The sequence below is a fragment of the Oncorhynchus tshawytscha genome, linkage group LG05, assembly GCF_018296145.1.
Source record: "Oncorhynchus tshawytscha isolate Ot180627B linkage group LG05, Otsh_v2.0, whole genome shotgun sequence".
NCBI lineage: Eukaryota > Metazoa > Chordata > Actinopteri > Salmoniformes > Salmonidae > Oncorhynchus > Oncorhynchus tshawytscha.
In genome coordinates, this window is record NC_056433.1 from 57045487 (window position 1) to 57189034 (window position 143548).

The 143548-nt window shown below is 43.7% G+C and overlaps 6 protein-coding genes across 12 annotated transcripts; 3 read left to right on the forward strand and 3 right to left on the reverse strand.

Annotated features, from left to right (window-relative positions):
• Positions 1-2965: 2965 nt before the first annotated feature.
• Positions 2966-10668, reverse strand: acer1 (alkaline ceramidase 1). Of its 3 annotated transcripts, none has more exons than XM_024421498.1 (7): positions 10644-10668; positions 5793-5905; positions 5463-5577; positions 5128-5266; positions 4433-4570; positions 4173-4310; positions 2966-4050 (listed from the first exon to the last, which is right to left on the reverse strand). In XM_024421498.1, the coding sequence occupies exons 2-7, from the start codon at positions 5883-5885 to the stop codon at positions 3873-3875; spliced, it is 801 nt and encodes a 266-aa protein (XP_024277266.1). In that variant the 5' UTR covers positions 5886-5905; positions 10644-10668; the 3' UTR covers positions 2966-3872. The 3 variants fall into 3 exon arrangements, with proteins under 3 accessions (XP_024277266.1, XP_024277267.1, XP_024277268.1); XM_024421499.2 differs by lacking the exon at positions 10644-10668 and adding an exon at positions 6655-6759; XM_024421500.2 differs by lacking the exon at positions 10644-10668 and adding an exon at positions 5982-6201.
• Positions 10669-11549: 881 nt separating this feature from the next.
• On the reverse strand, positions 11550-32797 carry myo1f (myosin IF). Its single transcript, XM_024422542.2, has 28 exons — positions 32610-32797; positions 27683-27814; positions 26930-27019; positions 26634-26728; positions 21064-21151; positions 20583-20672; positions 19614-19745; positions 19294-19428; positions 18931-19063; positions 18311-18507; positions 16637-16717; positions 16436-16522; positions 16244-16330; positions 15980-16147; positions 15726-15811; positions 15516-15597; positions 15286-15392; positions 15036-15134; positions 14783-14927; positions 14493-14607; positions 14153-14322; positions 13857-14002; positions 13466-13612; positions 13166-13314; positions 12952-13014; positions 12550-12751; positions 12275-12450; positions 11550-11994 (listed from the first exon to the last, which is right to left on the reverse strand). The coding sequence occupies exons 1-28, from the start codon at positions 32610-32612 to the stop codon at positions 11918-11920; spliced, it is 3282 nt and encodes a 1093-aa protein (XP_024278310.2). The 5' UTR covers positions 32613-32797; the 3' UTR covers positions 11550-11917.
• A 6293-nt stretch (positions 32798-39090) lies between these two features.
• On the reverse strand, positions 39091-93755 carry adamts10 (ADAM metallopeptidase with thrombospondin type 1 motif, 10). 2 transcript variants are annotated; one of them, XM_042322129.1, is made up of 25 exons: positions 93552-93755; positions 88302-88660; positions 84635-85005; positions 83296-83446; positions 82858-83060; positions 82334-82417; positions 77903-78048; positions 72409-72452; positions 71889-71994; positions 69861-70007; positions 69558-69699; positions 68724-68831; positions 68497-68642; positions 67983-68046; positions 67554-67665; positions 59721-59854; positions 57738-57861; positions 54405-54485; positions 54059-54222; positions 53853-53979; positions 52850-52979; positions 52486-52690; positions 52056-52232; positions 41084-41258; positions 39091-40986 (listed from the first exon to the last, which is right to left on the reverse strand). In XM_042322129.1, the coding sequence occupies exons 2-25, from the start codon at positions 88405-88407 to the stop codon at positions 40877-40879; spliced, it is 3357 nt and encodes a 1118-aa protein (XP_042178063.1). In that variant the 5' UTR covers positions 88408-88660; positions 93552-93755; the 3' UTR covers positions 39091-40876. The 2 variants fall into 2 exon arrangements, with proteins under 2 accessions (XP_042178063.1, XP_042178064.1); XM_042322130.1 differs by having other exon boundaries at positions 67563-67665; positions 93552-93754.
• Positions 93756-98946: 5191 nt separating this feature from the next.
• LOC112250942 (tyrosine-protein kinase ZAP-70) lies at positions 98947-108092 on the forward strand. 4 transcript variants are annotated; one of them, XM_024421509.2, is made up of 15 exons: positions 98947-99041; positions 99268-99354; positions 103263-103326; positions 103895-104380; positions 104535-104695; positions 104995-105133; positions 105233-105314; positions 105435-105457; positions 105555-105594; positions 105708-105918; positions 106175-106381; positions 106585-106777; positions 106908-107048; positions 107358-107470; positions 107581-108092. In XM_024421509.2, exons 4-15 carry the CDS (start codon positions 103976-103978, stop codon positions 107696-107698), a joined length of 1833 nt encoding a protein of 610 aa, XP_024277277.1. In that variant the 5' UTR covers positions 98947-99041; positions 99268-99354; positions 103263-103326; positions 103895-103975; the 3' UTR covers positions 107699-108092. The 4 variants fall into 4 exon arrangements, with proteins under 4 accessions (XP_024277277.1, XP_024277275.1, XP_042178065.1 ...); XM_024421507.2 differs by lacking the exon at positions 103263-103326; XM_042322132.1 differs by lacking the exons at positions 98947-99041; positions 99268-99354 and adding an exon at positions 102017-102162.
• A 399-nt stretch (positions 108093-108491) lies between these two features.
• Positions 108492-114471, forward strand: mob3a (MOB kinase activator 3A). Its single transcript, XM_024421506.1, has 4 exons — positions 108492-108674; positions 111430-111988; positions 113627-113829; positions 114080-114471. Exons 2-4 carry the CDS (start codon positions 111571-111573, stop codon positions 114107-114109), a joined length of 651 nt encoding a protein of 216 aa, XP_024277274.1. The 5' UTR covers positions 108492-108674; positions 111430-111570; the 3' UTR covers positions 114110-114471.
• A 9808-nt stretch (positions 114472-124279) lies between these two features.
• On the forward strand, positions 124280-140915 carry mknk2b (MAPK interacting serine/threonine kinase 2b). The gene is made up of 14 exons (XM_042322133.1): positions 124280-124430; positions 125001-125203; positions 125652-125739; positions 125906-126007; positions 126132-126229; positions 128546-128625; positions 128858-128931; positions 129124-129228; positions 129627-129682; positions 129915-130010; positions 136134-136328; positions 136539-136703; positions 136816-136856; positions 137007-140915. Exons 2-14 carry the CDS (start codon positions 125153-125155, stop codon positions 137278-137280), a joined length of 1425 nt encoding a protein of 474 aa, XP_042178067.1. The 5' UTR covers positions 124280-124430; positions 125001-125152; the 3' UTR covers positions 137281-140915.
• Positions 140916-143548: the final 2633 nt, after the last annotated feature.

A 143548-nucleotide genomic window follows, 5' to 3' on the forward strand; every position in this document is an offset into this window, starting at 1 on the left:
GACATCAGTTTAACGTCTAGTTTAGATTTACATTCGGTTGAGTTGTCAACTAACATGAATTCAACTTGAAATCAACACAAAATGTCACTATGCCATTGGATCTAGGTTAACAGTTGGGTAAAAAAAAAAATGCCCTTACATGGATTACTTTTTGCAAAACCAATCAGTTTCCACATTGATTCAACATCATGTGGAAACAATGTTAATTCAACCAGTTTTTGCCCAATGGGTAGTCTGTACACGAGACATCACTGTTGCCTCTGACAGTTTATGAATATCATGTGCATGCCAATTTCTTTGTGTCAGACCAGATAGGAATAGGACTTTGAAAAATGTGTACAATATACCAATTTATTTAACATCTTTAGGAGGGATTTCTGGTGGGTTTCCAAATATGTGTTATTTTAGTAAGGATTCTAATACAAAACACAGCAGTAAAAAGAGGTAGATAAAAAATATATATATATAGTTGATGTCGTAAGTTTACATACATTTAGGTTGGAGTCATTAAAACTTGTTTTTCAACCACGCCACAAAATTCTTGTAAACTAACTATAGTTTTGGCAAGTCAGTTAGGACATCTACTTTGTGCATGACACAAGTCATTTTTCCAACAACTGTTTACAGACAGATTATTTCACTTATAATTCACTATCGCAATTCCAGTGGGTCAGAAGTTTACATACACTAAGTTGACTGTGCCTGTAAACAGCTTAGAAAATTCCCGAAAATGATGTCATGGCATTAGAAGCTTCTGATAGGCTAATTGACATCATTTGAATCAATTGGAGGAGTACATGTGGATGTATTTCAAGGCCTACCTTCAAACTCAGTGCCTCTTTGCTTGACATCATGGGAAAATCTAAAGAAATCAGTCAAGACGTTGGAGGGCCAGTAGGAGGCACTCTTTCCTCTGGTCTAAAAAAGATTAATATCCCAATGCCCCGGGGCAATGATTGGGGACACTGTCCTGTGTAGGGTGCCGTCTTTCATATGGGAAGTTAAACGGGTGTCCTGACTCTCTGAGGTCATTAAAGATCCCATGGCACTTATCGTAAGAGTAGGGGTGTTAACCCCGGTGTCCTGCCTAAATTCCCAATCTGGCCCTCAAACCATCACGGTCACCTAATAATCCCCAGTTTACAATTGGCTCATTCATCCCCCTCCTCTCCCCTGTAACTATTCCCCAGGTCGTTGCTGCAAATGAGAACGTGTTCTCAGTCAACTTACCTGGTAAAATAACAGATAAATAAAATAATAAAAGACATCAGAAAAATAATTGTAGACGTCCACAAGTCTGGTTCATCCTTGGGAGCAATTTCCAAACGCCTGAAGGTACCATGTTCATCTGTACAAACAATAGTACGCAAGTATAAACACCATGGGACCACGCAGCCATCAAACCGCTCAGGAAGGAGACGTGTTCTGTCTCCTATAGATGAACGTACTTTGGTGCTAAAAGTGCAAATCAATCCCAGAACAACAGCAAAGGACCTTGTGAAGATGCTGGAGGAAACAGGTACAAAAGTATTTATATCCACAGTAAAACAAGTCCTATATCGACATAACCTGAAAGGCCGCTCGGCAAGGATGAAGCCACTGCTCCAAAACCGCCATAAAAAGCCAGACTACGGTTTGCACTGCACATGAGGACAAAGATTGTACTTTTTGGAGAAATGTCCTCTGGTCTGATGAAACAAAAATAGAACTGTTTGACCATAATGACCATCGTTATGTTCGGAGGAAAAAGGGTGAGGCTTGCAAGCCGAAGAACACCATCCCACCCGTGGCAGCATCATGTTGTGGGGGTGCTTTGCTGCAGGAGGGACTGGTGCACTTCACAAAATAGATGGCATCATGAAGTAGGAAAATTATGAGGATATATTGAAGCAACATCTCAAGACATCCGTCAGGAAGTTAAAGCTTGGTTGCAAATGGGTCTTCCAAATGGACAACGACCCCAAGCATACTTCCAAAGTTGTGGCAAAATGGCTGAAGGACAACAAATTAAAGGTATTGGAGTGGCCATCACAAAGCCCTGACCTCAATCCTATAGAAGAACTGAAAAAGCGTGTGCGAGCAAGGAGGCCTACAAACCTGACTCAGTTACACCAGCTCTGTCAGGAGGAATGGGCCAAAATTCACCCAACTTATTATGGGAAGCTAGTGGAAGGCTACCCGAAACATTTGACGCAAGTTAAAGAATTTAAAGGCAATTCTACCAAATACTAATTGAGTGTATGTAAACTTCTGACCCACTGGGAATGAGATGAAAGAAATAAAAGCTGAAATAAATCATTCTATCTACTATTATTCTGACATTTCACATTCTTAAAATAAAGTGGTGATCCTAACTGACCTAAGACAGGGAATTTTTACTAGGATTAAATGTCAGGGATTGTGAAAAACTGAGTTTAAATGTATTTGGCTAAGGTGTATGTAAACTTCCGACTTCAACTGTATCTATGTCTAATGCTCAATACGTTGTTCATAGCAACTTATCTTTTTTTCAATCAAAAGAGAGAACTACATTCTGTTAAATGTCTCAAATTCGTCAGTGCATTTATTTCAGTCATGCACAAACTGTTTGTCACGTTCTGACCATCGTTCGTATGTGTTTTCCTTGTTTTAGTGTTGGTCAGGACGTGAGCTGGGTGGGCATTCTATGTTGGATGTCTTGTTTGTCTATTTCTAAGTCTGGCCTGATATGGTTCTCAATCAGAGGCAGGTGTTAGTCATTGTCTCTGATTGGGAACCATATTTAGGTAGCCTGGGTTTCACTGTGTGTTTGTGGGTGATTGTTCCTGTCTCTGTGTTTTGCACCGGACAGGGCTGTTTTTGGTTTTCCACGTTTATTGTTTTGTAGTGTTCGTGTTTATCTGTTTTTATTAAACATGAATCAATATAACCACGCTGCGTTTTGGTCCGCCTCTACTTCACCCCAAGAGAACCGTTACACTGTTAATCTTATTCATATAAAAATGTAATTGCTCTCATAGAGGTAGAACCCCACACATAACAAAACTTGACATGTTCCTAACAGTTTCTGTAATAACATGGTAATACTCTTTGAAAAACCTGAGAGAGATGAAATTAATACATGTATGTATTAGTTCACACACAATGTGATATTTATCCCTGAAAAGGGTGTAGGTTATGTAAACAAACTCTACAAGCCCCCTGAAATGTGGTTGTGATTCAGCCCCACATTTAAACAAAGCTGTCTTTTTTGTTGAAAGTATCTCAGTACTCGTCACTATAAAGACAAGCATGTAATCATACCAAAACACAGCTAAATATAAAAACACGTTTTTTTTTTACAATCACCATGTGCAGAGAATATCCTTGCACATACAGATGTAGGATCATAATTTGACCTATATTGTAACAGCAAAATAATCCTGGAGTAATAGGATTTTAACGTTTAGTCCATAATGTTGCTTGATTGGTGGTTAGGCTATTATGCTGGCCAAAAGTATGCTACATGAAAAGCAAAATACTGTTAATATAACCGTTGGTTTTCAGTGAATTTATGTGAACCAAGAAGCTCATCTGCATTTCCTGCAATGCAGGAAAATTCTCAGCAAAAAAAATATTGATCAAATCTGTATGAATGCAAATAACAGATGGGTGAATTGATCAAAATTCACACAAAATGCATACAAACATACACACATTAATGACCTGAGTGGCATTGATTCTATTATCATATAAAATAAGAAGCAAACCAATGGATTGCAGCCATTTCTCAAACTGAGTCACTGCTAAGTACAAAGAAAGGCACTGCATTTTACACTCTCTCTGCATGGCACTATAGACCACATTTCATCACCAAAGCCTTCAAGTTGTCTCTTGCAGAAGTTGAATGTTCTTTAGAATATTTTCTGAGTCTTGGTGGTTCCTTTCAGAACAATGTAAGGCAACCCCAGGACCCAGTTGTCATTGGGCCAGTACTGAAGGCTTGGCAGGGAGTAGGGTATCTCATAGTTGGCATCCAGGTAGGCTATCAGGGTGCTTGCGTAGGCTACAGCCATCACAATCAGAATGTGCCTAGAGAGTGAATAGACACATGTCAGTTATACATGGTTTTGTTTGTGATTCACAAAATCAAAAATAAAATTGTTCCATCTAACTTCTATTAACATCATTGTTGTTGTCTCCCCTACTCTTACCAGATGCCATGCAGGTAACAGAAATTAAGCTTTTGCCAGAAGCTGCATCCAAAACGATCACTGATCCAGCAGGAGATGGCCAGCACCCACAGGCCAACAGCAGACCAGCATAACCGCAGCACCTTCGGGTCAGTACAGCTGTGTGTGAGGAAAATAAAGGGAAAGAGAGAGAGACAGAAAGCAGTTATATAATAGCAGTTATCAGACAGTGGAGTGATAGGCAGTAATGTACAGTGCAATAATGGGAGTTATTGCCTTACGTCCTCATCTCCAGACCCAATGAGTAGATGATGTGGAGGGCAAAGCAGTTGAGGAGGTAGGCATTGGCAGTGGGTTTGACAAAGGAGCATAGGGTGGTGACAACAGTTATCATCATGACCAGCCGGGAAAAAGTTGTCCTGCAGGGGGCGAGAGAGAGAGGGTTAGGGGTGGGTAGGAGACATAACATTAACTTGAAGACAGTTGACAGGTATCACAGGCAGCACAGAAAACACTGGAAGGTAAATAAATGGGGACTATTGAACTAGGGGCTAGCTTTATAGTTAAATTGGGATTATCTTCACACTGTCTTAACAGTGTTAATGGGAGAGTCATTCAGAATGCCAGGGAGCCCCTCTCACCCACTGGCTGGTGAATATAGCACACTGCAGGCTGCTCCTGGCCTGGTTGTCCGGCTCCTGGCTTAATATGGCTTCTGTTTCAACCTAGCGTGCCCTGTAAAAAGATCCTGTCATTGTCTCCTGCCTTATTAAAAGCCTACAGTACGTACTGCCGTTTGGTCCATACAGAAAGAACAGCCACATGATCCTGTAGCAGGGAGATCTAAACAAATGTGGATGCTGCTCTATGGTTGCATTAAATAGAGACAGGAAGGCAGCAAGCGGTACCCTACTTCCAATATTCACAGACAACATTTTGTCTGCAGAAGCCTCGACCAGGAGCAATGGTGACCAACCTGTCCTTGATGAAGAAGGGGAAGAGCCTGCGTGGAAACCAGAGACCATAGCAGAGCCCCAGGACCCACAGGATGGACAGCTCATCCAGCATCTGGCCCATGAAGCTTAAGGTCATGTGGAAGTAGGCAGAGAAGAGACCTGTAGGAAGGGGACACATGTTAATGCCCCGTTCCTAAATGGCCCCCAGCCCCTACCCAGTATCAATTGGGAAGAGGTTAAGAGCTATTATTGAATTCAGAATGAACTGAAAGCACCCTGATGAGGCCACCCTTGAAGTGGAGTTATAACTGAATGAAGGTTGGCCTGCTGTTTGGAAAGGAGAGTGAAGACACACCCACAAAGATCATCATGGTCCAGACCAGGTGTACCGCTAGGTTCCTCTCCCTGGCGTAGGGGTGCAGCAGGTACAGCATGATGGGGGAGATCACGAAGAAGAACAGGCTGCTCATCTGGAGAAACAGAAAGGACTGTTCTAAAATAAGGATTCACAATGTAATGTAGTGTGTGATGCACCTGTCCATTACATCTATCATCATTGTTGCCTTACAGGATGGTCCACAACAGATACAATACAAGAGTACAGCAGACAAGTGAGTTGCAATGTAGTTTCAGAAAGGTACATTTCTCAGCTGGATATTGTAAGAAATAAATAATGTACACTTACAGTGTTGAAGTACTCCACTATGTGTTCAGAGTGCCTGTAGTTATCCTCACACCAGTCCAAATCAGAGCTTTCATAGGCGAACAGGCCTGTCATCTTCTCACTAGAATAGAACCCTGTGGGGGAGAAAGAAAGAGGCCGTTATTTTCTGTTGCATTCAGAGCTTCCAGCATAGAGCACAGTATGACTAACCATGTGGATGTAGCCTTTTTCAAAGACTCCACATGCTGATCCACTTTTTGAAGACGCCACATGAGGGACTGGCTTTAGTGAAATGTCAGTTGTCTGTTTTTTAAGCAAATATCCAGGAGTGGATGCCTTAACATGGGCTTCTTCAATCACAGTCACCAAAATGGTTGCTTCAGTGTTGCTTATGTTGTCCTGAATTATAGTGCTACATCCAGCCGGCCTGTTGGATTGTTAGCAGCATGAGTAAAATGACATATTCAATGACAGTAAATATAATTGAGATCAACTATGTTGTTCAAATATGACATTTAAATGGGTTACAAACAGAGTAGGATGGCCTGTCAATGCTAAATGTTCTCAGCTGGATATCCATCCATGATTTATCCATCCATACTGCAATCATGGCATGCTTTAAAATACTTGTCTTTGAGCCAAAGCAAATATTATCTTAACATTGTGTATGCAAGTAGGTTGCAAGTAGGTGGCATAAGACCATGCATTGAAAGACTCAAGAAGACAAATCATCATCATGAAATAATGTCATCATCAAAACATCTGTAACCTGTTGTTATAACTGATATATTGTCAACAAAACAGCACGCGTTCATATGGAATGTATGCAGACACTATATGACCACCATCTCAGGAGACTAGATAGCATAAATATAGAGTTTACCTGCCATGCTGTAATCCCAACCACAACTACTCAACTACTTTCCTCTCCAAGTGGCAGGTGGATTTTAAGTAGGGGACAAATGCTCCCGATCCTGTTGCACGAGTCTTTACTGTGACATCACGCCCCGGTGTGGCAAGAAAAGCTACTGTGAAACTGACATTCCCGGTGCCTTTGTTATAGTAAAACCCGTCAGTATAGAATTTGGATTAAAGTTGAATGGGAACCAAATGCACATGGGTGCATTTTACGCATGAACGTAAAACCTGATACCCAACCTCAGCAAGACGCAACGCATGATCAAACAAATTTAACTAAAACCTACCATATTACATTACCATAATTATATTATTCCTTATTCGCCATCCTTTGTGTGAAATTATAGTTTTAGAATAGACCGAATACACACCTAATGGCAAAAGCTGTGGCTATTCATATTCTCTATAGCCAGGTGTACCAGCGGGCATGGCACAAGCACATGAGCGTGAGGCCACATTGGTCATATGTCACCTCAATGCCCTTTGCTTTTGATGGAAGGCATAGGTAGCCAATCGTTCCTTACCCGCTGTTTGCCATTGTATTATTTATGTATTCTAGAAGCAAGAACATTCCTGACAATGTTAATTGAAACAATTGTGCTATTATGCCATTTTACAAGGAGGTGAAATGGCAAAACTACAAGTCAGTCAAACAGCACAGACACCTGGTATATATATATTAGAAATCAAATCAAATATGGAAGTCATTACTTCAACATGGATTAAACTGCAAGTATAATCCCAACATATTGCCATTCATTAAACAATGAATATAGGCCTATGATGGTTTGGAATAGGATGAGGGCCAAAGAGCCCAGACAATTCTACAGCTGTATTTTCATTTTAAGAAGTCAGGTTGGTGATATAAAGCTCCATGGGGAATGAGGTCAGAGTTGAGACCAGCTATACTGGTCTGTCTGTGGATCATCAGAATAAGCAGGGGATCCTGCTCAGCAACTACACAGTCTCGTTATTGTGACCTCCACAGGTACTAATGACAATACTCAATTATTAAAGCAGTAGCCTACCATGTATGTTTAACATGTACCTCATAGTATGGCTGTTTTCATTGAGTATGTAGTCTGCTCATATGATTTCTTTATTCAGATGAAGGGTACTGCTATGGGATACCCTATGGCTCCTAACTGTGCTAATTTGTATGTGGGTTACATTGAGAAACAGTCCATTCTTAATCCTCTCATAAATGGTTTCTTGCCTGACATTACAATTTAGAAACCGTACATTGATGATATTTTTGTTCTATGGAGGGGTGATGCAAAACAGCTCCAGGCGTTCCATGCTTTTCTTAACTCTTCTTCTGAGCACCTGAGATTTACTATGTAATCTGACATGTGTCAATCAGTTTCCTTGATCTTCTGATTTTGTGTGAGGATAATGTTCCAAACACTGATCTTTACAGGAAACCTACTGATCCTTTTGTTTATGGCTGATAGTTGTCACCCGCTTCCCTTGAAAAACAGTTTGCGCTACAGCCAATTCTGGCGAATCAAACGAATTTGCAAAGATTTCGAAAGAAATATGGCTGACACGCAAAGACAATTCAAGGAGAGGGGGTACAAAAATGGTCAGATTAATACTGCCATTGAGAAAACTCAAAACAAATCGAGACATGATCTATTTCAAGGACAGTCTGGCAAAAAGAAGCATTCTTGCGTTCTTAGGGTGCCGTCTTTCGGATGGGACGTTAAACGGGTGTCCTGACTCTGTGGTCACTAAAGATCCCATGGCATTTATTGTAAGAGTAGGGATGTTAACCCCGGTGTCCTGGCTAAATTCACAATCTGGCCCCCATACCATCATGGCCTTCTAATCATCCCCAGTTTACGATTGGCTCATTCATCCCCCTTCCTCTCCCCTGTAACTATTTCCCAGGTCGTTGCTGTAAATGAGTCAATTTACCTGGTAAAATAAGGGCTAAATAAAATAAAATAAATACCACTCACTATTCAAAGTGCTCTGAACAAATTAAGGGAATCGTTCACAAACATTGGCACATTCTAAAATACGATTACAGTAATTGCTAATGTGTTTTCAGACTCTCCCTTGGTCTATTCTCACCTGGCAGAAATCTCAGAGATTAATTGGTAAACTCCGAAGGGCCGTTCTTACGCACGACGCAACCTGGAGTGCCTGGATACAGCCCTTATCCGTGGTATATTGGCCATATACCACAAAACCCAGAGGTGCCTTATTGCTATTATAAACTGGTTACCAATGTAATCAGAGCAGTACAAATAAGATTTGTCATTCCCATGGTATATGGTCTGATTTAGTTGATTGGTTATCCACTGGTTATTCACTAGGTGCGGTGCATTCGGAAAGTATTCAGACCCCTTGACTTTTTCCACATTTTGTTACGTTACAGACATATTCTAAAATTGATTAAATAAATAAAAATCCTCATCAATTTACACAATCTACCTCATCAATCTACCCCATAATGACAAAGCAAAAACAGTTTTTATTTTATTTTAGCAGATTTATAACAAATAAAAAACAGAATTACCTTATTTACATAAGAATTCAGACCCTTTGCTATGAGACTCAAAATTGAGCTTAGATGCATCCTGTTTCCACTGATCATCCTTGAGATGTTTCTAAAACTTGATAGGAGTCCACCTGTGGTAAATTCAATTGATTGGACATGATTTGGAAAGGCACACACCTGTCTATATAAGGTCCCACATTTGACAGTGCATGTCAGAGCAAAAACCAAGCCATGAGGTTGAAGAAAATGTCTGTAGAGATCAGAGACAGGATTGTGTCCAGGCACAGATCTGGGGAAAGGTACCCAAACATTCCTGCAGCATTGAAAGTCCCCAAGAACACAGTTACCTCCATCATTCTTAAATGGAAGAAGTTTGGAACCCCCAAGACTCTTCCTAGAGCTGGCCGCCCGGCCAAGCTGAGCAATCAGGGTAGAAGGGCCTTGGTCAGGGAGGTGACCAAGAACCCGATGGTCACTCTGACAGAGCTCCATAGTTCCTCTGTGGAGATGGGAGAACCTTCCAGAAGGACAACCATCTCTGTAGCACTCCACCAATCAGGCCTTCATGGTAGAGTGGCGAGACGGAAGCCACTTAGTAAAAGGCACATGTCAGCCTTTTACTGTCATGGGAGACTAGTCAAGACTGGGAGACTAGTCAAGACTGGGAGACTAGTCAAGATCGAGGGAAAGATGAACGGAGCAAAGTACAGAGAGATCATGGATGAAAACCTGCTCCAGAGCACTCAGGACCTCAGACTGGGGCGAAGGTTCACATTCCAACAGGACAATGACCCTAAGCAGACAGCCAAGACAACGCAGGAGGGGTTTCGGGTCTCTGAATGTCCTTGAGTGGTCGAACATCTCTGGAGAGACCTGAAAATAGCTGTGCAGCGAAGCTCCCCATCCAACCTGACAGAGCTTGAGAGGATCTGCAGAGAAGAATGGGAGAAACTCTCCAAATAAAGGTATGCCAAGCTTGTAGCGTCATACCCATGAAGACTCCAGGCTATAATCACTGCCAAAGGTGCTTCAACAAAGTACTGAGTAAAAGGTCTGAATACTTATGTAAATGTGATTTATTTTATTTTATTATAAATCTGCAAAATCTTTAAAAAAAATGTTTTTGCTTTGTCCTTATGGGGTATTAGGTGTAGATTAATGAGGGGGGGACTATTTAATCCAGGTTAGAATAAGGCCGTAATAGTCGAGGGGTCTGAATAATTTGTGAATACACTGTATACACTTTTCTACTATGCATATTCAACACTTCATATTGTCAAGACATGTTTTTATACAACATAATTGGTCAAAGATGGAACCACCTGCTGCATGCTTCAGTAACTGTTCCAAAAACTACTGCAAACTGCATCCACACATTGAACATTGTAATGGATTAGCATTTCCATTCTTAACATGTAAAGCTCCCAGTTTCAGTCAGTGCTCACCTGCTGGACCAGTCCTCCCAGCTGAAGAAGAATCTACTGCACCCTCTCCTGACAACACATCATTCATAGCCATAAAGAAGACAGCATTCTTCAAGGGTTACGAGACTTTGAAAAACAAGGTTGCATTCCAGGGTTCATTATTGATAGCTAATCATGATATAAGAATGTTGGATTAGCATTAGCCTTCAAGCATTCAGTTTAATTTAGTTACACATTGCGTCAAGGAGACAAAAACAGTATATCAATCATTTCTGTATCTATAATAATTGTCTTTATTATGACCACTGCCACATGACAAAAATATAAATTCTCTGTTCATTTGTTAACTTCAAGGTGAAGTTATTTTACAACCCATAAACTAGTTTTGTAACGAATTCAACATAGCAGAACTATAATTTGTAATTACAAGTTTATAACATCAAATAACCATGTATATTATCATACATCAGTCAAGCGTTTATGCTCAGTGCACATTGATTTGCAAGAATTGAAGACAAGGAAATGGAGCAGTGGCGCCTCCCAGTGGTTGCGTAAAGCAGCAATCATAAGTAGAAACGATATCAAAGCAGCCCTCCACACCCCTGGTTCGGTAAAAAGCTGAGGGATCAGGCTGGGGAAATGTAATCACAAAAATTCATAGACAGAGCTATGGGTGCAAGGAATGACCATCCAAGATAGAAAAATGATAGTTTGAACCATGTTTTGAGGCTGTATAGTGTTTGTTGACATTTTCTTTGTTTACAAACATTGGGGTAAACAAGCTTACATTTTGGGTTCTGATGGCATTTATAAGTTCTATTTTTCAGGACTCAATGGTGGCATATCATTAATTTATTAGTCAACAAAACGGATGTAGAAACTGTTGATTGCCCCTTTAAAGGTAGTATTTACTCAAAGACAAAATCAGAATTTCTGGGATGCTTTTTATTCTACACTTGATGGCATTACATTTGTTTCACGGTTATCACAAAGCAATTTTTTAAATAATATGCATAAAATCATTGCGTCCTATTTTGAGTTAGCACCTCAAAGCTGTCCTCTTTTGTGAAACTGGAAAAAGAAAGTCACGGTTCTCTGTTTCAGCTAGCTTTCCAACATGCATCTTACTTTGTACTTATATTGTTGTGCAGATATTATAAAGAACTATTGATACGCTTATAAATCAGATATCTCTTGTAATTACTGTTAGGCTTATATGCAATTCACCATTGCTTTACAGTGGATAGTCATGTCTGTTGTATACATTGTTTGTTGGGCCACAGGACAGGCAGTAATCAGATCTTCTCCACATAGTTTCCAGGGAAGAGTCCTTCCTTGCCACAAAACCTGCCTCTCCACCAGCCTGATGCATCTGCAGGGGAACACAGAGATATGGACAGCTGTGTACTCCATACACAGTACAGTCTTAGAACTCATCCAATACAGGTCTGAGCATGAATTGATGCTGTGAGCTTATTCGGGATCAGCACTTAAAGCATAACAGCACTGGTGTTGTAGTGCCAAGCATCCAACAAGTTCTCTAGTCTCTTCTGCCTCTTTCTTCTCACCGTTTTCCGTTGTTGAGATGGACACAGTTTCTTAACAAATAGAGAATTGAGTACTATTCTATTCCTTCCCTACGTGTTCCTCACCTTCATTGAGCAGGTCGATGATATCATTGGTGTCGAAGCTGAGCTCGTCTGTGTCCTGGCCAGCATACTGGTACAGCGCCCGGCAACGCGGGCCGGTGGGGCGTGGCTGGGCCTTGGGCCGGCTGGATGGGGCCGGGGGTGGCCGCTGGCTGCTGATACTCCTCTTCCTCTGCATTCTGGAGAGGGGGGGGGATGAGAGAGAGAGAGATGAGAGAGAGAGAGGGAGATAGTATATGTTGTGAATACCCACTGTGTGCTCAGTTTATTCAGCTCACCCAGACACGCCCTGGTCAGGCACGTTGAGGAAGTCCAGGTTCCCCTGCTGAGTCTGAGCCGAGCCTCGTCTTGTATTCAGGGAGCCCAGTTTGGGGAGGGCGGCGCTGGGGGGCCGGTTCTGTTTCTGGGGGATGGAGTAGGTTTGCTCTGGCTGCTGGGGCGGTGGAGGACCTTTACCTCCGGGTGCACCATTCTGGTGCCCTAGTCAAAGAAGAGGAACACAGATACCATCAAAACACAAGTATACCATTGTATACCATTCATACACTAAGACCTCTAAGATCTCAACATAATTATCACAGTGGTGGTACACAGTTCACAGTAAGCACTGCAAGTCCATGTTCATGAAGTGAGGCCTGCCAATGACGTAGGAACATATCTGGACCAAATAATGAGTTTACCTCTGCTAGGAGGCTGACTCCTGCCCCCTCCATGGTTCTGTGGAGATCCCTTCTTGGTGGGCTCTGACAAAATAGACATGTAGAGTTTTGACTAACAGGATATATTATATACTGTACACTGTATTGAGTCAGACTTAGTATTCTATACATTATCTACTATATCTATGTCTCTTTTCTACTTCGGTATGTGATTTTTTCTGTTCCTGATACTCACTGGAGGTCTTTGGCAGGCCGTCTCCCACGTTGATGGTGAGGGTCTTTCCAGCTGGTTTGATCTCTGCCAGGTCTCCCTGTCCCCTCTGGAACACCACAACACGGGTGCCCCCTCCACCCCAGCCCTCCTTCTTCACCCGGAACTCCAGTCTGTAGAGAGCCACAACAGTGGACATGAATGATATGATCCATTTTACCAGATGCTTTCATCCAAAGTTAACTCGATCAACTAAACTATGGAGACCACACATAGAGAGTCATATAGCAAGGCTGTTCCTATCCAGTATGTGTGTAGTCATACCTGTCGTTGAAGGAGAGAGACAGCTTGTTCTTGGTCACCTCTTCATAGCGCTTACAGAGCAGGCTGAGGAACTCAGTCTTGAAGTTGGACTCTAGCAGACTGTCATACTGAGCCTCATGCACGATGAAGAAATCATCCTGTCTCATACTACAGAGGGAGAAAGGCAGAAATGGAAAGGTTTGAGGGATTGCCGTTGATAGAAGACAAGAAGTGTCACACACAGTAGCCGATATAGCAAAGTTCTTTTTTTTTTTTACATATCCTGTGTGATCAGTTCCTGTTTATTAATGACAACACTGACCACAAAAGTTCCCAATGGTACTGCCTGGAAATACATCATACTGGACTGTTATATGCTATTCTAAGTGGAGCAGGGAGAAAACCCCTTTACCTAAGAGAGACAGAGTGGATGCTCTCAAACTCCAGCTTCCTCTTTAACACCTCTTTTATCTGTCCCTTCTCTGGCCCCTTCTTCACCTTCTCTCTGCCTATCAGGTAGATGCCCTTGGGAGACAGAATCAGGTCCCTCTTGATGGACTGGAGAGAGAAAATGGGAGGGGTAGAGAAAGAATAAGAGTGAGAATGAGTGTGTATAAATGGAAGAAGTTAACCCCATGTTGTGTTGTTAACCCCGGCATTGGCTCTCTTTTCCTCACCGCTCTGTAGGGGAGGGACAGGTAGACTCACATTGAACCTGCGGTCAAACTTGTTGACAGAGTCTGCAAAGTCGACTCGCTCCCTCTTGGCCAGGAACTGTCTGAGCTCAGGCCTCTGCTCCAGGCCCAGATAGTCTCCTACAAAGTTCCTGTTGATGCTGTTCCTCCTCCGCTCCTTAGAGTTGTACAGGATGTCCGAGGCTGCGGATAACATTCGAGAGAGGGGAGTACATGGTCATTTTAAGTAAGAACCTTCAAGGACATATTCATTGCTGTATATTCATTTTCTTTATTTACATTGATTTATGTATATTCATATTTCTTTCTTGTATCATCCCCACACACCCCTCTAGGATCATTGACACACTTACCCTCCTCCCTCATCTGTTCATATTTCCTCCTGGCGATATACCTTCTCCAGGCCTTCTGGATGGTCCTGGCGAACATGTCGAATTTCCTCTCCCGCATCTCTTCCAATAGGAAGAGCTAGGAGAGATGGAGGGGAGAGGGAATGCTTTGATCAAAGAAACCCTTTTACAGTATATAGATGAATACCTCACACCTTATTTGTGATACATTTCATATATTCATTTAAACCGGGAAAACCCATTGAGATAAAAGAAATAGCACTTTTCTCAGGGAGACCTATGTGGGCCCCTACCGACTCTGGGGCCTTGACAAAGACCTTGGAGCGCCCCATCTGGTACTGATCTGTGTCCATGTTGACAGAGCGGAGGAGATGCAGGACCCCCTGCTGCTCTCCCCCCCGCCAGCACGGCCACGTCTCTGCCGTCAGGATGGCATACCTGTAGGCCACACACAGAGGGTCAGGCACTGGGGGGACGGACACACACACACACACACACACGAAGCAGACACTGAAGGACACACACCTAAGAGTAAGTAAGACTCACCTCTGTAGGAACTTATTGAAGACTCTGCGGTAGGCGTAGCCGGCTCGACGTACACGGATGTTCTCCCGCAGCCCAAGGTACTCCACCTGGTGCTTGGCCCTAAACACACACACATAGTTTCATCATCCCCTTTATTCTGATGTTCCATTTCTAATGTTCCAAACTATACCGTCATAACTTCCTGCTGAATTCTCTGAATGTTCTGCTATTGGATATTTGGTGTCTGTTGGGGGGTGTAATAGAGACAAACCGGCTCTCCTCCCAGTCCTTGGGTCTCTTAGTCTCGTTGGGTTTGATACATCGGATATAGTGGGGGGTGCACTTCATCAACGTGTTCACCAGATCATTGGCTTGTTTCTGCAGAGAGAACATAAGAGATGGATATACCACCATGTAGCTACTAATAATCTCAAACCTATGGGTGTACTGTTCCACTCAGCCACTGAACCACAGTGCTGGCAGTAGAGTTGGGACTGTTACCTTGATCTTAGAGCTAGCAGTAGTGGGCCTGCTCTTCTTGTCTGTGTTGAGGTTTTCAGGGAAGAGGCTGCGGATGAAGTCACTGCGGGAACAAGATGGAGGACTGTTAGTATAATTTAATTCAACAAGGACCACAATTCCCACATTATTTTCAAGCCTTGGTTGTTTTGAGACACGTGTCTGTTAAGGTAAAGATAGAGGCATACGTACTGTTCACTGCTCTGCATGAGTTCAATGAGGTCAGTAAAAAGCACGTCCCGGTTTCTCTCACAGAAGCCATTTATTTCGTAGGAGACCTGAGGTGACATGAGACATCATGTGTAAATATCAACATTCACACCGACCTTCACACATGTCTACCTACCCACTTCCCACTGATGGAACATTTCTTTCTACCTCAGTCTAGAATTGTCTACGTCTATGTGTTTTGAGCGTGAGAAGACTTGTCCTCTCCTGGTACCCACCTTGCCTGCATAGTGGTGGATGACAAAGCCAGAGTTCCAGCTGTTGAAATGTTCGTGAGTGCCCACCGCCGCAGAGAGCTTCTGGAGCAGGGTGCCATCTGCCCCTTCACCCTTGGCATGCATGGTGGCACACACATCATCCAGCACACTCATGATGCCTGGTGGGTTCTGGAGGGGATTGTTAGACATTTAGCGTGGTAGCCACAAGCAGAATAAAGACACATTTGTGGAAATTCCATTGAGATATTGTCATTTTTGGCTCACCAACTTATTCTCGATGAGGTCACACACAACCTTGTTGTTGAAATACTCAATTGGTGTCCACTTGATGCCTTCCTGAACATACTCTTCCTGTGAGAAACACAGAGAGATAGACAATGCCAATATAATTTTCACAACATCCAAGACACCTCATAAAGGAAATGAAGAGTGTTGATGTTTGAGAGTGGTTTGTACCTGTTCAGCCTTCAGTGTCAGCTCAATAAATATCTGCTGTAGCTTCTCGTTGACAAAGTTGATGCAGAACTGCTCAAACCCATTCCTCTGTCAGAAAGCACACATCCAGATTGAAGACAATGTTATTACACAGCTATGTCTGGTCTTATTATCCCATCAGAGATCAGAGATGTACATGTCTGTATTTAATATACCATTCACCTGAAATATCTCAAAGCCATATATGTCAAGTACTCCTATACTGTATTCTTCATGAGGTTTCTGTATGGCTTTGTTTATTGCCTGGTAATAGGAGAGGAAGAGAGAGGAGAGTTCATTAGTATGAAATGGACGTGTCACCATTACTGTATTTGTGTCTGTGTGTGTATCGTTGCAGTGTATAGTAAACTCAGCAAAAAAAGAAACGGCCCATTTTCAGGACCCTGTCTTCCAAAGATAATTAGTAAAAATCCAAATAACTTCACAGATCTTCACCGATCTTCATTGTAAAGAGTTTACAATTACAGTTCATAAACAATTAATGAACAACCACCTGTGGAACTGTCGTTAAGACACAACTAACAGACGGTAGGCAATTAAGGTCACAGTTATGAAAACTTAGGACACTAAAGAGGCCTTTCTACTGACTCTGATAAACACCAAAAGAAAGATGCCCAGGGTCCCTGCTCATTTGCGTGAACGTGCCTTAGGCATGCTGCAAGGAGGCATGAGGACTGCAGATGTGGCCAGGGCAATAAATTGCAATGTCCGTACTGTGAGACACTGAAGACAGCGCTACAGGGAGATAGGATAGACAGCTGATTGTCCTCGCAGTGGCAGACCACGTGTAACAACACCTGCACAGGATCAGTACATCCAAACATCACACCTGCGGGACTGGTACAGGATGGCAACAACAACTGCCTTAGTTACACCAGGAACGCACAATCCCTCCATCAGTGCTCAGACTGTCCGCAATAGGCTGAGAGAGGCTGGACTGAGGGCATGTAAGCCTATTGTAAGGCAGGTCCTCACCAGACATCACCGGCAACAACGTTGCCTATGGGCACAAACCCACCGTCACTGAACCAGACAGGACAGCAAAAAGTGCTCTTCACTGACGAGTCGTGGTTTTGTCTCACCAGGGGTGATGGTCGGATTCACGCTTATTGTCGAAGGAATGAGCGTTACACCGAGGCCTGTACTCTGGAGCGGGATCGATTTGGAGATGGAGGGTCCGTCATGGTCTGGGGCGGTGTGTCACAGCATCATCGGATTGAGCTGGTTGTCATTGCAGGCAATCTCAACGCTGTGCGTTACAGGGAAGACATCCTCCTCCCTCATGTGGTACCCTTCCTGCAGGCTCATCCTGACATGACCCTCCAGCATGACAATGCCACCAGCCATACTGCTCGTTCTTTGCGTGATTTCCTGAAGGACAGGAATGTCAGTGTTCTGCCATGGCCAGCAAAGAGCCTGGATCTCAATCCCATTGAGCACGTCTGGGACCTGTTGAATCGGAAGGTGAGGGCTAGGGCCATTCCCCCCAGAAATGTCTGGGAACTTGCAGGTGCCTTGGCGGAAGAGTCGGGTAACATCTCACAGCAAGAACTGGCAAATCTGGTGCAGTCCATGAGGAGGAGATGCACTGCAGTACTTAATGCAGCTGGTGGCCACACCAGATACTGACTGTTACTTTTGACTTTGACCCCTCTGTTCAGGGACACATTATTCCATCTGTTAGTCACATGTTTGTGGAACTTGTTCAGTTTATGTCTCAGTTGTTGAATCTTGTTATGTTCACACAAATATTTACACATGTTAAGTTTGCTGAAAATAAACACAGTTGACAGTGAGAGGACGTTTATTTGTTTGCTGAGTTTAGTTGTCCCTGACCTCCACCAGGTAGTCAAAGAGTCGTGTGTAGAGGGCCTTAGCCAGGGCGTCTCGGGTATATGTGGCTTGTTCTTGATTGAGTGTCACATCGATGGACTCAGACTTTCCACCCCACTTTGAGTCCATCTTTCTGCTGGTCAGTTTGTCTTGCAGACGCGTTGGGTCAACGCCCAGCAGATAGGCAGGAAAGGCAAGCACTGGGAGGGAGGAAGAACATGCAGAACACCTGAGCAAAATACATGAATTCCTGCTTTCATTATAGCAAAAGTGTGTTTTGGTGTCTATCCCTCTCTAATATTTTTTCACCTTATGGGGACAGTTGCATTGATGCTTACTTGTGCATGTGGAGCTCTGTGTGCATGTGTTCATGTGGAGCTCTGTGTGCATGTGTTCATGTGGAGCTCTGTGTGCATGTGTTCATGTGGAGCTCTGTGTGCATGTGTTCATGTGGAGCTCTGTGTGCATGTGTTCATGTGGAGCTCTGTGTGCATGTGTTCATGTGGAGCTCTGTGTGCATGTGTTCATGTGGAGCTCTGTGTGCATGTGTTCATGTGGAGCTCTGTGAGCATGTCTTCATGTGCATGTGTGTGTATTAGGCATGTTTGTCTTCTCCCACTCACAGTCAGTGCTTTCCACCTGCCCATAGTTGCCTGCCTCTATGAAGCTGATGTTTCCAAGGTGCAGGATTCCTGTTATGATCTGCAGCCCCTGAGCCTGGTAGGCCTCTGGGATCCCAATCACATTCATGGCTTCCTGTGGACAAAGCTCAACACTGATGTCTATGGTCCTGTACAGAGCGCCATTACTGCTGGCCCTGACAACACACTAGGACTGGGAATACACAATAGAACAGTATATTTAAGTAATATAAGCCTGTATTATGAATATAAATATGAGTGTCAATTTGTTCCCAGTGCTTCTGTGATGTCTCAATAAAGAAAACAAATGTGTACTCTGTTTTAAGCCCTGATGGCGTAAGGTACCATTGTCTCCTGAAAGTCCTTGCTGTCGTTGGTTCCGTCCACTTTGTATGTCCCAGACTGGTTCAGGTAGTAGTAGTAGTCTGGAGTCATGATGCCCAGGGCTTCTTTCTGCTGGGGGTTGGCTCCTTCTATTAGCTAAATACAACAGTTCAGACAAAACACAACTGAAAGTTATAGCACATGAATTACATATCAACAATTCACACACAATTATGAAACCCTACAGAACCGTTAAATCTGTGCTGTCGGGTGAGAAAGTCAAACACATTGTCATTGTGGGTTGTTAAGTTACTGCTGGCCTAGCTTGGGGCCTGACTGACCTGGTAGTAGACGTGGAAGTTCCTCTCGTTCTCATTCTGGCTCACCACCCTCGACTTCTCAAGAAGGAAGTTGGAGATTTTACCACCGTCCGGCTCTCCTCCTCTGCTAAACTGGATTTCAAAGTACTTACCCTGTTAGATCAGAACACACACAAAAACCTATCACTCAAATTAGACATGGTTCATTATTCTGACTTTGTGGGCAGGTAGCCTAGTGGTTAAGAGCGTTGGGCCAGTAACCGAAAGAGCGCTGGTATCGAAGCCCTGAACGGACTAGGTGAAAAATCTGTCGATGTTCCCTTGATCAGGGCACTATACCCTAATTGCTCCTGTAAGTAGCTCTGGATAAGAGCTAAATGACTCGTATTTAAATGGGAATGGGTATGTGGCCCTATTCATTGGTAGAATGGAATTATCAGAGCAGTGACACGAGATGTACTACTGCTCTGTACCACAAGATGTACCACAAAATAATATATTTACATTACCACACAGCTGTTGACCCCACCCAGGATTTCACCTCAGCTCAGTCTTCTCAAGCTCTTTCATCTCATTGTGTTGTTCTTCTATAATAGAGGCCTACAGTACATACAGCTGGGCACCTCAGAGGCAGGACACCCCAGAGGTGACATGCACTCAGCCACAAAGCCTGCACTGTTGCATGTGGATGTGGTTAGGAGTTGAGGCTAACATCTCAGGATCTCAGCAGTAGGGAAAGGGGAGGGGGTGAAAGGTGGCTGTTGCATACTGCTGCTGTGGGTATATAGTCTGCAGAATTCAGATCACCTCTGGTAGAGCACAGGAAAAACAACAGCCTCTGTGCACAGTGTATTGTCTATAAGAATAGTTAGCACAGAACTAACAGAAACGATAAGTTTACAGTATCAGTCTTAGTTTATTAGCCCACACACAGTGTCTAGAGAGGAGGAGAAAGATGAAGGGAGGCTGATTGCTGTACATATCACTCACAAAGCGACTGGAGTTGTTGTTGCGGACAGTCTTGGCATTGCCGAAGGCCTCTAATAGAGGATTGGACTGGAGGATGATGTCCTTCACATGCTGAGAGACACATACAGAGAAACATCACAATACAGAACTTCAGTTTCCTTCACAGTCATTAGTAATGGTAAATGCTAATAGTAGTAATAGTAATGGTAATAGTAGTAATAGTAATGCTAATAGTAGTAATAGTAATGGTAGTAATAGTAATGCTAATAGTAGTAATAGTAATGGTAATAGTAGTAATAATAATGCTAATAGTAGTAATAGTAATGCTAATAGTAGTAATAGTAATGCTAATAGTAGTAATAGTAGTGGTAATAGTAGTAATAGTAATGGTAATAGTAGTAATAGTAATGGTAATAGTAGTAATAGTAGTAATTGTAATGGTAATAGTAGTAATAGTAATGCTAATGGTAGTAGTAGTAATAGTAATAACAGAAGGTAATACCTGCACTTTATCACCTCCTCCTGATACTTTGGAGATGTAACCCATAATGTATTTTGCAGCCACAGTCTTCCCAGCTCCACTCTCCCCACTGGCACAACACCCACAAAACATACAGCCATATTAATGATAACCCTCTAATTTACACTGTATCAAAAAACCTTGTGAAACTTGTTGTGAAGGTGATCTATGGCTGCACATGAGTTTCTGTTTATTTTATACTAAACAAAAATATAAACACAACATGTAAAGTGTTGGTCCCATGTTTCATGACCTGAACTAAAATATCCCAGAAATGTTCCATATGCACATAAAGCTTATTTCTTTCAAATTCTGTGCACAAATGTGTTCATATCCCTGTTTGTGAGCGTTTCTCCTTTGCCAAGATAATCCATCCACCTGACAGGTGTGGAATATCAAGAAGCTAATTAAACAGCATGATCATTACACAGGTGCACATTGTGCTGGGGACAATAAAAGGCCACTCTATAATGTGCAGTTTTGTTACACAACACAATGCCACAGATGTCTCAAGTTTTGAAGGAGTGTGCAATTGGCATGCTGACTACAGGAATGTCCACCAGAGCTGTTGCCGGAGAATTTAATGTTAATTTCTCTATCATAAGCCGCCTCCAACGTTGTTTTACAGAATTTAGCAGTATGTCCCACTGTTTAACGTATACTGTTTACAGGAAACTCACTCTACATCCTTAGATGAAGTTGAGTGGGAAAAGGAATGGGGTGGTGAAATAAATTTCTGTCACGGACAAAGGAATTCAAAGGGTGTGATGATATTAATTAACAAAAATGTTGAATATGAAAATGGATGAAAAAAAGATTTGGCTCATTCATTTATATGGTCCAAATCAGGATGATCCACAGTTCTTCGAAAATATTTATACCAATTTATTGAACTTATGATCTAATCATTATGGTATGAGACTATAACACAGTGTTAAGTACCTCAATGGACCGTAAAGGTAATCACTCTACAAACTATCCTCACAGTGCCCTTAAGGAAATCACAAATATTATGGACACATTAAAAATAGTGGATATTTGGAGGCTAAAAAACCCCGACCTAGTGAGACATACATGGAGGAGACTTAATCAAGCTAGTCGTCTTGACTACTTTCTTATCTCTTTCTCTCTTGCATAAATGTTTTTAATAGGAGACAGAATGCGATCGGATCATCATCTAATAGGCATTCACATAACTCTTATAGATTTTCCACGTGGACGGGAATATTGGAAATGTAATCAAAGTTTACTGGAGGACAACTTATTTTTAACTAAGACAAAATAATTTATAACTGATTTTTTTCAGTATAATATAGGTTCAGCAAATCCTCTTATTGTTTGGAATACCTTAAAATGTACCTTCAGGGGTCATTCAATTCAAAATTCATCAATAATAAAAAATCAGTTTCTGGCTAAAGAGACAAGACTAACAAGGGAAATCCATGAACTAATATTACAGGTAGATAGCAATAAAAATGATACTACAGAGATACAAGTTAGAAGAAAAACATAAAGAACTTGAGGAACTTATTCAAGAACAAACTAATGTAATCTATTACATTAGTTCAATTTCGGTAATTCTCTCATAAAATGGGTAAAAATAATGTATAGCAACCCCAGGTGTAAAAAAGTAAATAACGGCTACTACTCAGAGAGTTTTGAATTGTCAAGAGGAGTTTAACAAGGGTGTCCGCTGTCACCATATCTATTCGTTATGGCCATCGAAATGCTAGCTATTAAAATCAGATCCAATAACAACATTAGAGGATTAGAAATCCAAGGCTTAAAAACAAAGGTGTCCATGTATTTTTATTTTACTTTTATATCACCTTTATTTAACCAGGTAGGCTAGTTGAGAACAAGTTCTCATTTGCAACTGCAACCTGGTCAAGATAAAGCAAAGCAGTTCGACACATACAACAACACAGAGTTACACATGGAATAAACAAACATACAATCAATAATACAGTAGAAAATATATATGTACAGCATGTGCAAATGAGGTAGGATAAGAGAGTTAAGGCAATAAATAGGCCATGGTGGCGAAGTAATTACAATATAACAATTCAACACTGGAATGGTAGAATGTGCAGAAGATGAATGTGTAAGTAGAGGTACTGGGGTGCAAAGGAGCAAGGTAAGTAAATAAATACAGTATGGGGATGAGGTAGATTAGATTGGATATTTACAGATGAGCTATGTACAAATGTAGTGATCTGTGAGCTGCTCTGACAGCTGGTGCTTAAAGCTAGTGAGGGAGGTAAGAATCTCCAGCTTTAGTGATTTTTGCAGTTTGTTCCAGTCATTGGCAACAGAGAACTGGAAGGAGAGGCGGCCGAAGGAAGAATTGGCTTTGGGGGTGACCCGTGAGATTTACCTGCTGGAGCGCATGCTATGGGTGGGTGCTGCTATGGTGACCAGTGAGCTGAGATAAGGCGGGGCTTTACCTAGCAGAGACTTGTAGATGACCTGGAGCCAGTGGGTTTGGCAACGAGTATGAAGCGAGGGCCAGCCAACGAGAGCGTACAGGTCGCAGTGGTGGGTAGTATATGGGGCTTTGGTGACAAAACGGATGGCACTGTGGTAGACTGCATCCAATTTGTTGAGTAGAGTGTTGGAGGCAATTTTGTAAATGACATCGGCTAAGTCGAGGATCAGTACGATGGTCAGTTTTACGAGGGTATGTTTGGCAGCATGAGTGAAGGATGCTTTGTTACGGAATAGGAAGCCGATTATAGATTTAATTTTGGATTGGAGATGCTTATTGTGAGTCTGGAAGGAGAGTTTACAGTCTAACCAGACACTTAGAAAATGTGGACAACTACAAATACCTAAGTCAGAACCGTCCAGAGTAGTGATGCTGGACGGGCGGGCAGCAATCGGTTGAAGAGCATGCGTTTAGTTTTACTTGCATTTAAGAGCAGTTGGAGGCCACGGAAGGAGAGTTGTATGGCATTGAAGCTCGTCTGGAGGTTAGTTAACACTGTGTCCAAGGAGGGGCCAGAAGTATACAGAATGGTGTCGTCTGCATAGAGGTGGATCAGAGAATCACCGGCAGCAAGAGCGACATCATTGATGTATACAGAGAAAAGAGTCGGCCTGAGAATTGAACCCTGTGGCACCCCCATAGAGACTGGCAGAGGTCCGGACAACAGGCCCTCTGATTTAACATACTGAACTCTATCAGAGAAGTAGTTGGTGAACCAGGCGAGGCAATCATTTGAGAAACCAAAGCTGTTGCGTCTGCCAATAAGAATGTTGTGATTGACAGAGTCGAAAGCCTTAGCCAGGTCGATGAATACGGCTGCACAGTAATGTCTCTTATCGATGGTGGTTATGATATCATTTAGGACCTTGAGCGTGGCTGAGGTGCACCCATGACCAGCTCTGACACCAGATTGCATGGTGGAGAAAGTATGGTGGGATTCGAAATGGTCGGTAATCTGTTTGTTAACTTGGCTTTTGAAGACCTTAGAAAAGCAGGGTAGAATAGATAGTGGTCTGTAGCAGTTTGGGTCTAGAGTGTCTCCCCCTTTGAAGAGGGGGATGACTGCGGCAGCTTTCCAATCTTTAGGAATCTCGGACGATACGAAAGAGGTTGAACAGGCTAGTAATAGGGGTTGCAACAATTCTGGGAGATAATTTTAGAATGCCGATGACTCAAGTTTTATATTAAGTCCGCAAGCTAGATCCCTGCAATGTCTCATTAAAGATCTAGATAACTTTTCTGTACTCTTTGGACTAAAACCTAATTATGATAAGTGTACAATATTACATATTGGAAGCGGGTGGCAGCGGGAGGAGGTAGGGAAATGGTCTGTCTGCCCAATATAAAGGATCAAAACTGGAGGAGGCAGGTGGCAGCGGGAGGAGGTAGGGAAATGGTCTGTCTGCCCAATATAAAGGATCAAAACTGGCGGAGGAATAAGAATAGCATAAATAGGAAAGTATACCAGTTTCATTTGAGGACCAGGATGTTGACAACTGTGCCATACAGATGACAAAATAGTTGGGAAGAGATTTTTGATGTACTGATTCCATGGTACAGGGTGTATGAGTTGATATATAAAACAACGCAAGATTCAAGACTTCATGATTTTCAGCTAAAATTACTATATAGAATTCTTCCCACCAACAAAATGTTGAATATTTGGGGCACAAAATCATCGAAGCTCTGCAGATTTTGTTGTGAGGATACAGAATCAATAGACCATTTATTTTGGTATTGCCCTCAGGTAGCCTGTTTCTGGTCTCAGGTTCAGGAATGGCTGAAAATGCATAGCATTGATCTAAAATTGGCCCTAGAAATAGTACTGTTAGGAGGTCTGGAGAGACCGGGTCAGTCAATTACTAATATACTAATACTCTTAGTAAAAGTATTTATTTTCATCTCGCAATCTGTGGATTCTATTCGATTAGATAGATTGAAATTGTACATTAAACATCACAGTATAGTTGAAAGATATGAGTTGCATAGAAACCAGAAGTGGGTGGCCAGCAGCGGCTTCACTGCAAGTATATTGTATGTTTCGAATGTTCAATAAATTAAATAATAATAATAAAGTATGTCCCACTGGCCTTATAACCAACGACCACGTGTAACCATGTCAGCCTGGGACCTCCACATCAGGCTTCTTCACCTGCGGAATAGTCTGAGATCAGCCACCTGGACAGCTAACGAAACTGTGGGTTTGCACAACCAAAGAATTTCTGCACAAACGGTCAGAAACCATCTCAGGGAAGTTTATTTGTGTGCTCGTCATCCTCACCAGGGTCTTGACCTGACTTCAGTGGGCAAATGCTCACCACGGATAGCCACTGTCACACTGAAGAAGTGTGTAGGTATGTATGGTGTCATGTGGGCAAGCGATTTGCTGATGTCAACGTTGTGAACAGAGAGCCCCATGGTGGAGGTGGGGTTATGGTATGGGCAGGCATAAGCTACGGACAACGAACACAACTGCATTTTATCAATGGCAATTTGAATACACAAAGATACCGTGACGAGTTACTGAGGCCCATTGTTGTGCCGTTCATCCGCCGCAATCACCTCATGTTTCACCATGAAAATGCACAGCCCCATGTCTCAAGGATCTACACAATTCCTGGAAGCTGAAAATGTCCCAGTTCTTCCATGGCTTGCATACTCACCAGACATGTCACCCATTGAAAATGTTTGGGATGCTCTGGATCGACGTGTACGACAAAGTGTTCCAGCTCCCGACAATATCCAGCAACTTCGTACAGCCATTGAAGAGGAGTGGGACAACATTCCACAGGCCACAATCAACAGCCTGATCAACTCTATGTGATGTGACTCTCTGTTGCATTTATATTTCTGTTCAGTGTAGTTAGAAAGGAAATGACACACTGATTGAGCTTTGGTTCTTTGTTAGTTCTGAGAAAAGTAGTGAGAGTAAATGTTTTTGGGTAGAATGACGCACATGAGAAGGCCTAAGGTGCGTTAGAGAGAGGCACAGAGATGAACTAGGACTACATACTGCCTGCCAGCAGAAAGAGATAGCAGTTATGACACTGGTATAATAACACACCTGATAATAACACACTGGTTCTCCTGATCAATCATCATGTTCCTGTACATGTTATCAGTCAGGGCGTAGATGTGGGGAGGGTTTTCATACTGGGCCTTTACAGGTAGAGAGATGGAAAGGAAGAGAGAGAGAGCAAGAGAGAGAGGGAGAGAGAGAGAGAGAGAGAGAGGAGAGAGAGAGAGAGAGAGAGAGAGAGGGGGGAGTTTAATATACAACTATGAAGGTAAACAAGGAAGTGAATGGGAATACAGTATAAAGACCAAAGTATGTGTTGAACAATAGGATGGTTTACTCACAGCCCCTTGGTAGAGTTCAATTTCCCGGTCAGTGAAGTAGGGCATCTGTTTGAAAGGGTTCACTGATATCAACACAGAGCCAATATAGGTCTGCACATGACAGTTAAGGGTGTTTCTCGTGAAATCACAGAATATGATATTGAAACAATCACAGCGAAATAGTTGATTATGTAAACTTTTCAAAAAGATAAATATCCCAAACCATACATTAGTTTCATCCGGACTGGATTACACACACATATATAATGCTTTTTTTCACACAAAGAATGAATTAAGTCCCGAATGTGCAGTAAAATATGTACTAAAAACACGGAAGTGTGCTGTTGAGTCACAAAGTGCATCCAAAAGAGGAACAGTGCAGTCCTATTATTGCATACATTCATGTGTGTCTGCGCATGTGAAGAAGTTGAGTGAGTACATATGTGTGGTAGGGGGATGAGGCAAGGATGGTATGTATGTTTGTTATTGTGTTGTTGCTACTGTATGAGTACAAACATCAGCTGTGCTCACAAATGATATAGAATGGAAGGACCTAATGCTATGGGCCAATGGAATGACCTCAATGACCTCAATGACCTCAATTCTCAAATGGTTTAAAAGCCATTTGTAACAGTTTTTTGTTTGTGCGTATGTGTGTATGCCTATAAATACATCAGTCTGAGAGTGTGTGAGGGGGCAGGTCTGCCGTATTTCTTCTGAAGAGACATTTGTGAGAAGTGATGAAGGTCCCTAACAGACAATGAAACAGGATACGAAGATGTAGTCATCCATGTATCTCTTCTTCAGGTTCTCCACAATGGCGTCTTCGCTGATCTTGGACAGTAGCACCATGTCGTCCACACCACTCTGCTTGACATTCTGACTCTGCCAGTGATACTTACTGCCCTGCAGGAGAGAACACTCTGGGTTAGGGAATGCACACCCTTTTTATGTGTAATTGAGGCAGAGAGAAAAGCAGAGGTAGATCTATAGATGACCTAGTTCATACTGAATGTGAGCTACAGAACATTCTGAGAGGGAATCTACAAACAGGAGGGGTATAGAAAACCAGAGGAAGCATGGGCCAACTGTAATTGGAAGGCATGTGCACCAGCAGACATCAGAGAGAAGTTTCTCAGCAGCAGGGTCTCTCTGTGTGTAACTGTGTCATTAAGAATGTGACTAACTGTGGTTATCAGTACAGGAAGCTGAGGACAGTTACCAGGCAACGCTCTGTAGATGAGGTGAGTATATGCCTGTTTGGCCATCTCTGTGAAGTACTGTTTCCCACTCTGATCTACGACAGTGATAACCAGTAGTTGTGGTATCTATTGAATATGCTTCCTATAGGAGTCTGTGGAATGGGAGGGGACTCAGTTTAAAGTATACCATTGGACCACAGATAGAGCGAGCAATGAGACAGATATTTCACAGGATGTATAAATGTGAAGCATTTGGTTTGCGTTTCCACTCACTCCCAAATATGGTGGTGAGAGGAAGCCCAGTGGAAGGCAGTGGGAGAAGATGGAGCGAGATGGATTCTGGCCAACATTCTGCCAATTTTCTCATTGATAAAACATTTGATCTCGATACAGTTTTCTGTTTCCAAAACTAGAATCTGTTACGAACAGAGTAGACTAAGTTTTGTAGACTTGCCAAAGTTTCAAACAACTGCATTGTTTAGAAGGAGTGCAAGGGCGAATTGAGTTCCCTAAAATAAATATGCAAATACTTGCTAGAACACACCAATAGGCTGTCACTAGCTCTTGCTTATTCTGCCCACTATGATTTATTTGCTCCCACTGGAACTGACATCCTGTGGTCTATCTTGGGTTAGTTATACAAATCTGTGATTGGGCCTTGTTTTGGTGATTTCTTTACCCAAAATGAATGTAGTGCATTTTAAAGTAACTGCCAAAAAAATACCCTCTTTTCATTTTCTGCTCCCCTCCCATTCCTATGCCTTCAATATGATGATGACGTCCGCCACATCGTGCAGAGAGTTTCCTGACTTCCCTATCACCATATAAAGAGTTGAGTTGGACCCGGTTTGGCCAACGATGTTGTATTGAACTGTGTGATATGATCTTAGCCTTGTTTGGGTTCCCAACGCTGTTTTGTTTTGAAGTGTGGTGGATCCTGAAAATAGGTCTAACATGATTACTGTGGTCTGAGTTACAACTCTCTCAACCTTCTAGTGATAGAGGAGAAGGTTCTAATACAAATGTATATTCCAACCCAAGTGAGTCAGTCAACTCTCTGGCCAATCAATCAATGATATTCAATTACAAATAAGCTACCATGAACATTAGATACTGTAAGAAAACAAGCAGTACTTCAGTCCTTGAGGGCCGGTATTGCATCTCTGTTGTAAAGAATGATACCCACTTTTCATGTGAACAACCTGAGTAAGGCTGTTTGTTTGTCACACATTTCAGACCACAATCCATACGTATTCTGTTCAGCACACAGAAATGGCCTCAGCTGAGTGAAACCAAGGTTCTGACTGCTTTAAATAGCTAACTGCTGATGTGACTGTTGATCCAGTGCTATGTTAAAATAGCCCACTTGCTGATGTGTAGTGTCAGACCTGGGAGATGCTTTGTGCACTCAGAGAGGACTACTGTAGTTCACTCCATCTGTCATCACTGTTGTGAAAGGAAGTATTGTGTTAGAATCTACAGGCACCTCTGTCTGTCAGGGCTGCTGCACTTCCCTTCTCACGGCTCACCACTACATCTTGTGAAACCCTGTCCACTTTTCAACACGTCACTGCTGCTCTTCCATTCCAGACTACAGAACTTCTTTAAACAGTTCACCCTTACATTTACATTTGAATCCAGAGCGACTTGCCGTTAGTGCATTCATTTTAAGATAGCTACAGTGCCTTGCGAAAGTATTCACCCCCTTGGCGTTTTTCCTATTTTGTTGCATTACAACCTGTAATTTAAACTGATTTTTATTTGGATTTCATGTAATGGGCAGACACAAAATAGTCCACATTGGGGAAGTAAAGTTTAAAAAAATACTTGTTTAAAAACATGTATAAGAAAAACAAACAGAAAAGTGGTGGGTGTATATGTATTCACCCTCTTTGACATGAAGCCCCTAAATATGATCTGGTGCAACCAATTACCTTCAGAAGTCACATTATTAGTTAAATAAAGTCCACCTGTATGCAATATAAGTGTCACATGATCTGTCACATGATCTCAGTATATATGAATATATATATTTATGAACATTTGAACATCTTGGCCATGTTCTATTATAATCTCCACCCGGCACAGCCAGAAGAGGACTGGCCACCCCTCATAACCTGGTTCCTCTCTAGGTTTCTTCCTAGGTTTTGGCCTTTCTAGGGAGTTTTTCCTAGCCACCGTGCTTCTACACCTGTATTGCTTGCTGATTGGGGTTTTAGGCTGGGTTTCTGTACAGCACTTTGAGATATCAGCTGATGTAAGAAGGGCTATATCAATACATTTGATTTGATATATACACCGGTTCTGAAAGGCCCCAGAGTCTGCAACACCATTAAGCAAGGGGCACCACCAAGCAAGTGGCACCATGAAGACCAAGGAGCTCTCCAAACAGGTCAGGGACAAAGTTGTGGAGAAGTACAGATCAGGGTTGGGTCATAAAACAAAATCCGAAACTTTGAACATCCCACGGTGCAACCAATAATTGAAAGAATATGGCACCACAACAAACCTGCCAAGAAAGGGCCGCCCACCAAAACTCACAGACCAGGCAAGGAGGGCTTTAATCAGAGAAGCAACAAAGAGACCAAAGATAACCCTGAAGGAGCTGCAAAGCTCCACACTGGAGATTTGAGTAACTGTCCATAGGACCACTTTAAGCCGTACACTCCACAGAGCCGGGCTTTATGAAAGAGTGTCCAGAAAAAAATAAGCAAACATGTTTGGTGTTTGCCAAAAGCATGTGGGAGACTCCCCAAATATATGGAATTAGTCAGATGAGACTAAAATTGAGATTTTTGGCCATCAAGGAAAACGCTGTCTGGCGCAAACCCAACACTTCTCATCACCCTGAGAATATCATCCCCACAGTGAAGCATGGTGGTGGCAGCATCATGTTGTGGCAATGTTTTTCATCGGCAGGGACTGGGAAACTAGTCAGAACTGAAGGTATGATGGATGGTGCTAAATACAGGCAAATTCTAGAGGGAAACCTGTTTCAGGCTTCCAGAGATGTGAGACTGGGACAGAGGTTCACCTTCCAGCAAGACAATGACCCTAAGCATACTGTTAAAGCAGCACTCGAGTGGTTTAAGGGGATACATTTAAATGTCTTGGAATGGCCTAGTCAAAGCCCAGACCTCAATCCAATTGAGAATCTGTGGTATGACTTAAAAATTGCTGTACACCAGCGGAACCCATCCAACTTGAAGGAGCTGGAGCAGTTTTGCCTTTGAAGAATGGGCAAAAATCCCAGTGGCTAGATGTGCCAAGCTTATAGAGGTATACCCCAAGAGACTTGTTGTTATAAAACATATTTTGCATCTTCAAAGTGGTGGGCATGTTGTGTAAATAAAATGATACAAACCCCTCAAAAATCTATTTTAATTCCAGGTTGTAAGGCAACAAAATAGGAAAAATGCCAAGGGGGGTGAATACTTTCGTAAGCCACTGTAGGTGAGACAACAACATATCACATATCGTAGTAAGTACATTTTTCCTCAATAAAGAAGTTGTCAGCAAACTCAGTGCTAGTAGGAAAAGAAAGAGCTAGGGTTAGACCTTACCCAGCTCCTCAGGAACAATAGTCCCCTCTACTGCTGGTTTTCACATTTGATAGGAATCTTTTTAATGCTTTTGATCAGTATTGTCATACCTACATGTACTTTCTCTCTCATGTCTTGTTAACGTCATGAGAATACAATCTCTGGTTAGGAGAAAAACAGGTTGTTGCAGCAGCAGATACGTTTTATTAACGACTCCATAGTGTACAGCACATTCTTACACAAATGGGAGGACATAGGATTCAATCAATGCTTCTTTCCCTCTTGACTAGAAACATTCACCATAACCGGAGTGGATGCTAGCAGGGCTTGTCAGTCAAAAGAGGAAAGGACAGCATGTTCTCCATTTAAGGAGTTAAGAGTCTCTACTACTTGATGTCCACTACCTCCTGTTCTGCAGCACTTTGTTGTATGATTGTTGTTGACAAGAGTGACAGAACACAACAGTTATCCATTTTCCTTTCATCATCTGGACATAAAATGAACACACCCTGAACATCACTGTGCTTCCCTGTTGGTTCTATGTCAGCTGTTGCCAGGCTCCAGAGTGTGATAAGTGCCAGCATCCGGGCATAATGTGAGAGCCCACTGTACAGCTGAGTCAAGTGACCTCAACCTAACATATAAGGCCATGTTCTTCAGAAAGTCTGTGAGATAGAGGAGACCATCACAGGAGGCTGTTGAGGGGAGGATGGCTCATAAGGGCTCATAATAATGACTGGATTTAAATTAATGGAATGGTTTTAAACACAATGAAATCATTTGCTTGATGTGTCAAAGCTATTCCATGAATTCTATTCCAGACATTACTATGAACTCTTCCTCCCCAATTGAGGTGGCACCAGCTGCCTGTGCTCAGCATATACAGTAGATGGAGAGGATAGACGAGTCCTAGTGAGGAGAGTCTTCAATAGTCTAGGTATGTGTGTGGTGTGTTACCATCGTGCTGGCGGTGCGTGTGCCCCTCTTCTCCCACGGTCCTGGACCAGGTGTTCAGACTGTGTGTGTCGGTAATCCCACACTAGCCCCTTCACAGCACGACCATCACAGTCAGGAAGTCTCCAGCACACACAGTCACACAGACAGAACAGCCACCGAGAAGACTTTAACATTCAAAGCGTTCAAACGTACTTCCTCATACTCCCACAGACCCAGAGCGAAACAAGAACTGCTCTGCCACAGACTTAAGAGGACACAGACACACACACATAGATACAGACACACACACACACAGGTACAGACACACACACACACAGAGGCACACACACACACACTCATCCTATATCTATAGGTACCACTTCTACTCTGTTGCATTTTCAATTCTTCATTTAGTCATGGTCTAAATGTTTAGACCTAATTAACAGTCAATGTTGTTACTGCTAGGGGCTGTTATATCATACATTGTTAAAGTCCATAAACTTAATCTTTGATACAGACAGTATTTTTATGTCATGAATAACCCCTCTATAACATACCAATAATTTAACTAATGGCACTTCTGTGTTTAATTTCACTTTGCATGACGCTTCAGTTGTTTACTAACTACTCCACCCAGACTGTGGTTAGACTCTCATCTTTAAAATCTGAAAGGTTTGCAGTGAATGGCACTACACCCATAACGAACTTTAAAACGTTTAATTAAAGAGACATTTTAAAAAGGGGTTTTACATGACATGTTCACCTCTGATTTAGACACTGTCTCCTGTATTCCTGACCCTGAGTTGGCTCTAGAACATGTATCCTCCATGTTAATTCCTCTAGCATATTAACATGCCCATTTTAAACAATACAGCATCAAAGATAGATCTAACTCTTGGTTTTCTTCTGTACTATCTGAGCCCATTTAGATGAGAAATCAGGCCTTGGCCAAGGCAAGAAAAACTGACTCTGCAGTGGACAGTGGTCTGCTAGTACTTCTACATTTTGGACAACAGTAAATGCACTGAAGCATGCAAATTCCTCTTCTTCCCTGCCTTAGGAGGTTCTGTCTGACTCTGGCATCAAACTGAGGAGAAAGTGATAAGTGATGCTTTTAATAAACATTTTACTTCGGCAGGCTTTTTATTTGAAAGAAACTGCTCTTCCCTCTGTTCGCCTCTAGCTGAATCGACGGTTAACTGTCAACTTCTAGTGAATCTTTGTTTTCATTTCAACAATTTACTATCTGTGGTGCTAGATGCCTTGCTAAAGATTGATGTAAAAAAAATCCAATGGGGCTGATATGCTTTTGTCACGTTCTGACCTTAGTTCCTTTGTTATGTCTTTGTTTTAGTATGGTCAGGGCGTGAGTCGGGTGGGTTGTCTATGTTCCGTTTTCTATGTTGTGTTTTGCGTTTGGCCTGGTATGGTTCTCAATCAGAGGCAAGTGTCCTTAGTTGTCTCTGATTGAGAAACATACTTAGGGAGCCTTTTCCCACTTGTGTTCCGTGGGTGTTTATTTTCTGTCTTTGTGTATGTCACCAGACAGGACTGTTTCGGTTCGTATCATTCTCGTTGTTATTTTTGTTTTAGCGTTCTGAGTTGAATGAATATCGTCATGAACACGTACCACGCTGCCCTTTGGTCCGATCCTTGCGACTCCTCGTCAGAAGAAGAGGACGAGCGTTACAGCTTTATCCATTTTTGCTGCAGCTCTCTGCCCCCCTGATTGCTGAATCATTATAACCCATATTTTTTACCTGATGATTATATCTGGTACTATCTCCAAGGTTTGGAAGGCAGCCCATGTACTCCCCCTTCACAAAGCCGGTGACCCTTGTGACCTAAATAATTATAGCTCTATTTCTAAACTTCCTGCCTAGCTAAAATATTAGAATCCTTGATTAATTCTCAGCTAAGATCTTTCTTATCTTTGAAATGTATCCTAAATTTAAATCAGTCAGAGTTTAGACCAGGTCATAGCACTAGCTCTGCTGCATCCCTAGCTATAAATGATGTGGTTAACTGTATGGATAAAAGACAACATTGTGCTGCCCTCTTCATTGACCTGCCAAAAGTTCTCGACTGTTCATCACGCAGAGAATTTCCTCAATTGGCCTAGACCCGGCTGCATGTAACTGCATGTAACTGGTTTACATGCAGCCTAGAACAGATTGAACTCAATGTCTATCTACTGATGGTGTTAAATCAGGTCTTCTGGATATTTTACGAAAGGAGTCCCTCAAGGGTAGATTCTGGGACTTTTTACTGTTTACATTAACAATAAAATTGTAACCTGCACTTATATGTCAATGATACTGTTGCCCTCTATCTGCACTACAGTCTGCCTTCATTGTATTACAAAAAAATGTATTGACCTGAAATTAGTATTGAATGCAGGTAGAACTAAGTACAGTGCATTCAGAAAGTATTAAGACCCCTTCACTTTTTCCACATTTTGTTACGTTACAGCCTCACTCAAATGTATTAAATAAAAAAAATCCTTGTCAATCTACACACAATACTCCATAATGACAAACCGAAATAGAAATACAGAAATACCTTATTTACATAAGTATTCAGACCCTTTGCTATGAGCCTCGAAATTGAGATCAGGTGCATCCTGTTTCCATTGATCATCCTTGAGATGTTTCTACAACTTAATTGGAGTCCACCTGTGGTAAATTCAATTGATTGGACATTTGGAAAGGCACACACCTGTCTATATAAGGTCCCACAGTTGACAGTGCATGTCAGAGCAAAAATCAAGCCATGAGGTCGAAGGAATTGTTCGTAGAATGGCGCCGGAGAAGGCGGCAGACGTTTTACGTGTCCCCAACCAAATGTGTTTTTTTGTTTGTTTATTTGCATTGTTTGTAACTTATTTTTTTACTTATTTTGTACATAATGTTGCCGCTACCGTCTCGTATGACCAAAAATAACTTCTGGACATCAGGACTGTGATTACTCACCATGGACTGGCAGAATCTTTTTTTTTCCTTTAACAAGTCTGATGAGCCCGACGCGAACGATATACTGCTTTCTCGGGAACAAGCCCAGATCCCCGTGATTTGCATGAAGAGGAGGCAGAGAAAAAGGGGCCAGAGGGCGGGTTGCCTTCTGAGAATTCATAGGCGATTGAATAAACTCCCACTTCCTTCCACTCTGCTAGCAAACGTGCAATCTTTGGAGAATAAAATCAATGACCTATGCGCAAGATGAAACTACCAACGGGACAACTGTAATATCTTATGCATCACGGAGTCGTGGCTGAACGACGACACGATTAACATACCGGTTATAAGCTGGTTATACGCTGCACTGTCAGGATAGAACAGTGGTGTCTGGTAAGACAAGGGGCGGAGGACTATGTATTTTTGTTAATAACAGCTGGTGCACGATATCTAAGGAAGTCTCGAGCTATTGCTCGCCTGAGGTAGATTATCTCATGATAAGCTGTAGACCACACTATCTACCGAGAGAGTTTTCATCTGTATTTTTCGTAGCTGTTTACATACCACCACAGTCAGAGGCTGGCACTAAGACAGCATTGAATGAGCTGTTTTCCACCATAAGCAAACAAGAAAACGTTCACCTAGAGGCGGCGCTCCTAGTGGCCGGGGACTTTAATGCAGGGAAACTTAAATACATTTTACCACATTTCTATCAGCATGTTAAATGTGCAACCAGAGGGAAAAAACTCTGGACCACCTTTACTCCCCACACAGACACACATATGAAGCTCGCCCTCCATTTGGCAAATCTGAACATAATTCTATCTTCCTGATTCCTGTTTACAAGCAAAAATTAAAGCAGGAACCACCAGTGACTAGATCAATAAAAAAAAGTGGTCAGATGAAGCAGATGCTAAACTACAGGACTGTTTTCTAGCACAGAATGGAATATGTTTCGGGATTCCTCCGATGGCATTGAGTACACCACATCAGTCATTGGCTTCTCCACAGTGACAGTATGTACATACCCCTACCAGAAGCCATGGATTACAGGCAACATCCACACTGAGCTAAAGGTTAGAGCTGCCGCTTTCAAGGAGAGGGACTCTAACCCGGAAGCTTGTAAGAAATCCCGCTATGCGATAAACCATCAAACAAACAAAGCGTCAATACAGGACAAAGATCGAATCATACTACATCGGCTCTGACGCTCGATGGATGTGTCAGGGCTTGCAAACCATTACAGACTACAAAGGGAAGCACAGCCGAGAGTTGCCCAGTGACAAGAGCCTACCAGACAAGCTAAACTACTTCTATAATCGCTTCGAGGCAAATAACACTGAAACATGCTTGAGAGCACCAGCTGTTCCGAAAGACTGTGCGATCACGCTCTCCACTGCCGATGTGAGTAAGACCTTTAAACAGGTCAACATTCACAAGGATGAAGGGCCAGACGAATTACCAGGACGTGTACTGCAAGCATGCGCTGACCAACTGGCAAGTGTCTTCACTGACATTTTTTTTTTTTAATGTAAAAATTTGACCCTTTTTCTCCCCAATGTCGTGGTATCCAATTGTTGTAGTAGCTACTATCTTGTCTCATCGCTACAACTCCCGTACGGGCTCGGGAGAGACGAAGGTTGAAAGTCATGCGTCCTCCGATACACAACCCAACCAAGCCGCACTGCTTCTTAACACAGCGTGCATCCAACCCGGAAGCCAGCCGCACCAATGCGCCGGAGGAAACACCGTGCACCTGGCCACCTTGGTTAGCGCACACTGCGCCCAGCCCGCCACAGGAGTCGCTGGTGCGCGATGAGACAAGGACACCCCTACCGACCAAGCCCTCCCTAACCCGGGCGACGCTAGGCCAATTGTGCGTCGCCCCACGGACCTCCCGGTCGCGGCCGGTTACGACAGAGCCTGGGCGCGAACCCAGGGACTTTCACTGACATTTTCAACCTCTCCCTGTCCGAGTCTGTAATACCAACATGTTTTAAGCAGACCACCATAGTGCCTGTGCCCAAGAACACTAAGGTAACCTGCCTAAATGACTACCGACCCGTAGCACACACGTCTGTAGCCATGAAGTGCTTTGAAAGGCTGGTCATGGCTCACATCAACAGCATTATCCCAGAAACCCTAGACCCACTCCAATTTGCATACCACCCCAACAGATCCACAGATGATGCAATCTCTATTGCACTCCACACGGCCTGTTCCCACCTGGACAAAAGGAACACCTACGTGAGAATGCTATTCATTGACTACAGCTCAGCGTTCAACACCATAGTGCCCTCAAAGCTCATCAATAAGCTAAGGACCCTGGGACTAAACACCTCCCTCTGCAACTGGATCCTGGACTTCCTGATGGTCAGTCCCCAGGAGGTAAGGATATGTAACAACACATCCACCACGCTGATCCTCAACACAGGGGCATCTCAGGGGCACGTGCTCATTCCCCTCCTGTACTCCCTATTCACTCATGACTGCATGGCCAGGCACGACTCCAACACCCTCATTAAGATTGCCAATGACACAACAGTAGGCCTGATCCCCGACAACGATGAGACAGCCTATAGGGAGGTCAGAGACCATGACAAAATACTATTCTCGCTCAGGAAACTAAAAATATACTAAAAATATACTTTGTTTAAAAAATGTTTGGTTACTACATGATTCCATACGTGTTATTTCATATATTTGATGTCTTCACTATTATTCTATAATGTAGAAAATAGTCAAAATAAAGAAAAACCCTTGAATGAGTAGGTGTGCCTGAACTTTTGACTGGTACTGTACGCATTACCACACCCGTTCTCAGTGATGGCTAACTCTGGAAATGAATTTGGTCTCTCCTGAGTTAGGTAAATCAGCTTTTAGTTTTCTTGCACTTTATTTGTGGAACAAACTGTTCTTCAATTTGGTGCCTCTAAGCAAATTCAGAAAGCTGATTGAGGACCCCATTACTGATGAATGGGTTTGTTTTTCATTCTGCTTGCGTTTTGTATTTATATTTTGATTTTGTCATTTAGGTAATTCAGTGCTCATCTGTAAAAGAGACATTGGTCTCAATATGACTCCTGATAAAAAAAAAACGTTAAATTAAACTAGGCTCTTCGGCTCTTCACTGACAAGTAGAGATTCAGTGTTACTGCAAGTGCAGTGGGCCTCAGATCAGCACAGTTTAATCATGAGTATAGAGTATATTGCTGAGAGATGTGGGGCTACTTGCCTTCAATAGTCTCCTCATTCTGGGTGAACATCAGCATACCCCGGGAAGGCCCCAAGTTAAGCTCTGCTATGCCCTGGCCTGAAACGTAACATGTCAGTGGTGAGGATGACTCATGCCAGGCCTCGGTAACCATCTGCAGATTTCCCCCAATCAGGAAGAGCCTAACGCAGACATATCACAACCTCAGTGAGGAAACACTAGCGTCATTATTTTCCATGACATCTATGAGATACAGAAATAGATGGATGATCATTTGATGATCTAGCTTTCTGTCTGGGCCAGGGGTTTCCAGAGGGAGAAAGGCTAAAGCACACAATGCTCAATGCATTTATTATCAATGCGCCATATTTATTCACTTTAATATGTTCATTTCAATGGTTGTACATGGGGAACGGGGGAATGTTTCTGTAGTAATTAAAACACAGTACATATCTGTAACAATAAGCATCTGAAAACAACAAAACAATATTGTCCCTAATATTTGATAAAATGGTTTGCCTCTGAGGTCACACCATGAACATAGACACAGATGGTTCAAAATAGAAAATAGAAAATGTAGCTTACATATTTAGACAGTCAAATAAGACAGTATGTTTTATTAAAACAGTTTTGTTATGGTTTTTGTGAGATAGTAAAGTATCAGTCAGTGTGCTGACACCCAGTTTTATAAGAGACTGAATGTTTGGTAACTTATGTGTCTGTCCCATACTGAGTTACTGTAGGTAAGGAAATAAAGGGTTAACTTCTCCTCTTCTCACAAACTTATATAGCACTATTTCTTTAGCACCTCAACAAAAGCACTTTATATTCACCAGAATGACAACAAATAACGACAATAATTAGCTAAGAAATAGCACCATTCCAAAGCACCATCAGGAGAGTAATAACAACCTAGTTACTCCAACAGAAACCAGAGCGGTCATATTGCAAGGGCTGGTTCTTGGTGTGAGCTCAGTAGATGGATGGATGTGGAAAAAGGCCTTCACTGTACATGCAGCATATTAAAAACCGAAGTTAACTGGTTGACCATTAAAGGCGCAGCAGGGCCATGCTATCAGACAGAAGGACCACTTAAGACCAGAGGACATGTGAGGGTCTCTGTTCCCATCTAATCGGTTGTTGGAAGTGTTTCACTCAGTGATGGACACTTTTTCACTCACTGTATACGTGACTAGTACAGAGAACCATGTACCATGTAGCATTTTTCACATTGATGAGGCCACGGTACATTTGCCTGTATCTAAATGTGTACAGTAAGGGCTACAGTATGATAGATGTGTTGAGGTTAGCTGCTAGATGTGAACTGAACCGACCATTGACCAGCCCTTGCTGGGTCCCATGACAAGACAGTGGTGAGTAAACGGTTATGAGCATAGACCGGACCGTGGATGGAGAACCTTGGTATTCAGTAGAGTCGTCAAGACAAGTCCCAAATAACTAAACATACAGTATCCTTATGAGTAGCCATACTTTGTGCAAATCAAACCCTTTTCAAAAAGCACAATATTAATAAGAATTCATAAAGATTTAGTTCTGAGACAAAGCATTGACAAGATAACAAAGAAGACCACGTGAGTTGACAGCCACCAGATAACTAACATGAACATTTGGTAAGTGATAAAGTATCAGGTAAATTTCATTTGTACAGTGTAGATTGTGTACACATAGAGCAATGTCTGTAAATATACAAGTAAAGGTCCGTATGGACAGTGTCTCAGGGTAAGATTGGGCCACTTAATAAACAACAGAGAAATGTAACTAAGCTGAACAGAGTACTTTGGCCAGTCCTGTAGCCAGCATGGCAATGGTAGTAGCACCAAACGCTAATAAGGATATAAGGACATAGAAACAGCGGTATCCCAGCAGCCCATCTGGTCTTCACAGCAATGCCCCCACAGCTGGTATCAGTTAGGGCAATTTCAGAGTGGGGATAAAAGCACAGTTCTCTCTCTCACCCTCCCCTGATGTCAGAGAGGCTGCTCTGTGGTGCGATGGGTTGTCAGTCCCTCCCCCTGTGAAATGTTCAGCTCAGGCGGTCTGGTCTGGTCCCGCTGGGGATGACTCCGAGTATGGGTCTGGTTCTCACTCTGGATCAGGGGTCAGTGTCCTTGGCAGGTCTTACAGCACATCTGTCTGAAGTAGGGGCGGCTGCAGAACTTAAACCTGAGCACTAGGGGGCAGTACGCCACTGTGTTCACATCTTTACACTCTGGAAAGGAAAAAAAAATATTAAAACATCTTAAGTGGATATTAAGCTAGCAGGAAAATATACTGAGAAGGTAATTAATACAGAGTTGAACTTTGACCTTCAGGGTCACCCTCAGGGATGTCCATGGGTAGGCTGCTGAGGTCACATTTGCTCTTGCACTGCTGCATGGCTGCCGGGCGCAGGAGGTCTGGGCACTCATTGGACGGCTGGCCGGTGTGTACAAGACACTGCACAGAGCGCATCTCCTGACCCAGACCACAATTGGCTGAGCACTAACATAGAACGGATAGAGAGCGAGAGATAGAGAGAGACAGGTCACAAAACTATGAGGACATAGTAAAGACTGACAATAGAGCACTTTATAAATGTATTATTAATTTAATTATTTTTTACCCCTTTTTCTCCCCAATTTCGCAGTATCCAATTGGTAGTTACAGTCTTGTCCCGGAAGAGGCGAAGGTCGAGAGCCATGTGTCCCCCGAAACACAACCCAGCCAAGCCACACTGCTTCTTGACATAATGCCTGCTTAACCCAGCCACACCAACGTGTCGAAGAAAACACGGTACACCTGGTGACCGTGTCAGCGTGCATTGCACTCGGCCCACCGTGTGATGGGACAAGTACATCCCTGCCGTCCAAACCCTCCCCTAACCCGGATGACACTGGGCCAATTGTGCTTCGCCCCATGGGTCTCCCGGTCGCGAACCAGGATCTCTAGTGGCACAGCTAGCACTGTGATGCAGTGCCTTAGACCACTGCAACACTCAGGAGGCCTACTATACAAATCTAAACAGGAAAGATTAACATGGTCTAGTATTTCCTCTTCACTTCAATACATCAATCAGTCAAGGACCTACATACACTACATGACCAAAAGTATGTGGACACCTTGCATGTCAAACATCACATTCCAAAATCATGGGCATTAATATGGAGTCAGTCCCCCCTTTGCTGCTATATCAGCCTCCACTCTTAAGGTTTTCCACTAGATGTTGGAACATTGCTGCGGGGACTTGCTTCCATTCAGCCACAAGAGTCTTAGTGAGGTCGGGCACTGATGTTGGCAATTAGGCCTGGGTCACAGTCGGCGTTCCAATTCATCCAAAGGTGTTCAATGAGGTTGAGGTCAGGGCTCTGTGCAGGCCAGTCAAGTTCTACACCAATCTCAACAAACCATTTCCGTATGGATCTCGCTTTGTGCACAGGGGCATTGTCATGCTGAAACAGGAAAGGGCCTTTCCCAAACTGCCACAAAGTTGGAAGCACAGAATCGTATAGAATGTCATTGTATGCTGTCGCATTAAGATCTCTTCCCTGGAACTAGCTCGAACCATGAAAAACAGCCCCAGACCATTATTCCTCATCCACCAAACATTACAGTTGGCACTATGCATTCGGGCTGGTAGCATTCTTCTGGCATCCGCCAAATCCAGATCCGTCCAGTCGGACTACCAGATGGTGAAGCGTGAATCATCACTCCAGAGAACACGTTTCCACTGCTCCAGAGTCCAATAGTGGCAAGCTTTACACCACTCCAACCTACGCTTGGCAATGAGCATGGTGATTTTAGGCTTGTGTGTGGCTGGTTGGCCATGGAAACCCGTTTCATGAAGCTCCCGACAATTATTGTGCTGCCGTTGCTTTCAAAAGGAAGTTTGGAACTCAGAAGTGAGTGTTGCAACCGAGGACAGACAATTTTTATACGCTGTGCGCTTCAGCACTCGGTGGTCCCAATCTGTGAGCTTGTGTGGCCTACCACTTTGTGGCTGAACCGTTTTTGCTCATAGACGTTCCCACTTCACAATAACAGTACTTACAGTTGACCGGGCAGCTCTAGCAGGGAAGAAATATGACGAACTGACTTGTTTAAAAGGTAGAATCCTATGACGGCGCCACTTTGAATGTCACTGAGCTTTTCAGTAAGGCCACTCTACTGCCAATGTCTGTCTATGGAGATTGCATGGCTGTGTGCTCAATTTTATACACCTGTCAGCAACAGGTGTGGCTGAAATAGTCGAGTCCACAGTTTTCTTTCTCTCTCGCTCAAACGTTAAAGCACCAGACAGAATACATTTCCTACTACAGTCAGTCCTACTACTGCGACATTCAAATGTTTAAAAAATGTATCTGAAATGCAGCCATACACATCAACAACCGTTGTTTTATATACAGTTGAAGTCGGAAGTTTACATAAACGAGTTTTAATGACTTCAACCTAAGTGTTTCAACCACTCCACAAATTTCTTGTTAACAAACTAAAGTTTCGGCAAGTCGGTTAGGACATCTACTTTGTGCATGACACAAGTCATTTTTCCAACAATTGTATCACAATTCCAGTGGGTCAGAGGTTTACATACACTAAGTTGACTGTGCCTGTAAACAGCTTGGAAAATTCCAGAAAATTATGTCATGGCTTTAGAAGCTTCTGATAGGCTAATTGACATAATTTCAGTCAATTGGAGATGTACCTGTGGATGTATTTCAAGGCCTACCTTCAGACTCAGTGTCTCTTTGCATGACATCATGGGAAAATCTATAGAAATCAGCCAAGACCTCAGCAAAAAGATTGTAGACCTCCACAAGTCTGGTTTATCCTTGGGAGCAATTTCCAAGCACCTGAAGGTACCACGTTCATCTGTACAAACAATAGTACGCAAGTATAAACACCATGGGACCACGCAGCCATCATACCGCTCAGGAAGGAGACGCGTTCTGTCTCCTAGAGATTAGAGGTCGACCGATTATGATTTTTCAATGCCGATACCGATTATTGGATGGCCAAAAAAGCAGATACCGATTAATCGGCCGATTTTTAAATTTTTTATTTGTAATAATGACAATTGCAACAATACTGAATGAACACTTATTTTAACTCAATATAATACAATAAAATCTATTTAGCCTCAAATAAACAATGAAACATGTTCAATTTGGTTTAAATAATGCAAAAACTAAGTGTTGGAGAAGAAAGTAAAAGTACAATATGTGCTATGTAAGAAAGCTAACGTTTATGTTCCTTGTTCAGAACATGAGAATATATGAAAGCTGGTGGTTCCTTTTAACATGAGTCTTCAATATTCCCAGGTAAGAAGTTTTAGGTTGTAGTTATTATAGGAATTATAGGACTATTTCCCTCTATACCATTTGTATTTCAGCAACCTTTGACTATTAGATGTTCTTATAGGCACTTTAGTATTGCCAGTGTAACAGTATAGCTTCCGTCCCTCTCCTCGCTCCTCCCTGGGCTCGAACCAGGAACACAACGACAACAGCCACCCTCGAAGCAGCGTTACCAATGCAGAGCAAGGGAAACAACCACTCCAAGTTTCAGAGCGAGTGACGTTTGAAATGCTATTAGCGCACACCCCGCTAACTAGCTAGCCCTTTCACATCGGTTACACCAGCCTCATCTCGGGAGTTAATAGGCTTGAAGTCATAAACAGCACAATGCTTGATGCATAACGAAGAGCTGCTGGCAAAACGCACAAAAGTGCTGTTTGAATGAATGCTTACTAGCCTGCTGCTGCCTAACACCGCTCAGTCAGATACTTGTACGCTTGTATGCTCAGTCAGATTATATGCAACACAGGACACACTAGATAAACTAGTAATATCAACCATGTGTAGTTAACTAGAGATTATGATTGATTGATTGTTTTTTATAAGATGACATCACCTGGTTTCAATGATGTTTCTAGAGACAATATCTCTCTCATCATCACTCAATGCCTAGGTTTACCTCCACTGTATTCACATCCTACCATACCTTTGTCTGTACATTATACCTTGAAGCTATTTTATCGCCCCCAGAAACCTCCTTTTACTCTCTGTTCCGGACGTCCTAGACAACCAATTCTCATATCTTTTAGCCGTACCCTTATCCTACTCCTCCTCTGGTGATATAGAGGTGAATCCAGGACCTGAAGTGCCTAGCTCCACTCCCATTCCCCAGGCGCTCTCTTTTGATGACTTCTGTAACCGTAATAGCCTTGGTTTCATGTATGTTAACAATAGAAGCCTCCTCCCTAAGTTTGTTTTATTCACTGCTTTAGCACACTCTGCCAACCCGCATGTCCTAGCCGTGTCTGAAGCCTGGCTTAGGAAGACCACCAAAAACTCTGAAATCTCCATCCCTAACTACAACATTTTCAGACAAGATAGAACGGCCAAAGGGGGCTGTGTTGCAATCTACTACAGAGATAGCCTGCAGAGTTCTGTCCTACTATCCAGGTCTGTACCCAAACAATTTGAACTTCTACTTTTAAAAATCCAACTCTAAAAACACGTCTCTCACCGTTCGTTGCCGCCTGCTATAGACCACCCTCTGCCCCAAACTGTGCTCTGGACACCATATGTGAACTGATTGCCCCCCATCGCTCTTCAGAGCTCGTGCTGCTAGGTGGCCTAAACTGGAACATGCTTAACACCCCAGCCATCCTACAATCTAAGCTTGATGCCCTCAATCTCACACAAATGATCAATGAACCTACCAGGTACCACCCCAAAGCCGTAAACACAGCACCCTCATAGATATCATCCTAACCAACTTGCCCTCTAAATACACCTCTGCTGTTTTCAACCTAGATCTCAGCAATCACTGCTTCGTTGCCTGCATCCGTAATGGGTCAGCGGTCAAGCGGCCTCCACTCATCACTGTCAAACGCTCCCTGAAACACTTCAGCGAGCAGGCCTTTCTGGAAGGATATTGACCTCATTCCGTCAATAGAGGATGCCTGTTTTTTTTGTTTTTTAAATGCCTTCCTCACCAACTTAAATAAGCATGCCCCATTCAAGAAATTTAGAACCAGGATATAGCACTTGGTTCTCTCCAGACCTGACTACCCTTAACCAACACAAAAACATCCTATGGTGTTCTGCATTAGCATCGAACAGCCCCCGTGATATGCAACTTTTCAGGGAAGTTAGAAACCAATATACACAGGCAGTTAGAAAAGCCAAGGCTAGCTTTTTCAAGCAGACATTTGCTTCCTGCAACAACCTCAAAAAAGTTCTGGGACACTGTAAAGTCCTTGGAGAATAAGAACACCTCCTCCCAGCTGCCCACTGCACTGAGGATAGGAAACTCTGTCACCACCAATAAATCCACTAAAATTGAGAATTTCAATAAGCATTTTTCTACGGCTGGCCATGCTTTCCACCTGGCTACCCCTACCCCAGTCAACAGCACTGTACCCCCCACAGCGGCTCACCCAAGCCTTCCCCACTTCTCCTTCACCCAAATCCAGTCAGCTGATGTTCTGAAAGAGCTGTAAAATCTGGACCCCTACAAATCAGCCGAGCTAGACAATCTGGACCCTTTCTTTCTAAAATTATCTGCCGAAATTGTTGCACCCCCTATTACTAGCATGTTCAACCTCTCCTTCGTGTCGTCTGAAATTCCCAAAGATTGGAAATCAGCTGCGGTCATCCCCCTCTTCAAAGGGGGGAACAGTCTTGACCCACACTGCTACAGACCTATATCTATCCTACCCTGCCTTTCTAAGGTCTTCGAAAGCCAAGTCAACAAACAGATTACCCACCATTTAGAATCCCACCGCATCTTCTCCGCTATGCAATCTGGTTTCAGAGCTGGTCATGGGTGCACCTCAGCCACGCTCAAGGTCCTAAACGATATCATAACCGGCATCGATAAGAGACATTACTGTGATGCCGTATTCATTGACCTGGCCAAGGTTTTCGACTCTGTCAATCACCACATCCTCATAGGCAGACTCGATAGCCTTGGATTCTCAAATGATTGCCTCCCCTGGTTCACCAACTACTTATCTGATAGAGTTCAGTGTGTGTGTCAAATCAGAGGACCTGTTGTCCGGGCCTCTGGCAGTCTCTATGGGGGTACCACAGGGTTCAATTCTTGCGCCGGCTCTCTTCTCTGTATACATCAATGATGTCGCTCTTGCTACTGGTGAGTCTCTGATCCACCTCTATGCAGACGACACCATTCTGTATACTTCTGGCCCTTCTTTGGACACTGTTAACAACCCTCCAGACGAGCTTCAATGCCATACAACTCTCCTTCCGCGGCCTCCAACTGTTCTTAAATACAAGTAAAACTAAATGCATGCTCTACAACCGATCGCTGCCTGCATCTGCCCGCCCGTCCAGCATCACTACTCTGGACGGAATATGTGGACAATTACAAATACCTAGGTGTCTGGTTAGACTGTAAACTCTCCTTCCAGACTCACATCAAACATCTCCAATCCAAAGTTAAATCTAGAATTGGCTTCCTATGTCGCAAACAAAGCATCCTTCACTCATGCTGACAAACATACCCTCGTAAAACTGACCATCTTACCGATCCTCGACTTTGGCAATGTCATTTACAAAATAGCCTCCAATACCCTACTCAATAAATTGGATGCAGTCTATCACAGTGCCATCCGTTTTGTCACCAAAGCCCCATATACTACCCACCACTGCGACCTGTACGCTCTCGTTGGCTGGCCCTCACTTCATACTTGTCGCCAAACTCACTGCCTCCAGGTCATCTACAAGACCCTGCTAGGTAAAGTCCCCCTTATCTCAGCTCGCTGGTCACCATAGCAGCACCCACCTGTAGCACGCGCTCCAGCAGGTATCTCTCTCTGGTCACCCCCAAAACCAATTCTTCCTTTGGCCGCCTCTCCTTACAGTTCTCTGCTGCCAATGACTGGAACGAACTACAAAAATCTCTGAAACTGGAAACACTCATCTCCCTCATGACCATAACTTAATTGAGGAAAATAAGAACAATCCGAAATTCCTTTTTGATACTGTCGCAAAGCTAACTAAAAAGCAGCATTCCCCAAGAGAGGATGACTTTCACTTTAGCAGTGATAAATTCATGAACTTCTTTGAGGAAAAGATTATGATTATTAGAAAGCAAATTACGGACTCCTCTTTAAACCTGCGTATTCCTCCAAACCTCAGTTGTCCTGAGTCTGCACAACTCTGCCAGGACCTAGGATCAAGAGAGACGCTCAAGTGTTTTAGTACTATATCTCTTGACACAATGATGAAAATAATCATGGCCTCTAAACCTTCAAGCTGCATACTGGACCCTATTCCAACTAAACTACTGAAAGAGCTGCTTCCTGTGCTTGGCCCTCCTATGTTGAACATAATAAACGGCTCTCTATCCACCGGATGTGTACCAAACTCACTAAAAGTGGCAGTAATAAAGCCTCTCTTGAAAAAGCCAAACCTTGACCCAGAAAATATAAAAAACTATCGGGCCTATATCGAATCTTCCATTCCTCTCAAAATTTTTAGAGAAGGCTGTTGCTCAGCAACTCACTGCCTTCCTGAAGACAAACAATGTATATGAAATGCTTCAGTCTGGTTTTAGACCCCATCATAGCACTGAGACGGCACTTGTGAAGGTGGTAAATTACATTTTAATGGCATCGGACCGAGGTTCTGCATCTGTCCTCGTGCTCCTAGACCTTAGTGCTGCTTTTGATACCATCGATCACCACATTCTTTTGGAGAGATTGGAAACCCAAATTGGTCTACACGGACATGTTCTGGCCTGGTTTAGATCTTATCTGTCGGAAAGATATCAGTTTGTCTCTGTGAATGGTTTGTCCTCTGACAAATCAACTGTAAATTTCGGTGTTCCTCAAGGTTCCGTTTTAGGACCACTATTGTTTTCACTATATATTTTACCTCTTGGGGATGTTATTCGAAAACATAATGTTAACTTTCACTGCTATGCGGATGACACACAGCTGTACATTTCAATGAAACATGGTGAAGCCCCAAAATTGCCCTCGCTAGAAGCATGTGTTTCAGACATAAGGAAGTGGATGGCTGCAAACTTTCTACTATTAAACTCGGACAAAACAGAGATGCTTGTTCTAGGTCCCAAGAAACAAAGAGATCTTCTGTTGAATCTGACAATTAATCTTAATGGTTGTACAGTCGTCTCAAATAAAACTGTGAAGGACATCGGCGTTACTCTGGACCCTGATCTCTCTTTTGAAGAACATATCAAGACCATTTCGAGGACAGCTTTTTCCATCTACGTAACATTGCAAAAATCAGAAACTTTCTGTCCAAAAATGATGCAGAAAAATTAATCCATGCTTTTGTCACTTCTAGGTTAGACTACTGCAATGCTCTATTTTCCGGCTACCCGGATAAAGCACTAAATAAACTTCAGTTAGTGCTAAATACGGCTGCTAGAATCCTGACTAGAACCAAAAAATTTGATCATATTACTCCAGTGCTAGCCTCTCTACACTGGCTTCCTGTCAAAGCAAGGGCTGATTTCAAGGTTTTACTGCTAACCTACAAAGCATTACATGGGCTTGCTCCTACCTATCTCTCTGATTTGGTCCTGCCGTACATACCTACACGTACGCTACGGTCACAAGACGCAGGCCTCCTAATTGTCCCTAGAATTTCTAAGCAAACAGCTGGAGGCAGGGCTTTCTCCTATAGAGCTCCATTTTTATGGAACGGTCTGCCTACCCATGTCAGAAACGCAAACTCGGTCTCAACCTTTAAGTCTTTACTGAAGACTCATCTCTTCAGTGGGTCATATGATTGAGTGTAGTCTGGCCCAGGAGTGGGAAGGTGAACGGAAAGGCTCTGGAGCAACGAACCGCCCTTGCTGTCTCTGCCTGGCCAGTTCCCCTCTTTCCACTGGGATTCTCTGCCTCTAACCCTATTACAGGGGCTGAGTCACTGGCTTACTGGGGCTCTCTCATGCCGTCCCTGGAGGGGGTGCGTCACCTGAGTGGGTTGATTCACTGTTGTGGTCATCCTGTCTGGGTTGGCGCCCCCCCTTGGGTTGTGCCGTGGCGGAGATCTTTGTGGGCTATACTCAGCCTTGTCTCAGGATGGTAAGTTGGTGGTTGAAGATATCCCTCTAGTGGTGTGGGGGCTGTGCTTTGGCAAAGTGGGTGGGGTTATATCCTTCCTGTTTGGCCCTGTCCGGGGTGTCCTCGGATGGGGCCACAGTGTCTCCTGACCCCTCCTGTCTCAGCCTCCAGTATTTATGCTGCAGTAGTTTATGTGTCGGGGGGCTGGGGTCAATTTGTTATATCTGGAGTACTTCTCCTGTCCTATTCGGTGTCCTGTGTGAATCTAAGTGTGCGTTCTCTAATTCTCTCCTTCTCTCTTTCTTTCTCTCTCTCGGAGGACCTGAGCCCTAGGACCATGCCCCAGGACTACCTGACATGACTCCTTGCTGTCCCCAGTCCACCTGGCCATGCTGCTGTTCCAGTTTCAACTGACCTGAGCCCTAGGACCATGCCCCAGGACTACCTGACATGACTCCTTGCTGTCCCCAGTCCACCTGGCCATGCTGCTGCTCCAGTTTCAACTTCCACCTGACTGTGCTGCTGCTCCAGTTTCAACTGTTCTGCCTTATTATTATTCGACCATGCTGGTCATTTATGAACATTTGAACATCTTGGCCATGTTCTGTTATAATCTCCACCCGGCACAGCCAGAAGAGGACTGGCCACCCCACATAGCCTGGTTCCTCTCTAGGTTTCTTCCTAGGTTTTGGCCTTTCTAGGGAGTTTTTCCTAGCCACCGTGCTTCTACACCTGAATTGCTTGCTGTTTGGGGTTTTAGGCTGGGTTTCTATACAGCACTTTGAGATATCAGCTGATGTACGAAGGGCTATATAAATAAATTTGATTTGATTTGACTAGCTTTAAGCACCAGCTGTCAGAGCAGCTCACAGATTACTGCACATAGCCCATCTATAATTTAGCCCAAACTACTACCTCTTCCCCTACTGTATTTATTTTGCTCCTTTGCACCCCATTATTTATATTTCTACTTTGCACATTCTTCCACTGCAAATCTACCATTCCAGTGTTTTACTTGCTAAATTGTATTTACTTCGCCACTATGGCCTTTTTTTGCCTTTACCTCCCTTATCTCACCTTTGCTCACATCGTATATAGACTTATTTTTCTACTGTAGGTTTGTTTTACTCCATGTGTAACTCTGTGTTGTTGTTGTATGTGTCGAACTGCTTTGCTTTATCTTGGACAGGTCGCAATTGTAAATGAGAACTTGTTCTCAACTTGCCTACCTGGTTAAATAAAGGTGAAATAAAATTTAAAAAATTAAATCATGTTTGGAGGTAAAGTGGGAGGCTTGCAAGTCGAAGAACACCATCCCAACCGTGAAGCACGGGGGTGGCAGCATCATGTTGTGAAGGTGCTTTGCTGCAGGAGGGCCAGGGGGACATCACAAAATAGATGGCATCATAAAGGAGGAAAATTGTGGATATATTGAAGCAACATCTCAAGACATCAGTCAGGAAGTTAAAGCTTGGTCGTAAATGGGTCTTCCAAATGGACAATGACCCCAAGCATACTTCCAAAGTTGTGGCAAAATGGCTTAAGGACAACAAAGTCAAGGTATTGGAGTGGCCATCACAAAGCCCTGACCTCAATCCTATAGAAAATTTGTTGGCAGAACTGAAAAAGCGTGTGCGAGCAAGGAGGCCTACAAACCTGACTCAGTTACACCAGCTCTGTCAGGAGGAATGGGCCAAAAATTCACCAACTTATTGTGGGAAGCTTGTGGAAGGCTACCCGAAACGTTTGACCCAAGTTAAACAATTTAAAGGCAATGCTACCAAATACTAATTGAGTGTATGTAAACCTCTGACCCACTGGGAATGTGATGAAAGAAATAAAAGCTGAAAGAAATCTCTCTACTCTTATTCTGACATTTCACATTCTTAAAATAAAGTGGTGATCCTAAAACAGGGAATTTTTACTTGGATTAAATGTCAGGAATTGTGAAAACGGAGTTTAATGTATTTGGTTAAGGTGTATGTAAACTTCCGACTTCAACTGTAGCTTAATAACACAAGATAGATATTGGTCTCCGCTACGACATACAAGTGTATCCGAAATGCAGCCTCAGGCTACACCTAAACTATAGCCTACTGTCGTCTATCAAAACTCATTTAGATTATTTTACTCCTGAGGCAAAACTGGTCAAATTAATATCCTACACCTGTAGGAGGTCTAGTTAAATGAGGGCATAGTTCAATACAGAGCAGAGCCCATGTTAACCCCAGCCTTACCTCTCCCCAGGGCCCTGCGACCCACATGGGGGGTGGGCAGCGCTGCAGGTTACAGCGTACCCTGGTGGTGGGACGCCCATACTTGGGACACTGGGACTCTGGCAGTGTGCCTCCACTCTCCCCCCTCTTACACAGAAGGACACGGTGCCTGAACCCTGGACCACAGCTGGGATTACACTGGGGGAGAGAGAGGGATGAGATTGAGAGAGAGATTATTCAAATCAGAACTCCAGCCTCTATAGCCCCAGAGCACACCAGAGACCAGTACATAATCCAACCAGCAGGTGGCATTGGTTACACACAGAAATGTTGAATAGGGACAGAAAGTATCGAGGTAAGTAACTTCTCTCTATTTCAAGAAATCTCTAGATTCTGCTTGTTAGTTTAAAAAAAAAAGTTGGATAGGCTTCTGGGGGTATTTTGGGTATACCTCTGACCAGTTCAGGGCCAGCCACTCTGGGGGGCAGGTGTGGTTGTTGCAGGGCTCAGTGAGGGGTGGTCCTGGGGGGGTACAGGCGCCGTCGTCCTGCACCTTCTCCTCTGTAGGAGAGATCTTCCTCTTACACAGCACCTCTCTGGTCCTCAGGCCCCCGTTACAGCTGCGACTGCACTCAGACCACTCCCCAGACCCCCAGCTGTGGGAGAGACACAGACAGACAGGGCTTAGTTCAGCAGGATCTCACACTCATGTACATACAAACATGATAGGTAAAAACTTATTCTGCGTATATAGTCATAAGGGCCCAATCAGAGGAGCTCCAAACACACAGTGGGACAGATACATTGACACTCACCTTGGGGAGCATGGCTCAGAGTTGCAGCCTCGCTTCTTGTCTTTGGGTTTGCTCTTCTTGTCACAGAAGTGGTTGTAGACCACAGAGTGATCAGCTTGCTTCTTACACACGACCTGCTGGATCTGAGCACCTGACAGAGAGAAGGAGAGAAAAACATTATAAAACAGCGACAACTCTTTTGATCATTCCTCTGATGCAGCTCACACTGTGTGGCTCAGTTGGTAGAACACTCTGCTTGCAACGCCAAGGTTGTGGGTTCAAATCCCACAGTGGACCAGTATGAAAATGTATACCCTCTACTGGATAAGAGTGTGTGTTGAATTATGTAAAAGTGTAGAACTTGTACAAGCACTTTTCCTCTCGCTTGTTTTGCTGACATTAGGGTCAAGGAAATGTGCTTTTAAACAAAAGTAAATTAGTTTATATCAAGCTAGTTACTTTGGATCATTTACCCGCAACAGAAAGAAAGCAAAAGAAAGAAAGTGTGTGTAACTTCAAAGTTGGCTTCAGCACGAACTCCTGCGGTTTCACCAACCCCACAGTACCTCTGTTCATAAACATTCCATTCCCATGTTTCCCCAGGGTCAGTGTTACGTTAGGAAAACTCTCAAAAACTATTTTATGTACCAGCATGTGTTTGTGTGTGTGTGTGTGAGAGAGGGAATATGAGAAAGCCGTGGAGAAAGTGAGGGTATGCACTGTGCATGTATGTGCCTGAGTGGGTCAGTGAGTTTACTAGAGAGGTCAATAGACTGTCTATATGGAGGACCCAGCCCTGCCCAGCAGATAAATGGATCATTAGTAAAACACAATGGGTGTGTCATGACGACCATGATGGTATTTTTAGCCTCAATAATATGAAATGAACATGGGATAAAAGATTGAACTGCATGAATAAAAGTCTGTGTGCATTTCTGAATCAAATAATATCAATCAATCAATGAGCAATGATAGAGCCAGAGAAGAGTACAGTACAGAGTTATAGAGCCAGTAGTGGTGGTACCCCCAGCGCAGAGTGCAGAGCATCGGGACCAGGATGTGTAGTGCCAGGCGTATCCAGTCAGAGGGTCTCTGTTGACTGGAGGGTTGAAGCGGTAGTGGATCCCTGGGTTCTCGTCCCTCACCAGCACCTACACACACACACGCATGTTATTCCATAGAATAATTACCGTTAAACACACACAATAACACACACAGCTAGGCCATTACCATGACGATGAGAGTCATGTTGGTGGGCCCCAGGGCCTCCAGGGTCTCAGGCTCATCAGTGGGTCGGCGGTAGTGGAAGGTGGTCCCTGTGATGTCGAACCTACGAGGGGTGTCGATGGTCAGCTTCCCATTGATGAAGTACTGGTCCCCTTTACTCTTCAGCACTATAGCAGAGAAGGAACGAGTTATAACAAACGTGTTATATGTTATAATAGTTCTAATAACAGCGTTACTGATGTGCCGATGCACTTACATTTTAATTTCAGTTTGAGTGTGAATGCACACTATAGAATCCAGCATGACAGAATAACACATTGTGTGACACAGAAGAGACATGAACTCTCACCTAGGTAGTTGAGGGAGATGTTGAGCTCCTGAATATGAATGAAGGTAGATCCTTTGGGGATTCGGACCACCTCTTCATAACCTGGGATCACACACACACACACACACACACACACACACACACACACACACACACAAAGAGGAGAAAGGCAATGTGGAAGTTTTATTCACTGACATACTGGAGGGAGAATGATGTATAAATAGTGTTTTACTCTGTAGGACTTCAATGGAATAAACAGAGCCTTCGGATTCCAACCAAATTCCTGGGCAGCGTTCAGTAACCATGTTTGAAGCCAGGCTGTGCTGTCCAGCCAGCCACCACAGCCCTGTAAATAACTTCAGTCTCACAAAAAAAAAAGTTTTCAAAATAATCCATTCCAATGGTGCGACCGCTGAGGAAAGGAGAGGCTTGACTTTTGACCCCTCTCTGGTGCAGCAGTCAGTGCAGTGAGTAAATTCAGTAACCCGGCTCTGTACTTGCGGTTCCTGGCAGCTGGAGAGGGAGAGGTTTTTCTGTTAACAATCAGGGGCCTATGCGGTAAAGAGAGAGCCAAAGAGCAATAAACCCCTGGCCCTCAACCCCTGAGTAACCCTCCACCACAACCAAAGTTACAGACTGGACAGACTAGACAGATAGACACAGACAGACTGAAAGAGAGAGAGAGAGAGAGGATAGACTCGACAGATGAAGAGAGGAGAAAAAGAGAGAACCTAGAAAGATAGATGAGAGAGCGTCTCAGACCTCAGATGGAACTAGTAAGGTTGCAGAGGCAGGGGATAAAAATGGCACCATTGTCACTCTTAGGTGTGAATCTCTAGATAGAACAACATGCTCAAAACACCAGCCCATCTGCTGTACTGCTTGGTTAGTGAATGACAACAAACCCCATTTAAACCCTCCTGGGAGTGAGGATTGGTCTGCACCTCAGAGACATAAAAAACCCTGTAGACATGACTGTTCGGTGGCTCTTAAATCAGCCAGGAACCAGAGTGTAGGCCCAGGCTAAGGCTGTTGCTGAGCTGGCCAATGTGGTTCCAGCCACCGAGCTGTGGCCACCCCAGGAAGGTGTGTTCACTCTGAGGGTTGCAGAAGGGATACCACTCCTGCAACCCACACCTAAAACTGCCTGCCACATCCCCCAAACGGGCACAAGAGAAACCCCACACACTCCTTCCTCCCACGAAGCCTCCCCCCTCCACAGCCTCCCACAGCCTTCCACCCCCACAGCCTTCCACCCCCACAGCCTTCCACCCCCACAGCCTTCCTCGCCAGTGGAAAAGAAAGCCCAAGGTCTCCATATTGTGGTGGCAGAATTTGGAGTGAGCTGTTGTAACTTCACAAGGGATATGTTCAGTGTTGGACTGTGATGTTATGCCTTCCATAGACTCTTGGTATGTCTGCACCCTGACACAGAGCAACTGTTCTGGACCTGTTGATGTGTTGAAAAAACTTGTGTAAACAATATGATAGTATGATCACCTCCCACTATATAAGGGTGGACATGTAAATATGTATTCATTGAGTTCCTTGTGAAATCAGAGGTGGATCTCCCCTGCAGCTGCTTGTATTAAATGGTTTTCTATAATATCATGAAATAGTCTCTGCCTTCATCTTTGGATGGGGTTTTCCACAACATTTGGTTGTGTGACCCGGATGAGAGCGACCTGGCGTTTTGATCCGTTTCCCTCAGCTTGGACTCAAGACTTCCCTCTGGCAACAAAAAAATAATTAAGAGACCTTATTTAAAAATCTCTGTGAGGGATTTTCCAGCCGAGACTTCATGGTAAAAGATCTCATCCTCCTCATCCACAAAATGTAGGGGTTCAATTTGGCAGAACTATTTTCCTATAATAATGAATCTCACCGGTGGTAGGTAGAACCTAAGGAAACTAGTTCAGGGATCTAAGGAAATTGATACAGAATTGTATTCCAATCACATGTAGAACCTAAGGAAATGTGTTCTGAGGATCTAAGGAAACTTATCCATGGTTAATATTATTCAAGTGTTTGAGAAGGCATTAGGGTTAGTGCAGTATCATGTACCTGCAGGGTGACGTTAGGCATTAGGGTTAGTGCAGTATCATGTACCTGCAGGGTGACGTTAGGCATTAGGGTTAGTGCAGTATCATGTACCTGCAGGGTGACGTTAGGCATTAGGGTTAGTGCAGTATCATGTACCTGCAGGGTGACGTTAGGCATTAGGGTTAGTGCAGTGTCATGTACCTGCAGGGTGACGTTAGGCATTAGGGTTAGTGCAGTATCATGTACCTGCAGGGTGATGTTACCCACGGCTCTCTAATAGGACAGAGGACCACAAGCCTTCCAACTGTCACTATGATGGAATCGAGACCTCTGGAGTGTCTATAGGCTGAGCCTACCACAAGCCCTCCAACTGTCACTATGATGGAATCGAGACCTCTGGAGTGTCTATAGACTGAGCCTACCACAAGCCCTCGACAACGGCTTGGTTTTCTTTGAGATGGTGATGGCTAATTCTTGTGCCTGGCATCATCTGTAAGCCTGGCTGGGCTGTATCAGTTCCCCTGACATGTTTCCACAGAATTAATCACAGACCATTAATCAGGGCCAAAGTGTTTAGACTGAAATAGGTACTGAAATAAAAGGTCATTATGCACCTACAGGAGGGAGAGAGGGAGGGAAAGGGGTTGGCAGGGCAAGATATTCACCAGTAACTCTATATGATTAACTGGTACAGTATGCAGATCATGCAACTAGAGAGCTCGCATGTGAACAGATAATTATACATTACTTTCAGAATGTCTGAGGACTCCTAACTCACATTGCAAGGCAGTAGTCCAACACATATTTAGCTTGTGTCAGAATCCAAATGCATGCACACATTGTTTGAATTTCCATAAAACTATTTGGTTGCATAATCTTTCTCGATGGATCTCTCAAACTTAACTAAATCTCATTCTCAGAAAGTTGCTCGAGCTCCCTGGTCCAAAACACAGGCCCTTTCTTCTTTGACATTTTATTTGTGTTTTTCATTTTTATTCCCAAGTCTAATTGAGAGATATGTGTTATTGGCCTGTTCTAGAAGTGGTGTTGGAGGGAGCAGAGAGTTTGAGGACAGAGAAACGCAGCAATCAGGGTCTTTTAAAGAGAGAGACGTGTCCTGTTGCCAAGTCTTGGAACAGAACAGTCCACCCAGTGTCTGTCTGTCCACGCCTGCCCAGCCTGAGAGAGAGGCACACTACCACCCTAACTGTAGAGACCATCATTGTGCAGTAAGCATCAAAGAACGGGGTTAAGATTCCTTCCTAGCAGTATTGTGGTGAATAGACTTCTGTTCTGTATACTAAACTGTACCTCCTTCAGGCAAGGAGTCATTGAAGACGCCCTCTATGGCCTCACAGTTGCTCCCGTCACCCCCGCAGATACGGCAGCGGTCCTCCCGCACATCCGAGCCCAGGATCCGGTCACAGCCCACGTGCTGCGGGGAGACAAGGGCCATAGATCAGAGGGTGCAGGCAGAGGCACACAGACACAGACACTAGCTCCTATAGAGAGCAAAGCAGAAAGCACACTGTCCTTTCAGCAACAGAAGTGAGGCTGATTGAAATGTTTCCCAGGTGCCTAATGAAAATACTGACACCACAGGATGTCAACACACCCTCTCTACAGGAAACATTCATAAGACACAACCTGTACTAAGCTGTGACATACACACGTACCCCACCAGACATGCCACCAGGAATCTTTTCACAGTTGCCAAATCCAGAACAAATTCAAGAAAGCGTACAGTATTATATAGAGCCATTATTGCATGGAACTCCCTTCCATCTCATGTTGCTCAAATGAAAAGCAAACCTGTTTTTTTTTAAAAGATGAAGCAACACCTCACGGCACAATGCCTCTCCCCTATTTGACCTAAATAAGTTTGTGTATGTACTGATATGTAGGCTACGTTTGCCTTTTTAAAATTGATATAGTTTTGACCTTGAGCTGTTCAGGAAGAGTAGCTCCTGCTTCGGTAACAGCTAATGGGGATCCTAATAAAATACAAAAAAATACCAAATAGCAACATAAGGTTCAAGCCAACACAAATGTTGGTCTAAATTAACTCCTGCCCTGTACAGTAACTCTAACATGTGACTGGATGGATGGAGCAACCCTGGGGCACTTTAAACCCTGTTGACCCAGGCAAGTCTAGGTTCCATTAACTATCAATGTGGAAGCTATTTCCCCTTAGTAATAGCAGGACTTGTTCCAGGCCGGGCCCTGGCCCTTCAGTTCAGACTGGGCTCTGGGCCGTGTCCCCTGGTGAGCCTGGGCCAGGCCAGGCAGCCAGCCTGCCGCAGCCTGCGCATGTGTTTCCAAGCACACACACTTCTCTCTCTCTCTCCACTCACTCTCCCTTGCTCGCTTCAAATAAATCTCTTACTCTCTGGATCCTAACCACCATGAGGCTGCAAACAATACTTACATTTTTCTCCTCACTGTTTTCTCCTTTTTATATGCACCATAAATATAAGAGAGAGACGGGAGGAATGAGACAGAACCTGGGAGATAGAAACTGAGAAATAATGAGAGAAGGAGAGTATGATTGTTTCTTTCCCTGAGTTCTAGAAATGAAGAGATAAAGAGAGGGATGAGAAGGAAGAATACCAGAATATGATAGACCCAGAGAGAGTGGGAGAGAGGGTGAATAAGAAACAGAGAGAGAAAGAGTGGGAGAGAGGGTGAATAAGAAACAGAGTGTGGGAAAGAGAGTGGGAGAGAGGGTGAATAAGAAACCGAGTGTAGGAGAGAGAGGCTGAAGTGAATATATTTAGCAGCTAGCCGTGCAGCCAGCTGAGCTGGAGGGTCACTGAGTTCCTGCTACACAGAACAGAACCAAGTAAGAGAGGAGAGGAGAATAGTTGATAAACAGGCTCCTCTCTCATTCTGGACGAGCCCAGAGACTTCCACTCACACCCACTTCATGTGCCCAGGCCCTGAGACAGCTCCAAACAAAGCCCAAGAGAGGAGAGAGGGATGGCCGTTCAATTGCCTAATGAAATCTAGCTCTGCTCCACATAGCTGCAGGAAACCCCAAAACAACAATTCAGATGTTTTGTGGTTTGGTGTCATTCAGCGAGAGTATTTCATTTTTCCCTCCTCCCCTCCCAGTCCAAAGCCACGCTGCTTCTTGACAGGCTCTGAAGCCATCCAAAAACAGAATGGGGGAACAATCAGCATCGTTTGTGTGAGCAGTGAGCAACACCATCTGAAAGGCAATACTACTTTAAGAAGACAACCAGGAGGAGAGTTAAATGAGAGGAGAGGACAGAAAGGACGGAGTAGTCTCACCTTGCACTCTCCATTCACACAGACATCCAGAGAGTCGTCCCGACATGGGGTCCCGTCCACCACAGCCGGAGCACGCTCTGTGTAGAAGTTATATCCCTCCGCCAGGCAGTTCAGAGAGCAGGACTTCACTCCACCTAGACAACAGAGCAGCACAGAGAAGGGGAACATAAGACAAGTGTTCAATACAAACACAAATAGATCCCAGATTAGATTCTGCAGTAAATTTGGGGTGGGAGGGTAACCTAGAAGTACTTAAACCCACAATCCTACGTCTCTTGGTCTCCACGTAAGCCATTATACAAATAGGTCAAATCAAATTTTATTTGTCACATACACATGGTTAGCAGATGTTAATGCGAGTGTAGCGAAATGCTTGTGCTTCTAGTTCCGACAATGCAGTAATAACCAACAAGTAATCTAACAATTCCAAAACTACTACCTTATAGACACAAGTGTAAGGGGATAAAGAATGTGTACATAAAGATATATGAATGAGTGATGGTACAGAGCGGCATAGGCAAGATACAGTAGATGGTATTGAGTGCAGTATATACATATGAGATGAGTATGTAAACAAAGTGGCATAGTTAGTGGCTAGTGATACATGTATTACATAAAGATGCAGTAGATGATATAGAGTACAGTATATACATATGAGATGAATAATGTAGGGTATGTAAACATTATATTAGGTAGCATTGTTTAAATTGGCTAGTGATATATTTTACATCATTTCCCATCAATTCCCATTATTAAAGTGGCTGGAGTTGAGTCAGTGTGTTGGCAGCAGCCACTCAATGTTAGTGGTGGCTGTTTAACAGTCTGATGGCCTTGAGATAGAAGCTGTTTTTCAGTCTCTCGGTCCCAGCTTTGATGCACCTGTACTGACCTCGCCTTCTGGATGATAGCGGGGTGAACAGGCAGTGGCTCGGGTGGTTGTTGTCCTTGATGATCTTTATGGCCTTCCTGTAACATCGGGTGGTGTAGGTGTCCTGGAGGGCAGGTAGTTTGCCCCGGTGATGCGTTGTGCAGACCTCACTACCCTCTGGAGAGCCTTACGGTTGTGGGCGGAGCAGGTGCCGTACCAGGCGGTGATACAGCCCGACAGGATGCTCTCGATTGTGCATCTGTAGAAGTTTGTGAGTGCTTTTGGTGACAAGCCGAATTTCTTCAGCCTCCTGAGGTTGAAGAGGCGCTGCTGCGCCTTCTTCACAATGCTGTCTGTGTGGGTGGACCAATTCAGTTTGTCTGTGATGTGTACGCCGAGGAACTTAAAACTTACTACCCTCTCCACTACTGTTCCATCGATGTGGATAGGGGGGTGTTCCCTCTGCTGTTTCCTGAAGTCCACAATCATCTCCTTAGTTTTGTTGACGTTGAGTGTGAGGTTATTTTCCTGACACCACACTCCGAGGGCCCTCACCTCCTCCCTGTAGGCCGTCCCGTCGTTGTTGGTAATCAAGCCTACCACTGTTGTGTCGTCCGCAAACTTGATGATTGAGTTGGAGGCGTGCGTGGCCACGCAGTCGTGGGTGAACAGGGAGTACAGGAGAGGGCTCAGAACGCAGCCTTGTGGGGCCCCAGTGTTGAGGATCAGCGGGGTGGAAATGTTGTTGCCTACCCTCACCACCTGGGGGCGGCCCGTCAGGAAGTCCAGTACCCAGTTGCACAGGGCGGGGTCGAGACCCAGGGTCTCGAGCTTGATGACGAGCTTGGAGGGCACTATGGTGTTAAATGCCGAGCTGTAGTCGATGAACAGCATTCTCACATAGGTATTCCTCTTGTCCAGATGGGTTAGGGCAGTGTGCAGTGTGGTTGAGATTGCATCGTCTGTGGACCTATTTGGGCGGTAAGCAAATTGGAGTGGGTCTAGGGTGTCAGGTAGGGTGGAGGTGATATGGTCCTTGACTAGTCTCTCAAAGCACTTCATGATGACGGAAGTGAGTGCTACGGGGCGGTAGTCGTTTAGCTCAGTTACCTTAGCTTTCTTGGGAACAGGAACAATGGTAGCCCTCTTGAAGCATGTGGGAACAACAGACTGGGATTGATTGAATATGTCCGTAAACACAATATCATGTCAGTTTTTAAGGCTGGGTTTACACAGGCAGTCCAATTCTGATATTTTCCACTAATTGGTCTTTCAACCAATCAGATCAGTTCTTTTTCCAATAACTGAGCAAAAGATCAGAATTGGCCTGTAAACACAGGCTTAGAGCTGTTGGTTTCATAAGTTGTTACGTAATACTCTTGGGTAAACAACAAATACCCAGACTTGACAATACCATCATGTCAGAGGTTTAGAAGAGCTGTGCATTGTTATTTTCATTCATTGTTTGTGACACTCTTGGGTAAACAAAATACACTCACCGGACAGGTACACCACCCCGTTCACAAAAATGGATCGGTCCTACAGACAGCGAGTCACGTGGCTTGTTATATAAAGCAGACGGACATCAAGGCATTCAGTTACAGTTCGATTGAACATTAGAATGGACAAAACGAGTGACCTAAGAGACTTGTGCGTGGTATGATCGTCGTTGCCGGGCGTGTCGGATCCAGTATCTCGAAAACAGCCACCCTCCTGGGATTCTCTCACACGACAGTGTCTATGATTTACTGAGAATAGTGCGACAAACAGAAAACATCCAGTGGCAGTCCTGTGGGCTAAAACAGCTTGTTGATGAGAGAGGTTGAAGGAGAATGGCAAGAATTGTGCAAGCTAACAGGAGGGCCACAAACAGACAAATAACAGCACAGTGCAATGCACAGTACAACAATGGTGTGCAGAACGGCATCTCGGAACGCACAACTCGCCTGTCCTTGTCACGGATGGTCTATTACAGCCGGACAACCACACCAGGTACCACTTCTATCAGCTAAAAACATTGAAGAAGTAGCTCCAGTGGACATGTGATCACCAACACTGCACAATTTAGGAGTGGAAAAACATTGCCTGGTCTGACAAATCCTTGTTCCTGTTGCGTCATGCTGATGGCAGAGTCAGGATTTGGCGTAAGAAGCATAAGTCCATGGACCCATCCTGCCTGTTGTCATCAGTACAGGCTGGTGGTGAGAGGAACAACTGTGAAGGTCCTCTATAGAATCGCATAGATGTTTGGTGTTTTGGGAAGGACATGAAAATACCATCAGAAATAAGTCAGAGGTTATTGAGAGCTGTATGTTTCATTAGGTGTCAAGTAATACTTTTGGTAAACAACACATACAGTAGCATGATTAAGAGCTAGATTGAGTTGACCAGAGAAGCAGCTGGTCCTCTATAGCAGGGGTGGGCAATTCCAGTCCTCGAGGGCCTGATTGGCATCAGTTTTGCCCCAGCTAACACACTTGACTCCAATAGTCACCTAATCATGATCTTCAGTTTAGAATGCAATTTCAAATCAAATCAAAGTTTATTTGTCACGTGCGCCGAATACAACAGGTGTAGTAGACCTTACAGTGAAATGCTTACTTACAGGCTCTAACCAACAGTGCAAAAAAGGTATTAGGTGAACAATAGGTAAGTAAAGAAATAAAAACAGTAAAAAGACAGTGAAAAATAACAGTAGCGAGGCTACATACAGACACTGGTTAGTCAGGCTGATTGAGGTAGTATTGTAACGGTTTTCGCCCTCCTCTTCTGAGGAGGAGTTGGAAGGATCGGACCAATATGCAGCGTGGTAAGTGTTCATCATTATTTTAATAAACTGAACACTAAATACAACAAGGACCAAAAGAAACAACCGAAACAGCTCCGTCAGGTGCAAAACACACTAAACAGAAAATAACTACCCACAACCCATAGCGGGAAAACAGGCTGCCTAAGAATGGTTCTCAATCAGAGACAACTATTGACAGCTGCCTCTGATTGGGAACCATACCAGGCCAAAATCAGAAATACAAAACATAGAACAAAAACATAGAAAAAAGAACAGAACGCACACCCTAGTCACAGGGCGTGACAAGTATGTACATGTATATATGGTTAAAGTTACTATGCATATATGATAAACAGAGAGTAGCAGTAGCGTGTAGCCATAGCGTAAAAGAGGGGTTGGTGGGTGGCGGGACACAATGCAGATAGCCCGGTTAGCCAATGTGCGGAGGCACTGGTTGGTCGGGCCAATTGAGGTAGTATGTACATTAATGTATAGTTAAAATGACTATGCATATATGAACAGATAAGCAGAATTTGATAAACAGAATTTGATTAATCAGCTGTGTTGGCTAGGGATGGAGAAAAGTGTGAGACCAGTCAGGCCCTGGAGGACTGGAGTTTCCCCACCCCTGGTCTATAGGATCCCATCTGCAGCATCAAGCAGAGACAACACCAGACTCAGCATTTTAAATGGCATACACTCTGGCTTTCACACCATTTCATTGCTCAAACACATTTACGCAATGCGATTTTGAGCTGCACTGCTGCTGTGTCGAGTTTACAACATTACACAACACGAAAACAAATCGCTTCCACTTCGCTCTTTATTAGCACTTTCAGCCGTGAGGCCTCTTGTTGGGTGAAGACAACACAATTACTCCAGCCATTCCCCTCCATTACTGAGAAAACCCCGGGCTGCTCTAATGTGTCTGATGGCCACGCATGGTATTTTAATGGGATTTGGGTTCGACACAGTTTGTTCTCCCACAGCTGTAAGGACTCGGGTGCCAAAGACAGAGAGGAGAGTGGGGAGGTGGAGGGGCTATAGAGGGGAGAGAGCACAGTTTGGATTGCTAACATCAAGAGAACAAGCAGCTGATTGTGATTAAGTCCCCCCTTCACTCCCTCTATCCACACACAGACACAACCCTTTTGTCCCCTCGGCCCCCTCTTTGTCTGTGCCACCCCTCTACCACCTAAGGTCTGGGACTGATCAGGGCTGTGGGTTCTGAGGATCTTGGTTTCGCTAACAGCACGGTGGGGTCAAACGCTCACAACAACAAAAAGGAGAGGGCGCTAACAGCACGGTGGGGTCAAACGCTCACAACAAAAAGGAGAGGGCGCTAACAGAAACAGTGCAACTCTCAGCAAATTCCCTGGGAAACTGGAATGTGGAAATCCTGCAGACTTGCAGAAAAACGGACAGGGGGAGAGGAAAGAGAGGGAGAGAGAGAGGAAAGAAGGAAAGAGGGTGTTATTTGTGCACTGACAGGTGCTCTCATTTATTCCATATTCCAGAGCATGCCAGCGACCACACTGAGCTCTCTTACTGGCTGACAAGGCCAATCAATGTCTCAGCACAGAAACGCCAGCACATCTGCTCTATGGGCCGACCCAACACATAGCACAAACACGTACACACAATGCAACACACAATGCAACACACATACATCACAACACAGCCATTTTCTCACTTTACTTACCACCACCCTTTAGTCAACACAGTTTCCATGCTTTATAACCTGGCCAGGCTCTGGTCATGTGAGAGTAGAAATAAGTGTTAATTGGGCAAAATTCAGGACCAGGTAGGCAGCACAGTGGAACCAGCTGACAAGTCAGGACCAGGTAGGCAGCACAGTGGAACCAGCTGACAAGTCAGGACCAGGTAGGCAGCACAGTGGAACCAGCTGACAAGTCAGGACCAGGTAGGCAGCACAGTGGAACCAGCTGACAAGTCAGGACCAGGTAGGCAGCACAGTGGAACCAGCTGACAATTCAGGACCAGGCAGGCTGCACAGTGGAACCAGCTGACAAGTCAGGACCAGGTAGGCAGCACAGTGGAACCAGCTGACAAGTCAGGACCAGGTAGGCAGCACAGTGGAACCAGCTGACAAGTCAGGACCAGGTAGGCAGCACAGTGGAACCAGCTGACAATTCAGGACCAGGCAGGCTGCACAGTGGAACCAGCTGACAAGTCAGGACCAGGTAGGCAGCACAGTGGAACTGCTGGCAGTCAGGACCAGGTAGGCAGCACAGTGGAACCAGCTGGCAGTCAGGACCAGGCAGGCAGCAGAGTGGAACCAGCTGACAAGTCAGGACCAGGTAGGCAGCACAGTGGAACCAGCTGACAAGTCAGGACCAGGTAGGCAGCACAGTGGAACCAGCTGACAATTCAGGACCAGGCAGGCTGCACAGTGGAACCAGCTGACAAGTCAGGACCAGGTAGGCAGCAGAGTGGAACCAGCTGACAAGTCAGGACCAGGTAGGCAGCAGAGTGGAACCAGCTGACAAGTCAGGACCAGGTAGGCAGCACAGTGGAACCAGCTGACAAGTCAGGACCAGGCAGGCAGCAGAGTGGAACCAGCTGACAAGTCAGGACCAGGTAGGCAGCACAGTGGAACCAGCTGACAAGGCAGGACCAGGTAGGCAGCACAGTGGAACCAGCTGACAATTCAGGACCAGGCAGGCTGCACAGTGGAACCAGCTGACAAGTCAGGACCAGGTAGGCAGCACAGTGGAACCAGCTGGCAGTCAGGACCAGGCAGGCAGCAGAGTGCCTTTCCACTGGCCTCCCATGAAGCCTTTCTTAGCCAGGGTGCTCTGGCATCACAGCCCACAACACCCCTGTGAGCTGGGAGAGCAGCCCATAGTCTAACATATCACTTTATACGCTGTGACAAATCATCTAATACTGCCACGGCTGTGTACAAGCCAAGTATACCCATTTCCAGCTAGTTCCACTGTTTGAAAAGTTGTTTAAATCTCTTTTGGGCTCTGTTTGTGCTGGCACCGCTGAAACAGGTACAGTATGTGCTGCCTGTGAGGCTTGCGGATAACAAAGCTGTGGGATGATGGAAAACTCAAACTCCCATGGTACTGTGCTTTGGCAGGCTTGCCTCCAGTCTGAAGCTAAGCAGGTTTGTAGGCTGGATGGATGGGGGCTGACTGACTTGGGGGGCCTGCTGAAGGAAGGCAGCCTGCGAAAGTTGTTGGACCAAGCGCAACAATGTGGATGGCTTATGCCTCAGAAAAAAAATGTATATGACTGCTAAAACGCTGCACGCTTTTTTTAATGAACTATCCTTGGCTGTCTGAGCCGAGCCCGATGGTCTGCTAGAGGTGTCCAACTACAGGACAGACGGAAAGAGAGAGGCAGCAGAGAGGAGAGAGGAAAGAGCAAGAGAGAGAGGGAAAGAAAGCAGAAAAGAGAGGGAGAAATAGGGAGGAATGTAGAAAGAGAGTGAGTGAGTAGAGAGAAGGGGGCTGGGATGTGTGATATGGCCCTAACGCAGGGCAGACTGTGGCACAACTCGTATTTTAACAGCTGCAAGGGATTTCCATTGTAAAATCAGCTGACTTGATGAAAGGAGCACTTGTTGCCTGGAGTTGGAGAGGGCCCCTCTGTAAGCCATTATGTTATTGGACTGGTAGATTAAAAGCAGCTATGTCGTCGAAAGTATTTATCTTTCGCATCCAGAGCAGCGCTCATCAAGCACAGGAATTCTAGCCAGACAGGAGATTGTCTGCAGCCTTCCCCTCTCCTCGTCTCTCCTCTCTTCTCTCCTGCTCAGCTCTCCCCTCTTCCCTTTCTGGGCCCACGGTCTGGCAGCACTCTCCTGCTCAGCTCTCCCCTCTTCCCTTTCTGGGCCCACGGTCTGGCAGCACTCTCCTGCTCAGCTCTCCCTCTTCCCTTTCTGGGCCCACGGTCTGGCAGCACTCTCCTGCTCAGCTCTCCCCTCTTCCCTTTCTGGGCCCACGGTCTGGCAGCACTCTCCTGCTCAGCTCTCCCCATGTGCTTGCTGCACTATTCGCTCTGTGAACTCACAGGCAGATGTGTCAGCTTTCTCCATATCTGCAGACGTTTTCAACCTGAAATGACCACCGAGCAGACAGTGTAGTTACCTCTGTAATGATGTATCCCAGTCTGCTGTGGAGGAGGGTGGGACACACAGACTTACTGTACGCACCTCCTCTGTAGGGTTGCCAGGTGTAGAATTTCCCCCGGAAAGGAACGTTGTCGAAATCGGCGCACTGAATCTCCCGGAAATCCTGAGAGCCTGCAGGACACTCCTGAGACAGACACACAGAGGGGCAGAGATCAGCTCTGTGTCAGTCAAATCTCAGGCCTCTCAACATCAGACATCCTCTTTATCCCCTCCCCTGTCTCTTTTGCTCCCAGCAGTCATTTAAAGTAAGCCTCTACACTCCACCACACACACACACACACACACACACACAGAGGGAATTAGTTCTGGGCTGGGCAGGCTGCTGTTAATTAGGTCAGTCTGAAAGCTGTAGAGTTGGGCCGGGCCAGGATGAGTATGGTGATGGTACTGTAGGCCTCTCAGAGGGAGCTACTTCTCCACTCTGCTCTGCTCCCCACTCACGTCAATATTGCACGATCTGAAGCGCTTCCTCTCTCCCAGACAATACTTTCCACCAATCGTTGGCCTGGAACCAGAAAAGCAGAGGCAAAACACATCTGAGTGCAATTGAACAATAACTCCCCAATCACACTGGGCTCTATTCTCCTCCCGCCTGGCTAGCCTCGCTCTACCACCCTGCTTCAATCTCTGACAGTCTGTATTTTTATTACTCAGCTATCCAAGTCAATTAGACTAACTCCTCAGTAAAAACACCAGGAAAAAGTCAGTTTGCCACGGTCTATGTTGATATCCTTTAATACGGCTGTCATTGTTGCACGTGGGTGATTATAGTGGGATGTTAAAATGATTGGTGGTAGACTGGCATCTAGCATCCTCCACAAACAAGTTAGGAAGAGCCAGCCAGACACAACCCAATGGCTTTACAGTTCTACAGTGGCTGTGAATTCACTGCCTACCGTCCGTCCTATGGCCAGAGTTGAGATCCACATCCCCATCCATCTGCAGCACCACTCACCTGGGGCTGTCACAGTGGCGGATGGAGGAGGACACTCCTCCCCCACAGGTACGGCTGCACTCCTCCCAGGGGGTCCAGAGACCCCACCCGCCGTCCACGCCCTCTGGCCGGGTCCCGTAGGCCACACACACCCTCTTATAGCACCACTGTAACACACAGAAGACTAATGAAATAAAAACCAAACACCCCCCTCATTTCTGCTGATCATGGAACATTCCAGTGCTTACCCCTTTCTCTATGGTATTGGTTTGACAGATGGTTCCTTCTGCAGCGGGTATGCTGCTGGTGATGCAGCGGTTGCTCTTGCTCATGCACCACAGCTCACTGCAGACTTCCTGCAGACACAGGGAGAGCTGTCAGAGTGTGTCCATTTCAGACCATATAGAGACAACAGGCCCTGATGAGCCCAGCCAAGAGGGCCTACTGACCCGGAGCAGACGGCACCAGCGGTTGGTTCAACTACTTCTGGGCTCTGTGGTGCTAATGTATTTAAGGCTTTTACAACAGCAATAAAATACAGTGCCATAAGTTATTGTACTGACTGCATAGTATCAATGATAATGACACTATAAAGTACTATTTTGTGCCAGATGTCTGTTCACTCAGCTGTCGGGCCAATAAAATAGACCATCTAATAAAAATATGTCATACAATAAAGATAGCACAAGAGTTCTTCATAAACTCTTCAACATGGGGCCAAAAACCAATGGGACTGGTTAAAAAGAACATGTCAACTCTAGCTAGGAGACAAATAAATAGCAGTGTGGCTAGTGGCTACTCTGTCTGCCTTCATGCTGCACTGATCACAGTGGGCAGAGAGCCAGAGATATGCCGGAGAGGAGGAGAGCTGGCCTACAAACGGTGGAGAGGAGAGACGCATGTCTGCTCTGGAGTAGGGGAAGGCGGGAGAGGACATACGGTGCACGTGGTACTGATGGATCAGAAGATTTGGGTCAGTATCATTTCTACATGGTCACACACATAGTACTGAATGGATCTGTCAGCTAAAAAGGACCATACAGCCTTATCAGGCGAGTTAGAAGAGGAAGGTGAGTAGGTACCCCGTATTTACACTGCCGAGACTTCACTCCGTACTGGAAGCGGCATTGCTCGTCTGCATCGTAGGCCTGGCCGGGGGCCGTGGTGGGGTACACAAACTCCTGCTTCGGTGGGACGTTGTTGAGGCATGAACCCATACCTGAGCTGTAGGGAAACAAACAGGAGACTAGAATTAAAACGGGCCCAACAAACATGGACCTCACCCACAATGTACTTTGCTAGTTAATCTATCCCACGGTCCACACATAACAAACCCTGCAACTCCCTTTAATATCCTGTGTATTGGAGGTGAGTGTCAGACTCACTCCAGGAAGTTGGTGATGTAGTCTCGGCTGCAGGCGGACCAGACGAAGGGGTTGGTCTTCATGGTGATGTGTGCAGCCATCAGCTTGGCTGTCTCCTGACTGCGGGAGCCACAGGCGTTGCCCACTCCGTCATGGTTCATCCCAAACCTGCAGGGAGACAGATGGTACTGCGTTGATATATCTCCTGGATGACTGAGCATGAGTGCAAAAGTTATTGGGGGTATTGGTGATGTATCGAGTAAAAGGAAATGTTTTGCTCAAACATCCTCTCCCTGTTAACATCATATTAACACCATGAGTGTGGAACTGGACCTGTGCAGATTTTAACAGACAGCAAAGTGTCTCTGTGCTCTGCTCTCTCTGTCTGACAGACTTCCATATGCACTGTAAAAGACAAGGCCCACCGTCTAGACAGCCCCAGGGTACAAGCACCCCATCCAGTTCAAAGGTACCTGGACTAGCCATTAGGGAGGAGCACCAATGGGTTTGCCACCTGTGAAAATACCTCAGAGGCCTCTGTCCACACGTAGGTAAATGGCACACTCAATTACTTAGTGGACTTTCAAAAATGATACCAAGTCATGGCTTTTGAAAGTAAAATATCAGAGCAAATCTAACAGAATCCTCTTTCATGGCAGGGTCTGAGGAGGTTTGGAAATGACAAGCATGTCCAGTGGAGCATGTCCGATGTTACTCAGGCATACGCCTAGATAAATATGTATGCATGACTAAGTGAGGCAGATCGGCTGGTACGCCAGGCCAGCAAGTAAAACAAAGTGTCTTGGAGGGAAGGCACAAAAGCCATGCCCACTGCCAGGCCCGGAGGTAGGCCCAGAATGATATACGGTACCAGCCACACTCGTAAATTGTTATAAATATGACAAAGAAAATATAAAGCTATTAACAAGTTGTGTATTTGCTCAAACATCCTCTCCCTGTTAAAATCATATTAACACCATGAGTGCGGAACTGGGCCTGTGCAGATTTTAGCAGACAGCAAAGTCTGCAAAAATCGCTGAAGTTGGAGACTTATCCCCTTCACCAACTTCAAACATCTGCTATCTGAGCAGCTAACTGATCGCTGCAGCTGTAACTAGTCTATCGGTAAATAGCCCACCCAATTTTACCTACCTCATTCCCATACTGTTTTTATTTATTTACTTTTCTGCTCTTTTGCACACCAATATCTCTACCTGTGCATGACCATCTGATCATTTATCACTCCAGTGTTAATCTGTTAAATTGTAATTATTCGCCTACCTCCTCATGCCTTTTGCACACAATGTATATAGACTCTTTTTTTTCCTACTGTGTTATTGACTTGTTAATTGTTTACTCCATGTTTAACTCGGTGTTGTCTGTTCACACTGCTATGCTTTATCTTGGCCAGGTCGCAGTTGCAGATGAGAACTTGTTCTCAACTAGCCTACCTGGTTAAATAAAGGTGAAATAAAAAATATAAAAAATTGATGGAAATAACTGATAGTTACGTAAGTTCTCCCTCTGGTACAGCTCTAATCTAACAGCAATCTCACACTGAGGCTGGGCCAGTTTAGCCCAGGTCAGCGCAGGGGTGGGGGGAATGGGCGAGTTGGGTGAGAGGCTGGGCCAGTTTAGCCCAGGTCATCACAGGGGTGGGGGAATGGGCGAGTTGGGTGAGAGGCAGGGCCAGTTTAGCCCAGGTCAGCACAGGGGTGGGGGGGAATGGGCGAGTTGGGTGAGAGGCAGGGCCAGTTTAGCCCAGGTCAGCACAGGGGTGGGGGGATGGGCGAGTTGGGTGAGAGGTTGGGGCAGAAGCCAGGATAGAGGCAGGGTTTCCTATGAGGGGTCACAGGTAACACCAATGAAAGAGTGGTTTATTGAAACAGCCAAGGTCCATAAAGCAGAAGCTGAGCCTAAAGACCAAAGGGTTTGTCAAAGGTGATGAAGACTATAACTGTTACTGGGGCCCTGAATGTCAGGGACAAGTCAGGGCCCCAGTGATGAGGGACATTAGGGTGATATAGGTGATGTGGGTGAGCGTCTTACGTGTGTCCTATCTCGTGGGCGATGGTGAAAGCTGTGGCCAGCCCGATGTCCTCGTTGATACTGCAGCTCCTCTCTGGCTCACACATCCCCCCCACTGGAGCTAGACCTGGGAAAGAGTGACACACAATACGGTCTCTAACATACATGTCAATTCCAATTCATGCATTCTGAAGCACATACAGGGGTGATACAAGTAAAAAATACATACATTTACATGCTTAACTAAAACCTACAATTCTGCATCTACATGTCATTTGAAGACTGTGCTAGTCAGTCATGCTGGTCAGTCATGCTGGTCAGTCATGCTGCAGCAGAGATATGGTAGGTAGGTACTTAATAGTGAGGGAGTGCAAAGTCCAAATGAGGGCAGTTTCCTGAGTCACATCCCCTCCCCTGGCATCGCTAGATTATATACAGTCTGACACTGAAGCCCAGTGCTTCCCAACAAGCAGCCTGTGTGTGCAGTGTGTGCCCAGGGTTAGCCCTGGGCTGTGCGGGCAGGTTTAACCAAAGGTCCTACCTAGGGTTCCACATGGCTTGTTCTTGTAGATGCAGATGTCGTACCTGGGAACAGGAAGGAAAATAAACCGTTTACTAAAATGAATACTCTGGCAGTCGGTGCGTCCACACCCTGACACGCACTCACACTAAAACATACAGTGGGGAGAACAAGTATTTGATAACCTGCAAAATCGGCAGTGTTTCCTACTTACAAAGCATTTAGAGGTCTGTAATTTGTATCATAGGTACACTTCAACTGTGAGAGATGAAAATCCAGAAAATCACATTGTATGATTTTTAAGTAATTAATTTGCATTTCCTTGCATGTCATAAGTATTTGATACATCAGAAAAGCAGAACTTAATATTTGGTACAGAAACCTTTGTTTGCAATTACAGAGATCATATGTTTCCTGTAGTTCTTGACAAGGTTTGCACACACTGCAGCAGGGATTTTGGCCCACTCCTCCATACAGACCTTCTCCAGATCCTTCAGGTTTCCGGGCTGTCGCTGGGCAATACGGACTATCAGTTCCCTCCAAAGATTTTCTATTGGGTTCAGGTCTGGAGACTGGCTAGGCCACTCCAGGACCTTGAGATGCTTCTTACGGAGCCACTCCTTAGTTGCCCTGGCTGTGTGTTTTGGGTCGTTGTTATGCTGGAAGACCCAGCCACAACCAATCTTCAATGCTCTTACTGAGGGAAGGAGGTTGTTGGCCAAGATCTCATGATACATGGCCCCATCCATCCTCCCCTCAATACGGTGCAGTCGTCCTGTCCCCTTTGCAGAAAAGCATCCCCAAAGAATGATGTTTCCACCTCCATGCTTCATGGTTGGGATGGTATTCTTGGGGTTGTACTCATCCTTCTTCTTCCTCCAAACACAGCGAGTGGAGTTTAGACCAAAAAGCTCTATTTTTGTCTCATCAGACCACATGACCTACTCCCATTCCTCCTCTGGATCATCCAGATGGTCATTGGCAAACTTCAGACGGGCCTGGACATGCGCTGGCTTGAGCAGGGAGACCTTGCGTGCGCTGCAGGATTTTAATCCATGGCGGCGTAGTGTTACTCATGGTTTTCTTTGAGACTGTGGTCCCAGCTCTCTTCAGGTCATTGACCAGGTCCTGCTGTGTAGTTCTGGGCTGATCCCTCACCTTCCTCATGATCATTGATGCCCCACGAGGTGAGATCTTGCATGGAGCCCCAGACCGAGGGTGATTGACTGTCATCTTGAACTTCTTCCATTTTCTAATAATTGCACCAACAGTTGTTGCCTTCTCACCAAGCTGCTTGCCTATTGTCCTGTAGCCCATCCCAGCCTTGTGCAGGTCTACAATTTTATTCCTGATGTCCTTACACAGCTCTCTGGTCTTGGCCATTGTGGAGAGGTTGGAGTCTGTGTGATTGAGTGTGTGGACAGGTGTCTTTCATACAGGTAACAAGTTCAAACAGGTGCAGTTAATACAGGTAATGAGTGGAGAACAGGAGGGCTTCTTAAAGAAAACCTAACAGGTCTGTGAGAGCTGGAATTCTTTCTGGTTGGTAGGTGATCAAATACTTATGTCATGCAATAAAATGCAAATGAATTACTTTAAAATCATACAATGTGATTTTCTGGATTTTTGTTTTAGATTCCATCTCTCATAGTTGAAGTGCACCTATGATAAAAAATACAGACCTCTACATGCTTTGTAAGTAGGAAAACCTGCAAAATCGTCAGTGTATCAAATACTTGTTCTCCCCACTGTACATTCAGCAAAATGCACTCAAACATGTCATCACACACACGAAGACTCTCACACATACACACTCTCCTTTCTGGCTGTTGCTTTCTTCCTCCCCCCACTCTCTCTCTCTGGCACTAAGCCCTATGGACACATAAGACCTGATAAGTAACTGATACGGTCTGAACAATGGCAGGAAATAAAAGGACGGTCACTAAAAGGATGGTTACTTAATTTTCCATCCCTCTTTGATAAAAGTCTTCATATAAAGAACCTGTTCTCACAGACCAAACATCCCAAGATACTCCAAGCTACTAGGAACAGGGGCCCATGCATGGGCAGAGGAGTGTTTTTCAGTGAGTAGTGCTCTGTTGTATCTCTCTGCATGCAGTATTGTGTTTCCACTGCTGTTTCCCCCCTAAATAGAGTGCCTCACTAAACTCCACTTTGCTTCCTTGGCCCAGCGCTTGACTGTCAGATTCAAGGCAGCTGTGCTCTGATTCTCTCTCTCTCTCTCTCTCTCTCTCTCTTGTTCTTTCTCCCTCTCTACAACGCTCCATCTCCAGATGCTCAGTTGAGCATAACAGCCTAGGTCTCGTCACTCCAGACCAGACACTAACGCACACTTGGCGAAAATGACAGGCCATGAGGCAAGGAAGGTTTCAGTGAACTTAGAGGCATCTCGAGGGCAGAACATTGAGTCAGTTCTTACTAAAACCGTAAATAAGGATTTGAGCACAATATATTTTGTTTGTCCAAAAGACACAGTGGTGGATCATTAAGGAATTAGGCTAGAGAGGTTTCATTATGTGCATCGTTAACCTACACATACAACACCCGTTCCGCCAATCACATTCTGTTAAAGGGACCCAAAGCACACACATCCCTGGGTCGCGACTCTTTTCAATTCACTGCAGCTCGTGACTGGAACGAGCTGCAACAAACTCTCAAACTGGACAATCTACTCATTCAAAGACTCATGGACACTTACTGATAGTTGTGGCTGCTTTGCGTGATGTATTGTTGTCTCTACCTTCTTGCCCTTTGTGCTGTTGTCTGTGCCCAATAATGTTTGTACCCTGTTTTGTGCTGCTGCCATGTTGTGTTGCTACCATGTTGTTGTCATGCTGTGTTGCTGCCATGCAGTGTTGTCATGTGTTGCTGCCATGCTATGTTGTGGTCTTAGGTCTCTCTTTATACACGCAGTCAGTCAGGAAAGCTAAGGCCAGCTTTTTCAGGCAGAAGTTTGCATCCTGTAGCTCCAACTCCAAAAAGTTCTGGGACACTGTGAAGTCCATGGAGAACAAGAGCACCTCCTCCCAGCTGCCCACTGCACTGAGGCTAGGTAACACGGTCACCACTGATAAATCCATGATTATCGAAAACTTCAATAAGCATTTCTCAACGGCTGGCCATGCCTTCCGCCTGGCTACTCCAACCTCGGCCAACAGCTCTGCCCCCCCGGCAGCTCCTCGCCCAAGCCTCTCCAGGTTCTCCTTTACCCAAATCCAGATAGCAGATGTTCTGAAAGAGCTGCAAAACCTGGACCCGTACAAATCAGCTGGGCTTGACAATCTGGACCCCCTATTTCTGAAACTATCCGCCGCCATTGTCGCAACCCCTATTACCAGCCTGTTCAACCTCTCTTTCATATCGTCTGAGATCCCCAAGGATTGGAAAGCTGCCGCAGTCATCCCCCTCTTCAAAGGGGGAGACACCCTGGACCCAAACTGTTACAGACCTATATCCTTCCTGCCCTGCCTATCTAAGGTCTTCGAAAGCCAAGTCAACAAACAGGTCACTGACCATCTCGAATCCCACCGTACCTTCTCCGCTGTGCAATCTGGTTTCCGAGCCGGTCACGGGTGCACCTCAGCCACACACTCAAGGTACTAAACGATATCATAACCGCCATCGATAAAAGACAGTACTGTGCAGCCGTCTTCATTGACCTTGCCAAGGCTTTCGACTCTGTCAATCACCATATTCTTATCGGCAGACTCAGTAGCCTCGGTTTTTCGGATGACTGCCTTGCCTGGTTCACCAATTACTTTGCAGACAGAGTTCAGTGTGTCAAATCGGAGGTCATGCTGTCCGGTCCTCTGGCAGTCTCTATGGGGGTGCCACAGGGTTCAATTCTCGGGCCGACTCTTTTCTCTGTATATATCAATGATGTTGCTCTTGCTGCGGGCGATTCCCTGATCCACCTCTACGCAGACGACACCATTCTATATACTTTCGGCCCGTCATTGGACACTGTGCTATCTAACCTCCAAACAAGCTTCAATGCCATACAACACTCCTTCCGTGGCCTCCAACTGCTCTTAAACGCTAGTAAAACCAAATGCATGCTTTTCAACCGATCGCTGCCTGCACCCGCATGCCCGACTAGCATCACCACCCTGGATGGTTCCGACCTTGAATATGTGGACACCTATAAGTACCTAGGTGTCTGGCTAGACTGCAAACTCTCCTTCCAGACTCATATCAAACATCTCCCATCGAAAATCAAATTAAGAGTCGGCTTTCTATTCCGCAACAAAGCCTCCTTCACTCACGCCGCCAAGCTTACCCTAGTAAAACTGACTATCCTACCGATCCTCGACTTCGGCGATGTCATCTACAAAATGGCTTCCAACACTCTACTCAGCAAACTGGATGCAGTCTATCACAGTGCCATCCGTTTTGTCACTAAAGCACCTTATACCACCCACCACTGCGACTTGTATGCTCTAGTCGGCTGGCCCTCGTTACATATTCGTCGCCAGACCCACTGGCTCCAGGTCATCTACAAATCCATGCTAGGTAAAGCTCCGCCTTATCTCAGTTCACTGGTCACGATGGCAACACCCATCCGTAGCACGCGCTCCTGCAGGTGTATCTCACTGATCATCCCTAAAGCCAACACCTCATTTGGCCGCCTTTCGTTCCAGTACTCTGCTGCCTGTGACTGGAACGAATTGCAAAAATCGCTGAAGTTGGAGACTTTTATCTCCCTCACCAACTTCAAACATCAGCTATCTGAGCAGCTAACCGATCGCTGCAGCTGTACATAGTCTATTGGTAAATAGCCCACCCATTTTCACCTACCTCATCCCCATACTGTTTTTATTTATTTACTCTTCTGCTCTTTTGCACACCAATATCTCTACCTGTACATGACCATCTGATCATTTATCACTCCAGTGTTAATCTGCAAAATTGTAATTATTCGCCTACCTCCTCATGCCTTTTGCACACATTGTATATAGACTCCCCCCTTTGTTTTCTACTGTGTTATTGACTTGTTAATTGTTTATTCCATGTGTAACTCTGTGTTGTCTGCTCACACTGCTATGCTTTATCTTGGCCAGGTCGCAGTTGCAAATGAGAACTTGTTCTCAACTAGCCTACCTGGTTAAATAAAGGTGAAATAAAATGTATGTAGCGTTGTGTTGTCTCTTGTTGTGATGTGTGTTTTGTCCTATATTTTATTTTATTTATTTTTAATCCCAGCCCATGTCCCTGCAGGAGGCCTTTTGCCTTTTGGTTGGCCATCATTGCGTATAAGAATTTGTTCCTAACTGACTTGCCTCGTTAAATAAAGGTTAAATAAAAAATGTAAAAGTCAATTGACAATGCTAGAGGGTGCCTTTCAGTACATAGATCAGTATTCTGTCTTGAGATCTGTGCACTTCTCTCAAATTTTCACAACATTTTCCCATTTGCCTCAATTAATGCTTTACGCGAAAGTCAAGAGTTGTGAACACTGAATCACTAAGAATGTTCCGGTGCTGTGAGTGCTGACCTTGTGATGAGCACGGCAGTGTCGTGGTGAGCAATGCCGTTGTCTGGGATGGCGTTCCCATTGCCATTCCGGTTCTGGATGGATTTCTGCCACTTACAGAAGCTGTCCAGGGACTTCCCTGCATGGTGGTTAATCTCTAGAGTCGGCTGACAGAGACAGAGAGGGAATACTGAAATCAACATATTCAGGAACAGAGTAGAGTGAAATAATCAAATTACAGTATGATCACTTTTAGGTTTTCATAGATATGCCACTTTTACTATCTGCCACCACCTGACAATCATTTATAAGCCAGAGGGAGTAATGAGACAGACATTCCCCAGGTGGTCCAATAATTAATTTCCCCTACATAAACAGAATTGATCAGTACAACCATAGCTGTGCAATGAGCCTAGTATTGGGCAGCCCAGGCCTCTGCCACGAGGCTATTGAACTGGACTGATGAGGACAGGAGCTTCTACTGCTTTGCTGTCCCTCTGCCATTAGCAGCCCTGGCAGGGGGAGGGAATACTCTCCTGGCTACAGCTGAGAATGCTCGTAACACAGGAATGCACATGGTGATGACATAACTAGTAATTGTCATATCCCACAATCCATCTCTGGGCTCAGTGGGCTGGCTGGTCTGTTTTGTTTTCCAGGGGCAGTTTTCAGCTGGAAGTCTCTGCTCTGGGAGACAACTTTTGGTCTTACCCCAATCTCAACAGACCGAACGGCAAGAATAATACTAATACTGCTGCTAATTATCATGACACTTGTTTATTTGTCAGATGACATACTGTAAACCCGGGGCAAATGTCAGCTATCTGGTATGAATCATACAGGTTGTTAGCCCCTTAAACTCATGGAAATGGCCCATATGGATAGGGCCAAAATGAAATGTTTCTTACAGAAGAAATATTAAAACCATATGCATGACCATGGTAGCAATTGGGGAAATTATCAGACCAAAAGGTGAGGACACAACAGTTCACCTGACAAGACTGAGTCCAAACATTACACTGTTGATTTTATGTGCATTTGACATTTACTGTACTTTTCACAGCATTTGTCAATAATGAAATCTGAAAATACCCTGGATACATTCAGCAAACGTAATAAGAATTTAATATACATTTTGTACTATAGGTAAGAAAAAACAATTACAAGGGTTTGAGTGAGCGGTCTCACTGGTGTCTCCAAGTGGCCACACACCTCTCCAAACTGCACAGTTCCTAAGTCATTTCATTGCACTTTTATGGCTCAAGGAAAGAGCCTTCCACTCTGAGTAATAAAATACAATCTTACAGTGTTAGGCTTTCAAAAGGCACTTCAGACAAGCAGATTGTAATTTTGGTGCGCATAGACAGGAGTCATGTGTTCATTCAGGTGCGTGTTCCGCCTCAAACTTTCTTCACAATATGACAAAACAAACGTTTATACAACGGGTGGGTCTAATCCTGAATGCTGATTGGTTAAATGCGCATTCCAGCCAGTGTCTATTCCACAAGTTACCATCACTATGACATTAAAATGCCTATTTACACTGTCTCATCAGCCCAGCCAGGCACTTTATAAACTTGATCTCATCTATAAAAAGCATCTAGATATTATCTCACATTTCTTTTAGAGTAACATTTAGTTTTCAACAACAGAGATTTGTAAAAACCTTGCAGTCTGTCTCTCTGACATTTGCAACATTGTTTCAATATTTAAATTCGATCTCCTCTCCCGTAGTAATGAACGTGTAGGGGTCAGGGTTCGGGAAGAGACAGATAGGCAGGCAGCGTTTCTCAGCCAGTTGAAATCATGAATCAGCTGGCATCATTTTTATGGATATATACAAAGAAATGTCAATTGAAAAAAATGTACAATGAAACGAAGTGCAGCTAGTTTGCAGTCTTCCCAGCTTCAGTTTGAAAAGATGTTGTTAGATGTGTTGTTGGCTCCTCTGAACAACAGTATGACGAGAGAACACGTTTTCTTTGCCAGGCGAAATCGTGCCTCATTACCTCATTGTTATGGATGTGTAAGCTTAAACAAATGCAGCTACTGTGGCAATGGAACGGTTTGCCAGCCCTCGACCTTGTCTCGGAGCTAACAACACCCGTACCAGCAGTTCCAAAAGAATATTTACTAAATAAACTAAAGTAAAAATATATATAAAATACATCTCTGTGAAACGGAGAAACTGAGCTCTGATGTCATGTGTAGCATGTACAGCCATTGTCTTCCAATTAAGGCGCTAATCAATGACTAAATCTATCAATTTCAACCTGGGCATATACGGGATGACAGGGTCTGTCAACCTGAGCTTATACGGGATGACAGGTGCTGTCAACCGGAGCATATACGGGATGACAGGTGCTGTCAACCAGAGCATATACGGGATGACAGGTGCTGTCAACCGGAGCATATACGGGATGACAGGTGCTGTCAACCAGAGCATATACGGGATGACAGGTGCTGTCAACCAGAGCATATACGTGATGACAGGTGCTGTCAATGAGCATATACGTGATGACAGGTGCTGTCAACCAGAGCATATACGTGATGACAGGTGCTGTCAACCAGAGCATATACGTGATGACAGGTGCTGTCAACCAGAGCATATACGGGATGACAGGTGCTGTCAACCAGAGCATATACGGGATGACAGGTGCTGTCAACCAGAGCATATATGGGATGACAGGTGCTGTCAACCAGAGCATATACGGGATGACAGGTGCTGTCAACCAGAGCATATACGGGATGACAGGTGCTGTCAACCAGAGCATATACGGGATGACAGGTGCTGTCAACCAGAGCATATACGGGATGACAGGTGCTGTCAACCAGAGCATATACGGGATGACAGGTGCTGTCAACCAGAGCATATACGGGATGACAGGTGCTGTCAACCAGAGCATATACGGGATGACAGGTGCTGTCAACCAGAGCATATACGGGATGACAGGTGCTGTCAACCAGAGCATATACGGGATGACAGGTGCTGTCAACCAGAGCATATACGGGATGACAGGTGCTGTCAACCAGAGCATATACGGGATGACAGGTGCTGTCAACCAGAGCATATACGGGATGACAGGTGCTGTCAACCAGAGCATATACGGGATGACAGGTGCTGTCAACCAGAGCATATACGGGATGACAGGTGCTGTCAACCAGAGCATATACGGGATGACAGGTGCTGTCAACCAGAGCATATACGGGATGACAGGTGCTGTCAACCAGAGCATATACGGGATGACAGGTGCTGTCAACCAGAGCATATACGGGATGACAGGTGCTGTCAACCAGAGCATATACGGGATGACAGGTGTGTCAACCAGAGCATATACGGGATGACAGGTGCTGTCAACCAGAGCATATACGGGATGACAGGTGCTGTCAACCAGAGCATATACGGGATGACAGGTGCTGTCAACCAGAGCATATACGGGATGACAGGTGCTGTCAACCAGAGCATATACGGGATGACAGGTGCTGTCAACCAGAGCATATACGGGATGACAGGTGCTGTCAACCAGAGCATATACGGGATGACAGGTGCTGTCAACCTGAGCATATACGGGATGACAGGTGCTGTCAACCTGAGCATATACAGGATGACAGGGGGTGTCAACCAGAGCATATACGGGATGACAGGGGCTGTCAACCTGAGCATATACAGGATGACAGGTGCTATCAACCAGAGCATATACGGGATGACAGGGTGTGTCAACCTGAGCATATACGGGATGACAGGGGGCTGTCAACCTGAGCATATATGGGATGACAGGGGCTGTCAACCTGAGCATATACGGGATGACAGAGAAGGTGAGTTGGAAAGGTTATTAGACTGCCACAGTACCTTCACTGCAAACCCACTAGTAATACCCTTTCTAATGCCCTTTGAAGCTTAATGTCCACATTAGGCCAGAGAGTGTAACCCTGTCCTGGCACTCAGTCTGACCGCATGCCGTTAGCAGCACAGTGCCGTGGCCTGGCTGGCTGGCCTGCTGGACTGGACAGGGATCAAGAACATGACGTGACATTCATGTCAACCACCAGGCAGCAGGTGGACAGAACACTAGACCACAGTGACGCCCGCCTGCACGGCTGCCGGCTTCATATTTAGCTTTTTATTTGCACTTTTCTAGGGCACTAATGTACGTCATAGCAACAGCCGAGAGGTCACCAGCAACAACAAGTGCAGTCATGGCTGGGCCGCCTGGCAGGTCGCTCTCTCTCCACCACTGCAAATGGCTCCACTTACAAGACATTTTCTGCTGGGAGCAGTGGAGGAAGGACACTTAAGCCAATAATTTGACACAAACAAGGAGCTCATAGATGCTGGTCTTGACAACAGGCTGGACTGAACTAGGAGTGAGATGCAAAGAGGAGGCAGGGTGGATGGATGCAGACCCCAGTGAAAGGCAGAGGTTTCTCCGGGATGGGTCTAGAAGAGAATACCTGGTCCTCCATGAGCAGGATGAGACGGGTCACCACGATGTTCACTGCGTTCCCCAGGCTAGAATCCTGGAACAGTTTGGCAACCTGACCTCCAGGGAAACAAGAAAAGACCAGTCTTAAAAAGAGCTGACATCATTCATCACTACCACTTACAACCTAGAAACTTGTGTAATTTGGGTTACTTTACAGTACACTCTTGTAGTTTAATTTCTTCTGTTTGGGATTTTGTGACAGGATGGATGCAACCTGGTGTGGAACAGTAAAATAAGGCCAACCATTCATTAAATACATTCCATTCGTGAGTGTGTGCTTGGCCATCTAATGGACAGGGTGTGAAGTGATACCCTGTGAAGCAATACTACTACACGTCATGACCTCGACACACTACATCATCTGTAGAACCATTCAATACAGTAACAACAATCCTAGACTCAATCCTAAACACAGACAAAGTGGACAGGACAAGTATTTTCCAGGTTTTCCACCCTGCCAGTTGTAGTGATCTGGCTCGATGTGAAACTTACAATATTCATGACAGCCAGGATGTACTGCTCGATGTCCCGGCGGCCGTGGTACCCCACCATCATCTTATCGGCCACCACCAGTGTTTCTACGTAGCGCTCTCTGCTCACAGACCTCTTCAGGGGCAGCTGGCCTCGGCCAATGGGGTTGGGAGGTGTCTTCAGAGTCCTCTGCCACCAGGCCATACCTTTCCCTGGCTTCTCATCTGAAGAACAGTCACAAAGAGGGGTTAATGGCATTGAGAGAAGAGAGGGTACACCACCTGAGAAGAGTGGCATTAATGTGCATGTATTAAAACCAGGTTATTATGTCCTGTAAACTGAGACTGCTGTACAGCCGATATCATAAATGACTGTTTGCTGATCTAATTAATCGTAACCTGTGAAACATGAGAGTTTGAAGGGGCATGTTGTACCCAGGACCCAGACAGCTCTACCTACCAATGACCCCACAGGATTGGTCCATGTACTGGTGGCGAAGAGATGACCTCTTGTAGACCACATGGGGGCGACTCTCCCCCCTCGTGAGGTTTTCGGGCGGGGTCAGAGGCTCGATGATATACTCCTCACCCCCTGCCACGATCACCCCCTGCTGGAAAAGTCAGGGAAGCAGAGGTGAGCCAGGGGCCCTCTGAAGGCTGGTGGTGACAGGACAAAAACTGACATCGCTGGTGACTGGCAGGCCCATTACAGTAGCATACTGGAGGTCTCTGTCTGTCTACAGCCAGTCTCTAACATCTCACCTCCCCTCAGTGGAAACAGTACAGTACATAACTATCCCTGGCCTGGGATGATAATCATATCAGTCTCTCATCAACCTGGGCCTAAACAAGTACAGGCCCTCACCTCACCCAGACATGTCTGTAGGTCAGATACATAGGGAGAGTGATCCTATCTGAGTCTTTCCACAGAGAGGAGACAGGGAGACACTTCCCCTGATTAGATCTCTTGGCTGCAGCCTCTGAGGTCACAGTGAGTGTTTCCCCCCTGGCCCTCTCTAGTCGCTACAATAGCAGCGCACTTTCACAGTGCACCTAATCCTGTAATGTGTTTAGTGATGCTCTCGTGGACACACAGCGGATTCCCTGCTGAATTAAGTTATGCTAGTCTGACCACAAGTAATTACGCGTAGGGCTTATTAACACTCTGTGAGCAGATTTAATCCTTGGTTGCATTTAGCCCTGTTATTATGGGCCCAATTAGTTATTAGCTGTAAAGGGATCACAAGAATAGATGGATAAGGAGAATGCTTTCATGTGTCAAAAGGCAGATTGGAATTGTGTCATTTGACTGATTTTATTATTTCAAAAGGGTCTGCTGTGGGCGGAGGTGCTAGCTGGCTCCTGGATGGTCTGGACGTCCAGCTGTGAACATGCCTTAGTGACATTATGAGTTGTGACCAGCAGGGGAAGTCTGGTGATAACAATGGGCTTTGGTAATCCCTTGTTTACACAAGTGCATTACTGCTCCAGAATAGCATGTGGTCCAGACAGGTGCCCTGGTCTAGTCCAGGATCCAGGGTCAGAGCTATCCTAGTACACAGAATCATAATGTTACACTCAGAGGGAGAGGATTCCTCTGGAGCTCCATTAGCCCTGGGTCCCCTGAGGCCAAAGACAGCAGAACAAGACACCAGAGCAACAAGACAACAGGCCAATAGGACAACAGGCCAATAGGACAATAGGACAACAGGCCAATAGGACAACAGGCCAATAGGACAACAGGCCAATAGGACAACAGGCCAGTGGTGCTAGCAGTACTAGATGGGTCAGGTTCTTACCAGGCCATTACAGTTGCTGAGGGCCACCTTGCTAGAGTGGGGCTGATCCTGCAGATGGCCTACATAGAGACACTGAAGGGCGTAAGGGTGGCTCCAGGCCAGACGCCCCCTCCTCCAGTACTCTACACGGAACTGACGGGACAGCAGGCCCCCCTGCAGGGTCAGGTTGAGGAGAAAGTTGGTTGTGGGGGTAGAGAGCTGGTAGTACAGCTGGGACAGGTCCTGTTGCTGGTCCTCAGCACTACGGCGGCTCCGCCGGTGGTGGTTGGGGCTGTCTGCACCCCCATCCCCTGTGTGCAGGGTCTCGCCCTGCGGCCCCACGCGAACCGGGATGGCAATCTCATACTGGCCCAGGCTAGACAGGAACGTAGCTGGAGAGAGACAGAGAGAGGAGACAGAGCACAAACACTCACAGTCAATGACATTTCAAATAAACTTTGGTAGAATATATAGTATGTGCATTATCACGGCTTAAAGCTTATGAGGACAGGCCTCAGTCAGTAGTGACTAGTGGGATTCTTGAGGACTTCTCAGTCCACGCTATTCCTCCCAAGGCTGTCTCCATAGCAACCCTGAAATACTATACTTCCTATCTCTGGCTGCGGGCCCGGAGATTTATTGTCCAAACACGGTGCTCCAAACACTGCACTAACAGGGGAAAGGTCAACAGAAATTAGCCCAGTTTTCATCAAGGCCTTTTGCCTTGTTTTGTGGAAAAACAGCCCTCCCCACTGAGAGTAAACAGGCAGGGATTAGTGTCTGTACCGTGAGTCCGGACCCAGGCTCTCTGTTTATGTGGCCAGGCCAGCTTAAATAAACAGCAAGCACCATTAGAGGCCCCCTCCAAACCCCTCCAACCCCATTTCACATCCTTCAGCACATTCTGCAACAGTCAGTTATATGAGCTTTGAATTCCTCTACTACAACATTTCAGACAATTGCCCCACATAAAAAGTGGCATTTTCAATGGTATTTTCACAGGGTCAAAAGTATCTGGCCCAGGAAAGCCTCCTGGAGGACTGGAGGGGACTCGGAGGGCAGCGGTCAGATAAAGTAGACCAGTCAAATATTTGGAAGGACTTAATGAGGCATATTTTCAAAAGTGTACTGTACCCCTACTCTCCCCTCCTCCATGGTTCTACAGCTATACAGCTGCTCCTCGTGCCCTCCCTGCTCTGCGCAATAGCTCTCTCTCTCTGCAGCGCAGCAGTAATCTATCCAGCAACCTGATAAACCTGTCTAATTATTGAGTGAGGCAGCTAGTGGCTGGGCTCCACCACTGCTTCCATAAGGCTACCATTCTGCTGCCAGCCCCCTCCCAACGCACTGTGCCCACATGTACAGGGTACTTCAAAAGGGGAAATATGGCTGGTACAATGGAAAATAGGGGAGCGAAGTTGGCTAACTACAGTATAAGTGTACAGTAGGTCCTAGTCTGGTCTGAAGGGTCGCGTGGCGTCTGATCCTCTCCCAGGTCCCCTACAACTGATGGAAAGCTGCTCCCAGCTCTCTAGCACCACAGGGCGAACCACTTCTCTAATTCTTTTGATCTATTATCTAATCACTAGGAGGAGGAGGAAACTATTATTACTCACCAATAAACCTAACCGGTAACAGAGAGGCCCATAAAAGAATAGAGGTCTGCAGAGTGTTCACCTTTTGTAAAATAAACTGTCATAAAGCACTACATAGGGTTCAGTTTATTTTAGCTTTCAGAAGAAAATAACCTTAATTAGCCTCTTTAAAAAAAGAGAAGGAAATGAGAACAGTGGCCTTTTTACTGTAGCATTCCCAGAGAGGAGCTTCTCTCTCTCATCCATGCCTGGCTGAAAAAGTCCATCTCTGCCTCGGTTACCATAGGGCCCTGTCAGCAGTTCCTCTGCTCATAACTCTGCTCTCAGCTCTGCCTGCCTGTCTTGCTCTCTCCCTGTCTCCCTGTCTGTCTGTCTGTCTCCCTTCCTGTCTCTCACCCTGTCGGCCTGTCTGTCTGTCTCCCTTCCTGTCTCCCTCCATGTCTTTCTCCCTTCCTATCTCTCACCCTGTCTCGCTCCCTGTCGGCCTGTCTGTCTGTCTCCATTCCTGTCTCCCTCCATGTCTTTCTCCCTGTCTCCCTGTCGGCCTGTCTGTCTGTCTCCCTCCATGTCTCTCTCCCTGTCGGCCTGTCTGTCTGTCTCCCTCCATGTCTCCCTTCATGTCTCTCTCCCTGTCTTTCTCCCTGTCGGCCTGTCTGTCTGTCTCCATGTCACCCTGTCGGCCTGTCTGACTGCCTGTCTGTCTATCCCCCCTCTGTGTCTCCCTCTCTATCACCCTGTCTGTCTCTGCGTCTGTCTCCCAGTCTGTCTCCCACTATGTCTACCTTACTGTCTGTCTGTCTGTCTGTCTGCATGTCTGTCTGCATGTCTGTCTGCATGTCTGTCTGCATTTCTGTCTGCATGTCTGTCTGTCTGTCGGTCACGCCTCTGCCTGGGACAGTTGACTGGCTGAGTTATGAGGCCACGTTGCGGAGCCTCAGTCTCAGTCTGAGAGAAAGGTTATATATACACTCCTTGCAATGGTTTAATAACACTAAACTAAATGACTTAATGCCACTACCACGATGGCTTACCTCATTATTCGCTTATTTCAAAGAAATAGGGAAATAACATTTTTTCAGAAAAAGCCCAACTCTCCAACTACGCCATGTCTACATATTTGTCCTCTCCTTCTTTTAAATAAACACAAAGCCTAGCCAAATATACTCTGCAGCTTGTCATGAAATGCAGCAGCAAATATAGACAGATTCCGTGCCCCCCATTTTCAAATGTTCTGTTTTTGTTGAAGGTTTTAATCTAGAATGACTGAAAGGGGAGACCATTCTCAGTTAGATAACAACTAACGCTTGACCAGAAGGCAATATCCATTGTAGGAGACTAGCATGGAGGAATCTAACAGTGGTGCTGAAATGTAGAACACCAGACGTACTGTACTAAACAGCCTGTCCTGAATTCATTTCACAGCCGTAACAAATTAAGCATTGACCTACTTGTTGCATTTTCTAGTGAATACTTGTGACAAAAGATAACTCATAAAAATGAGTACCATCCATCATCAACGGAGCTGGTTTCAGTTTTGGGTTAGAAAGGTGTTCTTCTAGAGCGTGTTTAAACAGAGGAGATGAATGAATGGTCCTGTGGTGGTTTTCAAGGAAGCAGTGTAGCAAACTATTGGAAACAGATGACTTGCAGGGTGCAGAGGTTAAGCATAAGAAATGCACAATCAGTCCCTTGTTCTGTAATGGACACTCTGGGTTTTTATGTCCGTGCCTCAAGGGGATTGGTCTAGCTGAGGAGAGGTGAGGGGGGCGCGTGGCTCTCCGTCTCTGGAGTTGATTTGTGAGAGCAGGGTTCAAGTTCAGCAGGGCTACTGCCCTGGAGTGTTGCTCAGCTCAGAGGAGGCCCTCAACACTGTATGGAAGAGTTCAATGAACAGGTCCGTTACCTCTGTTCAACTGTCTAAGTGACTGGAAATGTCGAACCACTTTCACAGTCCAGAAGAGGGAATAATACCAATTCCCCAATGAATGTGACAGTAATAATAACATAATCATAGTGTGTATTCATGACAAACATTGACACAGTTAAACATTTCCATGTATGTCGAACAAAAGAGAAGAAAGTAGTCGGCTCACCGTGTGACTGGGTGAACTTTTCAGCAGTCTGACTTTCTGCGACCTCGGTGGCAACCATGACGATGATGACAACAATGCAGGCCAAGATCCTCCATACCGTTTCCATGGTTACTACAGCAAGCTTCAGTGCAGTCCCCAGGCCTCTGTCCCAACATGTCTTCTGCCCTCTGATGCCCCTCGCTCACCAGTGGGACGCAGCGAACTCACGGGCCATAGCAGCAGGATAGACCTCTAGAGACTGGACTGGAGCACTCTGGACACACAGCCTCTCTGCTTCTCTCTCTGGTAGGACCAAAGTCAAAGGAAGATGGAGAGACTGCCTCCGAGTATAGCGGAGTCTATAATGTACTGTGGCCTCCCTGTGGAAGAGAAACAGGTTAGTGTGAGGGGAGATTGGGGGAGGGAGAGAGAGAGCATGAGATCTCCCTGACCCAAATGGTCCCCATCTGACAACACAAACATATCTAGTCTGTAGTCAGTGACTCACGAACAGCCACCTCCCACTGCGTCTTCAGTTGATCAATCACTCCAGGAAAACACTGGCTGACAATCTAGGGACCAGGGTAAGCAAGTCTCGACCTGGGTGCCCTGTGTCTCTTTTAGTCTTCTGCTCACAGGAAAGAGAAAGGAAGGCATTGATCTTTTAAAACGCTGTGCTTAGGCTGAGAGGAGCTGGAAGTGGGTGTTATGTCAGTGGCTGTAGGGGAAAATTACCCAATTTGAGACAAGCAGTGGGTTACTTCCACACTCACTGTTGGCCTCATGTGACCTGGCCACTTCACAGGGAAGAGGCAGTCACACACAGCGAGAATAGGCCATTAGCCATAGATCAGGCTTTTTTGGGAGATTAAAAATAGCCTTTAAAAAAGCAACATTGGTTCTTATTACATCACAACACTAAATATGTCCCATCCCCCTTCACACTTTGAAGTGTACAGAGGAGTTAAAAGCCTTAATGAGGAGTCCTATTTACAGTAACATTGTGACATTAGTTCCTAAGCCTTTTTGGCAATGTCATTGAGAGGCCCAAACTTAATCTTTGATAACCTTCCCTCAAGCTACACTGCCTACCCTGCCTCAATCATTCTTTCAGTGTGTCTGGGTAGAGAACAGAGAAGAAGCCACATTGGCCCAGATGGCTGGCGACAAACCAACTGCAGGCAAATGTAACCGGAAGCAGATGGGAAACGATTTGGCGACGAAAGTGAGGAAACAAGTAGCCTCCTGACAAAACAAATATGAAAAAGGGAGTGCTAAGCTCAAGGGGCTGTAAGAGAGTCGGAGAGAGCTGGGATAGCCATTCTTAAATACTACGTGTGTGTGGAGAGAAGGAGAGAGAGAGAGAGAGAGAGAGAGAGAGAGGAGAGAGAGAGAGAGAGAGAGAGAGAGAGAGAGCTGGGATAGCCATTCTTAAATACTACGTGTGTGTGGAGAGAAGAGAGAGAGAGAGAGAGAGAGAGAGAGAGAGAGAGAGAGAGAGAGAGAGAGAGAGAGAGAGAGAGAGAGAGAGAGCTGGGATAGCCATTCTTAAATACTACATGTGTGAGAGAGAGAGAGAGCTGGGAGCCATTCTTAAATACTACGTGTGTGTGGAGAGAAGAGAGAGAGAGAGAGAGAGAGAGAGAGAGAGAGAGAGGGAGAGAGAGCTGGGATAGCCATTCTTAAATACTACGTGTGTGTGAGAGAGAGAGAGAGAGAGAGAGAGAGAGAGAGAGAGAGAGAGCTGGGATAGCCATTCTTAAATACTATGTGTGTGGAGAGAGAGAGAGAGAGGGAGAGAGAGAGAGAGAGAGAGAGAGAGGGAGAGAAGCAGAAATAAACAAGAATCTTTGCACCTTCTGAAAAAATGTAAGCTTTCTCTGTGCCTGGATTAAGGTTCACCTCTCTCTGACTGCTTTCTGAGTTCTGTAGATCACTGCACATATCCAGCTCCAGAGACAGCCTGGCCTGAAGCTTTGCCATGTTGTGTACACCATATATTCATATATTCATTAATCTAGCTAATGAACAATGATTCATTTGTTCAAGCACAAGTAAGACACAACTGACCTGGCCCATTTGAAAATGAGCAGCTGAAGCTTTTCACACTTATAGTCTGCTCATAATCAGACAATGCTGACTACCATACAATCTACAGAGGTAGCTGACATAGAGAGGTGAGTGGGACAGAAGGACGCTTAATGTGCCACTGGTTTCCCTGCAGTGCAGTGGTTCACAGTACAGTACCGTATGGAATGGGGTCCTAAAACAGTGAGGTGGCTTTGTGTTCCCACTTCCCTTAAATGTGGAGCAACTGTAAGCCCCTCTCGTCTCCATCTCCACAGCCCTCGCACTTTTTGCCCTTTCCGCCCCCTTCCTCAAGGCTTTTTTCAGTCATTTCCTGCTTGGCCAAACTCTCCTATATTTTCATTACTTCTTGTTGGAGTCTCATTTTATTGTGGGGTTATTAGACTTGGAGCAAGATATCAAATGTTTTCATTAAAACTCTTCCTCATCTTGTTTCCTTAAACAAAGCCCACATAATCAGCCCTCCTATCATTGCCTTTGTGTCTTTAAACAAAGCTGCTTAAAGGCTTTACTGACTGTCTTCAAGTTCTCTCTACACTCACTAAATCATTGTACACTCACTAAATCATTGCTCAATTAAGAAACATGACAAAAATCAGGTAATTTGTGAATTTGTACTATCTATTGAAAGGGATTTTGTCATTTGTATTTGTGGGTCTGTTTTGTAGCAGTTTTCCTTTGGGAAAAAACTCAGTGTGTTTGTCATTCGGCCAATACAACCATAATCGTGTAAGTACTGTTGGCATTTTATAATATACATGTAATATATTCCACTTAGCAGACGCTTTTATCATTTCCTTAGATGAGTACCTCTGATCATTTTGAATGGCTAATTGTGGCAATGGCGAGTTCAGAAATTGCAATGGGCTGTATACAGCTCAACTATAATGTGGTCAGAGTGCTTTTTAAAAGCAAGACAAGGAGGTATTTGTGGACAACAGTAGAAGAGACATTAGACAGGGAGTTGTAAATTGCAATTTCAGAGTGGGCCAAAGTCATAATGTAGTCTGGACCATAAGCTTTTCAACATATCTACTGGATTGGAGAAGGCAGTGAAACGTATGTTTTTGCAGACTATGTATAGTGACCCTGCCAGGAACTGTACAGACAGGCAGAATAGACCACACTAATCAAACCCATATGACTTGCTCAATGTAAAGGCTCTCTCTAGGAAATGCTGCTCAGTCCCCTGCTCAGCTCCTAACACCACCCTCTGTGTGCTCCTCTGAAGAAACCACTATGATTGTCTACTCTTTCTGTCACTCCTCTCTGATATTAGACTTACTCTTTCGATGTCTCATTTGTCATTCCTATTCGAGTAGGGGAGTGTGGCATCTTTACTGTACTGTAAACACATCAACACTAAGTGAAAGCTGGGAGCTCATGCAGCACATGGCCTAGATACTTGTTTCACCCTGACAGCAGTCACTCCCTCAGAAGTGGTGTAGAAAAGCAAGCTCAATTGACATGACTCCCCCTCGTTAAGCCTTGCACAACAAACAACAGATGAGGTGCTAAAAATAATATGGAGAATAAAGGGAGGGATCTCAGTCTAAAACACTGTCCTGAAAAAAAAAGGTGGGAACATAAACAACTAGGCTTGTCAGACAGCCAAGGATGTGCACTCTGAAAATGAGCTTAAGTCGAAGACAATATTTTGTGAGAGCTGGCTTGGACTCGCTGAGTCAGCCAACAACTCTAAAGAGTATACAAAAGATCATAGGCAGTTTAAGTCTTGAGTTTCACATTTCTCATACTACACACACCCAGAAGACAACAACAGACCACAGATTTGTCCATTTGCCTCAGCCAGTTGAGAGACCTAGGAACCTCACATGCTGATTAAACACTGCCCAGCCCTACCATGGTGAAAATATTGGATATGAAGGGCATTCACAATATGAACAAAACATCAATCATTTTAGTGACAGATTCTTACCATAAGTGTTTTTAATTAACCCAGCAATAGCAACATTTGAGTTTTGTTACAAAAGAGATCACTAGCCTAATCAGCAAAAGGTCACTTCTGGGTCAGTGTCATACATCTGTTTATTGCTTGAGGAAGAGGAAGTGGTGGGCACTGATCTGCAAGGGAAAAGTACCAGATATACAGGAAACACCAACATTAAGTGTCTTAATAGGGCAATGGGCCACGAACCAGAACAGCTTCAATGCACCTTGGCATAGATTCTACAAGTGTCTGGAACTCTACTGGAGGGATGCGTCATTCTTCCATGAGAAATTCCATCATTGGTGTTTTGTTGATGGTGGTGGAAAATGCTGTCTCAGTCGCTGATCCAGAATCTCCTATAAGTGTTAAATTGGGTTGAGGTCCAGTGACTGAGATGGCCATAGGCTTATGGTTGACATTGTTTTCATGTTCATCAAACCATTCAGTGACCACTCGTGCCCTGTGAGAGCATAGTCATGGTAGCCAAAATAATGGCCTGCCCAGCATTTTTATACATGACCCTAAGCATGATGTTAATTGCTTTATTAACTCAGGAATATGTTGCATCACTGTGCAATGCAACTCCTTCAAGGTACTTTTTAGTTAAAATATTTGTTTGATGTGTGTGTGTGTGTGAGAGAGAGAGAGATCACTCAATCACACAAATATTATTCAAACACTGAGAGTGCAGTGGTCCTGAAGACTCCCCTTCTACCTATTCATTGCCCAACATTTGCTGGAGCAATGCTTTCTCCCCACCCGGCAGAAACCCTCAGAACTATGTGGATTAACTGCTGCTGCCTGGAATCAACCAAGCAAGATCCCTCATCGCCCACATGGGTTCAGCTTTATAAATAACGGTCCTCACTTCACTTAACTGAATCTAACAAATGGGGGAAACTGTCTGGATCCTTGACAGTTTCTTCATTATAACCTCAATGCAATTAAACAAGGAAATATCCCCCAACAATGTTGTTAATTCAAAAGATTTTACTTTTCTGAGAAATCAACACCATGACAAAATGCCACAGTCTGACTACCTGATAATTCCCATGCAAATTTTCGAGTTGTGCAAAATTACTTTAAATAGCTGGAAAATCGATATGTAAGACTTCGAATGAAGTCGTCAAACATTTTTACGGAATCGACTGTACTCTCATAACATAGACAAAAGTGAACACTAGGTTTATGAAATATGAGTTTAAAAGAAGTTTCAAATTAGGGTCCAGTACCTTTTCCTTCTCCCTGTCCAAGTTCACTATGGTCACCTTTCAGGGTTTCCGGTGTCTTTCTCTTGATTTACTTCAAGACGTGTCAGTTACCTTGAAAAGTTATGTCTGTATTGAGCGGATGATCGTACAGTGAGTGGACCTCTCTTGCTCCCAGGGTCTCACTGCCACAGATACGCGCTGGATGCCTGCGCGCTCGCTCTCACTGCTGCGTACTAAACCAGGAAGTAAAAATGGTAATGGCCGCGTCTGTACACTACGCACAGAGGAGCTACACCAAAGATTTTTGCCGATACCGTGCTTCAGAAAACGAAGGGCCCCAAGAAGGGGATGTTTTAAAACACAACTATAACCAAAATTCTGCAATAACATATACATACATTCATTTTGTTCTTAATGGTCGACTTATTTTATAATATACTAGTTCGATTAAAAAGTTTAGGCTACATGCTTTCTTTGAAAGAAATGCGACTTCCCTAATAGTAATAGCCTAATAACCCAGTTTACAGCTGGGTCTTAGATTGGACTCTAATCAAAGTAAACGTTCTATAACAGTGACCATGTTATTTTTTGGGGATGCCCAATTGATTCGGAGTTTGGAAATGAAAAAGTTTGTAAAACCTAAATAGTATTTCAAATATGCATAGCTAGCATACAGTTGAAGTCAGAAGTTTACATACACCTTAGCCAAATATATTTAAACTCAGTTTTATCACAATTCCTGACATGTAATCCTAGTAAAAATTCCCTGTCTTAGGTCAGCTGGGATCACCACTTTATTTTAAGAATGTGAAATGTCAGAATAATAGTAGAGAGAATTATTTATTTGAGCTTTTATTTATTTCATTCCCAATGGGACAGAGGTTTACATACACTCAATTAGTATTTGGTAGCATTGCCTTTAAATGGTTTAACTTGGGTCAAACGTTTCGGGTAGCCTTCCACAAGCTACCCACAATAAGTTGGGTGAATGTTGCCCATTCCTCCTGACAGAGCTGGTGTAACTGAGTCAGGTTTGTAGGCCTCCCTGCTCGCGCACGCTTTTTCAGTTCTGCCCACAAATGTTCTATGGGATTGAGGTCAGGGCTTTGTGATGGCCACTCCAATACCCTGACTTTGTTGTCCTTAAGCCATTTTGCCACAACTTTGGAAGTATGCTTGGGGTTATTGTCCATTTGGAAGACCCATTTGCGACCAAGCTTTAACTTCCTGACTGATGTCTAGAGATGTTGCTTCAATATATCCACATCATTTTCCTACTTCATGATGCCATCTATTTTGTGAAGTGCACCAGTCCCTCCTGCAGCAAAGCACCCCCACAACAGGATGCTGCCACCCCCGTGCTTCACGGTTGGGATGGTGTTCTTCGGCTTGCAAGCATCCCCCTTTTTCCTCCTATCATAACGATGGTCATTATGGCCAAACAGTTCTATTTTTGTTTCATCCGACAAGAGGACATTTCTGCAAAAACTATGATATTTGTCCACATGTGCAGTTCAAAACGTAGTCTGGCTTTTTTTATGGTGGTTTTGGAGCAGTGGCTTCTTCCTTACTGAGTGGCCTTTCCTGTTTATGTCAATATAGTTTACTGTGGATATAGATACTTTTGTACCTGTTTCCTCCAGCATCTTGACAAGCTCCTTTGCTGTTGTTCTGGGATTGATTTGCACTTTTCGCACCAAAGTACGTTCATCTCTAGGAGACAGAACGCGTCTCCTTCCTGAGCGATATGACCGCTGCGTGGTCCCATGGTGTTTATACCTGCATAATATTGTTTGTACAGATAAACGTGGTACCTTCAGGCATTTGGAAATTTCTCCCAAAGATGACCCAGACTTGTGTGGGTCCATAATTTTCTTCTGAGGTCTTGGCTGATTTCTCTTGATTTTCCCATGATGTCAAGCAAAGAGGCACTGAGTTTGAAATTGAAATTTGTGGAGTGGTTGAAAAACAAGTTTTAATGACTCCAACCTAAGTGTATGTAAACCTCTGACTTCAACTGTATGCATCTGAAAGTGGGCTTTGTGAAATAGGTGGGTGTATGGAAATCTATAACAGCTAATTGGGCAGATTGGTTGCCACTCAAGACCGTTTTAGAAGTGGCTGCTTGCTGCTTCCTTGTAGCATTTTACCTAACCCTAACTAACCCTTTTCCTAACCTTAACTGCATTGCCCTAACCTGCTAGGTTAGTTCTCCTAACCTGCCATGTTAATTATCTTAACCGGCTATGCTAACCTGCTACATTAGTCCTAACCTGCCCCATTAATTCTCCTAACCTGCCTAACTAGCTTAGATAAGAGCCAATTTATGCTTGATCTGAAAATGTGGTCAGAGACTCCTTATGGAGGGTGTTGATGCAATTGCGGAGACTCCAGAGGCACGTAGTGGCCAAATTGAGCTCTGTACCGCATCACTTTGTGCCTCCAATATTTTTTAACAATGCGGAGGGCGCCGTAGAGCACCACAGTAACATGATTGTTTGACAGTAGGTGGGGGCGGGAGGTCCTGTATAAACACAAACTCACTTCCTTGATAAATTCCTTCACAACAGCTCTGGTCAACAGCTCTGCGCTGCTCAGCAATGCAAGATCATTTTGAATGCCCTGACTTCTGCAGAGGCCGTATCACCATAAATGCTGCACAGCCAATGCAGACAACGGATTGACCATGCAGCGCCTTTAAGATGTTAAGCAGTACTCCCTAAAAACACCCCACTTCGATACAGCTATGACTTTTCGTAGCAGGTTAGGCATATGGTTAGGGTTAGCGAAAATGTTCTCCTAACCTTCTAGGAAAAGACACTTGTATCGAAGTGGCCTGTTTTTAGGGAGTCCTGATGTTAAAGCAGCATGTCCTATTAATTTGAAAGATAAAAAATAAATAGGTATTTTAATCAGAGTATTCATTGATCATGACCTTACCCGATTAAGATAATCAGAGTAAGGCATTTACATTACTAATACCATACATGTAAACCCTGTATGTGGTTGAAACGCACTGCCTAGGTTAGGCTGCCTAATGTTGGCCTAGTGGGGATATTCTTATTCTTCAGATTAGATGCTGTCTGGTGGTGATGGTTGCTGTAGGTGCTAATATGGCCTAATAGTAACAAATAAAATAACATTTTATTTGTCCCATGCTTCATAAACAACAGGTGTAGATTAACAGTGAAATGCTGATTTACGGGCCCTTCCCAGCAACACAGAGAGAAATAATAGAAAAGTAAAACACGTAATAATCTATACCTGGTGTACCAGTACAGAGTCGATATGCAGGGGTACGAGGTAATTAAGGTAGAAATGTACATATAACTATAAATAAAGTGATAATGAACAGTAGCATCAGCGTATGTGATGAGTCAAAAAGTTAGTCCAAAAAGGGTCAATGCAGATAGTCCGGGTAGCAATTTGGTTAACTATTTAACTAACTATTTAGCAGTCTTGTAAAGGGCCGTACGCATTACCCTTTGTAGCGCCTCGCGGTCAGATGCCAAGCAGTTATCATACCAAGCGGGGACGCAGCAAGTCAAGAAGCTCTCAATAGTGCAGCTGTAGAACCTTTTGAGGATCTGAGGTCCATGACAAATCTTTTCAGCCTCCTGAGAGGGAAGAGGCATTGTCGTGCCCTGTTTATGACTGTGTTGGTTTGTTTGGACCATGATAGATCCTTATTCATGTGGACACCGAGGAACCCGCTCCACTACAGCCCTGTTGATGTGAATGGGGACATGCTCGGCCCTCCGTTTCCTGTAATCCACTATCAGCTCCTATGTCTTGCTGACGTTGAAGGAGAGGTTGTTGTCCTGGCACCGTACTGCAAGGTCTCTGACCTCCTCCCTATAGGCTGTCTCATCGTCGTAGGTGATCAGGCTTACCGCCGTTGTGTCGTCGGCACGCAGTCGTGGGTGAAGAGGGAGTACAGGAGGGGACTAAGCATGCACCCCTGAGGGGCCCCTATGTCGACGATCAGCGTGGTGGGTGGCCCATCAAGAAGTCCAGGATCAAGTTGAAGAGGGAGTTGTTCAGTACCAGGGTCCTTAGCTTAGTGATGAGCTAGCTTGGAGGGCACTATGGTGTTGAAAGCTGAGCTGTAGTAAATGAGCAGCATTCTCACATAAGTGTTTGTCTTGTCCAGGTGGGAAAGGACCATGAGGGGTGCAATAGAACTTGCGTCATCTTTGGATCTGTTAGGGAGGTATGTGAATTGGAGTGGACTGTCTCATTGTTAGTGTAGTAAGATGGCACCGACAGATTTGGCAGTTCTGCTTCTAGCTCCTAAGCAACTTTGCAGTATTTATTTTGTTGTTGTATAATTTCTTACATTTTTAGTCCAGAACATTTTTCGTGTTTTACATACAGCCGGAAATAATTTTGGGATATCAGAGCGGCACAAGCATTTCGCTACACCCGCAATAACATCTGCTAAATATGTATATGTGACCAATTCAATCTTATTTTATTTGGTGTGAGCCATGACCAGCCTTTCAAAGCATTTCATGGCTACAGTTGTGAGTGCTACGGGGCGATAGTCATTTAGACAAGTTACCTTGGCATTCTTGGGCACAGGGACTATGGTGGTCTGCTTGAAACACGTAGGTATTACAGGTTGGGTCAGGGTGTCGCACCCTGATCTGTTTTACCTGTCTTTGTTTATTGTCTCCAACCCCTCCAGGTGTCGCCCATCTTCCCTGTTGCCAGTTCGTCTTGTCTGTCACGTTTACCAGCATTTTGTCCTGTCAGCTGTCTTTTCCCAGCCTCTCTTTTTTTTTGCCCTCCTGGTTTTTGACCCTTGCCCGTCCAGGCCCTAAACCGCCCGCCTGACCACTCTGCCTGCCCCTAACCCTGAGCCTGCCTACTGTCCGGTACCTCTGCCGACCTCTGCCTGACCTGACACTGAGCCCGCCTGCCGCCCTGTACCTTTGCCTCTTTTTTCTGCAATAAACATTGTTACTTCGACACGGTCTGGACTTGGGTCTTACCTGATTCCTGATACAGGGAGAGGTTGCCAGCTGGTCAGCGCATGCTATGAGTACGCGTTCTGGTAATCCGTCTGGCCCTGCGGCCTTGTGAATGTTAACCTGTTTAAAGGTCTTACTGACATCGTCTACGGGGAGTGTGATCACACAGCCATCCGGAACAGATGATGCTCTCATGCATGGTTCAGTGTTGCTTGCATCGAAGCGAGCATAGAAGACATTTAGTAGACAACTGTTGTAGTAACAGCAACTTGTCAGCATTATTATCCTACTTAATTCCTTTGCATGTCTCCTATGCATATTACACATACACTTGACTTGTTATTAGTGGTAGTAGTTAGTTAATCCAGACCGCCCTCTGTAGGTGATTTTGAGGGCATGCACTAGCCCTGTTCTGACATGTGGCCTCCAACAAAGAGATATCTGAAATGGAATGCTGTTCCATGTAACCATTAAAACCTCCACCATAGCCTCACTGCTGGAGGGCCGTGGTCGACAGTTGGATACAGAAAACTGGGTGAGCTGTGTCAGATGGTTGTAAATATTGAAATTGTGCTATTTTTTATTTCTGCCTTTTCATGAAACAAAAGGTAGTATAGTAGAAAGGGTTTCATGTAGCTGAGGTGAGGAAGTAGCTTAGTGAAGATTCCAGGGCTGTATCAATCAACCCACATAGTTTTCCTGAACCCTCACTCGTGCCCTCACTCAGCAGTGCTGATGCATATTCTCTGTCACCTATACAGATCGACAGACTCAGCAGCTCTCTGTCTCTGAGGCCATTCTACTAAGATCTCTGACTTCTTTCCTCAGTTCCAGTGAAATAGTGTATGGTGAGTCCATCTCATTTAAAAAGCCAGTTCTGTCTTTTTCTTCACTCATTTTCAGTTGAGGAATTAGGATGAATCTCTTTTAACCAAATCAAGGATTTTGTTTCGGCTGTATTTTGGAGATGGAAAAAAGATCAAGTTGAAAGTCTATTACTTGAATGTACTTTGAAGTATACAATACAATATTTTAGACTGCATTTCTATCAATAATATATGTAAAAGATTGTTCTTGAAATGTTCCTTTTCTATGACTTGTTTCCTTATAACCAGTGTCTTAAACAGATTTAAAACTGTTAATATGTTTCTATTAGAAGAGTTTGTGCTGTAACACAGGCAATATGGGTTCACCGCAGTGCGCAAAGACATTCTAGCTGTGGCTTCAAAAGTAGAGATTATATTTATAAATAGTTGCTTTCATTGTGTATATGAATAGAAAACCAAAAGTGGGTACGATTTTCAAGTAGACACACCCGTGTTTCATGTGTGTCGTTACTGCTTGTAATTTTCTTTTGAATTATACTGTAGATTCTATTTTGAGACTTGCTGGCACTTGTAATCAGACAAATATGACAAAATAGGTTACTGTGCTTTGTATGAAAATAAGGGGCTGTATTTTTATGACGTTTTAAACAGAGACTCATTCTCAACTAGACGACAGACTAACCTTCATACTTCTTTGAAATATTCTGAACATAATGCAATCCAGTAATGGGTTCTATAAGAATCTATAAGAAACAACTTGATTGGCCTGTTGGGATAGAGCCCTGGTTTAAACCTTATTGGCCAAACTGTGCCCTGACGATGTGTGGCTGACTTGGGAAATTTCATTCTATATATTGGCTAACTCATTACAGAGGTGCCACAACCCAGATCACTAAGACTGATGTGTTGTCGTTCCAGGGAGAATTAGAGAGTTAGGGGTCACAAAATACTTGATTACCCTCTTGGGTTTGGTCTTAAGCTCGACTGGCTGAATATGGCTGGGTGAGGGGCAATTGTCAGCTACCCAGCAAGTCAAGCATTTTGCAAGCTGCATGAAACAATAGCAGAACAAGAAATTCAAAAAGCTTGATTTGAAATCAGCAATAGTCTTCTACGTTTCGGAAAAATATGCGCATTAAGTCCCTTATTGATTTTCCATTGAAGTAAGCCATTTCTAAATATTATTTGTTTTCTAGGTAGCGGTCTCAGCCACATACTTTAAATGAACTACTTATTAGAGTCGTCCACCATTTTAATGTATGTTTGATGTTTGTAGGCCTATTTGTGGTTGTTTCTGCATACACTGTAGGTGTTCTTAAGCAACATTGTGTGGTCTCTTTGTTCTCTAAAGTCCTACACCACTATATAAAAAACAATATTGTCACATTGAACACATTTATATTTAGTAGTAGCCAAAGCGATCCCTAAAAATAGCTAGGTATTGTGTATCTAATGATTTAGGAATGTTTTTGTTAGCATAACTTACAGAACAGATCATGTTTCTGATATAACGTTTCTTTTCAATCATCTTTTGAACACTCTAATGGTAAAACATGATGGGCTATTATTTATATGACTATGATTACATATGAAATACATGGCAAATATGTATTATTGTTACAGATCATGGCCATGTGCCAACGACTGAATTTAGCAAAGCTGAGTTTACTGCTTATAGTTGATTAATGTAATGCCTTAAACCAAGGGCCCTCTATCATGTTATCCTCTGTGGTACAGTGGACAAGGCATTTCTATTGTAGAGCTCACAGTCACAAGTACTTGCATGGGAAAAGTTGTGTTTCAGAACACAGTTCTGCTATCTCTCCGCTCTTTAAATCTATGGCCTTCAGCCTGCCGAGAGGACCTGGGACTCCTCTAAGGGTCGGCCGGTTCAGCCGTCCAACCTGCTGCTACTGTATGCCCTATATTGGCTCAGCTGTAAACCCCAACCAACCTCCGGGCAAAGCACTACTGAGAATGCAGGGTCTACCAGGGGAGAACGTAGGCCTACAGCTGGTTTTGATGTGAGTTTAATGTCTTGTGGGAAAAAAGTAATTTTGTTGGAATGTAACGTTTGAATATTAACAGCATGGGTAATGTTTGTAGAAGTGTATTGGAAAAAGTGCTGATGCAGTTCAATATCCATCACACTGTCAGTCTCTGTTTTGTAAAGTAACATCTGGGTTGCTCTATATATTGTTAGGGAAATTTGTCTTGGTTGGTTTGTTTTCCTTATGAAGCAGTATAACATTCAAAAATAGTTTTATTAAGCAATAAGGTCTGAGGAGGTGTGGTATATGGCCAACATACCACGGCTAAGGGCTGTTCTTGTGCACGACGCAACGCGGAGTGCCTGGACACAGCCCTTAGCCGTGGTATATTGGCCATTTATAAAAGAGATTATAAACTAGGTGGTTCGAGCCCTGAATGCTGATTGGCTGAAAGCCGTGGCATATCAGACCGTATACCATGGGTATGACAAAATGTTTATTTTTACTGCTCTAATTATGTTGGTAACCAATTTATAACAGCAATAAGGAACGTTGGGTGTTTGTGATATACTGTATGGCTAATATACCACGGTTAAGGGCTGTGTATCCAGGCACTCCGCGTTGCGTTGTACATAAGAACAGCTCTTAGCCGTGGTATATTGGCCATAAACCACACCCCCTCGGGCCTTATTGCTTTAATATATTGTGTATTCCCTTATCAGAAGTTTATCTCCATTTAGGTTTTCTGTTCTGGACTGGAAGGAAAGAAACATCAGGGAAGAGAATTGGGGTGGTCAAAAGCAAACAGCATATTTATGCTCCGATTACTGAGCTAGTGGTGAGACATTTATGGTTTTGTCTATGTGTTCACTCGTAAATTCAGGGAACTAGAAAAGAAAATGTGGACATTTCCTCGTCAACAAGTCTCTTGTTGACAATACATCTTCTTCTCTGACAGATTGGTTTTTATGCTCAACATCTTTCCATTTGCATGGGAACTGACTTTCATGGCTCTTCTCAAGTACTTTATTCTTTCGTTCAGACTTTTAGCTGATTCCGCTCATAAAATACAAGGATAAGAAAGACAGGAAATAAAAATAAACACAAGTCAGTTTTAGCCATTCACATCAATGGAATTTCAGAAATGTCAACAGGTGCATACTAAAGGCACAGTTTTGACAGTGCAACATGTCTTTGTACCACTGTCCCTTGTGGGGATTTGAAGCTCTCCGGCCATGGTGGAGTTTATGTATGCTGCGGCAGATTGCGTCTCTCTGTGGCTCTGTGTCTGTGTGTCCGGCGTGGATGTGAGCATACTGTCACAGGTACTGTACGTCCAGGAAACTGTGGTTGAATCACAACACAGTTTTAAAAGCATAAACACAAACATAGACACACATAGACAAAGATGACCCAGTCTTTACCTTCACCCTCCTTTTGACATATATCACCTCATAGAATCATTTCACAAAGCACAGGACTTCATCTCTAAAACAATACATCAAATATTGGCCATGGGCCATAAGTTTGCACTTTTTTACAAGAAAAATAGGAATGAAGAGTTCCCATAAGGAGCTGCTAGTATATTGTGTATCATGTAATAAACTGAAGTTTGATTTTAGCAGTTGATTCAAACTACAAACCAAACCAAGGAAAACCACCCTGACCTATGACTCACACCAACAGTTAACATTTTTGATTTGCTAAAGCTTCCATTTTCCAAAATGAGGCTGTCAATTTAAACGGAAAAGAGGAAGTTATGTGAAAACCGCAAATAGAAAACTCAGTACATCACTATGCTAACTGATTCAACTGTTTATTTTGCCTACTAGACTTCTTTTATTTCTGCTTCTGTGCGTGAATATCATGTCATCTTGATAGTTGTCTGGTGTGCGTTTAAAAAGTTATGATACTCATCTGTGTCTTACCCACCAACAGGCATTTTCCACTTGTTATCAAATAAAGCTACCTCACAGCAGAGCAGACACCAGCTGCTTTGATGGTAATTGCACTGACTGCAGTCTACACTTCTTTTAAATTCTCCTGATAGTCAGAATAAAGCACAAATTAGTTTAAACAAATACTGATGGGGGATACAACTTAAATATTTTGTTTCTGTATTTTCATGTGTCTATAAAGGACATTTGTTTTCATAATCTTCATTGAAATGTGCAGCAGTGTGTTGAACAGCTCAGGGAAAATGTGAGAAACAGCAGCACCTGTTCAGCGTAAGAGTGAGAAACTGAAGACTTGGAGAAGGAGGATGGGGGCGGGTGCATTTCCTGTTGTGGCTGTGCTTAACACCAGTCTGTGCCGGTGTAGAGAAACACGCATAGCCTACTATTTCTCTCACTTACTGCACCCAGAACAGCCCAACCACACAAATACCCCAGATACTCCTCTGGATCCCTGAGATGGAGTTTCTGATGAAGACTGTAGACTGTCATCAACAACCTCAATTAGAGAAAAACTATGATCTGGAAAACATACTGTAGTTAGCATTACTTATGGTCATTTGAATATTGTGAAAATAATAATGCATTATTATTTTCCATTCTCTCTCTGTATAGATCTTTAATCAGGAGCTTCCAGACATCTCCAACCCTTCCAACTGAGGAGTCTTCCCTCGTACTTCCTGAGGAGACTCAGACATGGCGACAGACCCTGCGACAGAACTGCCATTCTTCTACGGCAGCATCAGTCGCTCGGAGGCTGAGGAGCACCTGAAGCTGGCAGGCATGGCAGACGGGCTGTTCTTGCTGCGCCAGTGTCTACGGAGCCTGGGCGGCTACGTGATCTCCCTGATTTGGGACCTGGACTTCCACCACTACTCTGTGGAGAAACAACTCAATGGCACCTACTGTATTGCGGGTGGCAAGCCCCACTGTGGGCCAGCGGAGCTCTGTGAGTTCTACAGTAAGGACTCAGATGGCCTGGTGTGCAATCTGAAGAAGCCCTGTCTGCGCTCACCAGACAACCCCATTAGAGCAGGCGTATTTGATAACCTGAGGGACAACATGCTGAGGGAGTATGTACGACAGACATGGAACCTGGAGGTGAGGGTTGGCTGAAGAATAGGCAGCAGGGTCACACCAACAGCATCTCTGATGCCCTGTAGAACCTTGGCACGAGTAGGATAACTGTTGTTAGTCTGCTGGCCCTGCTGGCCCTGTGTAGGCTCAGGTTGACTAACTGTCTATCTGTGTTCAGGGGGAGGCCATGGAGCAGGCCATCATCAGCCAGGCCCCACAGCTGGAGAAGCTGATCGCCACCACTGCCCATGAGAGGATGCCCTGGTACCACGGCAAGATCCCTCGCCAGGAGGGGGAGAGGCGACTCTATTCCAGGGCACAGCCAGACGGAAAGTTCCTGTGAGTCATTTAATATATTTTAGTTCAATTCCATCCAAAAGTCCCTGTCGTGGTAATTCTTACACAGGGACACTCAAAGTCAATCTTAAATGAGTCATTATTACAATCAGCGTACTGGAGAAGTTCCAACAAACTTGATGCACCACAGGAAATGTCTGTCAGGAGCTCTAACGGGGCAGTCCCATTAGTTCCCTTATATACAAACATATATATTAGATCCCTTATATACAAACATAACAATTTACATCACATCCCAAAACACTCACAACAATGATTATAATGTTTTTTTTTCTCATCAGAGTCAGAGACAGGGAAGAGTCCGGCACCTTTGCCCTTTCTTTGGTGTACGGAAAAACGGCCTACCATTACCAGATCCTACATGACAAATCAGGGAAGTACTCCATGCCAGAGGGAACCAAATTTGACACTGTGTGGCAGGTAGACTGTTCTGTCTTCTTCAACAAATTGGTTCAAATGTATTATGTCTGCTACCTCATGTTAAAGTTTACCCCACTCTCCCTCCCTTCTACACTGCAGCTGGTTGAGTATCTTAAGATGAAGCCTGATGGGCTAGTGACAGTTCTGAGGGAACCATGTGTGAACCGCAACAATGCCAAACGTACTGAACCAACATTTTGTTCTCAAGTGAATCAAAATCATCACATTCTTCTTATCCTTTCACAAAATGTGTCCCCTATGCAATTTAATTAATTGTCTTATTTTTCAAATCCATTTTCAGAGACTCCGGTTGTGCCCTCAGGGGTGAGTGTCAAGAACATTTTATAATTTATCCATGGTAGATACAGTACTTTCCAACTTCATTCACACAGATCTACTGAATACAGTACATTTCTTTCAGAGGTTGTCCAGAACAAATAGATACACACCGCCACCTGGAGGTAGGTCACTAACATTACAACAGACACACATGGCCTTTCCACCAAAATACACATTAAAAAATCATTGAATGTGTCTTTATGTCATTTACCTGTGGTTTGGCCCTTTCTTACAGTACCTCTGGGGGGCTCCACGGAAGTCAACACTTCGCCCCCCACAGACCGTCAGATGCTGCCCATGGACTGCAGTGAATTTGTCAACCCTTACCATGACCCCAATGACCTGAAGAAGTTCTTCATCAATAGGGAGCAGCTGATGATTGATGAGGTGGAGCTCGGCTCAGGCAACTTTGGCTGTGTCAAGAAAGGAGTCTTCAAGACAAATAAGTGAGGGGGGGTGGGGGGTGCTGCTTCTTGGATGAATGAAAACAAAACATCAGAACCTGAGTTTAGGACCAATAACCTCATGCCTAGAGCCACTTATAACAACTGGTAACTACGTTTTATGTCACAGAGGTGTATAATTATTTTTATTGAGAAAGTGAGCTGATCAGGAAAAATTCTGAACCCTAGTTAGAGGCTAACATTTAGAACAACATGGGGCCCTATTGATAACATATGACAAATGATTGTGTGCTTCCAGGGGCCACACGGATGTGGCCATCAAGGTGCTGAAGAGTGAGAATGAGAAGCTGGTGAAAGATGAGATGATGAGGGAGGCGGAGATCATGCACCAACTGAGTAACCCTTACATCGTCCGCATGCTGGGGCTCTGCCAGGCTGAGTGCCTGATGCTGGTGATGGAGATGGCTTCTGCTGGGCCACTCAACAAGTTCCTCTCCAGCAATAAGTAAGGGCAATTATTTCACACGTGTAGTACAGTATATCATAAGGCATGTTTTTCTAGTGACATTGATCATAGAGAGTTATGGAAATGCAATTAATGATAGCCCTGCTATTACTCAAACAGTGATGATGAGCTCAGCAAAGTGAAGCTAAATACCATGAGAATTGAGTTTATTTGAGTTCCCTTTCTGTCTCTCTACCTCTCAGGGATAAGGTCACAGTGGAGAACATTGTGGGGCTGATGCACCAGGTGTCTATGGGAATGAAATACCTGGAGGAGAAGAACTTTGTGCACAGAGACCTGGCAGCTCGCAATGTCCTGCTGGTCAACCAACAGTTCGCCAAGATCAGTGACTTTGGCCTGTCCAAGGCTTTGGGTGCTGATGACAACTATTACAAGGTAGAAGTCTCTTGCATGTGTCATGTGCTATAATGTTAAGTTGCTCTGTTTTATATAGTTAAATTATGCAGTTCTTCATATGTACATTATTCATGTGGTATGGTAAGCATGTGTGTGCGTGGGTACATAGGCACGCACTGCAGGAAAATGGCCGCTGAAGTGGTATGCTCCAGAATGCATGAATTTCCACAAATTCTCCAGCAAGAGTGATGTCTGGAGCTTCGGTGTCACCATGTGGGAAGCCTTTTCTTTTGGAGGGAAACCATACAAGGTACTATCTGTACAGCAGCAGCAAAATCTATACACAACAAACATTTAAAGATGTATACTGCTGCCTAGTGGTTAGAGAGTTGGGCCAGTTACTGAAAGGTTGCTAGATCAAATCCCCGAACTGACAAGGTAAAAATCTGTTGTTCTGCCCCTGAACAAGGCAGTTAACCCACTGTTCCTAGCCTGTCATTGTAAATAAGAATTTGTTCTTAACTGACTTGCCTAGTTAAATAAAGGTTCAATAATAACAGCCTCCAACAAAGGAGCTGTTGAGATTATCTTCATCTGTCTTTTTACCACATGTGATCAGAAAATGAAAGGTCCTGAGGTGATCAGTTTCATTGCCAGTGGGAGCCGCATGGAATGTCCATCTGGATGTCCAGATAAAATGTATGCTCTGATGAAGGACTGCTGGACATACAAGTAAGTGAGAAACCAGAGACCTATTCATTTTCACGCCACATGCTACTAGACCACACTGCTGCCCAAAGGAGATCCATCAAGTCTAAAGTGTCTGATCTTTCTCTTCTCAGACACGAGGACCGGCCAGGCTTTGTGAAGGTGGAGGAGCGCATGCGAGGCTTTTATTACTCTATATCCAACAAAACTCTGCCTGAGGGGACCACAGACGCTGCTGAGCCTCTCAAATAGTCCAGGGACAAGATACACTCTGTCCCCGCACCACACAATGCATTCTTTGAGACAGACAATGCGCCTCTTATGAACTGGGAACAAGCTGACGGCTTCAGAAACAGGCAGCAACAGTAAACAGCTAAACAAGCCTTATTGACGCAAATGTGAGTCTGTAATGAAAGTAATTCATATTAGAACAGCCTTTTTTATTAGCTCAGGACTGCATCATTTGTTGGTTTGAATGTTTTGGAAGAAACTAAAAAAAATGGTACATGTTAGAATTGTAAAACTGCATATTGAAAGTGTAATTCCCTGAGAATATAATTAGGTCTAGTGTGAATTCTGTTTCTATTTATGTGCTTTAGCTCTCTATACATTTGTTAACACGTCATGATGAATAAAACATGTCACAGAATATGGTGTATGTATATCAAGTAATTGAGGAAATTATTTTTTTTATAAATTATGAAACAGAATTTAAGATCAGAAATATGGGATTCATTTAGTTTTTGAGTTGTGAAATTGTCTACATTTTCACAATATCGGTTACCAAGTTTGTCACTTCCACGAGAGATTGACATTTTCACAACACTTTAAAATCGAAAACTATGAGGAAACGATTAAACCCATAGCTATATCATCGACACAACAGTCTTGCTTAGATTAATATGATGTCAAACAATTCACTTTGTTTGAATTATCAAGATACTTGTAGGCATATCATTAGGCTACATAGAGTTGTGCACGCCTCATTGAGGTGCGCCACTCTGTCCTCGGGCGGTGTACAGTGACGTCTGATCAAAGGAAGTTGGGTTTTTTTTTTTGGTAGGGAGGGGCTTATTTTTGTTTCCTAATAAAGTATAGCCTTAGCGCTGTGAGTCCTATTCTTATACATTAATCATAATGTAGCTTTTGTTATACATTTGAAAACGATTAGCAAAGTTTATTTTATTCAAGGGAACATCGCTAAAGAAGGCTCAGTAAAGCGGAACAAGTAAGTGGTGTCTCTAAGTTCGGGGAAAGTGGTTGGGAGACGAATTTCGTCACCGTCAGCTCGGTAGCAATTTACTCCGTTATGTTTACGTGAAATGTAATAATGATAAATATTTTGATGAGAAGGTTATGCTTAGCTTTATTATGCGAAAAGCAACAAGTGCGATTGATGTCCTTTTTTTCACGTCATGAATAAACTTCGTAGCCTCGTCACGCGCCCTCATCGTTCACGAAACCAACATTAGCATCAGCGCGCAGGCTACCGCAATGCTACATCATGTACTAACTAGCTAGATTTAAGTTTTTCACTTTTGCCTCCGACCACTTTATACTTCTGATGTCAGCTGTCTAGATATAGGCCTATAAGTAACTTCAATATATGAAATGGCCTTATTGTCTGAGGTCACTTCATAAAATCGTGCAAGGTTGTCCATGCTGACTCGCTTGGCTGAACCAGGCCGTAAAGTAAATGTGACAAATAGGAAATGACTCGTATAGCTTGCAACATTGTAACCACATTCTAATTAAAAACCTCCCTCTCTGCAACATGGTAACTATCTAGTCTACTCTGTAACAACACTCACTTTTGTAACATTGTAACTGGTTGGTGTTATTCTTCTCTAAATTGATGTGGACAGACTTCCAGGAACCTACTACTCTTATGACAGCAGTCATGGAAGTGTATTTTTATGGTTTGGTAGTTAAATATGGTTAAATAATTTGATTATGTGATTATTAATCAGTGCTTAAACATGATTTATGAATTTAATTAGTTAATTGGAGCTCAGAAATGGACAGACACCACAAATGCTTACAGTATTATTCATTCATAACAAACATAACTAATGGTGATGCAGATTGTTTTAACAAAGTATCGGTCAACAATTTGGACACACCTACTCCTTCAAGGTTTTTTACATTTTTAAAATTATTTTCTACATTGTAGAATAATATTGAAGACCTCAAAACTATGAAATGACACACATGGAATGATGTAGTAACCAAAAAAGTGTTACACAAATCAAAATATTTTATATTTGAGATTCTTCAAAGTAGCCACCCTTTGCCTTGACGGCTTTGCACACTCTTGGCATTCTCTCAACCTGCTTCATGATGTAGTCACCTGGAATGCATTTCAATTAACAGGTGTGCCTTGTTCAAAGTTAATGCCCTGGAGGGTAGGAGCGTTGGGCCAGTAACCGAAAGGTTGCTGGATCGAATCCCCGAGCTGACAAGGTAAAAAAAAAAAAAAATTGGCCCCTGAACAAGGCAGTTAACACACTGCCGAAGCCATGGATGTCACACCTCTCTGATTCAGAGGGTTTGGGTTAAATGTGGTAGACACAACTGACTAGGTATCCCCCTTTCCCAGTCTGGAAAATTTTAAGAACTTTGAAAGTACCTTCAAGTGCAGTCGCACTTGAACTGGCTCTTATGAGGACCGCCACAGGAAAGGAAGACCTCTGCTGCAGAGGATAAGTTCATTAGAGTTACCAGCCTCTGAAATTGCATCCCAAATAAATGCTTCAGAGTTCAAGTAACAGACATCTCAACATCAACTGTTCAGAGGAGACTGCGTGAATCAGGCCTACATGGTCGAATTGCTGGAAAGAAACCACTACTACAGAACACCAATAATAAGATACTTGCTTTGGTCAAGGAACAAGCAATGGACATTAGACCGGTAGAAATCTGTCCTTTTGGTCTGATGAGTCCAAATTTTATATTTTTGGTTCCAATCGGCGTGTCATTGTGAGATGCAGAGTAGGTGAACGGATGATCTCCACATGTGTGGTTCCCACCGTGAAGCTTGGAGGAGGTGGTGTGATGGCTTGGGGGTGCTTTGCTGGTGACACTATTTAGAATTCAAGGCACACTTAACCAGCATGGCTACAACAGCATTCTGCACCGATACACCATCCCATATGGTTTGGGCTTAGTGGGACTATCATTTGTTTTTCAACAGGACAATGACCCAACATACCTCCAGGCTGTGTAAGGGCTATTGGGCCAAGAAGGAGAGTGATTGAGTGCTGCATCAGATGACCTGGCCTCCACAATCACCCAACCTCAACCCAATTGAGATGGTTTGGGATGAGTTGGACCGCAGAGTGAAGGAAAAGCAGCCAACAAGTGCTCCGCATATGTGGGAACTCCATCAAGACTGTTGGAAAATCATTCCAGGTGAAGCTGGTTGAGAGAATGCCAAGAGTGTGCAAAGCTGTCATCAAGGCAAAGGGTGGCTACTTTGAAGATTTCTCAAATAAACTATATTTTGATTTGTTTATTACTTTTGTGGTTACTACATGATTCCATATTTGTTATGTCATAGTTTTGATGTCTTAACTATTATTCTACAATGTAGAAAATGGTTAAAAAAATAAAGAAACCCTTTAAATGAGTAGGTGTGTCCAAATATTTGACTGGCACTGTAATATTAAAAATGTAAGAAATAAATTGTGGGCCTTGTTGGCATAGTTGTGGTTAGAGCGTTGGACTAGTAACCGGAAGGCTGCGAGTTCAAATCCCCAAGCTGACAAGGTCCAAATCTGTCGTTCTGCCCCTGAACAGGCAGTTAACCCACTGTTCCTAGGCCGTCATTGAAAATAAGAATTTGTTCTTAACTGACTTGCCTGGTTAAATAAAGGTAAAATAAATAGCCACACCAGATGGAATACTGCATGTTACTGCTGAATTTGACAATATGGCATCTATGTGAATCTGACACTGTCAATTATTCTTTCTACACCTCTCAGATTTGACCCTTCAACAGCCTCAGGACTAACATCATCTGTGAGGAAAAATAAAACCAGTGTGTAACAGCTCCACTGTTGATTTCTCCTCCATCTAACCAGTAAATAATTCTTTAAGACATAAACAAACTGCCACATGCAACAATGTCCATGGCCCTGAAGCAAGTCTTCAACAAGGACAGGACATTCCGGCCGAAGCGTAAGTTTGAGCCCGGGACACAGCGCTTCGAGCTGCACAAGAAGGCCCAGGCGTCTCTGAATGCAGGCCTGGACCTGAAGCAGGCGGTAGCACTGCCCCATGGAGAGGACCTGAATGACTGGGTGGCCGTGCACGTGGTGGACTTCTTCAACCGCATCAACCTCATCTACGGCACCATCAGCGACTCCTGCACCGACCAGACCTGCCCCGTAATGTCTGGAGGGCCCAAGTACGAGTACCGCTGGCAGGACGAGCACAAGTACAAGAAGCCCACAGCCGTTCCAGCCCCAAAGTACATGAGCCTGCTGATGGACTGGATTGAGGTACAGATCAACAACGAACACATCTTCCCCACCAACGTCGGTATGTACAAATAATGATAACTAGGTACATGGGCTGGGATCAGCATTGTGATAAATGGGTTTAATGTTTTGGCAGAGTTACAAAAGAGAATCTTGATAGGCTGAATTCCTTGAGTTTGCTTTGTCATTACTAAGTGCAACAGCTGTATTTGTTCATCTAAAAAGAGCCAGAAATTCTTAACCTTCCATTCTTCACATCCTCCCACCACACAACTTGGTATCTGACTAGCTGTAGAAACAGCCAAGCAAAAGCATTAGAAATTGGTCACAGAATCCACAGTAGAGTATAAATAGGCATGGCATGTGCACATGTCCCTGGAAATGCATTGTTAAAATGCTATTAGAATTGTGTAAATGGATGGACTTCGTCTATTGCAGACCTGCCAACATGCATGCATTTTGCGTACCAACTACGCAATTCTCTATCCATGTAAGCAGGTACGAGATCCGAGTGAAAAGTACGCAGAAATTAATAGGGCCTGTATTTTTTTAAATGTAATTTTAATAAAATATATCTACTGAGAAAATCTAACATCTCAATTCTCGAGCTGCAACACACAGACATGTACGGAGTTTGTGTCAACGGACATGGAGATTAATACATCATTATTCGACGTAGCTACACCGTGTCTGCCCCTCCTGTTTGTTGTGATGCTGAGTTTGCCGACTGTCAGCTGTACGTAAACACAGGACAAATCCATTTTCGACTCCGTGTGTTGTGGAAAGGTAAACACTAATTGTTTCAAGCTAACCTTAGCGAAAATAAAATGGGCATTCAGTGCCAGCAGTTCACACGCATTTGCTAGTGCAATAAATAAAATTTAAATACGAAAAATAACTGGTCGCATTTGTGCGATTAGTTGTATTTTCCACGTAACATTACGAGGATCACCCAACCCGATATACTGTAATTGTAATTATCATCCACGTCACAAAAAGCATTACAAAAATATAATAAAAAATAAATATAAACATATATTGGCATTAAATGGAGTCGGGAGTTTAGAAGACTGCGCGAAGAAGGATTGAGTGTCCGGTTTTAGCTATAGAAGCAATGCTTCTAAAATGCCTTTGCACTAGATTTGAGATTTTATCAACTTCGAAAAGGATGTATGTGCTGCAAGGAAATACAATGGGCACCTTTTACATAGGCTGAAACACCGGACTCTACTAGCGAACAGCGTTCAGATTCCCTTTGCGGTAGCCTACTTAAGCTTTGTGTAGATAGTTTGCGTTCTGTGTCGATGCGATCATTTGTTTTTGTGTTTTCAAAATGATTTTGCTTTTAGTGTTTATTATGAACCATGTCTAAAAAGCATCAGACTCACAAACAGCGTGTGCTATGGGAAGTAAACTCAAATTTGCAGGTACTCTAAAAAGTTGGACAGGGTTGGCAGGTCTGCTATTGGATGGATGAAGAAAAATATGAATCATCTGTCCTGTGGTCATTTTAAAGGCTCACATATCTCCTTCAAGTGATACAAGCATGATCCTGTAATACACAAAAAGTTGAGAATTAATCTGACAAGTAGACTGATTCAAACACTAATGGTTGAGAGCATGACTGCTTTTGTTTACTTTACATGTTTCAGGAGGACACATTCATATTGTTTTGTCATCTTTTGTTTTGTTTTTGAAGGTACTCCCTTCCCCAAGACCTTCATGCAGGTAGCTAAGAAGATTTTGTCTCGCTTGTTCCGTGTGTTCGTCCACGTCTACATCCACCACTTTGATCGTGTGAGCCAGATGGGTGCAGAGGCCCACGTAAACACCTGTTACAAGCACTTCTACTACTTCGTAACAGAGTTCAACCTCACAGACCATAAGGAGCTTGAGCCACTGGTGAGTGAGGAAAAACATCATTTAATTGTCTCTTGTTGGTATGTGAGCTGATAAAACAATTGCACAAGCTTATAAAGGCAAGGATACATTTTAATTTCCATATAATTTCTTTGACATTACATGGCTTTTGTGTAAAGGAATCTGCCTTTAGTTATGTCTGTTTTGCACCCTAGAATTGTGATCTTTACGAGCACATTTTTGTGCTTTTGCTATAATAATATTGCTAAACTACAACTCCTGTCTCCTACAGAAAGAGATGACATCACAGATGTGCCACTAAGGGAGCGCCACTGACCACTTGACACATTCCCCCTTGAAGACTAGTTCCGTCCATGTAGAAGAATGAAACAGGAAACGTAAACCAAATCTAAAAGAGTCTTTATTTTTATAAACAAGTACTGTAATCTATTTTAACCATGTAGGTCTTTTTAACCAGGAACCTTGTAAGGCATTCTGTTCCTTTTAATGTTTTGAGCATTTTATCAGAGCACAGTATTAAGAGATCTTTTTTAATTTGAAGCTGAATCATTCCTGTCATTTAGTTGTTCTCATATCTTAAAATAATATATGTATGTTTGTACATATCTAAGATTGTAGTATGTGGTGACATTAAACATACTCATTCTATGTTCCCACTCTAAACTCAGTGTCTAATGTTTAATTATAGAATGGGTAGTTTGGATCCTGGATGCTGATTGGATGAGCAGCGTTTGAAGCCGTGTTGTATTACCATTGTTATTTTTCCAGAATATACACTCAAACTAATATAATGTTTGTTAATTAAATCTATGGCATTGTTTTGTAAAAGCAATAGAATAACTGAGAACAAGGCCTGTAGAGCGAGACCAACTAACATAATAAACCAGTCGTGCAGGTCTTAAGTTGGTCCACAAGGTGGCATAAAGAGCACACAAATATGGCTGGTGTAAGGGTTGTGGAGTTAATATGTAGCTGGAAGCCCATTCAGTTTAATATATGCCATTAACCTCATCCTAGACTTATAGATCCATTGAAGGGGAAACGTAGAGCTTGTGACATGATTCGGAGTAATTATCTGATTTAAAACGGTTATGCAAGAAACGGTATGGACTGAACTGTTATAATAAGGAAGACAGCGACTTTGTTGTAAATGTTTTCTTCTGTCCTCCATAATTGCTCAAACTAAGAAGGAACACTACTTGGCCTTTGCCAGATAGGCTTGGGCACAGTGGTCTGGGGTGGATTAACAGGCCATGATATTTCATAATGAACAGTATTATGTCACAGCCAGTGAGCGTTAAAGGGAAGAATGATTTTCATTCATAACCTGTCCTATTCCTTTTCGATGGGGACAGGTCATTATTGGACACGCATCAAATTAAATGCGTATCAACTTAACCATGACCTGAACCCACTTGACTTGAGCTAAATTAATCCAAGGACATCACATGAAATTCACCTTCTTGGATGAGTAGGCTCCTCAAAGGTAGGTCTATCGGTTGTCAATCTGGTCTCAGAGCATTTTGTATTCTGTATGTAAATCCGAGACACTCCATTTAGTATGATATGTTCTGTTTCGTATGATTATGTAAGACCAGGGGTGGAAAAAGTACCCAATATTCATACTTGAGTAAAAGTAAAGATACCTTAATAGAAAATGACCTAAGTGAAAGTCACCCAGTAAAATCTTACTTGAGTGAAAGTCTAAAAGTATTTGGTTTTAAATATATTTAAGTATCAAAAGTAAATGTAATTAATATATATCCTTAAGTATGAAAAGTAAAAGTATAAATTATTTCTAAATTCTTTTATTAAGCAAAAACCACAGCATGATTTTCTTTTTTTTGTGTTTAGTGAGTCTGCTAGATCAGATGCCCTAGGGATGTTTCTTATTTTATTTAACTAGGCAAGTCAGTTAAGAACAACTCCTTATTTTCAATGATGGCTTAGGAACAGTGGGTTAACTGCCTGTTCAGGGGCAGAACCTTGGGATTTGAACTTGCAACCTTTCAGTTACTAGTCCAATGCTCTAACCACTAGGCTACCCTGCTGCCCCAAGTTCTCTTTAAGTGTGTGAATTAGACCATTTTCCTGTCCTGCTAAGCATTCAAAATGTAACAAGTACTTTTGGGTGTCAGGGAAAATGTATGGAGTAGTATAAGTACATTATTTTCTTAAGGAATGTAGTGGAGTAAAAGTTGTAAAAAATATATAAAAGTAAAGTACAGATACCTAAAAAAATATAACGACTTAAGTAGTACTTTAAAGTATTTTACTTAAGTAATTTACACCACTGCATAAGATAGATGGTTACTTAGTAGGGAGTTGGTCAGGATGGGTGGGCGTATAATGTGAATGTCTAGCAACCCAAAGGTTGTGTGTTCAGATCTTATCACTGCCAACTTGACCATTTTAGCTAATTACCAACTTTTCAACGACTTAAATGTTAGCTAACCCTTCCCCTAGCCTTAACCCTTTAACCTAACTTTAACCCTAACACCTAGCCTAGCTAACATTAGCCATCTAGCTAGATTTCTTAACATATCATACGGTTTGCAAATTCTTAACATATAATACAAATTGTAATTTGTAACATACAGTATCATACAAAATGGGTGATTGGCAACCACAAATTAATACATACCATATGAAATGTAACACATCATTCTAAATGTAATGTCTTGGATTTACGTCCAGAATAATACAAAATGCTCTGAGACCAGGTTGCAAAACCTGGAAACCACCTTTATTTCAGGCTGTCGTGCCAAGAGTACCCACTGGCCATGTTACAGGAGTACATGACCTCTAGCTGTGAGGGGAAGAGGATTATTTCTATCTGCCCTCGGTCAACAATATTACATAGCAGGTTCTAATCAAAACTCTCTCTGCATCTGCTTGACTATGTAGTCTCAGTGCCAACTCACAAGAGTAATTTCCCCTCATTCTTCCCTACAGCCACCATGTGACTGGTCTCCCTGCGTGAGCTACGTGTGAGACCGACCGGAGATGATTTGACTCATCTCAACCTGCTTGTTTTTTTTGTGTGAAATGTTTTAGACCAGACTGGACTCCACTCGACATTTGGAGAATTGGCATGAAAAGGCGGAGTTTCAACTGGATCAGGGCGGGATCAAATTAAATAATTTCCGTAGCACCAATCAAACGTGAATTTACTCAACTCTGTCTGAGTTGTTGCAATGACAATGTGTTTCTGCTGTTTTTAATGCACATGTCATTGTTAACACGGTGGATTATGTGACTCAGCAAATATTAGGCTGTGAGTGCACACCCTAACGGTTTCATGACTTGCAAGTCAGTTTGCCTCATGTATGGTCCTCTGTATTATCTCGCAGACTGAGTGTCAGTACAAATGGTCTTATTTCAATTACAATGAAGTTCTAATAGGATCATATTCCTGTTACATAGTAGGATATTTCAATAAAACATGTGCTTGGGATGTCTGTAATATTTAGGACTTTATAATGAAATATTCTCAAATGTACACAGAAAGGGATCAAAGTGTCAATTTGGGTTAAAGTAGAATTTGGTAGTGACAGTATACAGTACTTTATTGTGTATGTATAAATATGTCATACTATTTGCATGAAAAACAGCTGACAACGTCAAGAAAACCATGCGCATGCTTCAATGGGGCAAAGGTTGTTGTGATTCTAGATGGCCGGATAACAAGCAACAATGACAATACGTTTCGTGTGTGGAATCGTGGGTGACTCGTTTCAGCTAGTTCTATCTTGTTCTTTATACCTTGTCTTGTTTTAAGGTGTTTTGACTGATGTCACTTCTGTGCAAATATGTCTCAAATTCGCTAACTAACCAACAACTGTCAGGATATATTTGTGAGACAAGTGCTCATCATTGTGCAAATGTATTTACAGTATGTTTTCAATAGCCTAAAATCGAAGACAAAATATGGTTTACGTTGTCAACAATACCCAGTCTGTTTTTCCCATAGTTGCGAATGAGTCGCTTTTGTTGCTAAACAACCATCCCATCGATCTATGCTACTCATTAAACAATTTCCTTCACAATTCGTGGTTCTACTTAAATTTGAAGCCCCTAAATATATATGTTTACTAGATAAGTACAAGGATAGGTACCGTATAACTACAGTGTAGGAACATATTATTAGGCCAACATAGTAATTACTAAAGTTGCCTGAAATGTAAGATAACACATATATAAAATGTACCTGAATACCATGCAAATACAGTTTTAGGGACAACGCAGAGAATTCTTTCAGTTAAGGTTGTCTGTTGGTTGAGCGGTTGGTCTGAACTAGTCCGACATTTAAGTGAGATCTTCAAATAATATACAAAATTCCAAACACTGTAGTCCTTAGTGGACTGAATATTTATTAATTTCACAGCACATTTGAGCAATTGTTCATGTCCTTAGTGGGAATATCTTGGAGAGAGTATTGGGTGGGATGTATCATGTGTGGTCTCTGGAACCTATAGCTTAGTGATATGTGTACTTTTGGTGCTATTATGTCTTTATCCTAAACTAAAGTGTCATTGGGACTTGTAAAGGTGCTATTTGGATAACATGTATTGCTATAATAGTATTTTATTTTGCTTGAAAGTTGTAGTGTTTCCTTTCCTTTAAAGGTGGCCATGTTTTCACATGTCCTGGGAACCTCATTCTAAGAAAAAGTGTGTGTAAATCTTCACCATGTGACGTTGATCGCTGACTCCTTGGAAAAACCCAGCAGCCAAGATGAAACAGAAGAGGACTGCTAACTGCAGCACACTCATCTCTCTTGTGCAGAGTAATAAGCATGTGTGCACACATTCACACACCTACTATACATACACACTTAGTTGTATACATCACAGACACACGTGACGTGCATAACTGGACATGTTGACCCCCCCTGAACAAAACATTTGGGGGGGGGGGGTTAATTCCTCTACAGTACTTAGTGTAGTTGTAGGCCTAATGTATGTACATACTTGTTAATACTTACTGTAAGTATGTTGTTTAAATCAATTAACCTGTTATGTATGTTGTCTTGAGCTACTACACATAAAAATTCCAGCTATTCTTTTACTTTTCCTGTTGAAAATATTCCAAGTATAAATACAGTAATGTACACACATTTAATGGGGGACAAATTCAAGGATTTGGCCATTCAAGAAGTTTGCAGAGGTTGGTAGTTAATGTATTGTGCACGTTCTGATGCATGTCAGTCATACATCACTCAGGTGGTTACTACAAATTGGTGGTGAACGAGTAACTCATACTTATGACTGTAGCACACAAAAGTGCTGTATAAATGCAATCCATTATTGTTATCATCCTCTCAGCCACACCTCCTGATCTCAGCCAATCCGTGAGCAGGCAGAAATATCCCCTCTCTGAAAGACTACCCCCTGGGATGTTGTTATTGGAATGAGGTTGCCACTTGAAGCCTTTTACTATGCCCCTGCTACTGTTACCCCATAGTGCCCCTCCACAGCCCCATGGTTTGTTTTCCAACCTAACCTTGGATTGCATCATGTGGTCCTGGCCCTACTGAGTAGCAGCCAATCCCTTTACATAATGTTTGCTGCAGTTTAAGGCCCAAGTATATGGGCCAAAATACACTGAGGGCCCGGGGAGAGGGAAGGAGAGAGAACACAGTCACAAGATGTTCCTGTTCTTATAAACAAGTCCTACAAGGAAAATAGCACATACAGTAGCAAGTGTTTCATGGCCACATAGTAACAATAGGCAAACAACAGAAAAAACATGGTCTACAGGTTTGGGTCATGGCAATAATTCAACATATTTTGCACAACCATTAAATAAACAGATCAAATATTTTGGGTGTGGCATAGGCTACAGTGCCTTCAGAAAGTATTCACACCCCTTTACTTTTTCCACATTTTATTGTCTTACAGCCTGAATTTAAAATTGATTTTGTGTCACTGATCTACACACAATAACCCATCATGTAAAAGTGGAATTTGAAATGTCTTGGGTCAATAAGTATTCAACCCCTTTGTTATGGCGTGCCTAAATAAATTCAGGAGTAAAAATGTGCTTAATAAATCACATAATAAGTTGCAAGGACTCATTCTGTGTTCAATAAAAGTGGTTAAAATCCAATTTAGCATACAATTATCTGTAAGGTCCCTCCATCGAGTAGTGAATTTCAAGCACAGATTCCACCACAAAGACTAGGGAAGTTGTTTAGTGACTTGTAAAAAAGGGCACCGATTGGTAGATGTGTAAAAAAAAAAAAAAAAAAAAAAGCAGCCGCTGAATATCCCTTTGAGCATGGTGAAGTTATTAATTAAACAAATGGAATACAGTTAAGCACAGGCAAAATCCTAGAGGAAAACCTGGTTCAGTCTCCTTTCCAACAGACACTGGGAGACAGATTCACCTTTCAATAGGACAACAACCTAAAACACAAGGCCAAATCTACACAAATCTACAATCTTTTGCTTACCAAAATGACATTGAATGTTACTGAATGGCCTAATTACAGTGTTGACTTAAGTCAGATTGAAAATCTATGGCAAGACTTGGCAAATCTATGGAAAATGGCTTTCTAACAATGATCAACAACCAACTTGACAGAGCTTGAAGAATGAAACCAAAAAATGATGGGCAAATATTGTACAATCCAGGTGTGCAAAATTCTTAGAGACTTAACTAAAAAGACACAGATGTAATCGCTGTAATTTCTAAAATGCATTGTCTCAGGGGGTTGAATACTTAACTAGTTGAATTTTTCATACATTTTAATACATTTGAGAAATGTTCTTCCCCTTTGACATTATAGAGTATTTTGTGTAGATTGTTGACCAAAAATGATACATAAATCAATTTTAATCCCACTTTGTAACACAACAAAATGAGGAAAAGTCAGTGGGTATGAATACTTTCTGAAGGCACTGCATGTAATGAGTAACTTTATAGAACTTGCTAAAGCTCGTTCTTAAACATTTTGAGAAAGCAATCCATTGCACATGATCAAAATAAATGGGGTGCCTCTTTAACTCATTATGTCAATGTTGCTTAGGCCTAACGGGAAGATACAGTAGCTCATTTCAAAATGTTTTCATTATCACTGCTGTGAGAGACAATTGATTGCCTGTATACCACCTCCTCAGCAATTTCTGAAACGTGCGATGCTAGGTCACGACTCACTAGATAACATGCCATAGATAAGAAGGCGACGCGTCATTTTGAGCCCCACATTGTTAGCTAAAAAAATACATATTGTTTTGCATGTTATTTTGGTATTAATACGTGTCACATATCAGTTTGCAAACAGTGTAAAAAATATATATATAATCATTGACTTAATAAAGCCGCGTACAAACATGGTCTCTTTTTTGATTTCTTGGGTAAGGCAGCTCCAAAATGCAGGTGTTTCAGCCTAGCTCAGTGCTTTCTGTGTTGGTGGGGCACCCAGCAGAAAAATACGGAGCAAAGGGGTTGGTAATGTTCTCCAGTTGCGCCGTGATTGGCTCAGTGTTCTGTCACTCATCGGGACACTACGTCACCTCCAAATCTAAGGGTAGAGCTTGAAAATTCAAGCCCCTTGGGTGCTGCCATAGAGTTACATTAGAAGTGCCCATCCAAGAAGGCTCAAGGTCATTGGCCACAGAAAAAAGTCAAATCACATTATATCTACAGTAGCTTTGATTGGACTGATGTCAACATCATACTTTCAAAATCTTAGCTAGTAGTCATCAACATAAATCAAGTCGACAATCTACTGACAAATCCTTTTTAATCCTTGTCATATGAAGATAAATAATTAATAGAAATGATACATGAAAAGTATCGGTGCTCTTAGGCCATTGGACATAACATTACACAACAAGTTGGAAATCGCAAATTCAACAATGACTGGTTTGGAAGGAATCAATGGCTAACTGCTAGCATTGCAAAGATATCACTAGCATGCTATTCAGTGGTGTGTCTGTGTGGTCCCAAGTCTGGGTTTAAGGGTCTCTTTTCCAAGCTTAAAATGATAAGCATTCAACATTGGCCATGCTGTCAATCCGGCATTATTTCTGCCGCGCTTTCAACAACTGTTAACTCAGAACTGGGAAATATGACTTGTGAATTCAAGACAATTGGGAACTCGGGGAACAAATAAGCTCCGACTGGGAATATACGTTTTGAAGGTCAACCAACTCTGAATTGTAAATCAGGAACTCTGGCCTCTTTCTAGAGCTACGACCTAAAGATCACTGACAATCATCATCATGATTTGACCTTGTTCTTTTCCGAGTTCCCAGTTGTCTTGAAAGCACTAGAAATCCAGAGAATGCCTAACTTTGATGACAAAATTTGCCCACGAAGGACTGCCGCACCACCTTCCTGTTCTAGTGAGCACAGCGCAACAAGGTGAGTCCAAAAATGTATTGTATGCTGCTGCATAAATTATGTAATATGTATATGTATACTAATATAAACATAGATATGTATACTGTAGCAAAGAAAGTAATACTAAGTGTATGTTGTGTGGTAAGCTGTTAGTAGCCCATGTCCCTCACCCTAAGAATTTGGTCTATTATCCCCTCTTAATTTCGCCTACTGTTCTGACTTAGTGATGCACATGTAGCCTATAAACTGTTTTAGAAAAATGTAATCATTGAATATTGTAAGAGCTTTCATTGTTTGCTTATATGCCCCCTTTATTTATCCTACGGTTCTGACTTGGTGTACAGGGAGAACACTGTAAGAACGGCCCATGTTCTGAATTCTGTCGCTGTCTATGTCAGTGCGGAACAAATAGTTATATTGACTAAGTCCGTCTTAGCCCGCACATTAATGTCTTAATCGAAATTATGGATTGCCACTTATCCGCTTGTCATCCCTTTATACCTTAGTTATACCTTTATACCTTGTACATCTCAGTTGTCAGTAGAAACCACATTTGTTTAAGCAAGTCAGCCATATCAGCTATGTTTTTTTAAAAGGCAGTAAATGAGGCTGAATGAACTGTTTTGCTGCCAGACAAGGCTCTGCTGATAGCCAGGCGTAGCAGTGGTAAGGTGTTGAAACTGCTGTTGGGACTCTGCTGTTGGGACAGGTTTATGTAGGCCTTAACAGTTTGTGTGCACCGTTTGTCACCGTTATAGTGCAATTAATGTATTGTTTAGTGTTGTGTAGTGGCTTTGCTGGCATGCATCCCAAATGTTTGTTTTTTGTTTACCTCAGCAAGATTTACATGCTAAAATTGCCACTGGATGAAGGGTCCTATACTACTAATAGTTTACTGTCCTCTATTCTCCATCAATGAATAGCCCTGTATATGACATGTACGTTGCACTAAACTAGTGTGTGTGTGTGTGTGTGTGTGTGTGCATTCACATGAACTGAGTATACCAAACATTAGGAGTACCTTCCTAATACTGAGTTGCACCCCCCTTCTTGATACACACGAGAAACTGTGAGGGTAAAAAACCAGCGCTGTTTCAGTTCTTGACACAAACCGGTGCGCCTGGCACCTACTACCACACCCCGTTCAAAGGCACATAAATCTTTTGTCTTGCCCATTCAACACATACACAATCCATGTCTCAATTGTCTCAAGGCTTAAAATTCCGTCTTTAAACTGTCTCCTCCCCTTCATCTGCACTGATTGAAGTATATTTAACAAGTGACATCAAAAACAGATCACCATTTTCACCTGGATTCACCTGGTCAGTCTATGTCGTGATTCCCTATTGCAATTTGTCATCGCCAGCCTGCCTAAGTAACAAGGATTAGTGAAATGCATAGGCTATTATCTGTAGAAGTCCAGTCAATGTAAGAAGAACTTTGTTAGACTCGGTAAAGACACAGAAACATAATTCCCTGAGTAGGATAACTGTCTGGCTGCAACTTTTTATTCAGAATCAATGTGAAAAATACTTAGCCTTATGCTATTGCTGAAATGCGTCTCTCGCCATGTCTGACAGAACACGATAGGCCTACACCTGAATAAACATGATCATTGTTTGTGCCCTAAACACACACTAGTCTACATCCTCTTCATTCCAGCATTCTTCTTCACTTGAACTCAGGGAGTACAAAGCAATCCACTGTCACCCAGTTCCATTTCTGTCCCCTCTCCTAAAACCTAGCACACTGAACATGCTTTATAGAAGAAAACAACATGCCACAATCTCCACAATGTGGTGAAAGGCTGTGTCTGTTTACACGCCTACAAAATAATTGAGAAGGGGTTAGGAAAGATGCTATTGGCTGAAATAGAAACAGAAATATTTTTTATTTAACTAGGGAAATCTATGGGACTCTCAATCACTGCCTGAATTCGAACCAGGGACTGTCGTTACGCCTTTTGCACTGAGATGCAGTGTTTTAGACCGCTGCGCCACTCAACGAGAACACACGTAATTCCTAATCCCAGCCCATGTGATGAACCAACCGTCTGTTGTTGTGTTTTGGGTGCGAGTAGCCGAAGGGGCTGGATGAACCGAGAAGTGGGCGGAAACAGTCGTGAGATTAAAAAGCCTTGTCGGGATACACTTCGTTCCATCTTCCACACACTCACGATCTGGCTTCCCCTCGACCATCTCTGCAGCTTTGATGAAAGCAGTGGGTCAAATAACGGCTTTAACACTGGAGCTGTGAAAAGCGAAAACGGGGTAAATTAAAAGTAGTTTGTCGATAGTTAATTTGGCTTGACGTCCTTTCTACTCGGAGTTTATCGAAAGTAATGCTTTGTCGATGGTTGACAGCGCGTCAGCATAAGTAACTAACAGTTAACTAGCTTTCTGGCTGGCCAAATCGATTCATTGATTTAACATTTTATTTACATATTTCTTCACGCTTAGCTTGTTTAGTCGGTTGACTCCGTTGGTAATTCATTTCAGGATATTGATACGATTAACTAACTAGCTAGCTAGTTGATTAGTTAGCTGCAAATGCATGTTGCTGTGCAGTGTCCTCACGGACAGTATTTGCTTCTACTAGCGCAGTGTGTGTTCAGTAAACGTGTTTTGACAACAGACAACGGGTCCAGCTGCGCTATGTAAATTGGGTGAACTATTTGTAAATGTAATAGTACAGCTAGCTACTCGTTAAAGGAACGAAATATGTTTCCAATGTTTAACCCCGTGTCTAGCTTGATAGGCCTAATTAGGTTATTGTTGTCAAATATTCCCGATTGTGTAATGTTTATACTATGTATATATATATTTATTTTTTTACCACAGTGCTCCCGTCTGGTTGAAAGCGCATCATCTTGACCAGACAGCACAGCGATAATTTGCTGCATTCTCTCTAAAAGAAACGTTTTGTTTTGGGAGAGTGTAATTTGATACCACAAACGCTGCAGTCGCCATCAGTCCCCCATAATCAAAGCAAAATGGTGCAAAATATGATCAGCGAAGTCACTGGATTCCATAGCTCTTTCAAGGTGAATAAGTGTTTCTATTAGATTGCATTGGTTACAAGATGGGGGGGGGGAGAGAAGAAGAGTGTGAGACCAGACTCCATCTTGCTATATTTAACTACATCTGTCTTCACACAGATATGGATATTGAGTTAGAGGGAGACTGTTAAACTGGCCTACTTGGACAATGTTTTTAAATGGCACAACAGCACAGATTGGTTCAGATGTTATTATGTATGTATGTATGTATGTATGTATATGTATGAAGCCTGGGTACAAGTGGGCAGTGCACAAAATTGTACACTGGATACAGTATCAGCTGTGAAATTCTTGGAGCTTGATTCAATGTTGTGATGGATGAGACCATTGCCACTGTAGCAAATATGTTGCTAATTTTACCATAAATTGTGTGGGTTATTTTGAACAAGGCCTAACTTTTAGTTTAATTCACCGGTTTGTTCTGCTCATCTAGGGCCAAAATCCCTTTGAGACTGATGAATTCACAGAAAATGGATCCCTCCTTGATTCCGACTTCAATTTTGAGTCGTCGAATAGACATGGTAAGTGCATTCCTTTTGTTGTACTGAATCCATAACTCTGAAGTTCTCATCTTACTCCAATAGGTCAATAATGGCATCCGGGGACATAGGAAATGGTACTACAGTTTATGTTAAGTAGCATGCTGTAATTCTATATTATTCTTACAAATGTTTGTGATTTGTGTAGATATTCCCTCCAGCCAACCTATTGACATCCCTGATGCCAAGAAGAGAAATAAGAAGAAAAAGCGTTGCAGGGCCACTGACAGCTTCTCTGGCCGATTTGAGGGTGAGTCATTTTCTTAACTCATGTAAAGGACAGATTCTGTAGTTTATAGTACAAAATAACACTTTTTTTTTTTTTTTTTTTTTTTTTTTTACAGTTCTAATTTTTTGTTAATGTGTCCTACTAGATGTCTACAGGCTGCAGGCAGAGGTTCTTGGAGAGGGGGCATATGCAAGAGTGCAGACCTGCATCAACCTCATCACCAATAAAGAATATGCTGTGAAGGTAAGATGTTTCTCATGTTGCACAAGTTATTTGAAAATAAGCCCCAATATCATTGAGTGCCTAACTGTAATTTTAATAAGTGGTTTGTATAGAATTTGGGAATGTGCCCATTTTTATAGGCAAGGTAATTGAAGGCTTTCCCAGGATATTGCCAACTTCAGAGGGTAGTGTCTGATGTGTGCGTCACTCCTGACATGGGCCTGTGACTGCTATTGTCACACTACTTTGCTGTTTGGGCCTTGGCTTGTGCTCAAAATAGGAATGTTACATTGATCATTAGCCACAAGCTGTGAATTGTGCACATGAAGGTATTGCTCAGGAAATATAGCCCCTTCATTTAATGATGTTTTTTTATTTAACTAGGCAAGTGAGTGAATAACAGATTCTTATTTACAATGACAACCCACTGTTCCTAGGCTAACTGCCTTGTTCAGGGGCAGAACGACAGCTTTTTATCTTGTCAGCTTGGGGATTTGATCTAGCAACCTTTCACTTACTGGCCCAACACTCTAACTACTAGGTTCCCTGCTGTCCCTCTTTGACCCAGTCTTCTCCTGCATCTACATTTGTGGGCTGTACTCTTGTAACCTTGTTTGGGACATTTCAAGACAGACTTTATCACTTTTGTTCTGTTTAACAGATGTATGAGGCTCTGTCAGTGTTTTGAGGCTGCTGTAGTTTTTAATGGGCACTGGGTACCTAGCTACTGCTATCACAGAAACTCCCCCTTACTGTGTTTTTCTGGCTCTGCTATCCAATAAGAGCCAGCCAAAGGCTACTTCCACCCCCTCTTTGCTCTCATTTGTCAGCCAGGCTCTTAGTGGCGGGAGGTGTGTGTGCTGGCAGCAGTGCCAAAACATAAAATCACATTTTATTGGTCACATACATGTGTTTAGCAGATGTTATTGCGGGTGTAGCGAAATGCTTGTAGGACTAGAAGCGAGGCAGTCCTCTGTCTTCGCCATTTCCCGCATAAACCCGGTAAGGGTTATGACCTGGCGCGGTCACTTCATCATTTATTTTTGTTCCTCTAGCAGCACTGCCCCCCTACAAAATGGGGTGTGGTTTGAAAAACAGTTGTTGGATTCCTGTGACTCATTCTCCCTCCTTTTGCCTTGAGGTAAATGTTGTGAAATTCAATTTGATATGTTTTCCATTTTTGCAGAAGTGTTGTAAGATTTAGTTTGTTCCACATTTTGTATGGATTCTTTGGATGCTGTAAGACAAACATTACTTTTGCATCCAGTACATTAATGATCTTTGTTCCCCTCAAATCTTTCTAGTAATAGTTGTTCACTTAAGAGGGGTTCTAGGGGGTGGAGTGTGGGAGAACCCATGTCTGAAGGTCAGTTGGGGCTTGGCGGTGTCTCAGACTGCCCACACCAGATGTCCTCGTCAACTACCCCTCCCCTCCCGACGTCTGGGGGAAACTCTAGTGTCGCAACACTAGAACAAAAGCCAGAGCTGCAGGAAAACAAACTGAAGGGGCCAGTCTTCTATTTGCTTGCTTTCTTTCCTGGTTAGCTTCATCCTTGGACCCAGCATACTGAGTGCTCCTGGGCTGCCTGGGAATTCACATGCCTGGGTTTATTTACAGACCTGCAGTATGACTCAATGAGGCCATCCTGCAGGGATGTATAGCCCCTGCTGGGTGACTGTCTGACAGTTAAAAACCCCACAGCCCTCCATAGAGATGAGGCTCACCCTCATGCATTGGCTATTCATTTAGCCATCTATCAATTCTCCCACTATCAATTAATACTAGTGTCTGCTACTTGGCGACTACTCATTGGAAGTTGTGTTCAGGAGAAAGCTTTGGGTCAATACAGGCCTCTAATCCTAGAAACATTGTGCTCTGGCCCGGTGGGTTTCAATGGCAGCTCTAATCCAGCTAACAGGAAGAGTCACGTACACCCTCAGACAATGAGAAGAGGGGGCAGCTGGAACATTTAGGCATTTGCTTTTAGTGTCAGCAGTCTCTTTTGGCTTTGCAACAAGCTGGACTGCCAGGCAGCAGCCCACAACAGTACTGCAGCTAAATTTAGTCTCCACTCTGTTGATGCAACTGGGAACTGGTTGCCTGTGATGGCTGGGATGAACCCTTTGCCCCTTTTTGCAATATAGGTTACACACTTATACTATATTTAGAGGTGTGGTGCTGTGATTCTTAACCTATTGGCTGTCTGGGTGGGTAGGCACTAGGCAACCTCGGAATTAGGTTAACCCTTCATCCAAGCTGTGCCTGAAGTGGTGCTAAGGGCACAGTATGATACATGCATGGTGGTTGGAAGCCTAACCCAGACTCCTCCACTCCAGATCATTGAGAAGAGACCAGGCCACAGCCGCAGTCGCGTCTTCAGGGAGGTGGAGATGCTGTACCAGTGCCAGGGTCACAGGTAAGATTACTACCTATATGCCAACCACATGGCTGACTTCTGACACTTTTTTGTTGTTGTAGAAAGCAGTGTACCTTACTTCAACAGATGCTCTTCGCACTAAATGAGTAATGCTCTGAGACAAGTTTTTCCAGTTATTCAATATAAATATTTCCAGACTGATATATTTTTTTTAGTAATGGTTATAATCGCTTGACCACATAATGACCGTGTCCTGTTTCCTTTACTGCAGAAACATCCTGGAGCTGGTGGAGTTCTTCGAGGAGGAAGACAAGTTTTACTTGGTGTTTGAAATGCTAAGAGGAGGTGAGTGCTTCCAACCAGGCTTAAATGCTCTGAACCCTCACCACCAGTCTCAGGGGCTAATGTAATGCTTTAGTAAAATACACCATTTCCTCTTGCATGAGTCTCATTGATTTGGTCGGTGTCGCTTAATACAGACACTTTTTAAACAAGACCATGTAAGGGAGCAGAGTAATAAGTCTTGCTGACCCGCAGGTTCGGTCCTGGCTCACATCCACAGGAGACAACACTTTAGCGAGCAGGAAGCATGCGTTGTGGTGCAGGACATCGCCAGCGCTCTGGATTTCCTGCATAACAAAGGTAAGCGTCCTCCAGCAGGGTCGAGCCACAGCCCAGGGCTTGCCTGCAGGCCAAGGGGGAGGTTTGAGTTTCACATTGGTACTGGGAAGGACCTGGAGATGGGCTGGCATGTCTCACGAGGGCTTTGCACTGCAACTATCTGATCTGGTTTCAGCAGATGGTTGGAAGGCTCGGCCCACTGTACTCCTGGGTATAATAAATGGTCTTAAGGTCTCGCGTGTCGCTTCCACACCTGGGCTGTTGGGTGAAAGGTCAGCCATAGTCCCCCTGTGATCCCTAGCAGTGGCCCATACTGGTCATTTGACACATGCCAACGTACAACCCACCCGTTCTGTTTAATTCACCATACCTTAGAATGACACTTTTTTTTTAATGTATTTATTTTTTTCATTTTAAAGGAATGGCACATAGAGATCTGAAGCCGGAAAACATCTTGTGTGAGCACGTGGACAAGGTACGTTTCCAATGCTGGGTGTCTGATATCTTTAGTCACTGGCACAAGGGCACGCTAATCTGAAGTTAAGTATGATTGCCAGTAAGTCGCCTTCCTAAAGTGCTATCATACCCAATGAAAGGCATAAACATCAACCAACACCCTGAACTTTGGTCACTAATCTCTTGAGCGGCATCAGAAGAAAGGATGATTTTGTAACATCTAAAACGTGTCTTACTCCCTTCCTCTGTAGATCTCTCCTGTGAAGATCTGTGACTTTGACCTGGGCAGTGGGATCAAGCTGAACAGCGACAGCTCACCCATCTCCACCCCAGAGCTCCTTACTCCAGTCAGTCTACTACACTGTTGTGCCAGTCCAGTTCACCTTGATTCATTTTGACTGCATGTGTAAATAGTCTTGTGGAAATGGTATGGGAGGGAAACAGACATTTTATGGGAGGCAGTAGGGATCTGCATCGTTCCCTTTCAAGACGATTCGATACGTATCTAAATACAAAGGCTCCAAAGCGGTACATTTTAGTTTGAAACGATTCGGTGCATTTTGGTTTGACTAGAGAACGATTGGATGCCATTTACTGACATTTGTTGCATAAACGTATTCATTTTCTGTGCTAAATTCTGCTGTTGATGGAGCTCATGAGCTGGATCTGTTTGTGCACTTGTGTGGGTGTAAATTATGTATATCTATGGTGTATATGCTGAAGGCATCTGAGCCATAAGGGAGACTAGGCATCTACCACCACACTATCACTATCAAATTGGGAGGGGGGGGGTCGCCGCCGCCGCAATGTAGCCTATGCTTTTGTCCCCCTCACCTTGGTTCTGAAATTATAATCACTCGAACTTGTCATTTTTGCAGATTAAGTGTTTGCGCTAGTAATGTATTGATATTTAGCTATGACATAGCCAATGAATATACACTACCGTTCAAAAGGTTTTTTTGTAGTTTGAAATGGCAGATGTATTTTTTTTATTTTAAATGTATGCCTGTGTATATATTCCAGAGGCCCATTATCAGCAACCGTCACGCCTGTGTTCCAATGGCACGTTGTTAGCTAATCCGAGTTTATCTTTTTAAAAGGCTAATTGATCATTAGAATTGTTTGCACAGCTGAAAACTGTCCTGTTTTAAAGAAACAAAACTGTCATGCTTTAGACTAGTTGAGTATCTGGAGAATCAGCATTTGGGTTTGAGTACAGGCTCAAAATGGCCAGAAACAAAGACCTTTCTTCTGAAACTCATCAGTCTCTTCTTGTTCTGAGAAATGTAGACTATTCCATGTGAGAAATTGCCAAGAAACTGAAGATCTAGTACAACGCTGTGCACTACTCCCTTCACAGAACAGCGCAAACTGGCCCTAACCAGAATAGAAAGAAGAGTGGAAGGCCCGGTGCACAACTGAGCAAGAGGGCAAGTACATTAGTGTCTAGTTTGAGAAACAGACACTTTACAAGTCCTCAACTGGCAGCTTCATTAAATAGTACCTGCAAAACACCTCAATATCAACAGTGAAGAGGTGACTTTGGGATGCTGGCCTTCTAGGCATAGTTGCAAAGGAAAAAAGCCATATCTCACTGGCCAATAAAAAGAAAAGATTGATGGGCAAAGAACACACTGGACAGAGAAAGATTGAAGTAAGTGTTATGGACAGACAAATGTAAGTTTGAGGTGTTCGGATCATAAAGAGGAACATTTGTGAGATGCAGAAAAGATGCTGGAGGAGTGCTTGACACCACATGTCAAGCATGGTGGAGGCAATGTAATGGTCTGGGGGTGCTTTGGTGGGAGATTTGTACAGTGTAAAAGGGATCTTGAAGAAGGAAGTCTCACTCCATTTTGCAATGCCATACCCTGTGGACGGCACTTAATTGGAGCCAATTTCCTCCTACAACAGGACAATGACCCAAAGCATAGCTCCAAACTATGCAATAACTATTTAGGGAAGAAGCAGTCAGCTGGTGTTCTGTCTATAATGGAGTGGCCAGCACAGTCACCGGGTCTCAACCCTATTGAGCTGTTGCGGGAGCAGCTTGACCGTAAGGTACATAAGAAGTGCCAATCCAACTTGTGGGAGGTGTTTCAGGAAGCATGGGGTGAAATCTCTTCAGATTAGCTCAACAAATTGACAACTAGAATGCCAAAGGGCTGCAATTGCTGCAAATGGAGGATTTTTTTGTTTGTTGACAAAAACAAAGTTTGAAGGACAATTATTTAAATTAAATAATTATTTAGACTTGACTGTTTTCTATTCATTTCACAACTAATTTCATGTGTGTGTTTTCATGGAAAACAAGGACATTTCTAAGTGATCCCAAACTTTTGAATGGTGTGTAGCTCATCTTTGGATTTCACCCCATCTCAAAATGGAATGGTTTTGACTGGTTCAAAGTTTGTCGTGTTACCTTTCTCCGCCAGTGTTGGCCATGCAGTGCACCTCACAAAAGTGGTTCCTTGTTATACAATGAGAATTTGATCATTTCATATCTACAAATTACCATATACACTGATTGCTTAAAGCAAAACTATTGCTGATGGGGGAACCTGAACAATCTATTGTAAGCCCCCTTCAGCAGGTATAGCCAGATGAGGGGTCTCTGGCAGTTGTTTCCGGCGGTTAACTCCCAGTGGTCAGCGTGCAAAGCTGGGCACTGTGACTAGACTATTGATATTCCCGAGGGTTGTTCGGCATGAAAAGTGACTTGTAACTCATCGCAGTTACATGCTTAGTTCAACACTGAAGGAGAGGACGTGTCAGTTGTCACTAAATATTAAGTATTTTTGGAAGGTAGAAAAAGGTAATTAAAATGAAAAAGCAATTTGTAGTGTTTTGAATTTATTTAGTTTTTTTTGGACTGGTGCATGTTACATTTGGATCGGTTTGGGGTTCGGACCGACGTAGTCATAGCTTACACATTTGGACCGGTGCGCGTCCCTAGAAGGCAGATATGATTTATAGGACGTAGCACAAAGCCCCAGTGAGGTTAATCGGTCACATGCCCTGCCGCTGGCTGTTTCCCTGAGGCAGGTAGATAATAATGCAGGGTGTTTTTACGGTGCCGCTCCCCAGTGGCGTCACCTGGGGATTGACTCTCAGGAGAGCGCATTCGGGGGGGGGGGGCACACACACACAGCCTATCTGGCAGCTCCTAGGCTTAGATATCTGGATTGCTCCTGTCAGCTCCATTCGAATTCCCAAAAGTCTAATGTCCACATCCTTCTACTTCTCAGTGGAAATGGTGAGGCACATGGGGTTATGATGGTTTAACCCCACGTTTCGTCAAATAACTCTTTTTGAACCCAGAATAGCAGTTTTTGGAATGATTCAAATGTAAAGGGAACCAATCTCATTATTTGCCCCTCCTCCCATAGCTGTCAGAGGAAGTGAGATGGGTGTTAGCAGGTGAAGCTGATAGCCTGTCCAGGCTAGCAAGAGGGGGAATGTGGAGAAATGTAGGGGTGGTGGATTTTTCATTGGAACCTGACCTAGCTTTAGCAGCCTGTTGGTGGGCCAACTCTGCCCTGGCCTCTTGGTAGAATAGTTGTGGGGCCAGGGGTCTCACGGGTTTAGTCTGTGGTGGGGTGTGTCACACTCGCACATTTGGCCCACGTTGGAGACTGAATAGGTGGTGTGAGTGCTGAGTGGTCTCCCCCTCTGATGTTGGCTCTCTGCTCTCTCCCTCACCTTGCCTGCATCCCCCTCTGGTTTTAACAAGAGCCTGGTCTTTATCTAAGCGATTTCCCTGGGTCAGGTCAGACTTTTTTGAATTAAGATATTTTGTCATTCCTGTGGAAAGAACTAGATGTAATATCCTTGTAGGATTAAGGCTACAGGGAACAGATTGCACAGACAGCGAGGCTAAACTATGGTATGTGGAAGTGGCTGAATGAACCTTATTTTCCTTGGAACGGTAATTGGAACAAAACAATGTCTCCCTTCACTGAGCCTCTGCTGCATTTCTCTGGTATTGAGCTGTAACATGCAGAAACAGAAATAACATCGCCACCCACCCTCCGGTCTCTTCTCACTGTAGTTGCCACCCACTTTCTCTCACCACATTTGTGCAAGCCTGCATTTTCTCTTTGTATTCATGAAACAAAAGCCCCATGTCTGAAGCTTGTTCTATAGAAATTGAGTCTTGCCCTTGTACCTAGCAACTGTGCTTTGATTGGCTGAGCCAGGGGGAGTGGGGGGGGTGTGTGACGTGTGTGCCCGTGTGTGTGCCCAGAGCTGCTCATATGCTTGCCCTTGTTTTTCTTTTGCCTCATCGCCGGGGCAATCTTATCTGATTTTCATTTCTCTTCCTCCACCCTCAAACCCCCCTCCTTACCTGCATGTCTGCATTTAGGCCATGTTATTCTCCAATATATAGTTTCAGAAATCTGTAAATACTTTCATGTGCTTGAGTAAATTTGAATTTGATAAAAGGCACACTAAGACAATTTGTGTACTGTGTTTGTAGAGGTTGAAAGTCTTCAGGTAGCAAGGGGGGTGAATTTTAGGGTATAGCTGGTCTCTTTTCTGAGAATCATATTTGTGGTTTCCTGAACTTAGTGGTGAAAACAGATCGGCATGGGGCTGTGTAGCCGTACGAACACACACAGGCCTGTGCTGCACCTTAAGGGGAATTCACAGAAGTTGTCAGAGGTTTGTCTGGTGCAGCTGAGGTGCTGATGAAAGACCAACTCCTCTTTCTGTAAGCTGTCCTCAAACAGCTGTGTTGTCACATGACCATGGGCTGACTGGTCACATGGTTAGGAAAGCCCCAGGTTGAGTTCACCAACAAATCTACAGACGTTGGCTGATTAACCACTATCTGTGTCACAGCAGGATGGTTTGAGACTGACGCAAGTCTTCAGCAGTATTGACTGATGCAAGTCTTCAGCAGTATTGCACCAGCATGGTTATGTTTAGCTACTCTAGAAATTCAAATCTGCTGTTGTACAGGTATCAGTTGAGCTGAGCTCTCATTTTACCCCCTTCAGCTGCCCCACACCCTTATCAGTGCCTTGAGCAGTCATAGGATGGCTAGACTATCTCTGGCTGCTGGGCTTAGCCATGTTTTTGAAGGGAGCTCTGAAACATGAGTACTCTTTGATCATAATCCCATTACTCCTCTAAAGCACCTTGGTGGACAGAAATGTATCTTTTCCATGATGCTGTTGTGTTTCAGCTGGCAGTGTGGCAGTTTCTCCTGGTTTTTCCATGAGGGTTGGATTTGACCTGAATCTGGTAGTGTTAAGGAAGGCAACCAGCTGTGCAGGGGTTGGGGCTCGCTGGCCAACAGACCACTCCAGCCTCTCCTCGGATAGAAGAATGCTATTTTTGAGTAAATGTACACCCCAGTGTCAGCTTTAAACCCCCCCCCCTCCTTCAACCAGAGCACCATTCATGATAAAGCTAGCTAGCCAATCAGGAGTGTTGAAAGGGTGTCCTTGATACCTCTCCTGACCTGAGCTCTGGGTTTAGTTTATATGGTCTGGTCAATCTAACCCCACAGATTGAGGAATCATCATGTTTGTTGATTATTGTCATCTTTACTGCATTTTTGTGATATCCAATTGTCTCATCGCTTCAACAGCCTGTGGAGAGGTGAAGGTCGAGACATGCATCCTCCGAAACATGACCCGCCAAGCCGCACTGCTTCTTAACACAGTGCTCGCTTCACATGGAAGTCGGATGTATTATTTGCCACGAGGTTGTTTTAGTTTCTCTGAAAGTAAACAGAAGAGAAGCTCATTAAATCTGAGCAGGGAACTGAGGGCAGCCAACTCCTAAGGAGTGGCTTTGTTCTCCTGTCCTGCTGAACTAGCGACCCACGCATTCCTTCATCCCTGCTCAAAGTATTAAAACACTATTGGGTGTTTGTTTGATGGAGTTATGCAACTGTGCTAGGGTTTCTTAGACTGACCCACCGACTCCTCTTTTCCTAGCTCAGTGTTTGGCCTAGTTTCACATCCCACAGTCACGCTGAGCCTGTAGCCTGACCAGTCGGTCCACCGTGGGCTTTGAGCCGAGTTCTAAGATCAGGCCCCACTCATTCCTGCCCTCACCTCCCAGCCCACTGCACATAATGTTCTTCATGCCAAGTTACATTTTCTGTAGAGATGTTTTGGCGCAGGGGGACTTACAGAAATCCATCAGTGTGGATAATCCTCCCCCACCCCCTTGAGCCCATCTGTACTGCTTTAGTTTAGCCCAGAGCTGCTGTCTACTATGTGACTCTCATACAGGCTTATTCTTCTGTGCAGAGGCACATGAGGCATCAGCTGAATAGAGCAGGCAAATGTTTTGTTCGAGGACATTGGACAGCATAGACTTGTTTTTAATTTTCACTGTTGTACTCACATATTACATTCAGCTGTTTTTATATAGCAGTAGCCTCAGGTGGTAGTTGTTGACTGTTCCCAGCCCAGTGCTAACTAACCCTGCAATCTGTCTGTTTCCTGCAGTGTGGCTCAGCAGAGTACATGGCCCCTGAGGTGGTGGAGGCCTTCAGTGAGGAGGCCACCAACTATGACAAGCGCTGTGACCTGTGGAGCCTAGGGGTCATCCTTTACATCCTGCTGAGCGGCTACCCGCCCTTTGTGGGCCGCTGCGGCAGTGACTGTGGCTGGGATATGGGAGAACCGTGCCACACATGCCAGGTAAGGAAGGAAGGAAAGACCACCTCCTGCTGCATCAGATTCTCGCTCTAGCTTTCTCTCCCTTTTCTTTATCATGTGTGCTCCTGAAACTGTATTTTGTTTGTTTAGTAGGACGTATAGTAGTCCTAGATGCATGTGTACATCTTGTGAAATTCAAGCTGTACGTTCCTTACTATGTGATGGTCAAGAAAGTTCTTATTTCTTTTCCAGAACACATTGTTCGAGAGTATCCAGGAAGGGAAGTATGAGTTTCCTGAGAAAGACTGGGCTCACATCTCCTCAAGTGCCAAAGACCTGATCTCCAAACTGCTTGTTCGGGACGCCAAGAACCGACTGAGTGCCGGCCAGGTCCTGCAGCACCCATGGGTGCAGGGGGTAAGTCTTGAGCGCTCTCCCTCCCACTCCTTGACACACATTTCAGTGGGTAGAATGGGTGGGGGTTGTTTTTGTCTAAAATGGGTCCCTCTGCTTTATTTTATTTTATTAGGGCTTCTCTGATACTCTGCCAACATCTATCCTACATCAAAGGTGAGTTCATATTTTCAGAGTTCCTGGGGGATAGGGGGTATGTTTTAGTGTAGTGTATCCTGATCAACTCATTATAGGAAAGTACAACTATTGAAAATGCAGTGTCACCTTCTGCATTGTTAATGTCTATATTTGGTGTCATCCAATCAGAAACAGTGCCAAGGACCTGACGTTCTTTGCTGGCAAGGTGGTGGCCATGAACCGGCAATTGGCTGAGCAGGCTGTGATGGAGGAGCAGCAGCAGCTTGACGAGGCTCCCATGGTCATCACAGCCAGCTCTGCCTCCATGCGCCTCTCCCCTCCATCCAACTCAAAGCTGGCCAAGCGCAGGCAGAGGGGCAGCCTCTTGAAGACTGGGCCCGTCTCTGCCTCCGAGCTCAGTCAGCTCCTCACCCCCCTCGTCATCACGTCATCATGTGCCTAAACAACCACCTTTGCCCCCCCCCCACCCCCAACTCAGATCTCTAGACGACTGCTCAGCCTGGCCTTTACCTGACCGCAGCTCTTCAGCCACACTGACTGCAGGCATGTCCCCATCTTTAACAGGAGACCGCTACCATGCCTGCTCTCTGTTTCCTAACTGCCTTCTGCCCCACAGCAGCACTTATAAAGCACATCAGCCAGGGCATGCATACGCATGCACATCCAGCCTGCTGGGACTGGGAGGTGGATGGGAGGGCTCTTCAAGCTCTGTTTTTATTTTGTTAAGTCTAAGGCAGAACGTTTGAACCAAGCTCAGACACCAAAGGACTACCTGTTGTGCTGCTTTCACGTTATAACTAGATCAACTGTGACTTAAGTTTACCTGGAATGTTCTCTTTGCCTGTATGTGTATGCATGAATGCCCCATCAGCAGATGCATACATGCTTATGCAATAGCCAAGATGATGTGGAGGGATTCAGTGTAGAGTTCAGAATGCTGGAAGCGGATGCTGTTAGGTCCTGGTGTAGTCCATTGTTTGGCTGGGACGTTCAAAGCTTTCAGATTATTTTGCTTTATCTTAATGGATAAATTCCTCTTCAACTGAGCCTCTCTAGAAGGTTTTAAGCCCACAGTATAAAACATTGTGGCTGTGCACTTGAGCCTCTAGTACCAGAGAATGTGTATCTATAACCAGCCCTTATTACGCTGCAATGTCTACCAATTCAGTTTCATAGATGAAATTAACTATGCCAAACTAGCACTGGCCATGCATCATTCAACATTCATTCCTCCTGAATTTCTACAATGCAATATGGGTTTAATTCCATTTGTTTCGCCTGCCTCTGCAAGAGAGACTTTATGCACCAACCCAAAGTTGTTGGTGCATGTAACTAATTTGATACCAGACAGGTATACTACAAGGCAGGACAAATAAATTAGCCAGTTAACTTGGATTAAAAATCAGAACTTGATTTCTTGTTCATTTAAGAAAGCTAAACGTATTGTTTTTTGGGGTTTAGTCACTAACCATGTTTCCATCCTAACTTTATATGCAATTTTTTTTATTTTTATGGCTTGTCTGTCACAGCAGGCCTGATGGAAATGGTGATTAACAAATGCTTAAACAAAATATGATAGACAAGGTGAGATTTGTCAGTACAATTTATGTGAGGAGATGGTGACGCAAATATTGATATAACATATTGTAGTAAACTTGGAGTCATGCGATATGTTGTGGTCGGCCCACTACGACTCATCACAGAATGCACTTTATTAGGCTACAGATGACAAGTTATGATTAACTTCACAAGGTGGAGAAAGATCATGCAGTGATTTGATTGCTCCTTTCCAATAATATTGAGGGTCTTATTCTGGAAACATGATGATGGTGCTTGGCTGCTTTTTGACACATCTTGCTATTTCGTCCATAATCTCATGTAGGCTATCCTACCAGCACTCTATCTGCAAGCTGTTGACTAGAGCACATGTATCAAGACCAGTGGGCATATTTGCAATACAACACCATTTTTATTTTGTTGACAAAACCATCAGAATTGCAAATGCGATGGAAACTTGAATTTGGTACATGGGAATTTAACCGCAAAAGTTATTTTTATGTGCACTACGTCATCACGTACAGCATTTTTATCCTCAACAGGTCAACTTGATGGAAACCCATCTCTGGGAAAAATGCGTGTATTTGTTTTTATGCAAAGTTTCAGAATATTTACATAACTCTGTTGCCAATTGGATGGAAACCTAGCTAATGAGACTTCCCATTTCAAGCTTCTCTTTCGAAAAGTAATTTTTGAACATTTAGGCACGTTAGCTGGCTAACTCCTTGATCCAGCTTAGTTGTATACCCCGCTGACATTTCAAAGGGGTTTGCCTGACGCTACCCTCGCTTAAAAATGGCAAATTTGGTTCCACATGCCAAGTTGTGTACATCTAAATGGTCTGATGACATCTAATACATCTTCAGTAATTTGACTGCTGGTTAGTGTGAAGTAATTTTATGCCATGGCTGTCATAACCTGTCAAGCATAGCAGGGGTAGAAAAGCACATTTTTGGCTGCTGTGACTTAGCTATTGTATTTGGATTTGAAACCTGAGCTCAGAACAATCAGGCTTTTCCGTTAAGAGGGTAACCTGATACAGTCCTTTATAATGTGACACACCCTCTCAGAATGATTCTAAACTGCATCATAACTTTGCATAAAACATGGTGAAGGAGACTATTGGGGGGGGGATTATACAAAATGGAAAAGCATTCGAAGAAAATAACTATTCTGAGGCCATGTAGCTGTAATTAATCAGTTCTTTTCAGAAGGTTTACTTTGTTTAACTCCATGTCAATGTTTAAATGTGCCACTGATATTTTTTATGTCAACCTGCATGTGGTGTTCAGGTGGAATACTGGATGTGTTGATGGGGGATTTTTATTTTTTTATTAAACATTTATTTGTATCTGGAGTAAAATAATGAAGGCTTATACTGATTTGTATGTGAAAAGTATTGGTAACTATCTGTTTGGAAACAAGTTAGGCTCTTTCTGAAATTTGAACAATTATTTTATGGTGATGGTCTCAAGACACTGTAGCCATTTGCCAAAGAGGGTAAAAGTCATGAAAACAAGTTTGTTTTTTTTACCTGAGGTTTCTTACAGGTTTATGACACGAGCAAGCAGCATTCTCAAGGAGTAAAACTACTAAACTTATGAATGTCCATGTGGTATTGCCAGCACCGCAGTGTGGTACTCTGGGGGGGGAATAATGACTCCCTTGACGTCATATGGCCCATTATGCTGATAATAGGACACTGATTGTAATCTTTTAAAGAAACCTTCTACCAATGCATATTTGTGGGGTTTTATGTCTTATAGTAAGACTTACTTGAATTTGTGTATGCAGCTGTTTTCTTTGTTTGTGAAACTACCATGCTATCAAGAATCTGAACAAAAGCATTAAGCTAAGTAAGGGGTCTTCAGGGTTTTGAAAATACATATTCAAATCAGTTTCTACTTTAAAACAAAGTATCAAAAATGTTTCTCTCTACGTTTTGTTGGGATTCTCAGAAATGCAGAAAGACTTTGGTAGTACTCTTATATCTAAGGTATGAGTTACCTTCGTCATTTCTACTTTTACCCAATGCAGTAGTTTAGGACTGCCTTTTTATTTGGAGAGAATGACTACAAGCTATCCCTAGCCTCTTATTTTATTTTTAGCTTTTTGTAATACCTTTTTATAAAGTCAACTGGACAGTCATAATCCACTTCCCCACAATTTGAATGTAGCCCACCGGCAATGCATTTTAACGTTGAAATTAAATAAACATTTTTATAAATAGTTGAGTTTGAGGGAGGTAACATGTAGATTTGTTTTTCTACCATGTGGTTATGATATCCTCAAGCCTTGAGGCTTCTCTTGAGTGTTGGTGATACTTGTTTTTAACCTCTCCCAGCCCAAAAATATTGATGGAAAAATGTTTGAAAGTACATATTACATCAGACAAACATTGATTTTAAATAAGCACTTTACTGTACCATGTGACTGATTTTGCAGTTCACGTAAAGCAACATTTGACTGGAGAATTTTGTGTTTTTCTAAAGATACAATAAAAATGCTTTGAACCACTTATTTTGCTTTTATTTTTTCTGTTAAGAATACTTTAATGCCTTCAGAGAATGCACACCCCTTGAGTTTTTCAAAATGTTTGTTACTTCCTGAATTTTACAATGTATTAAATAGGAGAGTGAATTCACTGGCCTACACACAATATCCAATAATGTCCAAGTGGAATTATGATTTTAATTTAAAATGAAAAGTTAGTCTTGAGTCAAGTGTTCAACTCCTTTGTTATGGCAAGCTTAAATAAGTTCAAGAGAAAATGTGCAATAGTGTTTAACATGATTTTTCAATGACTACCTTGTCTCTGTACCCCACACATTAGTTTGTATGTGGACACCTCGTCGAACATCTCATTCTGAAATTATGGGCATTAAGGAGTCGGTCCCGCCCCTTTGCTATAATGGCCTCTAGTCTTCTTTGAAGGTTTTCCACTAGATGTGGGGACTTAATTCCATTCAGCCATAAGAGCATTACTGAGGTCGAGCAGTCCGCGTTTCAATTCATCCCAAAGGTGTTTGATGGGATTGAAATCGTCTCTGTGTCCACATCGATCTTGACGAACCATATCTGTATGGACCTCGCTTTCTGCACGGGGGCATTGTCATGCTGAAACAGGAAAGGGCCTTCCTCAAACTGTTGCCACAATGTTGGAAGCACAGAAACGTCTAGAATGTCATTGTATGCTGTGGCGTAAAGATTTCCCTTAACTGGAACTAAGGGGCCTAGCCCGACCCATGAAAACCAGCCCCAGACCATTATTCATCCTCCACCAAACTTTACAGTTGCTGGCATCTGCCAAACCCAGATTTGTCCGTCGGACTGCCAGAAGGTGAAACGTGAGTCATCACTCCAGAGAATGTTATTCCAGAGTCCAATGGCGGCAAGCTTTACGCCACTCCTGCCGACGCTTGGCATTGCGCATGGTGATCTTCGGCTTGTGTGCGGCTGCTCAGCTATGGAAACCCATTTCGTGAAGCTCCCGATGAACTCTTAGCTCTTTAGTAAGGCCATTCTACTGCCAATGTTTGTCTATGGCGATTGCATGGCCGTGTGCTCGATTTTATACCCCTGTCAGCAACGTGTGTCTGAAATAGCTAATTTCAAGGGCTATCCACATACTTTCATATACAGTTGAAGTCGGAGGTTTACACACTTAGGTTGGAGTCATTAAAACTTGTCTTTCAACCAAACCACAAATTTCTTGTTAACCAACTATAGTTTTCGCAAGTCGGTTAAGACATCTACTTTGTGCAAGACACAAGTACTTTTTCCAACAATTGTTTACAGACAGATTATTTCACTTATAACTAACTGTATCACAATTCCAGTGGGTCAGAAGTTTACATACACTAAGTTGACTGTGCCTTTAGGTGCAATCTTACTGGCAGCAATATCCTTGCCTGTGAAGCCCTTTTTGTGCAAAGCAATGATGACGGCACGTGTTTCCAAATCAAATCAAATCAAATTTTATTTGTCACATACACATGGTTAGCAGATGTTAATGCGAGTGTAGCGAAATGCTTGTGCTTCTAGTTCCGACAATGCAGTAATAACGAGCAAGTAATCTAACTAACAATTCCAAAAAAAACTACTGTCATACACAGTGTAAGGGGATAAAGAATATGTACATAAGGATATATGAATGAGTGATGGTACAGAGCAGCATAGGCAAGATACAGTAGATGATATCGAGTACAGTATATACATATGAGATAAGTATGTAAACCAAGTGGCATAGTTAAAGTGGCTAGTGATACATGTATTACATAAGGATGCAGTCGATGATATAGAGTACAGTATCAACGTATGCATATGAGATGAACAATGTAGGGTAAGTAACATTATATAAGGTAGCATTGTTTAAAGTGGCTAGTGATATATTTACATCATTTCCCATCAATTCCCATGATTAAAGTGGCTGGAGTAGAGTCAGTGTCATTGACAGTGTGTTGGCAGTAGCCACTCAATGTTAGTGGTGGCTGTTTAACAGTCTGATGGCCTTGAGATAGAAGCTGTTTTTCAGTCTCTCGGTCCCAGCTTTGATGCACCTGTACTGACCTCGCCTTCTGGATGGCAGCGGGGTGAACAGGCAGTGGCTCGGGTGGTTGATGTCCTTGATGATCTTTATGGCCTTCCTGTAGCATCGGGTGGTGTAGGTGTCCTGGAGGGCAGGTAGTTTGCCCCCGGTGATGCGTTGTGCAGACCTCACTACCCTCTGGAGAGCCTTACGGTTGAGGGCGGTGCAGTTGCCATACCAGGCGGTGATACAGCCCGCCAGGATGCTCTCGATTGTGCATCTGTAGAAGTTTGTGAGTGCTTTTGGTGACAAGCCGAATTTCTTCAGCCTCCTGAGGTTGAAGAGGCGCTGCTGCGCCTTCCTCACGATGCTGTCTGTGTGAGTGGACCAATTCAGTTTGTCTGTGATGTGTATGCCGAGGAACTTAAAACTTGCTACCCTCTCCACTACTGTTCCATCGATGTGGATGGGGGTGTTCCCTCTGCTGTTTCCTGAAGTCCACAATCATCTCCTTAGTTTTGTTGACGTTGAGTGTGAGGTTATTTTCCTGACAACACACTCCGAGGGCCCTCACCTCCTCCCTGTAGGCCGTCTCGTCGTTGTTGGTAATCAAGCCTACCACTGT

Coding starts and splice junctions, on each gene's coding strand:
- adamts10 (XM_042322129.1), bottom strand. CDS start 88,407: ATGGAAACGGTATGGAGGATCTTGGCCTGCATTGTTGTCATCATCGTC. Junction 59,855..67,553: donor CTACAGAGGAGGTGCGTACA/GTAAGTCTGTGT, acceptor TCTGTTGTCTAG/GTGGAGTGAAGTCCTGCTCT. Junction 52,980..53,852: donor CTCTGCACTCTGCGCTGGGG/GTACCACCACTA, acceptor TCTCTCTGTCAG/GTGCTCAGATCCAGCAGGTC.
- mob3a (XM_024421506.1), top strand. CDS start 111,571: ATGTCCATGGCCCTGAAGCAAGTCTTCAACAAGGACAGGACATTCCGG. Junction 111,989..113,626: donor CATCTTCCCCACCAACGTCG/GTATGTACAAAT, acceptor TTGTTTTTGAAG/GTACTCCCTTCCCCAAGACC. Junction 113,830..114,079: donor ATAAGGAGCTTGAGCCACTG/GTGAGTGAGGAA, acceptor TGTCTCCTACAG/AAAGAGATGACATCACAGAT.
- mknk2b (XM_042322133.1), top strand. CDS start 125,153: ATGGTGCAAAATATGATCAGCGAAGTCACTGGATTCCATAGCTCTTTC. Junction 136,704..136,815: donor AGCACCCATGGGTGCAGGGG/GTAAGTCTTGAG, acceptor TTATTTTATTAG/GGCTTCTCTGATACTCTGCC. Junction 136,857..137,006: donor ACATCTATCCTACATCAAAG/GTGAGTTCATAT, acceptor TCATCCAATCAG/AAACAGTGCCAAGGACCTGA.
- myo1f (XM_024422542.2), bottom strand. Junction 13,315..13,465: donor TCTCTCTCCTTCAACGACAG/GTATGACTACAC, acceptor GGCTCTCTACAG/ACTGGAGTTCCGGGTGAAGA. Junction 11,995..12,274: donor CATCGACCTGCTCAATGAAG/GTGAGGAACACG, acceptor GTTCCCCTGCAG/ATGCATCAGGCTGGTGGAGA.
- acer1 (XM_024421499.2), bottom strand. Junction 5,267..5,462: donor GACCATGATGATCTTTGTGG/GTGTGTCTTCAC, acceptor CCCTTCCTACAG/GTCTCTTCTCTGCCTACTTC. Junction 4,311..4,432: donor TTGGGTCTGGAGATGAGGAC/GTAAGGCAATAA, acceptor CCTCACACACAG/CTGTACTGACCCGAAGGTGC.
- LOC112250942 (XM_024421509.2), top strand. CDS start 103,976: ATGGCGACAGACCCTGCGACAGAACTGCCATTCTTCTACGGCAGCATC. Junction 105,134..105,232: donor AATTTGACACTGTGTGGCAG/GTAGACTGTTCT, acceptor TCTACACTGCAG/CTGGTTGAGTATCTTAAGAT. Junction 105,458..105,554: donor CTCCGGTTGTGCCCTCAGGG/GTGAGTGTCAAG, acceptor CATTTCTTTCAG/AGGTTGTCCAGAACAAATAG.